We start from the raw sequence: 121,896 nt of genomic DNA on the forward strand, positions 1-121,896 counted from the left end.
AATAGGCTCGCTTGGCTAATAACTTTTAGGACTGGACCACTGTTTTCTACAGGATGGCTAATCATATCAGCTGCATTAAAAGCCTGTGCAAGACAGATGGAGAAAAGAAAAAAAAAAAAAAAAACAAACATGAAAGTGAAGGAAAAAAGTATCTATAAACTTCAGTACTCTCTTTTGTGAAGATGGTGTCTCTTAGGACAGAGCCTGCTGCCTTCCTTTGGAACTAGCAATAACATATAAGAATGCTAACGTCCTGTTTAACAGAAACATCTTAATAAAACATAAAAGGATCTGCTTTCTTTGATGTAAGGTCCCTATGTCTCCGTAAAATATTAATCTATACTAGAGCTTTGAATATAAACAATTCCCTTCCACAGTCTGTGCCAGTTCCAGGCTGAATTACCAATAGCAAAATCACTGTTTCTGTTTTTCGGAAAAGGTTTCTCAATGATTTACTGTAAAGCTAAAACATTTGCCCTGCCTATTGATTTTTTTATATAAAATGTATAAAATAAATGCATGTGCCTTTTTCAATGTAGTCTGTCTGCATAGACAGTTTACACTTTTCCAGTTCTGAGTAACATGACAAAAAGTATGCTCCAACTTTCCACAGGCAGGAAGAAGCTTTGTATGGTTTCATCTCATTAGGATGCTGCTCCACAAACAGTGCTCTCAGGCATTTCAGAATCCCAATGACAGTGTACGCTATCAGCACGTACTGCAATTAGCAAGGACTTATTGATTACAGCAATCATTAGATCGAAATAAATAAAGCAGTCTCTCAATCAAAAGATAGGGAAATAACATCATGCTAGTGCACAATATAATCAACATGTGTAGCACATTCCCATTTTCCGTGTCCCCCTTTGATGGTCTTGCACTAAGTTGGAAAAGCCTCTTGCCACAGGACACTGAACATACAGTGAAACATTTAAGCTGTCTGCAGTCAGTTTCAAAGAATTTACATTTGGTTTAAGTTAATTTTCCTTGACCTGCAGTTAATTAAAGAGCAGCTGAAGTACAAAATATTTCCCCCAACTCTACTGGCATACATGGTCATGTCAATCGGTTGCAGTCTGAACAGCTTCAGTTCATTTTTGTTATAATTTAAAATCTCTGATAAAAAAGGTAATAAAACAATGTCTTTTTATACAGAAACCATTGCCTTTTTCAAATAAAGAACATATCAACATTTCAAATCTGCTATAACATGCCACATTTTAAAAAGGTAACTTGCCTTTTTCTTGGTTTATTTTGTATTCCAAATACAAACATGTGGCACACATTTGTGTTACTTAAAACTTTAAGTCTGCTATCTGTTAAATCATTTGTGGTTGAAATTCCTGGGACCACACAGTGCCGTGTCTTCCTTAAACCTATTGCACCAGAAATGAAAGGCTGCGACGGAGATGATTTTCCTATACTTTTCTAACACAGGAAATAGTTGGTTTAACATAAAAACAAATGCAGCTAAACTACGCTGCCAGAAGTGTTTATCCCTCGGTATCACCCCGGAGAGAAAGAAAACAAATGGCAGAAAAGGCTACAGCCCAGATTGCAACTATGTGTTAAACACGCGACCAACACTAGCAGTAACATCCTATTACGACACTGTTTTCAGGAATTTTTTAGAAATCCAGGTGTAAAAAAGTTTTTCTCAGATTGGGAATTGGCACAAACATAATCCAGAGATTATCCTTTATAGCAGCTTTTCCTTTCATGTGCTTGGCTTTTCACACAAAGCACACGAGAAGAGTTACAACCAAGTTACAACCAAGTGGCTCCAGCTCAACATCTTGGGAGCGGAGAGGAGGAAAGGAGGAGCCCCTTCCCTCTGCAGACATGCCAGAGAGGGTCCCCTCTGCAGTGGGGAGTTTGTGGGTCCCCCACAGCTGCAACCCAGCTCCCCACTCAGGAGGCCAGAAACAGGCTGGCCACCTCACAGTGGGAGGGAGCCCTCCTGGTCCCCCGCTTTGTCCAGCCTCTCAGGCAGGGTAAGCACAAAGGGTAGGAGGACACCCTTGGCATCCAAGGGAGCTTTAAGAAGCTCCCCATCAAAGGTGCCCTTGAGCCCCCCATCCGCTTCCACCTCGCCATCCTGGGCTAGACTGAAGCGGAGGGTGCCGGTCCGGTTGACGCAGTAGATGGTGTTGCCCAAGGGGGCGCAGCGGAAGGGCTGGATGGGGCCACTGCTGGGCCGCAGGCTGGCACACTGGCTCCAGCGCTTCGCCACCGTGTTGTACCGGAAAACTTCGACACCACCACCAGTCCCGCCACCTGGGCCCTGCTCTCCACCGCGGCCGCTGCTCACGTCGAAGCGGTAGATGAAGCTCTTGAAGGCCACCATGTCAGCAGAGCGCCGGCGGCTGCTGTTGTAAGGGCATTCCTGCCACTCGTCACGCTTGGGGTCATACTTGAGCAGGCGGTAGAAGAGGGAGCCTCCCGACACATAGATCTCCCCATTGCAGGTGGTGGCCTCGTGAGCCACGGCAAAGGCACCCTTGGGCAGGGGTGCCACAGGGCTCCAGCGGTCGGCCCGCGGATCGTACCTCTCCACGGTGAAGAGGCACTCACCCCCCACGGCATACAGGTAACCGTCCAGGGCCAGCAGCTTGAGCTGTGAGCGGGGCTGAGCCAGTGGCCGCACCTGGCTCCAGGTGTCAGTGAGGGGGTTGTAGCAGAAGACCTTGTCAGAAAGGCGGGCCCGAGGCTCGCTGCCCGATGGCCCTGCCGCGATGCCCCCTGCTAGGAAGAGGTAGTTGTGGAGGACACACATGGCGCAGCCCTTGGCGTTGGCCTCCTCGGGCAGGCGCGTCAGCACCCTCCACTCGCCATCGGCCTCCTGGTAGCAGTGGATGAGGGAGCCGCTCTCCTCCAGTGACACCACTGAGGAGGGGCTCTGTGGCCGGCTGCTCTCGCGGCTCTGTGGCCGGCTGCCACCACCCAACCGCTCAAAGGCATCGCTGACCTCGGCCACCAGCAAGCAGGGCCGGCCGGCCTCCATGCGCCGCTGCAGGATAAGGTCCCGCTCAGTGCCACTGAGGCGGCCGTAAACACCAGGCTCCCGCAGCACCTCCAGGTAGTGATCGCTCATGAAGCGGTATGCAGCCTCCCGTAGCTCTGCTAGCCGCTGCTTCTTGGCCAGGCAGAGGAGCTGGTAGCAGTTGTCGAGGCGGAGCTGGGCGCGCATGGCCTCGGCAGCACAGTGCAGGGCACAAGGCATTTGGAGGACACGGGCGCCACTCACCACCTCGGCCAGGTTGTCGTGCCGCACCTCGCCCATACGGGCCGTGTACACGTAGTCGATGAGAAGCCGCAGTGCCCCGTAGCTCACCCCCTTCACCCGCAGGACGTCCCGTGAGGCGCGGGCGCGAAAGTAGTCACTCTTGGCCGCCAGCACCGACTTGTGCGCCCGGATGCGACGCCCCGACACCTCGATCACCAGGTCGGGCTCCTCCGTCGGCCGCTCCGGCGTCCCTACCGCCTCCTCTTCCTCCTCCTCCGGCTGGCAGGCGGCGTTGTTGATCTCCCACTGGCTCTCCACCACCCGGCCGCCGGCGGCGAGCGGCTGCGGCTCGGCAGCGGTGGCGCTGAAGCAGAGGGAGGAGCTGAAGCCGCAGGGGGCGGCCGGGGTGGGCGGGGGCGGGGGCGGTGGGGCGCCGTGCCCGGCCCCGCTCTCCTCCTCCTCCGCCGCGCCGCTGCCCTCCATGGAGGCGCGCTAGCTGCGCCGGCGCCGCGCCGCGCCCGTGCGGAGGGCTCTCGGCCGCAGCAGAACGGCCATCACCTGCGGGGGAGACCGGAGAGCGCTCAGCTTCCCGCGGCCGGGCCCCGCTCCCCCTTGCCGGCCTCCCCCCAGCTTCTCCGGCTTAATATTCAGAGCCGCCGTTCTCAGGCGGGGCTGTCTCTGGTTTCCGGGGCTAAACCCGCGCTTTTCCTGGAGGATCCATCCCGCACCTCTGCCGCCTCCCGCTGCCCGGGGCTAACTGCACTAGCTTACCCCCCGAAAACCTGACCTCTTTCTGGTGGGGGGATCGCCCCGAAGAGCACCTCAACACCCTGAAAAGCAATTCTGGTTTTCCTGTTGCTATGCAAAAATTTTAAGCAGTTCGCGTGCACAGCATCCTTTTCATGACAACTGGTCCCTACGCTGTGCTGGGCAATGAGGAAAAACGTCTTTTAAAGGCAGATACTTGGGAGTACTATCATAATTTATTCACCTTGTGCAACTATTTCAGTAGAAGGTAGTGGTTGCAATCTATTCTGGAAGGAGATTCCTCACTAGCCAAGTTTTCCTTTACGTGACCTTCCCGAAGCTTTCTTCATATCACTGCTCCTCATACGCATTCCCCCTGTTTAAAAGAAAGTGTAAGAAGTTGATCACTTTTAAAATCAATATATTCTCAGTTCACTCAGAAGTTTGGTGCTATTAGAGTTATGTTTCCTTTAATAGGATAGCTATAGTATCCTAAAGTGACCAGAAGTATGCTAATAGATGGTAACGTTTACAAAACACATCAAAGGGTTTTTTTTGTTGTTACGACAAAAGCAATCTGACATGTATGTAACAGCATATGTAGCTGTAATGCATTAGCGAGATGTAAATCAGACTTCACAGGGACTGGTTCATGTCTGAAAGATTTATGGCTTCTGCTAATAAAAAGTAGAAGCGAGCAAAAATCACAATAGATAATTAGAACATGAAGTTTCTTCTGGGAAAATGGCAGGCCACAGGGCATGGCTGTAAGCAGGTTAGTCCCTGTCAGCACAATCACCACACAGTTGTATTCTCATTTCACAAATGTAGTTTTTAGAATTTAACAAAATGCTGTTTGTTTGCCTCATGTTTGTTTATGAATTTCCCAGGCTCGGTTTAAGTGTTGATGAATGACACATGAAAACTGTCCAAATGTACTTAATTCCATTTAATAAGAATCTGCAGCTCTGATTCTATTTTTAAGGAGGTTATTAGTTTCCATCAAAATCCCCGTTGGCAGGTTTTTCACAGTCCTCAATGAATACTCATTTCTATGTAAAATATGCCTTATGACTCCTTTTCAGCAGAGATGATTTATTTACCTTATTAAATTGATATTAGGAAAACCTAACTTTTTGATGTTTTTTTAATGAAAGCATAATTGGAAGGTGACATTATCTGGAAACTCCTGACATGGACATGAAACCTAGAAGCCCATACTTGCGCAAGCAAACTTCACTTAAATGACAGTATCAGACTTCTTGTATAGGTTTTTATTTTGTGCACTTGCCCTGGAAGGACTTTCTACTACATTTGACCACATTCAGTTAGACAATAAATCAATACTGAGGTTTGATTTCTGGATATTTGAGCCTTTAAGACTGTAAGATTTCAACAGCATTTGGAAATTCCTTACTAGAATGAGATTTCACAAACTTTGTATTTCTCATCTGGGTGTTTAAAAATCTGGCACTTAGGAACTTTCTATGGCATTTTGTGAAATTTGGAATAGCCTTAGTGGCAAATTTCCTGAGGTCCAGACCCAAACTCAGTAGGTTAGGCTTTACTAACTTCTTTTCTGCAGCTTTAACTAGATAAGGAGAAATGCAGTGGTCTGTGTGTACACTCGGTGTGTCTGTGGAAGATATATTGATTCATTAATAACTTAAACAGGGCAGCATCCCTGTCAATGTAGTTTTGTTTTTCTGTGAGTCTTCCCAGTACTGAATTCACTATGTAACCATTTTTTATTCTGATTTATTATGCTGTAGACATTGAGATTAATCTACTTTCTGCTCCAGGCCCTCCAGAGCCCTGATGATCAGCTTTGTTTGAGAGTAGCTACTGTAACTGACATTGGTGAAATGACAAAGGTGAAATGGAGATGGTTAGAAAAACATCTAGAATGTCAAGCTCTGATGTACTGTTATATTAAGAAAATTGCTACTAGTATAATATAATTTGTAACGTAAGTAAGTAACTGAAACTTTTTCTGTCTCCTTTGCTCTTTCTTGGGCTGAGTACCCCAATATTCAACCCTTTATCTTGCTACAATTCTGGATAGCTTGACCTCCTCAATCACAAACATTTAAAGGGTGCTATTATACTTTCCCCCATTGCTCTCAATATTATGATTTTTCCAGGATCCAGACACACCTCACTTCTGAGACCACTTCTCCTACTTATGTTCCCCCTCTACAATAAGGAATTAGTATCTTCAGATAGTTTCAAGCTCTCAGTCTACTGCTTGATTTTGCAAGTGAAACTAAAGGAAGAATGAAAGAGAATGCTACCAGAAATAAAAAGTGTGGGTGACTAAATGTGAGAACTCAGAAACAGTCACTGTAATACCAATAATATCTCCATATGGTGAAATGTATTTCCTGCATCATGTCTCAAAGGAAAATCACCAATTAGAATATTTGAAGGTGTTAACAACAGCATCCAGAAAAAGTGATCTTTTCAACTTTCCCATCTAATGAAATAAAAAGGGTGAGAGCCTCCTCAAGCACAGTAATCATACCTTTTCCCATATACAGATATCTTCTTGGCTTAGAAGTTTGACTTGACACTGAAATGTTATTGAGAAAGAAGCTGCTACCCACTATAGTCCTAACAAACACCTGTGTTAACATCCTTTTGAGGAATCATAACGAGGAAGTACTGATGGTACAGCTTGCTAATGGCAAGCAGCAGAATTCTGAAGAAAATTGTTTTCTGGTATATTTATAGCTAACTACCATGAAAATTCATGCTGAGCATGAGGAGGGTTTGAATCAAAGTATCACATGCAATTTAGGCAACAAGGAACTCTACAGGGAAGCTGAAGACAGAAAAGCTAAAAGAGGGTTTGGAGGACTTTGTCAATGACAGAGCAATGACTGCTCCAGCAATCTCAGCACTTTTGTCTAGCTGAAAACAACGTATAGGCATTACACAAAGATGAAGCTGAAAAAACAATTCAGAGAAGTTGTGGAACCTTCACATTACTGAACAACATGACCGATCTGAGTTAAAAGGTCATGGATTTAGTATAAAACAGGAAGAAGTTGAAAGGGGCTGATGGAAATATGATACTGAACTCCTTCTTCATGCTTTTCTTATCTACAGTGATCAAAGAGTTGTATTGCTGTTCTGGTGACACAGAACATTCAAAAATTACAGAATCACAGAAGATACTTGATAGTTGTACTGATTCAAAAAAATCTGAGCTCCTAGCAATCTTGTTTGGCTTAAAACAAACTTGGTTTTAACACTTTTTTCAAAACTCACAAACAGGATAGGTACTGGAAAAGGAAGCAAGCTGTTTAGAGTACATGGCATCTGTGGACTGATGTCACCTTTCATACTGGGGACTTTTATGTCAGAAGCTGAACTACTTGGACTGAAACTGTTTTCATTATCATGGGTTTGGTCTAGGGATGATGTAATGTTAATGGACAGAGGAACTGCCAACAAACATGAACTGTATTTACAGACTTGGCAATGACACACTTACAATATCCTGGATGTATGCCCCCAACCTCAGATGCTGTGACACATTGCTCAAGTAACAGCATAGATAAGAAGGCGTAGCTTTTTCTGACAGAGGAACTGTAATGAAGACCTGCAGGTAAAGTTTCCAGGCACTGTATTAATTTGGTAGTTCTTCTGATAAAATCCAATTAAATGCTTGTTTTTCATTGTTCTCTCTCTGGTTTTTTTGTGCAGTGCCAATAACCTTTGACCCAAACCCTGTCCTCTAGCAAGATCCACTTTCTCTGGGGAATATGTGTGTGTGGGAGGAATTGGGTTACTGCTCTCCAGTTCACACATGGAAACTGCTCTGACTCAGTCCCAGAATAAATAAAAGCAGTGCTTTCCCTATCATAAGCAACTCTAATTTACATAAGCAGGCTATCCTCCCCAAGAGACACTACACCAGTTCAGTACTGACTGAATGCTGTTCTGCTCCACCTTAGTCCAGGAAATGCTTTTGTAAAAACTTGTACTGCCAAATTTTACCCCAGCAGAGAATTCCCTCGGGATAGGGGCGTCATCTGCTTGAGATGATTAAGGAGTCCAAAGAGGCAGCATCATCAAAAGAGAGAAAACATCCCTTGTACTTATTTTAAAAACTAAAAGATGACTGTTAAAAGTAGAACTGGCCACTACTATCATGCAGAGTGAAGATATCCAGCTCAGCCCAGGAAAAGGCAAAATCTTCTCTAGGGTAGAGTCAAGTGTAGAGAGGTTGGCATATTTATAAAAATGGTCTGTTACACTCCTGCTTATTGAGCAGATCTGTGAAATTTGGGGGGGTAAAAATGGTCCCTTCATAGCTGACAAAAACATTTGGAGCATAGAGATGCCACGTCTCTAAAAGACCTTGCAGCACTTGAAATCTTGCATCCTATCACAGATTTAAACTCTAGATCTTAACCACTTGATTAACCTCCTGCTTGCAAGAAGAAAAGAATTGTCTCTCAATGACCCACCTCAAGAAAAATGGCAGGAAGAATAAATCTTTCCTTTCCCTTTTTTAAAATTAGGAGTGCTCAAAATTGGGGTTACAATACAATCCTAGTGTCTTGCCCTGCCTACTGGATTATGTCTTTTGTAGTATTGCATCCACACTCAAGTTGCCTATGCAGCTTCCTTGTGACCTCTCAAGGTCACAACATGTAATGGAGGTACAAATGTTTTTCTCTCATGACTGCAAAATTTTCATACAACCATAAAGAAAAATAAACGTTTAAGAAATGCAGCTTATGATTACAGACCACACAAGAAACATGTGGGCAGTAGTTCCTCATCAGAAACTCAGAGGAAGAAAAGGCTGTGTGTGTCTGGGCGGGGAGGAAGAGAGAGAGGAAGTAAGTCATAATAAAAATATTATCAAAAGCCTGATGAAATCGGTATTAGAGCTAGCAAATCTAAACTAAAAACATACAAGTTCTCAACAGTCATCATGACCAGATAAAAGGTTTCCTAACAGTGATATCCATAGAGACAAACATTCTCTAAAAAGGAAACTATCCTTTTGAGTTCCTTCCAGTGGAAACTCTTCAGAAGTAGTTAAGGAGGAGAAGCGTCTCTCAGGCATTCTCACATCAAAAATGAAGTAACACTCCCACAAAAGCAAAATCTAGCAAAGGTTCAGTGCAAGTCCTCTCCAATATCTCTTAGAAGAAAGTCTAACAAAAAAAGAACAGTCAGAAACAAGTTTTTGAGTCATTACAATACATCTTCAGCATTAATGCACTACAGACCAGGAGATAATGGCATGGCAATACCATACCGAATGTAACAAAACTTTTTATGGAGAATTGCTGCTAGTTCTAGACATGGCCTCGTAATTACAGTTCCAGATATACGGTGAGAGCATATGGTCGTGTCTGTGGTAAACTGAAGTTTGGTTACTTTCATCGTAACTGGACACAGGTAACACTATGTTAGATCAACAGCTGTACATAACATACCAGTGTAGTGATACAGCTGAAAGGATGAATGCAGTCCTTGAATGTCTATGCTGGGCAATAGGGAGTAACAGTAGGGAAAAGGTTATCTTTCACCTATAGCATTAGTAGGTTTGCAATGGAACATGATGGATGGATGGATGGATGGATGGATGGATGGATGGAGCCATGTACGTTCCAAGCTTTACATCTTGGAAGTAGTATTTAAAAATCTGTAAGGACAGAGAAAAGTACCAAATTATTTAAGAGCTATAGAAAAACACTTCAGTGAGAGACTCACAACAGCACTCTGCAACCAGACACAAGCTTACTCTGTCTCCACCCAGTGTACACCAGTCTCAAGCCAACTCCAAAGCAACAAGGTGATAAATAGCTTAGGCACCACCTCACAGCCACACTTCCATGGCTTTGGAGAGAAGGTGGTTTGAGCTAGTAGCTTGGAGAACAGGTAAAGCAAGCCTTAGTCAGCCTGAGAAATGCAGTGCTGACACTTCTTCAGGGCTTGGTATGTTTGCTCTGTGACTTGATGAGTGTGCGCAAGTGTAGGCACATGAAAATTCTGCACACTGATGGCTGCCTTAAGCTGGTGGTGGAAGCCCTAAACAAACCAAGGGATGGAAGCATAAACAAAGCAAAATATTTACACTCCTGAGGAGGGGGAAAAAAAAAAAAAAAGACTACCACAGCATATTGTGGATACTGAAAGTTCACATGAATTGGTAGGGAGAGTGAAGAATGAGCTCAGGGAAGGGAAATCTATTGAAGGTGACCAAATACATACTAAACACTAAAACTGCGTCCAGCTTACAGAATCACAGAATCACAGAATCAGTACGGTTGGAAAAGACCTGTAAGATCATCGAGTCCAACCTGGGGAAAAAAAAAAAAAAAAAAACAAAAAAAAAAAAAAAAAAAAAAAACAACAAAAAAAAACAACACACACCACAAAACCCACGCCACACAACAACAATAACAAGCCACAACCCACCCAACACCACACAGCACCATGTCCATCAAGCTACATCCCACAATGCCACATCCACACGCTCCTTGAAGACCTCCAGGGAGGGTGACTCTACCACCTCCCTGGGCAGCCTATTCCAGTGTTTCACCACTCTCTCAGTGAAGAACTTTTTCCTAATGTCTAGCCTGAACCTCCCCTGTCGCAACTTGAGGCCATTTCCTCTAGTCCTGTCACTAGTCACTTGGGAGAAGAGACCAACACCCACCTCTCTGCAACCCCCTTTCAGGTAATTGTAGAGAGCGATGAGGTCTCCCCTCAGCCTCCTCTTCTCCAGGCTAAACAACCCCAGCTCGCTCAGCCGCTCCTCATAAGACTTGTGTTCCAGACCCCTCACCAGCTTCGTCGCCCTTCTCTGGACACGCTCCAGCACCTCAATGTCCTTCTTGTAGTGAGGGGCCCAAAACTGAACACAGTATTCAGTATCCTTAGGAGGATCCTGAGCTGGAAAATGGTCAGAATATTAATATTCAAAGATAAAGTAGTATCCCATGGGGAAATACGCATTTTTATCCTGCTACATGCTTCTTTCAATACTGGATTATGGTTCATGTGGGAGGCAGGATGCTAGGCTAGGTGGACATTTGATCTGACATGGGAAGACCCTTATTCTGATGTGATGAAGGAGATCAGGAGTGTGTGCCTTGCTGGAAGGCACTTGGAAGTCCAGGGGGAAGAAAATTTGACAGGAGTAGACTAGTTGATCTAGTGATCCTTTCTGGAAATTGCCATACAGCCCGAGTACTGACAGCAAGCAAAGCATCAGCTTATGATGATTAAAGGCCTCATTTGATCGTTAGTGGGGTTAACTGCTGTAATGTTGATTGCAGAAATGCTTTTCAGCATTAAACTGTGTTGTCAACAAATAAATAATTGCAAACATGTTCAAAGTCTCTGAGAACACTCTGGCAATGTTGGTAATAATACAGGAGGAGGAGAATATCCACTGAGAAGCCAAGTCAAGCAAACCAGCAGATTTCTTCAGATAGATTTTTCAAAATAAAAGAAGAGTCAGGCTTAGTTTTGCATTCCAGAAGAGCATTTGATCTCCATCAATGTGCTGTATTCTTGCAACACACCTGCTATGTATTGCATTTAATACAGAAGATGAGTCAATATATTTGGAGGAAATTAAATTCCTTGCTTAAGATAAAACTGGATTTTGCTTTTAATACAATTATAAAAAGGACATAAAGATTAAAGAGCTCAAAGCACCAGAAATCTGCCAAAGTATGTCACCATTGTGCTTCAGAAAGGCAGAATTTGAGAAGTAACAATAGACTTCAAAGGAAAGCCAACAAAGTCCCATTCTTCTGAGACTTATGCCTGGGAAGAGAAAGTAAAAGGAAAACTTCTAGAGGAGGGAATAATGAAAACACTTCTTTTTCCAGACAAACTCTAAATCAGGTACTTAAGGGAAAAAAGCCCCACTTTTAAAGACAGAACAAGCTCATTGATTTCTTGATGAATTAAGTAAGCAATGCTTAGAAAGGCAGAGGTCCTTCAGATACATGGTGAATGGCACCCTTCTCATTTTTTGAGATCATGTATTGTTTCTTTGCCCGGATACTTTCTCAAACTTAAGGTTTACAGTCACTCTAGCCGCAGCTAAAAATTACACTACATCTAGTTAGATTTACAAAATAGTTCCAGGTTTCTGCAGACATTATCTCTACACAGACTTTGGACTGGATTCAAAGATGGAGAGACGTGCCGCAATGCTAAACACAGCAAAGGATGACTTTGAGGGCAGTTTTATCTGGCAGATGGCAATGCAACAGAGATATAAGACCTAAGACAGCCAGATCAGATAGCAAAAAAACCTCCAGCATGACAGCCCTAATCTGAAAGGAGGAAAAGAATTAGCTTGCACAGACTTCTCTCTGCCATGGCAGAAGTGCTGCTGGTAGAATTTGCTGTTGGGCCTATAACTGTGAAGTATTAGATGACTCATGGGAGTCTGATTTCTTTTATTTATTATTTCATGGAAACCAGGCCAAGATGGAGAGACATGGGGCAGGCCTGAGGCCATATTCCTACACAGAATTGATCTGTGGGTGGGATGCACCTCCCAGTTCTCCTGCAAGGGCAGAGATGGATGTTGTGTGTCTGAGCTGTACAGAACTGCTGATCTACCTGTAACCAGCTCCTGGAATGGAATCTGGGACATATGGACAGGTTCTGTACCCATACGCATCGTGTGGGTACAGTTAGATGCCAATTGACTGGGATCCTCAAAAACCAGCATACAAGAGCTACCAAGGGCTAGCCAGTAGAGAAATACCAAAGACTACGGTGATGAAGTGCTTAACTTGTGCAATCAGGAGGTATTAATTCCTGCTTTGGGTGCCTTAGCCCAGAATCCTCTCCAAAATAAGCCTAAATTATTTTAAAAGCTAGCAGTACTGACTTGCTGCTACTTCCTCTTTCTCCACAATGGTTAGAGCTCCAAGCAAGCCCCATGAGAAACTTGCCGCTGCTCCTTCCTTTGTCTGACAAGATTAGAAACCCCAAACTGAGTGCCCAAACCATCAAGACTATGAGAGGAGGGCTACTCTCCTTCAGATTAAAGCTGTATTACCTTTCATAGAAACAATAAAAAATGTTACTGAGGTAGAGAAAGAAGAATCCTGGGTTCTGTTCCATAATGAAAGGGAACTTTCTGTACTTCTTGCCATTGCCCAATTTGGTGGGTCAGGGCTCAATTATACTGCCTGGAGATCCAAGCCATGACGGCTTGTGCTAGGATTGAAAAACACTTCTGTGGATCTCAAAGCAGAAATGCATGCTAGAGTCATAGGTACTTTTGTGGCAAGACTTTACTATCAGAAATACTTGCAGGCTGCCAGCACAGGTTTCACCCAGCAATGGGAATGTTTTTGGCAGCAACTATGTAACTGAGGGTTTAACAAAATACAAGGCTACTCCATGTGGTCGTTGGAACTGAACAGGGGAAGAACAGAAAATTGAGAGTAATGCATGCTGTTTACATTACTAGAAGGTAAGAGTTGCTGGCCAGTCTGAGACAGAAATAAAATAGGTTTCTATTAAAATACTCTTATTTCCATGGCCTGACACTTTCTGCATTGAATGCATAACATTTTTTGCTGTAATGTGAATTTCATATGCTGAACTTGGGTGTTCAGGCAAAGGCTTTCTGGTTGCACTGATTTCTCTGACTACACTCAACTTTTACATTTATAATTTAGTGCAAGCAATTCAATATCTCTCAATATATTTTTCCATTTTACAGGGCCGATAGGTGACAGTTAAGATGCCTGAATTTAAGGGACAGAAAAGACTGCCTGGTTATCTACTCTTACTCCTGCAAGAACAGGCCAAAGAATTTTACTCCTGTACCAAGCCAATAACTTCTGGCTGAATTAGGTCAAAGCATTATTCTGCTCAAACCATCCATCTCACATCTATATGGTTTCTCTGGTTTGGCTAATGACCTTGATGGAAAATCAGGTGTCAAATGGATCATCTTGGATACCTTGAAGAAATATACATGCTGCTTTTCACTTTGGACTTCACTTTTTTTGTCTTCTACACTTCTATATCTGCTGACTTGGCAGCATTCTGTTTTCCCAAAATGATCCATGCTCTTTCTGAAGAGACAGACAGACTGGCAGCATAATGGTGAAGGGTGCCGCAGGACTGTCCCCTCTGCTTTTGGACTTCCTGACACAGAGGAAAAGTAAAGATTGTACTATGGCTGACTAACCTATGATTCAAACATGTCCTTTTGAAGTGCTACAGCATAAAGGATTGTTAATGCATGCAGTTAAATTTGCATCATGGGCGACAGTCACAGTGCTGTTCTTGCATTTGTTAGGTAGCAATCTGGGCAGAGCTGAATGGAGTCAGGACCTGGAGTAAGAACTAAGATCTTCAAATCAGGATGTGAGGCAGAGAGGTCTCTTTGGTTTTATGGTTATGATTTGGGAGGTGTGAGAAGAAGCACAGATTAACGGGTCCTGGTTTGTGGTCCTTAACCATTTTTAGATTTTGCTATTTCACTTACAAGTCTAAAGTTTGGTTGCTTATGACTAGGGAGAGATTTTAGATACATATCAACAACATCTCCTCAAAGGATATTGAGGCTTTTCAGCCACTGCACTCAGAAAAGTTGCCTGATTTTGGGGGTGCAACAGAAGTATTTATTTCCCTGTAAGGCTGCAAAATGTCTTAGCAGGGATACTGTCCAGGCATTGGGCTAACAATCTAATAGATCATTGCAACTCTGTTGCCCATCATAAAGGCCTTCTGGTCTTTTGTCACAGAGAATGAGTGGCATAGACCTCATCCCGACCAACGAGAAGCAGCACCAGTGAATTTTATCATATGAATGTACATGAATAGCCTTTGCCCTCCTTTTCCTGTATCACAGTGTAAAACTTCTTGGGACACATGGCACTGACTAACTCCAAAGCACACAAAGCAATACACTCGAATGACATTTACTTTATTGTTTCTGCATCTGCTATGAAAACAAACTCCTTCAGGACTCTATTATCAGCTGTTATTAAACAAGAAATACATCGTCTTTGTACTGCCCAATTCCATGGTTTTGGAGAGAATGAGGCTTGTGCTAGTAGTCTGCAGCTAGAAACTTCCACCTAAGTTTCACAGAGATTTTTGATAAGGCCAGTCTGACATCACTTTAAATCCCATCCCTATTGTAGTCAAGGGAAAATGCCTATTAACTTCATCAGTGCCTGGATTTCCTATACTGTACATATAGATGTGTACAGTAGCTTTTTCTGAACTGAGGCAATGCAGGGAGTTGCAGTAAAGGAGAGATGAAAGAAAGCTACAGGGTAAGAGGAGAGCTCTCCCGTGAAGAGATTTGTCTTTGACTGATGGAATCAGAATGTTTGTTGTTCGCATGCCTTTCCCGTAGTAAAGGGTTGGCTTTTGGTTCTTACCGTCTACCACTTTAAAATATGGGTCACAGAAATAATAGTTTATCTCCAGAGCTTAGGGCCTGTTCTTTCAATCTACTTACAAGAGAGGGAGAGAGGAAAGCAGAACTGCTTCCAAGAAAAAAAAAAAAAAAAAATTATTGCAGATCTCTGACACGTTGATAGTCTGAAATGATTCAGAAGTCCAGGATCATTGCAGCAGTTAGAGATCCATATGCAAAGCTTACTCTGCTCCTTAAATACTCCTGAAGAAATCAGTGTCCAGAAAAACAACAAACAGCTTGTGCTAATCTGTGAATGTGTACGTGTAAAATAACTTCAAAACTATTAATTAATGCAAATCATGTTGTGACAGACAGCATAACAGCATGGAAGCTGCTTGTCCAACTTATGTGAATTTGTATGGAAAGGTTGCGGTTTCTGGCTTGTTTCCGAGTGAATTAAAAAAGGCTGTCAACCCATCTGTTTTAGCCAGAGGCATAGCAATGGCAGCTCGTGAAACATTGCACCTGAAAAGCATTTATGTGACACATCTTTCTTCTCCCTCTGACAGACAGTGCAAAATCCGTAGAACTACTGGATTTTTTTTCAGCTTGTTTTGCATTAAACAAACTGACTTAACTGATCATGAATTCCTGCCATCCTCGCTGATGAGGTATAAGAAACTGGCAAGTACCAAATGTGCAGTGCAGAACAAAGGACCTAGCCAACTCTTTTTTCCATTAACACTCAATCACCCATTTACAATACTGACCCAGTCTTGTAATTATTTCAAAGCCAAAACTGCTGGTTAGCATCCAAGGAGCATTTTAGGATGAGGACAGAGAAAAGGCTACAGAATTGCCAACACTGACTAGGGAGAACACAGCACGTATGGGCCTGATCCTGCAGAGAGTTACATGCAAATTTAAATACTCTGGTCACAGGACTAGTCCCACTTGTAATGCCAACATCTACATAGGTAAACTGAGTGTTTGCTTAACTAACGGCAGAAGGAAGGCAAAATCTCCATCCATTCACTGTATTGTCACGTGGTTATGAGTGCTGGCACAAGGAAGCGGGCAGGAATGTACGTCCCAGGCTAGGGAAGGAGTAGGGTCCCTTCCCGCTCAGTGACAGCTCAGTCATAGATCAGGTTAAACTGGTTGTCAAATCCTGAACTGCTATAAAGTAATTATTCTTCAATGAAAGGAACTAATCATGCCTGTTCTCTGACAAAACAACAAAGCAGAGACCAAAAACGAAGCAGAAAGAATGGATGATGGCCATTCCATTGAAAAGTAAAACAGCAGACATAAAAATGTCATGTCCCAAGAAGGCTAATGAGATCACACACCATGAAAATGAGCTCATTTTTCAAATGGGTATTTCCAAGGATGTAAAGTGGTATAAAATGACTTCTCAGCTTCTGTTCATGGGAAAGAAACAGCCTTCTAACTGCAATGCTGCATAAACTCAGTAGGAATAAACAGCAAAATCCCTGCAAAATCCATACAGGATCGCAACAAGAAAAAAACCAACAAAAACAAGAGTTTAATTCTACTTTAAAAGAAACTGCAGGATTTCCTTTCATGTTTTATTATACCCTTCTTTAGCAGCCAGCTGCCCCTAATATCCTCTTGCAACGGGATACTACAGGATGCCGAAACCCCCAGTAAGTAGGATCTGGATCCAGTCATCTAACCACATCACTGTCTCTACGGTAACCTAGGCCAGCCCTAAATACTATAATCCTGCTTTACTACAGTAAAGCCAGTTAATGGCTTTCATTGAATGTTCCTGCCAAATAATGGTGCTCTAATATATACTGACATTTAAATCTGTCCAGCTATTTGGACTATTTGTTACACTGGAAAGTGATGCAAGCAGAGCATTCATAGAAGAAAGGAAGCTATTAAGGATTTCAGTCTTCTGATATTGTCAAGGCGCAGTCCTGTAAATGCCAGCTTCTGAGAGTGTCACTATTGACTTCAGTGCCACTACTGCCGGGAGTGAGTCCCTGCAGAGCCGGGGGGAGCTGGGGCAGGTAAAGCACCATCCTCGGCTCTTTGGCAGGTTCTCATCAGACACTGCCATTAGCACTGGATGACCAGAGGATCCCATTGGCATGCACTGGATGTCCTAATTAAAGGGTGAATAAATGCTATGTGTGGGCTCTGGAAAGAGGAGAACACAGAATAGGCAAGATGGGCCAGAGTTAAACCAGTGAGCAAATACTGCTTTGTCAATACTAATGACAATTTAATTATTATTTCCCATACACATCCCATTTAATTCCTTTTTGGGAGACAGATAGAGTTCAGAGTTAAGTCTCTGAAAAACGGAGGAGCTCTTTAACTTCTCAGATCATATAAAAGGATCGTTCTATTTTATTGCTATTCTATTTTTATTGCCCTACTTTTTTCTACCTTTTTGTTCTAGTTTTCTATTGTTCAATTTAGTCGCTGTGGAAAAGCTTTACAGAATATTATTTCTAGAGGTTGTTTTTTTTTTCCTTGATGGGTGAAAAAAGTTGGCTATAGGATTTAATACTATTTTCTGTGCTATGTGTAAGTTTGGGTTTGGGAGCCGGCTTTTTGTGGCTGTAAAGGACCAAACATAAAAGCCTACGGGCTTCGGAGAAACGCAGTTCAGTAGGACTTTTCTTTAGGCATCTTCCACCCTGCAAAATCGTGTGCGTGTGTGTACACCCAGGGCTTGCACCACTCGCGTGCTTTTAGTGGGATGGGGAAGCACGCCATGAAGAATTCATAGCGGGAAGCAATCTGCTGCTGTTACACATCCCTAAACGCTGGTGTAAAGAGTCATTTAGATTTTTAATAGGTCAGCAGGATAAAAAAAAATACGCAGGCATCAGGCTTGGCTCCTCTGCGACATATGGAGAAGGGATATGGGGATGTGCCCGGCCTGCCTCCTGCCCAGGGGAGGTGATTTAAGGGGGACTGAGGGAAGAGAAAAGCACGATTAAACCTGACGGTGCTCCAACGCCCCCCACTCCCCCCGCCCCGGCTACCGTGCCTCCGCGTCGCGGTTTTTACCTCAGCTATCGGCAGATACCGGCACCCAACCCTCCCCGAAGGCTCCGCCGCGGCGGCGGGCCGGGAGGGGGGGCGGGCACGTCCCGGGGCCGGGGCGATGCCCCGGCCCCGGGACGTGCCCGCCCCCCCTCCCGGCCCGCCGCCGCGCTGCCTCTCCGCTCTCTTCCCAGCAGGGCAGGCAGGAGCTTACCTTTCGGCGGCGGCCGCCGAGCGCCGCGTCGCTCTGGGGAAGGTCCCTCCGCCCCGCCTCGCTGCCGGCTGCGCAGCAGCCCCGCCGCCTTGCCCACCGGAGCGGGAGCCGGCGGGGGGAAGCCGGGAAGGAGAAGGGCGGGGGAGAGCGGCGGGGCGATGCCAGGCGACGCAAATGGCTGAAGCGCAGGGGCCGGGCTGGTGGAGGGGGCCGGGCGGCCGCTGTGTGGAGGGGGCGCGGGGACGCGCTCGGCCCCTTTGTTCGCCTGACACACTCACACACACACGGAGGGAGGAGGGGGCACAGACCTGTTGCTCGCGGCGGCCGGCGAGGGGCTGCCGCTGAGACGGGAAGCGGCGACGCTGCTCTGGGCCGGGTGTCCGCGCTCCCCCGTTCGGGCGGCGGGGGCCGGTCGGGGGAGGTGGCGGAACGACCCCACCTGCCCGCGCTGAGGAGAAACTCCCTCCTGGCGGCGCCGGGCGGGGAAAGAGCGGGTCCTCACCTCCGGGCAGGGTGGGGGGGAGCCGTCCCTGAGGTAAACGGGGAGGCGGCGCCGCTCCCCTGCGTGAGGCAGGGCCGGTGGGGTTTGCTGCAGCTGCCCCTGGCCCCAGCGCGGCGGCCTGGTAGGCACGGCGACCTGACTGGAGCTCCCAGGCTGGAGCCCTGACAGACCACGGCCTGTCCTCTGCCTCGGCCGGGGCACCCTCCGGCACCGGCAGTGCTCGCTGCGGGAAGCGACGGGGAGGGTATCCAGCCGGAGCCTGTGGGTCACTCGGGTCTCTGCCGACGGAGAAACAAGGAAGTGGAGGCCAGGTGGTTTCTGTTTGATTGCAGTTTGGGTCCTATTTTATCCCACTCTTTAAAGCTGAGATGCTCATCAGGATTCCCCAAATTAGACCTGTTTCCCAGTTTCTTGAAAACAACCCTCATGTTACGCTGGTTACACCCTGGGTCTGCTCCTAATGCGGTTAGTGGTACTCACCCAGCTCACACCCCACCGCAGGCTGCGATCTGACTTCTACCAAGACAGCAGACACTGACACCACGCTATCCAAGCCTTTCTAAACCATTGCTGGTGCCTGGCTATATCATATTACCATTGCAACGTGTAGTTTTCCTATGATACTGCTGTCTCAAAACAATATTCATCTTCAGCTTTTCTCTTTTCCTCTCTTGCCGCTGACTCCAGGGTCCCGTCAGACTGGTTCTCCTGCAGCCGCCCAGCAAGTGGCTCCCAGCCCTGGGAGGCGCTCCTGAGAACACTTGCAAAGCTACTCCCGTCTCCTCTCTCCAATTAACCCAAGCATTCATTTAGTCCATGCTGGCATTGCAACTGTATGTTCTTCCAGCTTGGTGGTAATGATTAAGCGTGGTTGGGTGTCTTCTCACAGAATCACAGAATCACTAAGGTTGGAAAAGACCTGTAAGATCATCAAGTCCAACCATCAACCAACACCACCATGCCCATTAAACCATGTCCCACAATGCCTCGTCCACATGTTCCTTGAACACCTCCAGGGAGGGTGACTCCACCACTTCCCTGGGCAGCTTATTCCAGTGTCTCACCACTCTCTCAGTAAAGAAATTTTTCCTAATACCCAGTCTAAACCTCCCCTGGCGCAACTTGAGGCCATTTCCACTTGTCCTGTCACTAGTCACTTGGGAGAAGAGACCAACACCCACCTCTCTGCAACCTCCTTTCAGGTAGTTGTAGAGGGTGATAAGGTCTCCCCTCAGCCTCCTCTTCTGCAGTTCCCTCAGCCGCTTCTCATAAGACTTCTGCTCCAGACCCCTCACCAGCTTCGTCGCCCTTCTCTGGACGTGCTCCAGCACCTCAATGTCCTTCTTGTAGTGAGGGGTCCAAAACTGAACACAGGATTCGAGGTGTGGCCTCACCAGAGCGGAGTACAGAGGCATGATCACCTCCCTGCTCCTGCTGGCCACACTATTTCTGATACAGGCCAGGGTGCCGTTGGCCTTCTTGGCCACCTGGGCACACTGCTGGCTCATATTCAACCGGCTGTCGACCAACACCCTCAGGTCCTTTTCTGCGGGGGAGCTTTCCAGCCACTCGTCCCCAAGCCTGTAGCATTGCATGGGGTTGTTGTGACCCAAGTGCAGGACCCGGCACTTGTCCTTGTTGAACCTCATACAATTGGCCTGGGCCCATCGATCCAGCCTGTCCTGATCCCTCTGCAGAGCCTTCCTACCCTTGAGCAGATCAACACTCCCACCCAACTTGGTGTCGTCTGCAAACTCATTCACTCGTTTTGTCCCATTGCTCCTACTTTTTGACTTTGGTTTTGCTAAAACTCTTATGTGTTGAGTTAGCCCTTAATATACTAAAGTGCTTGCATGCAGTGCTGGGTGAGTGTAACCACTTGAAACCCTTGGCTCTGCTCATGTTGTGCAGGCACTTAAGTGAAGTGCTTAACCAGATGGCTGTTTTTCAAGCTGAGGTCATGTCTCATCTCTACTGAGAGAGGCCAGCATGCTTTTTGGTGCCACAAGATAAATAAGTAATAATCATACAGTGTCACAGAGGTCTTAGAATAATTGGTCACTACAACATGTGGCTTTGGCATAATTGTGGATTTCCCGCTGTCCCCTGATTTGGGTCCATTACATGATTGGACTTTTAGTTTCTGTACGTGGCTTTATTCCTTGCTAGCTGGAAGAAGTTTCCATGTGGTACAGCAGATCCATTAAAGCCTGCCAGAAATAACTCTTCTCTCCTGACATCAGGAACTAATCTTCCTGCTGTTTCGTGTTACTGTAAATATTATATAGTTCAAGATGACACTGAAATTAGACAACTGATACAGGTCTGGGAAATTATTTTCACTTTTAAAATCCCCATTATTCTATTCCTATGTGGAGGATCATCTCCCCTTGAGGTGCCTGACTTCAGAAAACACGGATGAGAGTTACGTGGCTGTGTCAACAGTATCATATCTGAGATCATTCAGACTCATGCTTTCTGACTATATGACGATTTTAAGCACTACTGGATTTGCTTAGCTCATCTTCAGGTTTAACTGCCATGTCACATTGCAGTCTGTGCGTACACAGACGTGTCCGAGTTATGGTTTCTGGAGATGACTGAAAATCGATGGTGGGTAGGAAGTAGCATATCATGTCTTTATGGGCCATATTTGCCCCTGTGGCTGGAGCCAGCAAAAGACCTATTCAAAATCCAAGCTCCAGGGGGGTCGTAGCCTGAAAAGTCAGGTAGTACTCGGCTGTTGCAGACTTTATCCTCTGCCCTCACTGAACACTGCCAGAAGCAGATCGAGTAAAATGTTCTGGTTTTTTAAAGTTTAGCTTTGGGCAGTGATTCCCTAACTTTGCAAGCCTCAGTCTACTGTCCTCCCTTCAAGTTACTTTCTGGTCTCCCATGCACCTTTGTCATCAAATCTTTAAGTGAAAACAGATATAAAAGAGATTTGCTGACCTCTTAGCACAATTTTTGCAAAGTTTTGCTGCTCTGTGGATCATAGGCTGAGAAACTTGCCATGGAGAAGTTAGCTGTTCATCAAGTAGCCTTTCAGATTTTAGAAGAACTGGAGATGATGCTGAAAACTGGGATACCCATTGTAGAAATCATCTCAGTTGTAGTTGTTTGATTTCCCTACTTAGCTTCAGTTCCCTGAAGCTCCGTTTATAATTAACGTACAGGAATAACCATGTCTGGAGGGCAATTTTTCTTACCTATATCTTAGACATCTTATCTTAGGATGAGGTGAATCATCCTTTGGTATTGCTTGTTTCTCTCCAGTAGCTGTAAAGTCAGACTGGTACAGCTGTAGACAATTAGTTTTTAAACACCTAAATTACATGAGATGAATCATTGTCCCAGTGTAGAGAAGGCCCTGTCCTAAAGAAATCAGGTGTCACACAGCTTATATGATACATCATTTGATGCCTGTCATGCATTTCTGTAGCCCAGCCAACATGACAAATATTCAGGGGGACTGATAGCTTGCAATTGCTGCTACTGGCCGTCAGGACTTGCTGAGATTACCATGTTAGCCTGGAGCAACAACGGTAGAGTGGTGAGCACAGTGAGCTGAGTAAAGGCAGAAGGGGAAGATCTAGGTGTTTGCTCTGCTCTGCCCCAGAAACCTGAGCTAGCTCCTGCCCGGTCACATACAGGCGACTTCCTCCTGGACATACAGCCCCTCCTCTCTGTCTTTCACGTACTAGCAATAGTGTTCAATAATAAAAAGGGAATACCGTTTGCAACAGAAGAATTTTATTAGATGTTTCTCTGGTTTAAAAAAAAAAAAATCCAGATGGAGAAATAGGAATAGGAAGGTTTCTTCATTTTATACACCTAAACTTGGACACAAAGTAGGCATCCTTTCTGTTTAATCAATGTCAGGCTAAACAAAAGATTTTCAGTTTCTTCTTCCTACAAGACATCAGACTGTAATAGTCTCTAGTGCAGAAATGGGCAATAGAGCTGAGTGCCATTCTCATGATAGGGCCACCACATGGCGTCCAGATCCAGAGAGATGTACATCTGCTCAGAGCTTATCAGGGCCCTGCTCTTCCTGCGAGAGGTACTGCATTTCTTGTCTTTCTCCCATTAGCTGCAGTAGCAGCTGCATTGCTGTGATTTCCAGCTCTGAGGCTGTTGTGCAGGACTGCACTACCGTGGTAGTCCCTGCTGGAGGAAATGCACTGTTCCTCAGTAAAATTAGCCAGCAGATCACATAAAAAATGAATCAGCCCAGTCTCAGGGGGTTTGATTCTTGGCCAGGGAAGCTACAGAATTTCTCATTTAAGGAGGTTATGAACCATTTAAAAAAAATCATTATTTCACCCAGGTGAAATACTCAATCCATATCCTATGGACCAAGAGGCTTTAAACTTTCCCAGATAAGAGGCTCAGAGTGTAGCTCACACAGGTGTATGCAGGCTAGATTTAAAAGTGAGCAAGGTAGAATCCTGCAGGTAGTGTACCCATGGCAAGCTGAGCATGGATCCATGCTCAATTATTTATCCAGCCAATTAGGTAGGCTGTGCAGCCTTCACTTGCTCAGTCCATTACACTGTGGGTATACATCCAGCACACTAGGTAGGATTGGTATGCCTACACAGTCTAGACTTGCTTCCATTGCCTACACAGATGCAAAGCTGTTGGTAGGCTATTCTTTTGTATTTTAGACTGGCACAAGGATGTCTTGGATAAATAAACGTTGCAGCATCAAAATTCTGTAACTGGCATAGGTGAAACTCAGTAGTATTCCTCCTGTGCATACTGGAGCATCAGATATGTAGCGACAGTAGCTGATGTTGGTGGTCCCTGCAATACCTAGAGATCTGGTTCATGGCCAGAAGCCAAAATGTAAAAACAAAACAAACCAAACAGAAAAGAAAACCTGACTCCTTTTGCTCATATTTTGTTTGACAGCTGAACACTCCTGTGTGAAATCCTTCTTGGTATTATAACACAACAGCCTCAAGGATTAGTTTGATGCTGTTGCTGGCACAGACAAACAACTTGTTGTATCTCTGCTGAGAGCCAAAGATGCCTAAAATACATTTTGTGTATTCAGAATACAAAGCTCATACACGCTGTAGGCATGTTACACAGGATACATTGTATACATCTGATGCTGACCCAAACTGATCTGCCTTTGCATATTAGTTTTCACACATCCCTGTAATACACCCAAATAGTAGAATTGAAAGAAAAGGGCTGGTTGCAGCCTTTTGGTTATCAGCTTGTAGCAGATAGAGTGGTAGTAGTCATAAGGAAAAAGAGATCATAAAGGTTTCTTCAGTGTTGGGTTGCATACTTCTATGCACCAGAGACAGATCAATATTGGTTTTAATTTAAAAAAAACCCCCAGCATAACAAAAGAGAATGTATTAGTGCAGATTTTTATCACCCGAAACAATGCTCTGAACAGGTAGAACAGCTTTTAAAGAGGTTGAAAGCATTTGATAAGGTTAAAAGATGGGGAACACACAGCATTTACTTAGATCAACAATTGAGAAAATGTGCACATCATCTCCTAATTCGCTAAAAAGATAATAAAAACACGAAGAATTTTAAAAAGAGACTGAAAGCCTATCCTTGCTCTTTACAGAGTTCTGAGATTATCCAGTCAACATTTCTTACCAGTCATAATCAGCCATGGACTGTCACGCCACTTGTCTCTTGAACATGCATCTATGAACATGACTCTTTGGTTTGTGAGCAAAATACCTCATGATCAGCACATTTCTCCCCAAATACTGGTATATCAATGAAACGTCATCATGTATAGGTATAGGCTATAACCAGCTTTGCTCACCTGGACAGTAGGGTCTGTGCAGGGACTGGGACGTGGATCCCATCTGACACAGCCTCAGGATGTGTGTCAGCGACATTTGAAGTGCTCTTGAGTTCAGCGGTGTAGATGCAGCTTAAGTTAACTGATGGTGTCAGTTCCTTGTGATCGGGATTAAGAGAATCACAGACTGCTCTGAGCAACACTGCAGAAAAGTTGCTGCACTCCCAAATCGTGGCTGAACTAGGGGTAATCCTCCTCATTAATGCTTGCACTCTGTGCTACCCAACTCTCCAGAAAAGAAATCTTTTTAGAAAGGGAACATTAAAAAAGTATTTAGTGTAGTCTGACAGGCATGTTCTGCAACTTGAAATGCAGACAGAAAGAACGAACCAGAAAAGCCCACAGGAAACAACTTCTACAGTTTGCTTTGGAAGGCATGACTTAATACATATTTTGTGCCAACATTCAAGACGACCCTGATGCTCAAGGTGAAACCCATAGAACTTCTCTCCAATGTGGAACACTAGAAAGCAAAAATGAAAATTCTGTAACTCTGTAGCTAAAATGTATCTGGTTTCTTGAATTTGAAACCTTTCTCGTTATCTGCATTTGGGCATGTAAAATACACAGATTTTACTGGAAATTAGGTACTTCAGTGCTTGAGAAAACTCTGCTGGAGGCTCACCTAAATCTTTTGATGTCAAAATACACCTTAAATCGGATTTCCAGTGAATTCTTACAATGATTTAATCTCCCCCAAGGTGTGTCATTTTAATCCTAGGTGTTCTGGCTCATCTTCCAGGTTGGGACACACGTTAATGATAACTGTGATTATCCCTGGACTATAACAATATGCACAAAAGGAGAACTTGCAGTTTTGCTGTCAAGGCCTGTTTTGCTGGAGGAAAAAAATTCCCTTTGAACGCCTTTGAAGGTCGTGCTGTGAAAGACTAACTGCCTTTATAGCGCCGTTTATGGAGCTTGGCCAAAGCACTTGAAGTGCTTTCAGTCATACGTGGACATTGTTGCATTTCAGCTGGAGTCACACAGTAAATCTTCATTTGCCTAGGAAATTTTCAGATCCTTTCATCTGAAGCTGTTGCTATACTGATTCGTTGTCTTAGTGTTTCTGGCAGTTTGGTAGCTGGAAAGGAAAGGAAAATGCTATGATCAAGTAAGCACAAGTACGAGGGAGCAGCAAATCAACTAATTCTGAAAATCTTGAGCTAGATTTCTCAAATCAAATAGCAGGTAGATGCATGCTGCATTTGTGAGGAAAGTAGGATGTAGGTTCAATGTATAGCTATAAAACCCCTAAATCAGAAAGGGTGAAGGAAGTAAACCAGAATTTTGAGCTGTGGCGTGGTGTGAGCAGCTAATGAACCATCACAAACTAACACTGAGACTCCTCATACCAACCTCTGGCATTTGTATGACAGGTGTCATGTCTATGCTGGTACCAACCGCTGGCATCTGTATGGTAGGTGTCACGTCTATGCTAGTACATATTTCTGTCTCCTGACTGTAAGAGACTGGTCTAGACTGCTAGGCAACCATCCCATATGAAGTGGGTTGTAAGGATACATGTTTGGCCGCATCAGTATCAAGAAAAGAGAGACAGAGCCTATTCTGCAAGTGGCACCACACAGCTTACACTCATGTAGTTGAATCAGTCCCCGAAATATCCCACATAAGTGGCCTTGTCAATGCTGTCTCATGGGTGCAGCCCAGGCCAGACTCAATCCCAGAGAGCCTGCCACGGCCAGAACTATGATCACAGGTCAGTGCTTAAGATGTGACCCTAGTCCTGGCCAGATTACTAGCACAGACAGTTTCAACAGCCACAGGTACAGGATGCCTGCAAGGAGGAGGCAGTTTAAAGGGCTAATCATGGGTTTAGAAAGCAGCAATGGCTTTAATCTGTGTGCTTTTACAGACTCATCATGTGGCTTCAAGTCAGGCAAACACTTTTCAACTCAGTTTCTTCCTAGCTACAGATGATATTAATCTGCCTTCTTAATAGGACTATTATTATGTGAAGTATTATTACTATAAAGATATGTAAAGCAATCCAAAAATACTGTTATCTTCTCCACTCATTGCAACACAGATTAACTCTTACAGAACCCTCCATTATAGTTGCACCTTCCAAACCACAGATTTTTCTCACCCCCAAATGCATTTCACAAAACCTGATTTGTCTTTATGCAGTCAGAAAATTAAATAGGACAGAAGCGAGAGGAGCAGTGAAGTTTAAGAACTGAACCACAATTCAGGAAACCCTTCCCAATATTCAGTCCTCTCTCAAAGGGGCAGTATGCGATTTTTAGCCCTCAGCATTCCACCCATAAATAATGAGTTGTAAATTCCCATTGGGACAGAATCTGTCTTCAGGTGTGTGAGTGTACAGTATCCTGCACTTGTGCAATTTGATTTTCAGGTTTTTCAGAACCATATATTGAAGAGATGTGGTATAAAAACAGGAACAAAAAGGCAGGTTTTATCGTAGCTCTTAATAACGTTTCTTGTTTATTTATTATAGTGCAGGTACACATATAAAGGCTATTGCCCCCTCTGATGAATACAAGTCTCAGAATTTAAACACAATCATGGGATTCTGTATATATCCTTCAGGGCAAATTAATTAGAACGAATTGCCACTTAGCAACTGAAAATTAATTTCCTCTGTTAATACTTTTGCTCTGTAACACTCATTTTGAATATCAATGCTTCTCATTTTTATGCATCATGAATGCTGCCCAGGTGCTGATGCATACTCCATGTAGACAGCATAGTAGAAATTCTACTGTTTAGACACTATTTGGGTCCATTGATACAGGGGTCAAACTTATTATGAGACACTGTATCATCTTCAGAAATTGCATTTGCTGATGTTTAAAGTGTAGAAACTATAAAACTCAGAAATACACATCTTTGTTGTCCTAATCACATATCCTATTTTCCCTTTCATGAGTCCATTAATATATATATTATTCATTAATGCATGCCACAAATTCTAGCCTTCCAGTTGAAATGATGAAATGTACTTTTGAAGTTAATTTTTATCAGGTTTTTTATTAAATATTTTTCTCAGTTTATACTTTGAACATATATACACAAGTTTTATGGCTTATGTTATAAAAGACACAATTATGTGTTAGAAAACATACATAGAATATATTGTAGTGGTTACACTTGCTCCCTTCTTTTCCTAATGTTTTCCATAACTTTTATTAATCTAGAAAAGCAGTATCAGAGAGCAAAACCCAACTCACCTAGCAGCACAGTCTACAACAGTATTTGCCAGCTGTAAGAGAAACTTTGGTTCCTGCCTGTTTTGATAGTAAGGTAATACCAGTTAGCTGCATATCAGAAAACAAACATTGCACCTTGTGTTCACTTAGTTACTGAAAATCTTGTTCATGACAGTGCATATTTTTAAAGACAGACATACAGCTTCTCTTTTGCTTTACAGCTTAGTAAGATAAATAGATAAGTATTTTCAAAATAGTATAATGTAAGTGAGGGACCCAGTTCTGTTCTTACTGAAGTCACTAGCAAAACTCAAATGTACTTTCAGAAGAGCAGATTTGTACTTTGTTTCTAGTGTTTTATTGATAAAACTGAAGAAAATTACATTTCAGCTGGAAGATAGGCTGAATTTCACTTTAATACTCTCATGCTTTATTGTCAGCAGATCCTGTAACAACGCCATGCATGGATGTTGAAAGTGTGGTGGACTCTGCTTACTGCTCCTAGTGATAAAGATCTGTACTGGGTTTGCATGGCAAGGTTTTGGTAGCAGAGGGGCTACACGGGTGGCTTCTGTGAGAAGCTGCCAGTATCTTCCCCCACGTCTGATAGAGCCAATACCAGCTGGCTCCAAGACAGACCCGCCACTGGCCAAGGCTGAGCCCATCAGTGACGGTGGTAGCGCCTCTGTGATAACATATTTAAGAAAGGGGAAAAAACAACTGTGCAACAGCAGCCAGAGAAGAGAGGAGTGAGAAGATGTGAGAGAAACAACTCTGCAGACACCAAGGTCAGTAAAGAAAGAGGGGGAGGAGGTGCTCCAGACACCGGAGCAGAGATTCCCCTGCAGCCCGTGGTGAAGACCATGGTGAGGCAGGCTGTCCCTCTGCAGCCCATGGAGATCCACGGTGGAGCAGATGTCCTCCACGGGCTGCAGGTGGATCCCACGCCAGAGCAGGTGGATGCCCAAAGGAGGCTGTGACCCATGCTGGAGCAGGCTCCAGGCAGGACCTGTGACCCTGTGGAAAGAGAGGAGCCCACACTGGACAGGTTTGCTGGCAGGACTTGTGACTCCGCGGGGGACCTCCGCTGGAGCAGTCTGTTCCTGAAGGACTGCACCCCATGGAAAGGACCCATGCTGGAGCAGTTAGTGAAGAACTGTAGCCCATAGGAAGCACTCACGTTGGAGAAGTTCATGGAGGACCGTCTCCCATGGGAGGGACCCCACTCTGTAGCAGGGGGAGAGTGTGAGGAGTCTTTCATTACATTTTCTCTCCCCTGTCCAGCTGAGGAAGGGGAGTGATAGAGAGGCTTTGGTGGGCACCTGGCATCCAGCCAGGGGCAACCCACCACATGAGAGAGTGGACATGATCCTCCAGTCCCAAAGGCATGGACATGGAATCCCACACATCCAAGGAGCATGCAGAATAAAACCTGTGGTCTTTTTACTGCAGTGTAGCAAAGGGATACTAGATTATATACGTTTATACACAGAAGAATCTTTTAACATGTTTTTTAATATACATACATGAAACTGTACAATGTAATACTTCCACACAGTGGGCAAAGAGCAGCTCCCAGGGCCATAGCTATGGAAGAGTGCAGAGAATGCAACTGGCCTTGATCCCTCAGGCCAGGCAAGCTCAGGCAGTAGGCCAGGGAGAAGAGAAAAAGTTTGGGAAAACGTTGCCAGCTGCCTGGCTCAGAGGCACTCTGCTATTTTTTTTTTTTGCACCAGGACTCATGCCAACACTAAGCCCATGCCAACGCTGACAACACCCAACTAAAGTTGCGAGATACACAGCGAAAGACACAGAGTAAAAGCACAAAACAGTAATGAAGACCCTAAGGCTACAAACCCCATCTGTAAGAAGTGTCCTTTGCAACTCACTGAAGTCTGTGCAATCATGGCTCAAGAATCCTGTTCTGCTCTGGATGTAGGATGTGGGCAAAACCTCTGAAAATAAATGGGGGGGCTGATTTTTGAAATGCCTATTTTGGTGCCACCTAGCAGGCAAAGACTGACTGTACTGGCATTCTCTCTGTCCTGCATACTTGGTGTCAGGTGGCAGGGAAGACCTGACGTGACTCCAGTACTCTGTCAAACTTGGTCAGTCAGCCCATCCACTGATTTTCGGATCACCTTGATAGGTTAGCTTTTTGGAGCAGACAGACTGAAAATTTAAGAGATACACAAATCTGCTGCAAAATAAAGAAAATAAATTTCAGCAATATTTAAAAAAAACCCAAACAACTACTGCTATTTTGAAAAAAACCCCCACCTTTATCTTATATGAAACAAAATAATTCAGTCTGTAGTACTGTTTACCTTGAAATGTCATGTGCTGGGAAACACTGTAATTATGGCTGATGTTGTTTTAAACTAGGCAGATTGAAACAAAACATGGTGGAATCAAGGAGTTTGTATTAGAAGTAGTAGAAATAATTTCAGGGCAAACCACCCCCTTACTGGAATAGTAACAATACCAAAGTAGCCAAAAGTTTTACTGGATTCTAGTCCATGCGTACATCTGACAAATGTTCTGCTTCGGATATATTTAATTTGCATTTTACTGAAATGATGGACAGAATTAGAGTTCTTAACATACTCAACTGAAACGTAACTGCCCTAATTTCTCTGTATCTCTCAGTCTATTGATGAGGGAAAAGGACATTCCCAGTGACTCCATTCAACATGTTATCTGTATTAAACAGATTTTGACTGAACGATGTGTCTCATCACCATTTTTGGCAATGCCTTTCTGAGCTGAAGGCTTTGTCTTACATTTCTCATGTGCAGAGACTAGCGCAAAAAGCTATTTCAGTAGGAACCCCAAATTCAAAGTTTCCTTTGGAAATACATCGATTCATTAAGAAACGACAATTAGGTCTCTGTTTAGAATTCAACCCTCTAACACTACCAAAGCAACTGCTTGCCTGACTGAGTGAATGAAGCTGTGCACGCTACTTTCACAACATCCATTTACAAGACCATGCTTTGCTGAAATTCTGGGTAAATAGAGGTGATTGCCACTCAGATATGACTATATCTCTCCTGTTGCACTGTGACACTATTTGATAGGTGTTTACCTGAGGACACAGCACAAATCAGCTGATGTTGGACTTATACTCACAGTGAATACCTGCACTTCCTCTAGATATTCCAACATTAGTATATTTTTCCCCAATTAACAATTTAATTATTAATTTCATTATTAATTTACCAGATGTGCATGCCTCCTTAAAAATGGCATAGTCCATGTCTAGCTTTGATACTGAGTTGCCAGGGGGAGAATGCGTTAGCAGCACCACAATGCACAGCTGTCCTGTATCTGTATTTTCTATTTGCCCTGAGCCAAAGTATCCTTAGAACTTCCTCTGTATAACGAAGGGGAGTCACAGACACATTGCACCTACCAAGAAAATTAATGCCTTTTTTGTACTGCAACATTTTTAATAATACTGAGCATTAGAAATAATAAGAAAAATCTGTTCTATGTTGAAATAAACAAATACCAATCAATTAATGTAACTGCTTTTGTTCAGACCAAACTCTGGCTTGTGGAACGATGTTACAAACTATTATAGTAATTACCAAATTAATATTAGCTTGCATTAGACTATTTATTGTTTAAAAATATTTGCTAATTTGTTAAAATCTACACTCCATGCAATATGTCATTTTGGAAAAAGAAACAACAGCTGATTTACATAAGCAAAAACCAGCCTGAGAGATGGCATGTGTTCCTCGCCTTCCCTAAGTGCTATAGAACATAATTACGATATTTATAAATGTGAATATAAATAAAGTAGATATTCTAAGACCATTTAAAAATGTCTAACAGATCCTTTTTGTTCTAAGTATCAAGGACAGCATCAACAGCTAAACGTTTTCCAATACCCTAACACTGCAGAATGTTCTAAGTACGTGAAGACTCTGTCTCGCAACCCTTAATCCTGTGATCAAAGCCTACTGAAATTGCTCCCCAGTGTAAAGTCTATCCATTTGGGTCCTAAGCTGGCATTTGCTGTAAAAGGATATCAGACTTTTTTTAATAGCAAAAAGTATCTTGGATTTAGTTCAGTTAGATATTTAACAGTGGGATTTGCCAGACCATCACTGAAGACACTAGCTCATCTTGTCGCTGCTGCTTGGTCTTCTTGTTCACTCTTCTGTGTCCTTGGCCACCAGAAATGACTAATACTGAACTTGCTTTCATCTTCTTGGATCTCTGTCTTTTACTTTTAAATGAGATATTATGATCCTTCAAAAGCTCATAGATGTTACTGTCCTCTGGCCTATGCTCTAGGGAACTTGATCCATGAGACAAAGTAAGGGATCCAGAAGATGACGACAAGTCACTTTTTTGTGCAATAGATCCTACTGAACCCCCCAGCCAAACTGCAGTGTCATGGGTGTTACTAAGGGAAGAGCCTGGTCTTTCATTGTGCAGAATGTTCTTTTGGTCGTCGTCTTTAGGTTCTGAGCCAGGAGGCAGGCTGTTCCTCAATTTGTTTCTGTTCTTCTTGTTTATAGATGTAGCTGTTACAAGAAACTTGACTGGGCCATTGTGTGCATGATACGACACCATTCCTCTTCCTGGAGCCAAAAGAAAAAGGCAATTAAAGAACATTATTTATTTTACCACATTGTTTCACCATAATTAGTTCATGAAATTTGCTCAGAAAAGCATAACTCTTAAAGCCCTATTATATGCATCCAGTCTGTCTTTCACGTTGTGTGTACACAATTTACAGAAAAAATGTACAAAAAATAATCTATTGTACCACAAGTGTTTTAGAACTGTACTAATAAATCAGCTGAAACATGGCATTACGTATTTTAGTTGACTTACTTCTGTGCTCTGTTCTCACACCAGCATGAGTACAGATATGCTGCTATCTTCTTTTTGTTGGCATCGATACAAATGTAACACTGTGAGTTTTCTCCAGTAATCCACAAACGAAATATGTGGTTTTCAATTAATCCTGCTATACCTCTGTACCTCTCCAGAATAGTGTAAGAACATCTGTTTCATTGTAACAGACCCCTCCACACTATACAGCAGGAACTAAAACTCATCCTTCTGAATGGCTGTCTAGTTACCATGGCAGATTCATAAGGAAATGACTGAACAATTTTTTTTACTTTTTTTTTAAGTATTTAAACAGTGGGATGTTGGTGGTACAAGGAAGATTTACACTGTGCAAATCATAAGAATGAATGAAAAACAAATTGCATACAGCCAAATTCAGAAGCTGTAACAATATCAGTATATGTGGCTTTTACAGAAAAAAAGAATAAAAATGTAGCATTCTGCAAAATCAGCTACAAAATGGAAAAGAGCCAGGCTATCAAGGGAAAAACTCACAACCCTACAAATCACTCTGTCCATCCCTAATTCCCTAATGCATTTCAGGTTATGATAAAACATATTCTGCTTTTACAGAAAGCGCAATGATATAAAGATGAATTATCACTATTGGAAGCACAACTGGAAAAAGTCACAGTTTTTCAGTGCAAATTCCAAATACGATATCAAAGACTATAAACATAGATCTCTAAATGTAATGTTTCTAGATCTGTGAAATCTAACAAATCTTGACCCAAAATAAATGCAATATACAGATGACAGAAACCACAATAAACAAAACAGAAAATAGAAGAATAAGACAAGAGATTTTTTGACTCTGCAACTATGCATTTTCTTGTATTGCATTTATTTTCACCTAACATAGGTTCCATATTTTTTAAGAAGCATCTATCCTGTGTCATACTGGATTATTGCTGCATATTTTGCTGAGCACAGAGGATTTTGTTTTCATTTTGCGAAGTTACATAAGCTTTTTTTTTCCCTGCAGGAAGTTGCAAACAGCTTGCCTCCTAAAATCTGCCAGTTTCCCTCCACAGCACAGAAGCTTGAGCAGAATTCTGAACTCAAAATGTAACATGGCAAAGCCCCTATTAAACATACTTTTAAAATCTTGCTTCTGCTAGTAGCTTAAACATTTGCAAAGCGATACAGCAGCATTCATGCGTTTGTATTTCAAATGGGGTAATATGAAAGTAACTCAATAAATACATCTCTCCAAAATGGAAAAATCTTGATCATTGTCAAAAAAATGAAATATATACTCTCATATATTCCAAGTCTCCTGTTTTGGGGAAAAAGGGCACAAAACTGATTTACTAAATAACCAGTCAGACAACATACTAAATTTTCAGTACCTGCGTCTCTAAACCTAATGCATCTATTTTCCCCAAATCTGGAAGAAAGATTGTATGCATTCTCTTCTCATCCTTATATATTTGACCGTAGTCTGACAAGATTAATGCCTATCCTATTCTTATGCCCTAAAGAAAAACAATTGTCCCGGCTCAAACAACTGAGACAAAACTAGACAAGTATCTAGATATACTGTAAAGCTCAGGAAGAACAACAAACATACTTTCAGCACAAAGCTCTGATAGCTGTCTAAACAATACATATAATTTGGCAGGTTCGCTTAAACTACTGACAGGAGAGAAATTAAATCTTCAGAATAAAACTATTGTACTTGATCCATTTGAGAAATTTCACTCACCAGTTACTTTGGGAATCCCCTGCAAGCGTGGCACTGGCAATGCCACTATTATACCCAGGTTTGTTCCAACCAGCAATAAACCATGGCACACCAGGAGGCTGGTCACAGAAACACGGTGCTGCCCTGTGAAGTTTAGGAAGTGCTCTGTTACTCAAGAGTGATGATCTTTGCCTAGCTCAAGGTAACTTCAGGCAAACATAATCAGCCGTACCACCTCATTCAGCAAAGCACTCATCACACAGGCAAATATTTTTCTGGATTGTGGTATTAAACTTTACATACATGACAATTTAAGTACTATTAAACTTTTGAGACATTCTGTCCTAAATCTCTAAACTACAGTATCTAAAAGAAGATACAGATTATCTTTACAAATAGGCCCTTTTTGTATATTCTCAATAATAAAACTGAAATGCATTTCACTTCACAATACTCAATAATATATTGCCATAACACACTAGACTCAAGACTCAAACCTGTTCATGATTACTTTTTTCTCCTAGTTTTTATTCTGTGAAACTGTATCACAAGTGCTGTGTCCCACTATTTGAGTTTGGGTTCCCCCATACAAGAATGGCATTGGCATATTGGAACAAGTCCAATGGAAGGCGACCAAGATAATCAGGAGACTGGAGCACATAGTGTACAAAGAGAGGTTAGAAGTGCTGTCTGCACCTACCTAACGGAAGGGTCAAGACAGAGTCAGACTCTATGTGCACAGTGATAGGATAAGACACAACAGATCAAATTTGGAACATGGCAAATTTGGATTGTAAGTAGGGAAAAGCTTCTTCATCATAAGGGAGGTGGTAGAGTCACCCTCCCTGGAGGTATTCAAAGAGCGTGTGGATGTGGCATTGTGGGATGTAGCTTGATGGACATGGTGCTGTGTGGTTTTTTTTTTTTTGTTGTTTTTTTTTTGTTTGTTTGTTTTGTTGTTGTTGTTGTTGTGGTTGTTGTTTTTTGTTTTTGTTTTTTTTTTTTTTTAGGTTGGACTTGATGATCTTACAGGTCTTTTCCAACCGTAGTGATTCTGTGATTCTGTGGTCAAACACTGCAACGGGTTGCTCAGAGAGGTTGTGGAATCTCCATCCTATCCAAAGATACTAAAAAATTGCTTGGACAAGTCTTTGATCAAGCAGATCTAATCAGTCCTACTTCAAGAAGGATGGACAAGATGACCTCCAGAGTAATTTCCAATCAAAATTATTCTGTGATTCTATGATGTTCTACAATAATATATGGGATTGCTATTTTTCTAATTAAAACAAAATAATTTTTGCTTGCAATGCTTACAAATATGTTTGATTCCGTTTAGATGGATTTTCAAAATGGCTGTGACAAGTTTCAGAAATGGAAACTACTGCCTGCCCAAACTTCTGCCATGGCCCAAGCTTATGTGGAGGAGCATTTAAACTCTGCTGGAATCCTCCAGGTTCAAAACCTACATGTTCTTGGATTTATGATTAACTTTATATGCAAGAGAGTACTCATACCCATCTTCATCATAGCTCTCAAGTTGTTAATCACTTCATCAGTAAATAGGGAATTTGGATTCCACATCTGATATAACTTGGATGAACCCACATGTTCCACACTTTGGAAAAGGACCTTAATTATGCTGTATCACAAATGAATGCATTTTCCATTTCATCCCTTGAAGCTGAGCCAATTTACTTCCAAGAATATATGAATCACAGACCCAGTGGGAAAGCAGGGAAGGAGCAGCTTGACTGTAACCCAAAGCACTCAACTGGAAAGCAGGAGGCAGACCACAGTTCAAGTCTTTCCTCACAGAACTTTACAAAAACAAAGTATTAATCCAGCAATGGTGTGTTGTAAAAGGCACACGTAGGCTGCAGGGCCAGATCTGGAATCCCAGCTCTGTCTACCCCAAACCATATTCTACAATACCCTAAAGGGACAACAGTTATGTCACCCTCAGCAGGTGTAACAAGCACGAGTAAGTTGAAGAAGCTCCATCTACTCATGCAGACCTTCAGAGATACCTATGTTGTTTTCCATAAACTGTAGGTGTTTATGCTGGTAGGACTGCATCATCCCTCTTCAGCTAGGTAAGTATGGATGGTCTATGCCTATTGATAAATTACAAGCCTTTTGAAGCTTAGAGTTTGCTTTTTCTGATGGGGTTTTTTGGTTGGTTGATTTGGTTTTGGTGGCTTTTTTTGTGTGGGTTTCTTTGTTTTGGTTTGGCTTTTTTGAGATATTAATGGAATTAATTTAGTTTCCAAAACAAAGCACATAAAGGCATTCCTTCAGCACAAAAGAAGTTCAAACGGTGATGACAAACACCTCTGTGTATCAGAGTTTTCAAAAATCAGTATTTGAATTCTGTGATTTAGAGCTCAGGTTTGCTCACGTTATGCATGACATGCGAGTCCTCTCCCACAACCGGTGCCACAGCAAATGCAAGGTAACTGCAGGTTAGCTTAACCTCACTCCACTTCACTTAAAGCTTGTTTTACAAAGTACAAAGAAAAATACATAAGTACAATTTTTAAACTTTTAAAATTATCAAAAACTCCAATTGTACTTTTGCCTCTCAAACCCCTTGCAGAAGCAAGATGCTCACATTTTTAAACAATAGATCTTTAATGCTTTTTAAAGTATTTAAAATGTAAAATAATATGCATGATTTGATACTCCAATCCTGTAGCAACATCTAACTAGTAATTTTTACCAGTGAAAACTGGTAATATGCATTACTATTCCCATAGCTGAAAACAGCAAATTATCAGCCAGCAACTTAGAATCTTAAACACTGAGTACAACCTTAAGCATGAACCATCTATATATAGTGAGGTCAAAAGGAAAACTGCTTGCTTTGAAGTCTTGGAAAAGCAGGAAACATCTGCATCTGAAAATATACTTTGAAATAACACATAACTCAAAAATTATATATAGATTAAAAAAACTATTGAAATATTAACTTAAAGTATTAATTTGTTATCTGCTAGTCAAGGTTTGAAATCATACTTTTCTTTGCTATTTTGTGACTTTTTATTTTGATATATTTCAAATTCAGAGGAAAAAAATGTAAAACCAATTCTCCAGAATGCGTTAGGCAGGAAGCATCGAAATTAACAAGTTAAGAAGGGAAAATACATAAATGCCAAAAATAATTGAATACTCCTATCTTTAAAGGACAACTTTTAGATCACACTGTCCCAATGCAATGACAGAAGAGTTAAAACCTGTAAAATAGTCTGACCAAGATCTTGACTTTACGAAGAACTGAAGCCAACAATTAAGCTTATAAATGCACAAATGGTTGTATTGCCTATGCTCTGCTCTATGTTCACCTTTCTCAGGTCTCAAGTACAACCACCACCAGGCCCTGGTAAATCCTCATATGTTCCCACATAGATCTTCTGAAGTCAACCCTGGGTAGGTGCAAGGGCATACTGGTGCACATCCTCTTACATGACCATGCTGCTCTTACTATATAAAAAGCCCACTGTACAGATCTATTGGACTGACCTAAAAAATTTTATCGTTTCCCAGCAGTGAAATCATAAAACAACTGCATTTTATGGTCTGGCACCTGGTGGGGTGGCGACAAAAGAAAATCGTAAACCTCAAAGTATAGTTTGTTTTCTGCAGAGAGGAAATGATACATTTTTTTTCTTTACTTTTCTCATCTGTTTCCAGGAAACACACATGCCATTAGAGGATATATGGATACTAAGAGAATACAGCAACTTAAGCAGAAATCACCTCTTTGTTAAACAGGTAACCTGTCATTGTCCATATATACAATGAAATTACATGTATCATGATCACAGAAGAAGGACAAACTCTTTTTAGAGCTGAAAGGAAAAACATGTTTAAGGATGTTCTTGAATAATTAAATATGGAATGTGACTATGAAAAAACAAGTGGACTGTCTACTCATGTACAGTATTATTTTTTTTTGGTGTGAGCTGTGATAAAGGCTGGTGAAAGGCTGCCTTTGTTGAGATTTCAACTACAGATCACAAACGCTAAGCTTACTTAAACTTGCTCTACAAATGAAATATATTGCTCTACAAATGAAATATATTGTGTGTATATTCATCTTCAAATGTTAATAGGTATTTTTCTTCTGCTGCTCAATATGCCCTCTGTTCAGCTAACAGAGCTTTGCTTCGGCCACTTAAAAGCAATCCAGCTGTACTGTGGTTTACTAGATAGTGAAATAAACAGTTACCTGGACCTATAGCAATGATGATGCTCTTCCCCTCAACCATTATCTTCCTTTCTCATACAGCATTTTTGCTTTTTTGTTATGGAACACAAACTTGTTATACATTATCAGGAAGTATTTTTGATGATTTATGAAGCAAAGGTACTACGGACCACTCTGGACTAAACGTCTATCCCACGGTTGCCTCTGTGACCCTGGTTTAATTTCCAGTCCTGGATTCCTACACACAAACTTCCCACTACTCCAGAAAGCAAGAGCCCTCCCAGCTCCATTCTTCATAAGGAGACTGCCACAAATTTAAAGTTACATCCAGCAGATAAAAGACTCTGCCAGACATTCTGCTTCTTTACATTACTAAACTTTGCCGCATCGTAAGGACAATCACTTCCTATGCCATTTCCCTTACACTTCATTCCTCTGTGATTCTGTCCTGCTCACTGTGCTGCAGGGTTGTCTTCCTCAAAGCAAAGGAGTCACAACTTTTACAACAAGGAGGGCAGGCAGTGATATTTAAAGCTGTCTTCTCCTAAGAACAAAATTGGGAAAATCTAATGCTATGATAACTGGGTACTAAGGTTATGAGAACCTCCTACTCCTCCACCTTAATTAGTAATTAGAGCTATCCTTTAAATAAGGCACTGTAACTCACGGTAACCCTTCCTGACAGTGACAGTAAATTTTTCTTTTACTTTTACTGTCTAAAACCAAAATAATTTCATTAAGTTCATGGAGTGACGTTCCTCTCATTTACATCGCTTTAAATGAAGACACAGATGACATCTCCAGGCAGCCTATTGGGCCAATAGTACATATTGTTGTCCCTACTAAAACCCTGGCAAAAAGTCCAGCTTCTTCAAAGTTATATTGAGATCTTGCCTTTTTAATTTCTCTTGAGACTCTTAGCAATATTTTTACACCAATTTCTTCTTTCTCATTTCAATACAAGTTGAATTTTTACTTATCTGTTATTTTTGCATATTAAGGAACTCCTGTTGGATTTCAGAAAACTAACAGAGCTGATTCTTTTAAAAACAAAAGTCCTAAAAATCCTCAGTAAAGGCAAATACATATTTTGCCGCTATTTCACTCCTTTTCTGTTTCACTTTGTTTTTTTTCTTTTTTAATCTGAGTATATAGTACACAGAGCTTGATTTATTCTTTGGCTGCTTTTAGTTCCAAAAGCAGTTACTGCTGCTTTATTATGTAAACCTCCTACTCCTCTGTCTTTTAGCCTTTGTTGTTGCAGCATTATTGGGATCATATAAACAGGCCCAAGAGCTGCTGCTAAATAATTGAAATTCATTTCATTTTTCGAATGGATTCTCCCTTGGAACATTTGCTGTAATAATGTTCTATTCCTGAAATAAATTTCCATTTCCATTCACTGGCGTGCATTTTGTGAAGACACTGAGAGGAAAAAAAAAAAAGGAACTAAAATGAGTAAGAATGACACTGAGGAGATATAATTAGCTAAAACTCTTTTACAAAAAAAATGGTACATTACATCAGCAGTTTTATTACCATCGCAATGAACACTGAAGCTAATTTTTTTGAAGATTTTTATATGCAAAAAATATGTATAAGGGAAGCCCTACTTCCCTTTTTCCCCCCCGCTATAAACAGCAGAACATATTAAAAGTTAATCTTTTTACAAGTGCTCTTGATTTCTTTGCATAACTGTGATGAATTCAATCAAATGACTTATTTAAAGGCAGGCGATTTGCTGCTGTTTTGTGTTGGAGCTACAGTCAAACACCACATGTAAAAACCACCGTGTCTAGAACATTATATAAATGGACACAATTTAAAATAGAGCTTTATTGCAAAGCTAATGTCATCTGAAAGAAAACATAAGAAGACAGAGACTGAAGAAGTGAAACATTTTTGATGCAAGATTTATACCTAACTCTTGTAAGAATACAAATATAATCTCAGTTCAGGAAGAATGGGCCTCTGCTAGAAACGAAGCAATAAAACTGGTGTACACATTGCCCATAAAAACTGCAGCAGCTCAGTCTATTTGCAGTCTATAAACAGAGAGACAGCAAGAACGGTTGTGCCCTCACGGACACCTCGTGCTCAGCCATGCCAGTATCACTTTTCTATCCATCTCTTCTTCCAACACTGCCACAGCTCCCACCTGATGTGCTTGCTGATGCAAGTGGTTTTTTGGTCCGGATCCTAGGCAAATTGACTCCATCATGTACTTTGATACTAAGTTCCAGAAGCAAATGCTAAACTCTGCAAAGCAAACACATTTTCCTGGCAGATTGCACCATCCTACTGCTTCACAGTCACAAAAAAAAAAAAAAAAAAAAAAAAAAGAGAGAGACTGAACAGAAGAATCCACCTGCTTAGCTATATAATTGCATTTATAACCTCTAAGGAGGAGAGCTGCTACTCAACCAGCTCGCTGCACACATTGTTCTTCTGGGCAAGCGACAGACTGTGATTTACTAAAGCAAATAGTCACGAGACAGTTATCAGACTCAAAGTTTGAGATGGACCTTCAGATTCTGGCCTAATCTACAACACTCTGGAGAACCACAGTGATAAAGACAGAACAAAAATGTTATCATACAGTGAGATTCAGCTACCTGGCAACATATTGTGAACAGGTGTGGCAATGTTAATATCCTGGAGGTGTTTCAGTGTCTCAGTATGAAACAAGCGAAGCGTAGATCCAGATGTGAAGGCAATCCAGACTCCCACTCCAGCAACAGCCATGTGTGAGATTACCATCCCTTCCTCTTGATGGGCTTCAAAATGGCTCTGTAAGAAAAACAAGGACTCTGTGGGGAGATGCAACTGAACAACATCATTCAACCTTCCTTATCAGCTCTTCAGTGTAGGCACTGTATCTTTGTCCTCCGTGTCAAGGACAAAACTAGCTTCCTCTGCTTTGTTCAGGATATGTTCTGACTGCTGCATATGATGTGTTAATTTTCCTGTTGCTTTTCTTTTGAAAATACATCATCATTAGTACGGAAGGATTCTCAGCTCTTGAGCCGAAGCTCTACCTAACTTCACAGTAACTTAGATATTGTATTTATTAAAAGTATTGCATGGTAGGGGCTGGCAAGCCCGAAACAGCTCAGACGTAAAAGGATCTTGTATTTCTTTATTGATACTCTTTTGGGAAAACTACTACAGAGGAGGTTTCTGGGAGCAGGCAGATTATTTCCTAATATGTTATTTTTATCTACAGCAGAACTCTTTAAACAACAGAAAATACTTTTCTTCTATTCTGTTAGGGGGTCTTTTCAGAACAACGATAATAGAATCAAGAAAAAAGTCATCTTTAGAAAGTAGAGTGTTTGTGAATATAAATACACAATTATTTGCTCAACTACGTACATCACAGTATTGAGGCTCATGTTGTTGTTTGCTTTTCAACTCATAGACACTTCTGAATTTCACAAGTATTAGCTATTTTGTTTTCCTTTACTTCAAAATGTTGATGCTTCTCATTAGAAAGGCCAAAATCCTTCTTCTAAAGGTAAGTAATACAAGACTTTGAGGATAGACCTTTTTCCTTGATCTAGTACCTTCACAGTTACAACTTCTGCATGGCTCCAGGAAGGCCGAAACCTCTCTACATGTCCCTGCTAACATGCAAGATAAAACTGTAGTAAAGTTCTTTAATCATTAACAAGAAGTAGGGATATTTTTATTTCCAGTTTTGTCTTGTAAGTAAACTGTCTCTGAAGTTAAACACAGCCTTTTAATGTTGCGCCAGCTATTATCAACTACAGAGAGCTATTCTGAGAAACATAAAACTTCCTTGGCTAAATAAATGACAAGCTGTTCCTTGGATACAAATCTCTCTCTGAGGGATATGGAAGTAAATATCTGCTCTTATGTTCACACTACATATTATATACTCTTAATCATATTTGCAGATAAAATGCAAAAGTACCCCCTTCCTCCTTGTAAAAGTACACTTAAATTTTCCATGCATTACAAACAAGAGTTACATTTTGGTCATTTTGCGTCAAAATCTATATCACATGTTTCTCAGGAAAAGCTCTTAGGCTAAGACAGTTATGTTTTGAATACATAAGAGTTATAGATATATTGTTCAAATTCTCCATCTAAATTCAACAAACAGGTTAAGATCACAGATAAAGAATAGAGGTTTAAGATTTCACAAAGTGTAACTTTTGATATTATACTTAGTAGGCACTTAATTTTCTTTTCATACTTTATTACCCCATAAATTAGTCCTTTCCACTGAGAAACTGGCTGTTTAAAAATAAGGGGAATGATTTTTTTTTTTCTTTTCATTTGTCAACACTATTCTTCAAATGTTCAGTTTTTAGTACATGAACAGAGAAGTTTCTCTTCAGCTACTAGGCAGTGGTTCAGTTTTTGAGTGTTACTGTATTACTTTTTGACTCTTCAAAAAACAACACTGCAGAATGCAAGGTAAGCACCTCTGGCAGATACATTTATATTCACTGTTTTCCTCAAGTATCCTCCATTCATTCTTTACCAAATGATATACACAATTTGAAAATCAAACAATTTATTCAACAAAAGAATTCATCCACGAACAACATCTTTCAAAGCCAGAAACAGCTCTTATGACTAAATTTCCTGATATTCTCATCATGCATGTTTCATTGCAAAAAGGATTTTAAAATAGTAACTTCTGTTTACAGACTCATACATCCCTACACTGATTACCAACCAACTTTTGGAAACTTCTCAGGGACAGATCCAAGGCCACTGAAGTGAACCTGACCAGCAGCTTGCACTGTTGGGAATTAGAAGAAAAATGAAGCAGATCATAAGAAATTAATTTTTTCTGGAATGGTCTGACCATAACTAACAATTCTGTTGGTGCCACTGTAAACAACTTGCACATGCATTTTTGCAACATTCCATTTTTACAAGCCATCTCATTATACTCCCACTTAGTCTGTCCTGCCGTTCGTACAGCTGTCTGCTGAAACATGTAGACACATTTAAAGTAAAACTGTAATACTGTCAATGCCACAAGAAGCATGTAAAAAGAACTATTCTTCTCATTCAAAGGGTCTTCTAACATGGAGCAGGAACATACCCCAAACCTGTACATTTTTTTACAAATGCATAAGTTTTTGTATAGAGGATAGCTTGACATCTGTTTCAATTAAATGTCTATCTGGAAAACCAATAGCTGGCCTTTTTCTTCAATTTTTTTCTTCTTCTCTTAACAGGAAATACAGATACAAAGGGACAAAAATGTCTTATTCCCTTTGTTATAAAAAAAAAAAATGAACTTCATTATACTTTTCACTTTTAGTTTTCATACCTACATTCCTCTCTACTCGGAGCCCAGCTTTTTTCCCCTCAGGCGCTCTCGCTCAAATGCTATAGCAACACAAAAGCTGCAGAAGACATTTTGGATGCCGCAGCCCGTCTGCCCAGCAGCACAGCCCGACATAGCTCACTATTGTTTCAGCAGCGCAGGGCAGAGCTGGAGTCTTTCTTTTGAGGGGGTGCCCACTTGCACCAAACAGCTGTGCCAAGAACTGAACCACGATTTCTCAAGCTTCATGAGAGATGCATAATGGGTATCATTGTCCACGAGGTAAAACAAATGACTTTTACTGCTTTAAAGAAGTTACAGTACTCAGGCAACATACACTCATGTATAGGGATTTTCATTTGTTTTGTTTATTCAGCTAAACATTTCAGAGTAACTCATGTATAGTTAGCCAAGTTTTCAAAACAAGACAAGACAAACCAGGCTGGAATGCCATTCAGTTGGTGACTTTATTCTAGTAAATACACTGGCATTTTTTGTTGTTTTTAAACAAACACATACTGCCTTTGCAGAACATAAGGGTCTACAGGCACAGAGACCACTATGGCATCAAGTTCTATACTCAACAGCAATACAGCTGTCAGATCTAGGGTCAAGACTCAGGACAAATTTCTTCTTCATGGAAAGAGTATCTGAGTATGTAATTAATATATAACAGCAATTGATGCGTTCCTCACATGTCCCTTGCCAAGGGGCTTGAGGCATTGTGCCAGTTTGGGGCACTATGCCAATAAAAAAAATTTCCTAAAACATTTTATTACAGCAACAGATCATTAAAACAAGTGAATGGAGAGTCTTATCCATATCAGAGGAGAAAAAAAGCAGGAAAAGTGAGTAGCAACCAAACCGAATATATAGGATGTTATTAAACATTAAACAGTTATTAAAAAAAAAAAAAAGGTTGAAAAACCATCTTAGAAAAGCAAGGAGGCATGGAATGAGATTGTTTTCAAGGATAATGTATTTTGCACTTAGCAAATGCACAGACAGTTAAATATGAGGTACCTATGAAGCAGGGAGTGCCTCACAAGGATGAAGTTTACAAAACAGTCTTGAATATGCTCATGGGCTTGCACAAATATGGCCTTAAAATTACTCAGGTGCCTTTATAGATAATTTATATGACACAGAGCATTAATATGTATGCATGATAGTAGAAAGCAATGAACAAACAAGCAGCTGTCATTTGAAGTATATGGAGATATAAAAGAGTTCAGCAAAGAAGGAAGAATAACAGTGGAGCCCTGTGCAACACCTGGATTCCTGCTGATAGAGCAAAGATGAATATCATGCAAAAAATCTTGAGTCAAATCATTACTACTAACTCTTAACAAGAGAGGGCACAGAGAGAGAACAAACATTTCCTTGCTGCTGTTTCCCTTCGTACAGCAAAGCTTCTGCTCTGCACAGTAAGGAAGAGGTAGCTCACATGTATTCAGCTGCTGATACTGTTGAAATATTCCCTACAGATGGAGTCTAAATTGCTTCATGTATAATATAATATTGAAACAATATTGCCAATGAACATGGCATGCACATCATAGCAGATCACTTTTGGAAATACAAACCCAGGAAGTTATCAAAACAAGTCAGGTAACTGAGCAGGTAGCAATAGCAAAAACATTAGTGAGCTGTTTAGTCTGGTGAGATGATGAAAACAAGATTAGTACTTGCATATGTCTTAGGATTGGTAAAGCGGCAACAGAAAATCATCATTTGTTCACAATTCTGTGAGGAAGATGACATGCTATGGTATGGATATTTGTGTGGAGTAAAAAAGATGACCCTCAGCCAGTCATACAAAAAATCACCACGTTCTTGAATAAAATTATCTGTGTTGAGAAAACATTATTCAACCCATATGCACCATTTCCAGTTGCATCATTTCTTATATGTTGTTTGCTGCAGCATTCATTGCCTGTATATTAACTATAGCTATAAAAGTCAGTGGATCTATAATAATCTGAGCTCTGAATACAATGGACATGTTAGTTTACAAAGCATTCTGGAAATGAAAAGAAACCTCCTGTGATGCTTTTGTAGGAAAACTTGTAGTAATAGCTGAAAAATGCAACTACCATGTCTGAGAAATATTGACAGAATATTTGTTATTTTATCTCTCTGAACTTCTGTTTTCAATACTGCAATCCATTATGCTATACTATATTCTGATAGAGTAAGCTTTATACATTCTTTAATCCTCAAAGCTTGTCTAACTCTGGTTTTGTTCTCCTGTGCCAAAACAGCACAGCATAGCCCAAACTGCAGCCATACCACCTGATCTAGGAAGAGCTTTGTGACAGAATTAGGCCAGAATTGCCAAATTTATTTACAGAGATCTGGCTGTATGTAAACAACCTCACACAGGAACAATCTGGCTGTGATCTCTCACCGTTGCTATGTATTTCTTGGTGAGAATCAGAGAGATTCCTCATCAAAGTCTGTAAGACAGTAACCACGTGTCCCAAAGGCCACCCTGCCCCCCCAATGAAGCTAACAAAAGTCCATTTCAAGCACCTATCCAAACCACTCTTCCAAAATCTTTCCCTCATCATAGCATTCACACTATCAACAAAACAAGCCTTAAAGAAAAACAAAGCAGGAAAATATATGATCCAAGCATCTACTTGGACGAAACAAATCCCCCAGAAAGCACAGATAAAGACAGAGGAAATTAGGATGTTAGCTATTTCCCTGCAAACCCATGACAATGACTCACAGAATCAATTGTACCAAATAGACGATTGTTGGGAGAAAACACGATCATCAATGAAACAAAAAAGCAGCAACAAAGCACACAAAGAAGGAGGCTGTGAGCTCATCATGACTCCTGTTTGAAAGAACTTTATGGCTGTAAACATCATGCAACTCAGTGTAACTGTGTTGTAGGCTAAAGGAGAGGCTTAATTCCTAACGTTTCATCAACTCTAAACTTTAGACCACTAAGACATTCTTTTGGTGGAGACTGCAATTTTGACAGAAATGAGGGCTTAATGCTTTCTGGAAAATGTGGTCACAAATACGAGCTTGAATCCTTAACACTCTTCTCTCCTTCCAGAAAAGCTGACTTTTGCATGATTATTCATTGGAAAATGTCCTTATGCAAAGCAAATTTTTGTAGGCCACTGAGAAGCAAAACTCTGAAGAAATATATGATGAACTCATCACAAGGTAAAAGTAACATCTAACTATGTAGAGGCAGTCTCTTAATTAAACCTTCTTCTGGAATTAATACGCAGTTCCTATAGGCACCCACTTCTTTGCTGCCTTTCCTCAGATCTCACTTTTAAGCAAATCTCTTGCTCCAAATACTCTGCGAGTTCCAAGCACCTTATGGAAACCTGGGAGAAAATGGAAGCAAACCTAGGTCTAACGAGCTATCAGCAGCAAACATCACAGAAGAATTTTGAACTGCGGGGAGTGGGATTTAACAGAACTGAAACCATATTTCATGAAAAGCTTCCTGAATAGTGAAGCTTCTTAAATAGATTTTAATGTTTAAAACTTCACCACTTATACCCTGTAGCATACTACGTGAGCAATGCTTTTAAAAGCGTTTACCTCTATGGAATGTGTCACAGTGCTGATTATAAAAATTTGTCCACCACATGCAGCCCAAATCGTTTCCTCCATCACAAGCAGACTTCTAACAGGCAGAACCCCCAGTTTAACTATCTTCTGAGGTTCCGTGTTCCACGTCCCATCTTCAATAAAAAAGAAGAAAGGTTATACACAACAAAATGGTAATCTTTGTTTTAAAACAGTTTTGAAAACACTATCTCTCAAGCCTACTGCTCGAATCTCTGCAAGTTGCCACTTCAAGCTACGCTGTGATTTACATACGTTTCATTTTAGCTTCCAGGGTAAGTTTGTAAGGGTAATACAACATTAAGGGGAAAAACCAAACCCAAACACTCATATATTTTTTAACTGAACAAATTTTATCTGGATTAATTGATAAACAAGGAATCCCATATTGCTGTTCTGATAAAACTGCTTTCCTTTCCAGAGGAAATAAAGTCCGGACGCCATGGCTGATATAATTTTCTCCAACTCAGAAGGAGCTCACAACTGACCTATTTCAAGATGAATCAACTTCCAATTAGGACAGAATCATCTTTCATGTGAAAAGTAGTCAGCAAGATTTTACTGTAGGTTCTAATGAGCTCAGATGACTCTCTAAGAGCATGTTGATGGAATGGACTTCCTACTATTGGATGCTTCATTTAAGACGGAAGATTTTTTTAAAAAGAAATTAAAACTTAATTTTGTTCTATATCTTCACTTTTCCTATTTTTTCTCCCAACTGTAATCCACAGTGTTTTCTGTGGACTGCATTTAGCAGATCCAAATTTCATTATGCATGTGTGTGTGGCACAACCAATTATTCAGAGACCATTTTATAAAAACTGCATGCCGCTACTTACAGCTCTGGTCACTCTCACTTGCCATCTCTTTGAAACAAGGATTAGCAGATTACTTCTCTTCAAATTTAAGAGCTAGCAACATGGGCTTCTTGAAATAGTTGGAACTGTGTCTTTTATACATACCATTTGACATACTAAATATTTCAATATTTTAATACTTTTATGTTAGTCTATTTCTATTGTAAGCGCTCATTGAACATAAAGTCTCAGAGATGGCACTTCTATCCCTTATGCTTTAGTAATAATATCAAAATCCGTTAAAGTATCTGTTTTAATACTGAGATAAAATATGTCAAAAAGGCTCCATTTCCTCACTTTAAAGACCTCTTCCTGCATAAGCTGCAGAAAAGTTGTCTACTTTACTGACACCGGTTTCAACTCAGTAACCACTTGAATTTTGATTGATGAAACCAAGGTAAACACATCTTTAGGCAAGTACTTAAGTACAATTTTTTTCTTTTTCCCCCAATAACAAGTGCATTTTTTATTATCTGCTTAGGTAAAGGGGTACGAGATGTCCTACTTCACAATAACAACAACAATAATGAAAAGCCTCAGCTCTGGAGTACTTCTCATTGCTTCTCCCATCTGCATGCTACAACCTTTGCTGAGTCATTTTCAGGATGAGGCTCTCTTCCGAAAGCATCTTTTTAAACGTGGCATTTAGTTTCAGGCTGTCAAAATCATTTTCATGATTTCAGTTTGCAAGTGAGAAGAGTGTTTCCAGTTATTAGCCTGCAAACTCTCCTAGTGATGTCAAAGTCATTCCATGTTCTTTGTGACTCATATGTACCATTAGTAATAACGAAGCTTCTGGAAAAGTTTTCATTTTCTAGCAACCACATTATCCTCAAATTAAATTCTTAAGTGGAGGCTGCCCATACCCAATGAATGCTTTAACCACTGTAGGCAGTTCAGTGCAAAGCCTTCAGCTAGCAGAGCCGCATGCGTGTGCGTATCCTGACTTTTGTTGCGTAAGTTATGCTGACTGCAGAAGTCATAACAGCATCCAGTACATAGCACCCTCCTGTTTCCTTTTTAGGGATAAACCCAGCACAATTCTAGTATATTCTTATTGTCTCTTCTGAAGGATAAAGACTGAATTTGGGCGAAGAGCAGATATGCTGAGCAAGAAGATACCTTTTCTTCTGTAGTTATATTTTATGACTCTGAACAACACATTAATGTACAAACAAAATCATTCACTGAATGCAACAGCTCTTTCTGTTAAATACATTAAAGCTATACATTAATCTATATATAAAGCATAGCTGATACCGAAGTGACAGGTGAATAGGGATTTTCAGGATCTCAACTGTGGACTCAGATTTAAATTTTGCTTAAATTTCATTTCAAGCACCTATACGTTGTTGTGTTTCGTGTTTTTTTCCCAATCTGGATCTTTATGCCCTCAACTTCCATGCAATTCCTCAGATGGCTAACCATTAAGTCATGTTATTAACTTTGACCTAGTCTTATTTAAAATTATTATCTAGCATTTGTAATAGTTTTGGGTGAAAAGGAAAATTAGTACTGGTGTCAGGTGGATGTCGATTGCAAAATAAAAATTCTAAAACAACTTACTGCAAGGTTAAGAAGGTGAGATCAATACTACCAATGTTATCAATACTACCAGTGTTATTAATATTTGATTCAACAAATATGCATATCATAACTCAGTTCTCACAAACCCATTTTCTGTTGGGGCTGTTAGCACAGCACTTAACAATCCAGTTAGCTTTAAGAGTTCAGTGGGATTGGACATATGAAAAAGGTGAGCTAGAGACCTGATGTCTTTCATGTTACCGTAACTTGATGCAAAGAAACTGCAATCCCACTTGCTATATCAGCCCAGGAAAAATCCAAAGCTATCACTCTACCCAGATACCCTAGCCATGTGATAAGGCTGTTCTACAGTATTTTTTCATTTCTTCCTGCAAACATTGCTGTCTTCCAGACAGACAGCATCCGAGACAAATGAGGGGGGAAAAAAGGGCAGGCGGAGACTCTAGTCTGGTAATTAGGGCAGTATTTAAATGATGGGTCAGCTGTGTTCTGGTCCCTGCCTCAGTGAATGCTTGATTAATTACACAAGGAATGGCACCAGGAGGAGAAATTAAGCACTGTGCATCTCTCTCCTCTTATTTTGTGGCAGCCAGGGAAATCTCTTGAGAGCTGGAAGCATGGGTACAAATCCTCTCAAGCAAGGCAAGGGATTAAGCCTGGTAATCCAACATACTTCTGTGAATGCTTTAACCACAGGCTGCTGCCTAAAAGCAAGATCATGACTTCATTTTGCTGACCAAGAATTTTATCGTCTATCACCAAAATTACTTAGCAAGTCTTTGTCTAGTTCACAAGTTGTTTCAAAACTATCAAAATCACACTTTTCAGAAAACATAATACTCTCTCTGCCTCTCTCTCCAGATCTCAGCAGACCCTATTCAATACCAGCCTGCACAGACTTCATGTTTGATGTTGGCTATTTCATGTTTTCTGTCTGATCCAAAGTCCATTGCTTCCAAAATCTAAGTGAAAAGTAGTATTAACTCTATTCTACTTGTGTAAACACCTGCAGATTCAAGACATACTTATGTAAGCAGGTCCAACAACTGGCACTATCTGTGTATATAAAATCAGGCGCAGCACTTGCAAAAGATATGGAACAGCTTCATCTGATGTTATAAATCCTTGGTTAGTTAGTGATTTAATAAATTTATTTTTTCCTAAGAAAAAAGAACAGAAGCAAGAAATAGTGGCTGAGATAAAACTTCTGCCAACAAAATCTCAAGGCATACAATAGGACAAAGCCAGTGCAAGTTGCCCAGCAAACTGTTTTCTGAAAAGCAGGAACTGAGCAAAAGAAAAATAAGCAATGGAGATGTATATAAAGCAGCTCCCGGAGAGCTGGCTGGAGAATACCTACAGGAGTGCCCACAGAAGTGTGGCTTGTTTTAAAATTCTGTTCAATCGATGCCTTGTTTCTGTTCTCTAAATAAGCATTGTTTTAATTTTAGGAAGATTTTATGGTCATCATTGTCTCTAGAATGCTGAAAAGCCACAGACAATAAAGTTGTCTTCTACCAATGAGGTAAGCATACAGATACCGAATGAGATGCAATATGCAGTACATAAATCCTATAACAAGAGGCTAGTCTGTATGTGGAAAAATCAGTTATCTGCACCCTGAGCAAATACAAGATTGAAGCCTGACACCTGTGGAAACAGGAAGGAAACAGTGGGAGAAGAGACAGGGGTTTTTCTTCTGCTTTGTGAGAAAAGTCCATACAAGTATTAACAACACATAAAGATTACTGTATTTTCAACTTTTAGTTGACTTGAATCTTAAACTAACCACATCAAAGCAGTTATAGACTCTTATTACAGATAAACCAAATGCCTAGTACACAAGACATGACAGTCTCTGGCAGTCTCTATAACATTAATGCAGTAGAATACAGACATCTATATGAATTGAAGGTACAGCTATTTGCAGGAATGAGATACGTCTACAAAATCTGAGAACAGGGTAAAATATAAAAACAAATCTAGGGGCTTCTAGAAATAAGATGTCATAACTTCTGATATTTGCATATTAGATGAATATTTAAAGCAAGAGAACAGAGTTTTTTAAGCACTATTGTGTCTATGCACTAACAGATCTGTGTTATGCCACTATTTGTAATACCCTCTGTAAGTTACACTTCTCCAATAGTTACATGCTATAGTCTATACCCCAATGTTGAACAGTACCTTGCAATGCTTGTATCAGGCTGTTTAGCTGCATTAAAGTAAGGTATCTTATGCTCATAAAATTTTTCTAAGACTTTAATGTATAAGGACATTATTTCCATTAGTGCATTTTGTTATTAGTCCCGTGATTTTTTTGAATTTTAGATAATCAGTTATCCTTCTACTGACTCAAATTTAATCAGATTTTAAAACAATGTTCATTTTATAGGACAGAATGTTGGCTATTTTATCTTTCTGTGGTTTGTTTCCATAAAACGCAATGAAAGAAAGTAATATTTTTTAACAACAATTTATAAGTGTCTTATTATTATTTAATTTATAAATAATTGATTAATAGATTCTTCATAGGCAATAACCTAATAAAATACAGTTTATCTCCTCAGAAAGTCTTTTTAACATTTGTAGTACTTTTCCCTTCCTTTATGCTTTCAGTCGAGCTGAACTGAACATGCTTTTTTGTTGGTAGCTTCCTCTCTTGCTTAGCAGCCCTATTGATAATTTCAGCAGACCTGCCAACAACACAGCCCTGGGAACAGCAGTTGTTGATTAATTTGTGCAGTGGCGCACAAACATTTTTTCCATCACATGGTACATAAACCAGCACTGTTGAGGAGTAAGATGGTAGCTAAAAAAGTAAAAAGTTTAGCACATTTCTTATCACTTAGAAATAAGCTGAGAGACTCAGGTCTGCTTTTCTAAACAAGATGTAACCAGGAATGTCCTGTGCTACACACGCATACAGTAATTTTTTCCTACATATGCAACAAATTCTTCATGCTAAATAGCTGACCTAAAATTATAGAGAGGGGTGGTGCTGGAAATCCCAGCATGAGATATGCAAAGACGACTGATAGCAATATCAACATATTTCTGGTAACAAGTATTAGGTGATACTGCTAACAGTGATAACGCAGTCAAGACCAGTATTTCTTTCTTTTTCAATATCACTGCTTTAGTCCTCTCCCTAACAGCTTAATATCATTCCTTACTTTTCATAGCAAAACCTCTCACCACGTCTACTTTAAGTGGTGATCACATGCCAGAAACGCACTCTTCAGACACGCTGGAGCAGTGCGTGGATCCACCCAAGCTCTGAAGTTTGACATCAGTGCTTTACATTCCACATACTCCTCCTTTCCTGCATTTGTGAAGTACACAATTTTCTTGCCAAATTCATCAAGGTATCTTGCTAATGAACTGACCTGCTACTCCTTCACTGTTGTAACTGTTTCCCCTTACTCTTGTATTTCCTTTCAGTTTTGGTCCTTTTCCTTTTTATTAATCCTCTGAAAATGACCACTGATTAGTGACATGAGGCCTCTTTGGACAGGCAAGTCATCAAAACTCTTGACCAACTTCAGAGCTGCCTAAGTTTTAACCAGTGAAATCTCTCAGAAGAATGTAAACTTCTGTTCTGTGCATGGCCAGAATTGCCTCAGCTGTTGCTCTTGTTTCACATTAATTTGCAGTCTTCAAAGTTGAGCTCTTCTTCCTTTCATAAACCTCAGGGCCAGAACCTAGCAGCATACACCTACAGGAACAGGCTCTGCAAAAACCTACTAGAAAATACAGCTTTCACTAAAACATCCAAGAGGCTTCCTCTTATGGGTGCATGGGCTCAGTTCTCCCTATGGCAAAAGATTCACATCATTATATTCGGGCTTCCAGAAGAGACCTATAGCCACCCAGATGAGGGCCACTCGGAATGGCAATGGCGGCATTCCCATTCCCTTCTTCATGTTAAAGCTGAGCCACTCTTGAAAAAAAGAGTTAAAGTCTGTGTGAGAGGCAACAGAATAAAAGTTTATATATTCAATAATAATTTGATAAAGTAGAGATCTCTTCAGCTCAGAGCCTAGTGCCTTAGACATTAGAATACTATATGAGAAATTACATGTCTTATTTCTCTGATCCTGCTTTTAAAAAAAAAAAAGGCATGATTCATCCTCAGCTTAGGAAACTAATCACAGGTGCAAGCTCTGCACTGTGAATCATAAGTGGCACTTCTCTAGCTCAGCAGCACCTGGAAGCAGGATGACATTAAGAAATGCTTTGTTTCAATTTCTTACTGGTTTGTTTGGACATTTCTCTACTTACAGAGTCACAGAAGAGTTGAGGTTGGAAGGGACCTCTGGAGATCATCTGGTCCAACCCCCCTGCTCAAGCAGAGTCACCTAGTGCTGGCTGCCCAGGATCATGTCCAGATGGCTTTTTAATACCTCCAAGGATGGAGAGTCCACAACCTCTCTGGGCAACCTGTGCAAGTGCTCAGTCACCCTCACAGTAAAAAAGTGTTTCCTGATGTTCAGAGGGAACCTCCTGTGTTTCAGTTTGTGCCCATTGCCTCTGGTCCTGTCACTGGGCACCACTGAAAAGAGCCTGACTCCATCCTCTTTCCACCCTCCCTTCAGGTATTTATAGACACTGATGAGATATCCTTGAGCCTTCTCTTCTCCAGGCTGAACAGTCCCAGCTCTCTCAGCCTTTTCTCACAGGAGAGATGCTCCAGTCCCTTCATCATCTGAATGGCCCTGTGCTGGACTCTCTCCAGTATGTCCATGTCTCTCTCATACTGAGGAGGCCCAGAAACTGGACCCAACACTCCAAGTGTGGCCTCTCCAGTGCTGAGCACAGGGGAGGATCACCGAGCACGCCAAGCGCTGTGAATTTAATTCTAGGGGTGAGCGTGCAAGGATGCATGGTGGATGCTGTACACACGAGTGAGAGACTACACATACCTATCATGTGCCGAAAGGATAGCCACTGCAATCAAAGCAGCATGTCTTTTTTGTGCATTTATTTTCTCATCTTAACCAAACTCTTTCTGAAACTACTAATATATTAATTCTTCTACTCTCTTCCACAATCATTGAGTTTTTATTTTCTTTTTCCTGTTTCTCTCCATACTCTTTACAGGACTTTATGGAAAGGAAATGTATATCAATGTCTAGAAAAAAGGAAGTAGCTGGAACTGACTACAGTATATCAGGAACAATACACCTATATTATATAAAGATTGCGATTTCCCTTTCCTAAGATACTTTTGTGAATGGAAGTCAAACACACACTGACCTTTTTTGCTATTACATCACCCCGAAAACACATCTGCTGGGCCGTCTGCAATCATCACAAAGGGGTTTTGTTATGTTTTTTAAACAAAGGCAATACAATGTACTTTTTCCTTAACCTCATCTAGAAGTGTTTTGCCTGGAAATATTCCTACTAATTCAGCCTGAGGCAAACACTAAATACACAGTATGTCAGACTGGTAACTGTGCAAAAGTTAATAGCGCTGTAAACAAGCTCCCAACACACAAGGTGTCAGAAACTTCACAATCCGCATCACTACCATTCCTATATATACCAGCATTTAATGCATTAGCTGTTTCACGGTTCCCCAAAGTAGTCTTCTCACCCACAAAAATTAAGGATTATTGAGAATAATTATCAGGGGTCTTATTTTTAGGATTAACATATTAGCTGACCTACATCCTAGTCTTTCTGTGACATTTTCAGACCACCATATTAGCTCACATTTAAGAACTGAGCAGATTTTATGATATCAGCACCTCATTGACTTTGCTTTTAATTTATGTTCAAATACATTCAAGCTTAAGCACTTTTTAACTCATAAGTGAAAATATACGGATACAAAGGTGTCTCAGTAAAACATGACTACCCTCCATAAAGGAAGAAATCTCACTGTACACCTTCAACTCTCCCACTAACATGGCATGTGTTCCTCGGTTTACTATACATACTTCTTAGTTTCCATTTTATATTAGGTCAAGACAAGACACTCTGCAACCAGAGAGTACTCTGGATGCTGTCGATCTGACAAAGTTCTCTTGTGAAGAAAGTTAGAGCACTTGCTGTTTGTAAACAAGCTGGATATTTACATGCATTGAGCCATCTGAAAACAACAGGAGAAATTAGAGGTATTTGGGTACCGAAAACTGAATGACAGAAGTCGTGGGTCTTTGACTACATATATAAAGGCATCAAGATTCAGTGATAGAACTGATCCACTACACTTTCTGCCCAGAGAGGAAGACACAAGGATCCCAACTCTAATAGAAACTGAGAGGTGGATTTTCATCCTAGAAGAATGATTACCCCTTTTCCTTCATGGAGTCCCACCACAAGCTGCACAACCATTTTACCTGTGCATCCCATAGCATTTGTCCTTCTCAGGCTTCAAATCAAGATGCCTTGTAATGCAGTGACCATATTTCATGTTCACTTTAAATCCTTCCTTAATCTCCTGTATGCTGAAAGACCAAAACCCAAGTTGAAGTGCTTGGCTGGAAAGTAACCCCTTCTGTAGAACAGAAGGCAACCCTGACGAATTGCACAAAGCTCTTTGGAGGCTGCATTCCCCCTCCCTCCTGTTTCACCGCTTGGATTCCTTTGTTTGGTAAAATAGGTCAGTGCTCATAAAAACACCCCTCCAGGGCTGACTGCCTCACATGACCACAGCAGCCAGCTATAAGGAATATGAACACTAACATGAGAGCAGCTGATTCGCACAGCTTTCATGAGGCATGGAAAACTGAAATAATACACACAGACCAAAGTGTAAGGAAAGGGACTACAAGATGAGTCAGAAAAACTTGAATGAGTATTTCCCATCTCAGAGCTTCAGTGATCGTGAAATAGACTGCGACAGGCTCTATGAATATGTAGCTGCACAAACCCGAAGTCTTCAGAGGAAGATAAACAGGGTATGCTATGATCCTGGTCAACACAACATAACCTCCAGCTCATAATATAATTCAGTCTGGTTAGCAGCTCTGTCCCGTCTTTAACATCCTTTGTAGATATGCAACCCATGCATCCTTTCTTGCATATAATGCCAAAGATGCCACTCGTCTTTTCTGGAAGAAGTTGAGTGACAGCAACTGCAGCCTTAAAACAGCTTAAATACACCAATCCCTTTCAGAGAAAATGACAGATTCACTTTACTACCCCACCCAGGTACAGACAGAAACTGACACATCAAAAATGTTATGAGACTAGGATCAAGGCCTCACTCCCCTGCCTCCATAACAAACAAAAAATTGCTATTCAGTGGTAAAAGAAGAATTTTTTTTAAAGGGAACTGAAATCTAATGTCTGGCTTCAGATCAGAGGTGACAGCTCAACAGGAAACCCAATGGGTTGAAGATGACAACGGGTGAAAGGAAATCTCTTTCCCAACACTTTTTTCAGATTCTTTGTTTCTTGGGGGGAAAAAAAAAATGCATCCTCTATCTTTCCCAAACTAAGTCTTTATATGATCTAACACTGGACATATACTTTGTTCCAAGATGCAAGATACTGAGCTTGGCTCCTCAGTTAGAGACAGGCAGGATTTAGTAGCCGAGATATAGTGCCACACAAATAAAACTGCACTGTTTAAAGGGCCCACCTCATTGGAGAAGTATGACAACCATCGTTATGCAGCTCACACTAATAAGGTAACACCAGATCTCTGCTGGTCCTGTACTTAGCAAGGTTAGGCGTCTCTGCTAACATCTCACTTAAAAACTCAGGTTTCAAACTTTGAGTAAAGCCTTGCTGATTTTGAACTGAATTAACTATGTATGTGCGCAGTACTGCAGTAAAGTTAGTGAGATGTACTGGAACTACACAGACAAGCACCCGAACCAACTCTGGAGAAGACAGTTCTGGTTCAGAAGTATTACCTGGGCTTCTTGTTTACTCAAATTATTTTAGCCAATTACTTAGCTAGACACAAACCAACCAACTGTGATGCTAATGGAAAAAGGAGTCCTACTGTGAAATACATAAGCTGCACACATAGGAAAGACTTCTCCTATCTGTACAGTAAAAATGGAGTTCTCATTTCAAATGAGATATACAGGAATCTCTACCCATAGGGAATTTTTGTCTTTCATAAACACCAATACTGGGTAGTTGAGTGGAATTAGCATTGTGCTGTGTAAAATACAGTATACTGCCTATTATCACATAAAATTCTGGACTCTTGTAACACTGATGACCTTAGGGTTTAAGCTAAAGGGCATGAATCAGTTTTCACACCTATTGCGTGGTAAAAGTGGGAAGAGTATCAAAGTTACGACTATCCTTCAAAAAGAGAAAACAAGTCTTTTCAGAAGTACTGAAAAGTGTAGTAACCTTAGTTCAGCAGTTTTACAGAGGATTTTCGGAAAATGTAATAGTGGAAAACTACTTCTGCCAAAATATACTGACATGCGAGTTCCTCAGGATGTTATCAAATCATATCACTACATTACCTTCTGCTTTTGTGTAGATTGAGATGTTTCCATTTACCAAGCCAGCAAACAAGTATTGAGACATATACGTTAAGCTCATAACAGTTGATTTTTCAGGAGTGAAGAAGTGTTGAAGGCGAATTTTCTTTGAGCCTTGGCAACTTTTGTAAATAGAAATGCTATAAAAAGAAGTAAGAAAAAAGAAACCTATGAAATTACATTTTATTTAGTTCTTATTAGAATATGCACAAAAGAGGTTTAGAATAAAATACTGAGGGAAAAAAAATATTTTCTCCTTCCATTCATAGGAAGATGAGTATGGATAGGAGTATCTTGACTCTCCAAAATGTCTATGTAGACAATTTGCAATTACTCAACATTGACATAAGACAGTACTTCTCATATTATCTTGTTTGGAGAAACATTTATTCAACAAAGAGACAATAAAAATTCTGCTCAAAGTCCTTCTTAAGAGTCTATCCAAAACTTTCTATTAGTTAAAAAAAAAATGGATTAGGTATTACCTGGAGAACTAGGGAAAAGAGAAGAAAAACTCACTACCAGACATCAGTTACACTTAAAATTCCCACCATTCCTACAAATTATTACCATGGGTATGTTAGGAATATTGAATAGTTAAATCTGGAATTAACTGCCCTTCACAAGCAAATATAATCAGTAAAATTAGATGTTGGAATTTCTGGAAACATAGCATTTTCCTCAGAAAATTTTGTTCTCCTTCATTCATACTGGTTAGAAACACCTTCAAAAATCACACATACTTATGCCCTCACTAGCTATAACAAGATCTGTTTGCTTACTGACCAGTAAGTTTAGAAAATGTAGCTTTGTTCTTCCAATATAAATCAAGTGATGAGTCAGTAAGGTCATCAGTTCAAACACAGCAAAATAATTCAGGACAATAGCAAACAGCAATATTATTTATTCCTATGACAAATCCTGCACAATATCACAGTGCAGGTTAATGGGTTCCTCATTAACATTCTTCTGAAAATTTTCCAATACCTAAAGATTATGTTGTAACATTACAAAAGTAATATTTATATTTTTCAGACATGATGTATGATGAATTAATCCTCTTTCATTAATGATACGCATTATTTTAATTTCAATTACTACATAGTGTATTTAAAAATCATATAACTGTATTTTTTCCTTGATTTAGGTGGAAAAGGTAAGTTGAGGTCACTGGGATATCACATGGATACTTTTTTTAAAAAGAAAACATTTTCTTGGAAGTATCTCACACAATTTTGCTACAGAATAGTAAACCTAATGAATAAATCATACACAGTACACTAAAAATGAGAATCACCTTCCTTCTTCCATGCCAAGGCAAATAGTAGGCACGTTAGAAGCTTTTGCAAGAACATTTTCAGAGTTGAGAGCCTTATTTTGCTCTTTCAGTTTCTCCTCCTCTGGTATGTAGACCATGCAGAGAATCCGTGACTCCACATTGAAACACTCAATAACCTTGGGGCTGGAGCTGTGAAATGAGACTATTGCAATCTGGCCCATCTGATTAGTACAACTGCCAATCTGAATTGGGAAGAGGAAAGAAAAAAAAAAAAGACCAAGACTGATACCTGTCTCCAGCAAGATCACCATTAACAAGAAGGAATAACTGGAATGTTAATTGAAGAGTGCATCTCAAGTTATATGCGTGAATATGAGTTTTCATGCATTAAGACATAAACAAGAAGATAATGCAGCACAAATACAAGATATTTCAAAATATTATATACACAAAATTCCCTTGTATACTCAGCAAAACAGTTCGTTCTTTTTTTAAAGGAGGAATATTATGGCCTATTCTGATATGTATATACATAATGTAATGCAATTACAATAAGCATGTGTGTAATACATTATTTTAATAACCGGCGTTCCAACTTATCTCAGATTCTCTTAAAACAGATAATATAGGTGAGGCCTGTTCTTTGCACAGGAACAGGTCTACAAATAAATGCTCTGTCCCAACAGAAAGAGGGATTATTAATATAATCCCTTTTGTAAACTTGCTGACACAGGATCCTAAACTTCTCCCTGATCTAGAACTAAGTATCATCAATCTGTCCACAAATCTGTCCATTTTAGGGATCTGGGAAGAGTGGGGGAAAAAAAAAAAAAGGTCTGCTCAAGCAGCTGTAAATGTTTTTATATAGTAACTCTTTATGTTTATATGAAATGAAAAAACATAGCAAAGAGAAAGAAAAAAACATTTTGTGGCAGTAAAAATATTTTATTGGCATATATTTGTGATGACTGTTTACAAATAGCAAAGACAAAATGAACTTACACAGGTCACCTTGAAAAAGACCACTGACAAAAGCTATTTGCAACTTTTACTTTTAATTCACAAGACTTCCCTTAAAATTTCAGCATTGTAGTAACAAGAAAAGCTACTAAAATCATTAGCATTGTTTTTTTAAAAAAGTATTGGCCATCTCACTTTGTTGGAATATCTGCGTATTTGGGGTTGTTACAATATGCCAGAATAGTGGGTTTTTTTTCCTATGTACAGACTTAAACAAATTATTTATGGCTAAAAACATTTTTAAAATATGGAAACAGACAATAGAACAGTGTAAGCTCATATGGGTTTTAGCAGCCCTCATTATAAATTAGCACATAACTCACTTTTGAATGTGCTCAGCACTTTGGAATTCATTCTGTGCTGCACTAACAAATCACACACACATAAGTGACACCCTACAGAGAACAGGGAGATCACATGGACAAAATTACTAGCTATCCTTTATAGAAGTCCATCTTAAAACAAATAAACAAAGAGGAAAAAAAAAAGATAAAAAAAGCAACCCAAAATTTATTTCAGATCCATATGTTGCTGAGAGTCACAAAAAACAATGCAGAGAAACAGGAGACAATCCCCTTTCTAGCTTTTAAAGATTACGCTTACCCAAAGAAAACCATGTTCCATGGCACAGGAATCTGACTCCATTTCGCCAGAGAGGTACGGTTCAGGATTATAAGCAGCACATTCAATCTTGCAACAAAGAAAAAGAGAGCAGTTACCACATTAAAAAGATATGCCTGTTTCTGCCTAATCTAGCCTATAATTAACTAAAGCATTTAAGGATATCAAAGAATCACAAAAGGCAAGAAGTCAGTTTAGTCCGTCCAGCTTCCCGTGGGCAGGGTCAGCTGCATGTGTGTTCTTCCCGACACATTCCTTATCTACTCTTACAGACATTAAAAGCCCGAGACTACAAATTCTCTACCTGATCTGCTCAAATGCTTCATGACCTTTATTAAGTTTTTCCAAATACCCAACCTAATGTCATCCTTGCTGCAATCGTTAGTCTGTTACTTCTCATCTCAGCTACCAGGTACTTCCCTTCTGAACTGTCCTTTTACATATAAGGCTGATGTATGTCGTGACCCTGCCTGAGTCTCCTCTTCATTAGGCTAAATTAACATTATCACTTAATTAATGAAATTTAAAAATTTTAATTTTTTTTTTAATTCTTGTTTTTAAAATTCTTGATTATAATCACTTTTCCAACTGGCATCTCTCCAGCAGATATATCAGCTTCATATATTTGAGACTGCAGAAGTTTCTCACCTGAACATGCTATTCTAGCAGAGCTGTTAGCAACACTACATCATGATTACCTCTTCTGAAGCCTGTTTGTACACATTCCATTCATTATTTGCTCTTTGTAACAATATTACATTCTTAACCGATCCTTACCTTGCTGGTATATTAAAAATTACTTTTACAGACCTTCTACTCAACCACCTCCTCAATCTGTACTTGTGAAGCTTTTTATTTCTGCCTGAGCATACCATGTGTCTGTCCTACTGTCATCCCTTTCTTTTTTTTTTTCTTTTTTTCCACTCAAATTATTTCTCCAGGTGCTTTACTCATTTTGAATGCTAATGTTATCATTCATAATACTCCTAACTCCCTCCTAACTTCATGTCATCATGTTACTGTCAGTAAATTAATAACCATACTCATGATTTTATCATGCAGGCCATTTAAGAAAAACCTGAAAGCTACACCAGACTCAAGATCTATATTTGAGTCCATCCCAACTCTGAAAATCATTCAAGCATCAAGGCTCTAAAACCAGGCATTTTTATGAGCAGTCATGGATTTCTGTTTTCCCTAATACCCATGGCAGAGCTACTTAAAGCTTATGTAAACACTTCAAAATATATACAAGCAATTCATAACCGTGTAGAGAATAAAAAGGTTTCTGATGAGGTGTGATACTGCATTTTTGAACAATAGTCTCTAGAATTCACACTAATGTTCTCATCTCAGACATCAATGTCATTACAATTATATTGCAGTACTAGAGGCAATTTGGTTAGTATTAACTTAGACAACTTCACCATAACCTGACAGTATCACCTCCCAACAGTAAATAATTAAAAAAAAAAAAAAGGCAATGAGCAGGCATAAGTTCGAGTTCTAAATTCCTGGTTTACTTAATTTTCAAAAATGCAAAGAACTTCACAAATCTCCCTGAAGTCAGCAGGCATCACCGAGTGATTAGCAGTAGTAAAAATAATGTTATGTATTCATCAAAGCAATTCACTGAAGGATAAAAGATGGAAACCAATAGATGAGAAAAAGAAAAAAAAAAAAAGCTATCCATGCCAGTTGTAGCATGTCTCATTTAACCCATGCTGAAGCTATCTACTCGTAGTGGTGATTTACAGTAGCTGTAACAGCTAAATACATCACTAATGAAAGAAAAGACAGCCTGCACGCTGGATATTTCTCGGGCTGCTTGCTACATCTCTGTGTTACTTTGCATCTTAGTCAAAACCGATGATGTTAAACCCTAGTAGTTTAGGTCTCAATCTTGACAGAAGCCCTTTGCCTGGGATGTAAACTTGCTCTGATGGAAGTTGTTGTTACAGACTCCCTACATCACCAGGCAGCCTGAGCAGCACACGGAGAGATAACAAGCAGGATCAGCCAAGCAAAGGGTCTCTTCCCACCCCAAGCTGTGGCCTGACACCCAAACTGCACCTGAGGCTGCAGAAAACCACCAGTAATACTTAGATCATCTTTTCCAGTAATATCTAGAACTTAAGATCATCAGGCATGACAGCTGGGCTCACCCCCACATTATCTTTAGGAGCTGCAAAACTGGCGAAGTTGACAGAGAGCTCAGGCAAATACTGCCACACACTGTATTCTCCTGAGGTGACCAAGGCAAAGACCATCACCCAACTGCATGGGCAACAGACTTCCCTTCCCTCTCAAAACAAGCAGATCCTGTTGTAACTTGATTACAGTCTGGGTCTTCAGGGCTCCTGTCGTGGACCTACCTACCTTACAAACATGTAGGCTCTAAGGAAACATAAATATTTTAAGTTTCTGCAAAAAATTAAATTAGCTTGGTTCTTTCACCAGTGGTGACTTTAGAAAGTATTCAATACAGAAAAAGCTGACTGTTTGATAAGACAAGAATGACTATGGTTGTATGGGAGACCAGAGACTTTGAGCAGACTTTGGCTGCTGTAAACCGCAGCTCCGCTGTGAAAACCAGTATCATAGGAATGGCTTGATTTAACACTGTTACACATTTCAAATACATTTCCAGCTAGCAATAATTTTCCCCCAACATCCAGACCTGTATACTCACACTTGAAGTGAAGCTGCCAGCTGAACTTCCCTCCTGTGTAAGCTGTCCTAACAACAAGGGTCTACAGACTTACTACCTTAAGCAGTACCCAATGCAATGATGTTAATATAACATTGGGGTTCTGGCCATACATATACAATTTTATTTCCATTAGTGTTTTTGCACAAGCCTAACTGACTGATGGTCAATAAGAAATCCTGTTGATGCATAGGAAAAAACCAGTATCCAGCACCCTTCCCTTCCATCTGTTGGTCTGGACATGCTGTACTTCTTTTCATCATTAAAGCCAGTGGTCAATATGACTTCAAACTGATGTATTACTTTAGGAAATGAACCATTAAGATGAATTCTGTATCCTTGATCAGAACAGAGCTACATTTTATATAAGACCCCATAAAACTGAATTTTTAAAATTATTTTAAAACTCTGTGCTCTCTGTGCACTAATGAAAATCAGAAATTTGAGGAGGATTCAACATAGTTACACCAGTACAGGACAGCTATTATGGAGATCGGATTCCTGCACTTTGTAATCTGCAGGTTACTTTGGAGCCTCAAACACTTGGAAACCTCAAGACCAATTCAAAATTCCCAACAGTTCTGTTTTCACTGAGTGATGAGCTTACATCTGAAAGTGAATGTCATACTATATAAAAGTAAACACTATGTTCCTTAGTGCCTCAAAAATTGCAGTATTTTGCATTCCTGTGATCCTCTTGGACCTTCCACTGCTACTGGTCTTACACCAAAGTAGTAACTCAAGAGAACAAACAGATGTGAATTAATAGATGCACTTAAAATATGGTATTCTTCAGCTGTTATATCACACAAGAAAAGCAATTGTAATCTCATATAAAAATTCTGTTCACCTTAAACTCCTGTTGCTTGGCCATCATCACTGGCATGTGTCTAACAAGGAGAGGATGTTTCTCCTTTTTGATTTGATTCCCGTCATCTTCTACACAGAACCAACCTAACAGGTTATCCTCCGCTGTAACAGATAGAACAAACAACAAACATCCCACAAGACTTTCACTGAGTTATCACTTACCCCTCTCTACAGGAATAGAATAGAATTCTGTTAGGATTGATTAATACTGATCAGGCTGTTCTTATGCCACATATGCATAAATGACAACGTAAAACTATGAGCAAAAATTCAATATAGTAGATTACATAAATACTGATAATGCAAAAAAAGAACACCTTACACTAGCAAAATGTTAAGAGTGTTCTCTTAATGATCTTGTCAGTAGGTTATTAAAGGAGGAAAAGGCACATCAAACTTCTCCTAAGACCCTAGGAAATCTGTTTCGCAAATAGCACTTCTCTGCCTGTATCAGTGACATCACTACCAGCTACTACCTATCATAATTATAAGGATCCTCCTCCTGGAATGATGGAGGCATCCATTCTGTCTTCTTTTGTTTTTGTTATTTTGCCTGCCTTCAGTGAGATACCATAAAACTACTGTATTTTGAGGATGTGCTGGTGAAACCTGCTTTCTAGCAAGTGCATATCCTCAATGTTTCTCAACTTAGGCATTCAAAATCCCAGGTGTCTTTGGATACCTATAGCCTCTGTGCAAACACAGGAGACTAATAACATGGCAGGACAACACATTCTTTATTGCTCCCACTTATATCAGGTTTGTTTGGGATAATCCCTCCAGTGAAGACTACAGATTTATGTAGTTATGTTATTCATAACATATGTTATTCAGATTTATGTAGTTATGTTACGTTATTCAACTCCCCCCAAAAAACTTGAGTTTTACATAACCAAATATAGAAATATTGCATTATATTAAAACTACAACCATAAGTTTATTTCATGCTCAGAAAGCTAAACAAATTAATCCAACAGCTTTACTGGTATTTCCTAGCTAAAAACATTCTGACCTAAATGTGAGAAATTTGAACCTGAAATTCAAAGTTTAAAAAGTTCTTAAGATCTGAAGAAATAATTTTATAATGGAATAACTTCCTCATCTGTCTGTCCTGTAGTGTATCTTTCTTGTTGATTTAGATATAACAATTAGTAATGATTACCACAGACTTCATTAAAATACTGTAGAAATTATTTTCCTTCATAATGAAACCCCAATCCTATCTATAACATCATTACTTTGTAGTGATACACGATCACTACTATTTACTGTATTGCAATTTTAACATCTGCAGATAGATTTTCACAAAAAAATAATTTTCTAAAAAAATAAAAACACAAAAAATTACACTGTACATTGAGAGCTATCTTAACTTGATCGGAAATTTAAGTAACTAAGAATTACCAAGGGCCAGTTTAGCCATTTGTAAATTGTTGATCCAAGACTGTTTGATGGCAGGGGTAAATGTATTGAACACAGCTGTAAAGAAAGTGGGCCGCCCAGACCTGCAAGACAAAAAAAACCAAGCCACTCTAAATGCACTGAGTATGAGATGCAGTCAAGGCTAGAAATGTTGAGCAAGATGAAATTTCATTATTTTCTAATACTTAGACAAAGACACAGCTCCAATACAAGCATGCAGGCTATGATACGCCATGCACCCGTCTTCCTGCACTTTACATGAAATGGTATGAGAAGAACACCCTCCTTGTTGAAGGAATGTAACAGTGGCTGTTCCCTATTAGCTGTCACTACCACAGTGTCTCTCTTGCTTCTTGCATCTGGGACGCAGGGTTGAGGAATGGGAGAAAAACTACAACACTGCCCTGGAACATGCAAGTTCCCAGCATTGTGGCATGAGAGCAGAAGTCAGAGGCTAACTGCGGAGACAGAAGAGGGGGAAGAGCTACAGATTCCCAAATCCTCCCTGGTACATCTATACCTAATACACAAGCCCATTTAGAAAGCTTTGTAATCAAGATTACTACTGACTTGTCCTGCTTTCCTGGGAGTTGCAGCTGAATTCTACAGCGATCTGCCGCTCTGATTTCATCTTCTTTTTTCAAAATCAGTTTTTGTAAACCTGATGTCCAGTCATGGGCTACAGATTGGTTTAAGTTCTGAAAAATTAAAAAAGCTAAGATTCAACGCCAGCCTACTGGCCTATTTCCAACAGGATAACTAAGGTGATGTCTGCATATAACAAACAATTAACAATTCCTGGCACCTGGGCCTCATTTAGTCCACATTTTAATAATGGATAATGTAGCCATATTTGTAAACACATTTCAAAAATATCTGTGAAAAATTTGCTAACATACTTTACCTGATGATTTAATCTCGCATTGCTCAGAGTTTGATGATACAGAAATTACATTCCCAAGTGTTTGTTAGATCAAGAAATGTGAATTTGCATCAGGTGTACACACTACCCTTTTACTTCATTTCAATGAGTAGTTATACAGAACCCACAAATTCTGTTTCTAAAGAAAATCTCACAAAAACATGTACAAATCATACTGCCAATATGTTTTTGTTCAAATCTTTGAGCCAAAATGTTTACAGAGCCATTGTGAAAGCTGCCTGTGTGGTTGGAATCTGTTTAAGTAGGATGCTGAAAGAATAACCCTCTGCAAGCTGAGTGTTTGGTCACAGAAGGTAAAAGCACACCTGAGTGACACTTAAAGCATCAATAGTAACAAGTATTCATACACAAAAGTACACTAATTTTCCACAGTCAGAATTCTATGAAAATTGAAGCCTTTTTCAAAAATAGAGAAGCTGACCTCATTCCTCAACTAAACTGTTCTAATTATCTTACACATCTCTACCTGGAAACATTGACTGAACTTTAAGTTTTCAAAACATAGTTGACTCTTACTGGCAGTACACGCAGAAAGGTTTTGTGTATGTTAACAGGTGAATGTCTTATGGTATCTGTGCTATACATATTCCAAATAATGTAGCTGAAATTCACCTTCAAATACTTGTGAAATTTTTTCCAAAAGTGCTGTTTCCATAAACTTCCCTCACAGTACATATTTTCACAAAACATTACGTTTTATTTAATTCCCTTGACTTTGAAGGCAAGATATAACAAGAGAAACTCAGTTTTCACGTACATATTCACACACACAAATACATACATACATTTATTTACAGCCTATGGTGGCAGGTAAGAGTTAAAAATTGTGCCTAATCAAACATAAAGCATATAAAACAAAAGGCAAAAAAGCTGGTTTTTTAAGTCTTAAGACTGTGGAGAACTCATTCTGAAATTTGGTGTCAAAGTTTGCCAGAATATAAGCTAAATAAAAGGGATGTGAACAAAGCCAAAGCAAATTACTTTCAAAATTCCTCTGAAAATCCTTTTATATTTTTGTGATTTGCACTCAGTTTAATGTACAGCTCCCTCTGAAAGCCAGGATTATGAGCTCGGATGGGCATCAAAAGCTTCCTCCAAACAACCATCCTCCTACTACCTTGTCTAACTGCAAGAATCCAATTTCTTAAGATCAAAATGTAATTCTGTTTCCATATAAGCTTATCAGCTACTGAGCAAATACAGACACTTGGTAGTATCCACCTACGCTTAAAAACAATGAAGAAAAACAAGATTAGAAAGACAGCTGTAATCTACTTACAACGCTAAACAGTTAACAGTAAATGAATTACTAGAGGTAAAAATTATTTCACTGTTTACAGAGAGAACTAAAGAATGTCTTGCATAGATCCTAGGGAAAGACAATTACGCTACTTTACAACAGGAACATATTTGAAAAATAAATCCAGCTTTGTTTATTACCTGATAGTTTCCTTTAAGGCTGCCTATTAATTGACTAATTTGACCAACTACATTCAAGTCATGTAAAAGGTTCTGCAGATCATGGTACAGTTGTCCTGGTCCCATATACAGCTTGTCTAAAACAAATAAAAACATAATGTTATATAAAATAAAAAGATGTAATTCTCAGTTGAAGGAAGAAAGCATGACAAAGATAATAATATTAACATATATCGCTGAATTGGCTTTGCGTGGCAAGTTTTTAGTAGCAGGGGGCTACAGGAGTAGCTCTGTGGTGAGAAGCTGCTAGAAGCTTCCCCCATGTCTGACAGAGCCAACGCCAGCTGGCTCCAAGATGGACCCGCCGCCAGCCGAGGCCGAGCCCATCAGCAGCCATGGTAGTGTCTCTGGGATAACATATTTAAGAAAGGGGAAAAATAACTGTAATGGCAGCTGGAGAAGAGAGAAGTGACAATACGTGAGAGAAACAACTCTGCAGACACCAAGGTCAGTGAAGAAGGAGGGGGAGGAGGTGCTCCAGGCACCAGAGCAGAGATTCCCCTGCAGCCCGTGGTGAAGACCATGGTGAGGCAGGCTGTGCCCTGCACCCATGGAGGTCCACGGTGGAGCAGATATCCACCTGCAGCCCATGGAGGACCCCATGCCAGAGCAGGTGGATGCCTGAAGGAGGCTGTGACCCCATGGAAAGCCCGCACTGGAGCAAGCTCCTGGCAGGATCTGTGGACCTGTGGAGAGAAGAGCCTACACTGGAGCAGGTTTGCTGTCAGGACTTGTGACCCTGTGGGGCCCCAGGCTGGAGCAGTCTGTTCCTGAAGGACTGCACTCCGTGGGAAGGACCCACGCTGGAGCAGTTGGCGGAGAACTGTCTCCCGTGGGAGGGACCCTGCACTGGAGCAGGGGAAAAGCGTAAGGAGGAAGGAGCAGTGGAAACAATGTGTGATGAACTGACTGTAACCCCCATTTCCTGTCCCCCTATGCCACTCGGGGGGAGAAGGCAGAGAAAACTGGGAGTGAAATTGAGCCTGGGAAGAAACAAGGGGTGGCGGGAAGGTGTTTTTTTAGGATTTGGTTTTATTTCTCACTATCCTACCCTGATTTTGATTGGTAATAAATTAAACTAATTTCCCCCAGTGAGTCTGTTTTGCCCATGACGGTAATTGGTGAGTGATCTCCCTGTCCTTATCTTGACCCACGAGCCTTTCATTACATTTTCTCTCCCCTGTCCAGCTGAGGAAGGGGAGTGATAGAGCGGCTTTGGTGGGCACCTGGCATCCAGCCAGTGGCAACCCATCACAATCGCTGTTTCTTAACACTATGAAAATTAAGCTTATCAGAACTGGTGATGCTCTCTCTAGATTATAAAAACAACCAATGCACCTATAGGCAGCTAGGGTCTTCACTACTTCTGAAAATCAGAGTGGTTTATTTGTATCATTGATATTTCACTTTACTGTTCCACGCGCTTTTAATGTCCCTGCAGACAGATAATTATGAAATGCATCCCGGGAAATTATAGGTAGTAACACGTTATCACATATTAGCTTTGCATGTACGGGCGTTACCATAGGTATTTCCTTTTAGCTCACCTTATCGCTGCCTTTTATAGTTACAATTAAGATTCACATTTGTTCATCTAGTATGATGGAGAGCATTATGTGTAGTTTTAATAAGCACGTGCTAGAACTCTGACAAATATTGAAGCTTCACTGGCCCCAAAATCCCTCGCTGACATGGAAGTTCTGCTTAACACCAAGCAGCAGACTTGCTGTTACACCTTAGTTTAAACAACCTTCCTGAAGATTGCTTTTGGTCACGTGACAAAGCCAAAAAATTTATTTGTAGCCTTCACTAGGTTGGTTTAAAGCTCAAAATTTGTTCAATCAATTGCAAGACAGTTCTGGATCATATATCCACATCCTAACTCCAACATGAGCCTGCAATTTCACTGAACCACTTGAAATTTTATTGCAATCATGGTTAAGTGAAAAAAGGATCTGCACTGAGATCAGCAACAAATCTTAACAGCAGCACAAATATTTTGCCCTAACCATCAATAAGTACGTATGTTTATAAGATAACACTAGCTCAGAAAAATATTCTGATTAGTAGGATAAGCTGTCTATTTAAAGGCACAAAGCTTGCAGAACCCTGCTAATAGACTCTCAGACATGATGTTAGGAGCGGGATGGCTATGTAATTCTTGTGGAAACAACACTCTCCCTCTCCCCTAAAAAAACCCCACCCCGACTCATACAGAGTCAGCATGTTTCCCTTTGGCTGAACGACAGGAACCAGGCTGGATTATCCTTCCAGGAAACTCCTGCAGATTATTTAGCTCACACAGTGTAGTATCCAAACTATGGATCCTTCACCCTTACCACAACTTTGGAAGCTAGTCTTGGGGCAGCACACTCCCCTGGGGCAGAAGGATTTCAGCCCTGTGTTGGCAAGAACACGATTTAGCTACAATGCTGGCTACCCGCCCTGCAGACAGATCAGGAGCACGGACATGAGCCGTGCCACCTGGCCTGGCTGCCAGGGCAGATAGGCGCTGGACACAGCGCAGCTGCCAGCTGAGACACCTCTAGCACCTCCATTCCCTAAGTCTGCTACAGGGACCAGTGTATAAACCAAAATGCAACAAACCAAACACAAAACTATCCAAATAGCATAAGCCAGAATAAACATGAAAAATAAACACGCACAAGACAGTTCTTAAATCATTAATGTATTCTCAGTTATGTATCAAAATAACTGTATTTTCTAAAGACATTTTCCTATTTGGAAGCATCATACAGATGGAGGCCATCACTGGACGTTTTTCTTTAAAGGAATTCACTGTATTAAGCTAGAAGTCTGCCTTAAACCTGAAGAGTATAAAATTTCAAGGCTCAAGGAAAATGTTAAGGGTTACTTTATCTCTGAATTCTCCACTTCACTGCAGGAAAATGCAATAAAAACCTGAGATATTACACATTCCCACTAAATTTCAAATTATTCTCTTGCCTTTAAATCTTCTGGTAAATTGCATCAATGAAAGGATTTCTGTGTATTGCCCTTGAGCACTAAACAGGGGAATGACTGCACTTACTACTATTTACCCAGCCAGAGAACAGATGCAACTTTCATCCACTCTTCTTTGCCTGTTCTGAATGTTAATTAAAAGAACAATCTAGCCTTTATTGCCCTTAAAAACAAATCAGTCCATAAGAAAAGATCGTTACATTTATCGTACACAGTGAAAAGAAATTACTGCAAAGTAGACCTAAGAGGAAGAGTTTTGAGACTATAGTCAGCAGAGTATGTTTGCAGATTTGTTTAAAAAAATTAAACACTTTTCTGGAACTGCAGACTACATACTTTCATTAAGCTGCATTTTCACTTTCTTCAATCCAAATACTTGAAAATCAACATCGTAAAGTTGTAAACACTTCTCTCCTTGTATCCCTCTTCTGCTAGCTTACACCTTTTTTCTTATTAACATCTATAATAATTGTAATTTGTTAAGCACCAGAATCGCTAGTTCCTAGACACATCAAATCATTGATTTCAATAGGGCTACTTGCAAAAAAAGGGGCGGGTCAGTGCTAATATAAGTCTGGTGAAATCTAGCCAAAAGCTGTGATAATGAGTTTGGCACTGTAAAGAACACAAATGAAATCATTCTTCCCCCAAATTTCCGTAACAAAAAGGTAACTTCTGCAAAACAAAATTAAGACTGATTAGAAGTAATTGGCATTTTAGTTGAGTTTTTGGCAGAAGTCCATTCACTTACCTGTCATTTACAAACTTCACTGCTAAACAAACCAAACTGCTGCACTGAAAAGCATACTACAAATATTTCTGAAATTTATCCTTGTGGGTTTGAACCAAGAGAAAATTTACAACTACCAGGCTGTGAAAAGCTGAAAGTTTGTGAGGATTCCCTTGTATAGGATGGGTATTTTCACTCAAGTGAATTACATTATTTTCAAGTTTTAAAACCCAGGATCACTCTTTGCAGCTTCATAGAGACACAGTTACCAGACATTTCATTTTATTATTGAAAGCAGGTTAGAGAATGGACACAAACCTGCAACACGTAACAGCAAGCATTCAGCCAGCTCTTAGATGCTGCAGGACTTTATGCCATGTCTTCAACTGATGTCATAAAGAAAGCTTTAACTACTTACAGAGATGGACTTGCCCTGTGCAGTATATACATCTACCGTGCCTGAAAAGAGCTGTCTTCTACAATCCTCTTCCTGAAGCTTCAAATGCTCTTACAAGTATCTTTGTTCCAGCCTTGGGAATAAGGCATAAATCTTGAATTTCATTCAGTAGCTGTCACCCAAGTTTATTTTGTCCGTACCATGCATATTTTATAAGCTTTTAATAAGTCAAGATAAAAAGGATGCAAAAAGAGTGTCAAAGCAAATAAACTAACCTGGCATCTGAAATTTTGTCACACAGAAAAACCAAATGGAAGTCATTTTAGGCTTGTTCATGAAAGACCACGTTCTTAGCACAGGAAAGGAAGCCAGAAAGCAAATCAATAAATAATTAGAGAGACCCTGCTTCCATCCTCTGCTGTTCTAGAAAAGACAAACAGCCAAATTAAGAAGAAATCTTAACAGTCAATCAATGACTAGATCAATAGCCACGGCTAATATTCTTTCATAGAGGTCCTTAGTGGGCACAAACTGGAGCACAGAAGAATAACTGGGCTTCAAAGATCAGCAATGATGGACTCATCAGAAGAGAGTTCTCTGAGAACTGACCACTTGGTTTGTGTCTGGATAACGAGTTACAAGTTACAGCAACTTCATCTCTGAACTGCGTCGTGTAAGGGTTACTCGCAATGTCTTTTAAAATAGGATTAGCTTCTCGGTGGTTAACAAAATGTTGACTACCAGTTGATCTGGCTGAGAATTGTCTGACAGAGGGTTTTTCCTGGGTGAAGGAGGTGGGGGGGCACACCTGTTCTGTTCATCAGATGCGTTTCTGAGTTCACAGCCAAAGACTGGCTGCTTCAGCCCACACACGTTCCCTAACCATTCGATTGCTGGCTATTTTGGGGTGGGTGTTCACTCTTTCTTTTTTCCATAGAAAGCACTGAAAAACTCTTGGCTTCACTCCAAAGCAGATACATGGTTGGTTTCTTTTTGTACTTTGGAATGTTTCACAAATGATAAAGCCACTTCCTTTCCATTTCTAAGCCACTCTTGCTAATTATCAAGCTCCAAAACAGCTTATTTTTCCAATGTGAAAAAAACCCCTCCATGAGTTTAAAGAAGGTTCTCCCCAGCTCTACACATCCTATGTATTACAGAGGACAGTGAGCCCGGGCAGGAGAGAAGACAGCGTGCCGTAACCGATAACCACATATGTGGCTTCGGAGGCAACGTTTTTTGCATTCCACCTACAGATCAAGGGTGAAATCTTGGCCACATGTAAGTTAGCAGGAATTTTTTCATCAACTCCTTTGTTGCTAAGATTTTACCAGAGGAATTCGTGCCTCCGTGCAACAGGCAAGTTTACTGCCAACAACCAGTAATTCATGCAAAATACCTAATTCCTTGCTTAGCACTATTATGAAATACATTCAAGGTTAAAAAAGAAAACAAAAACCTGTCACTTGCTTTAGCGAGAGGAAAGGAGGTTAACGTTTAAATTTAAAAAAAAAATTAAAAAGTTTAAAAAGTTTAAACGCTGCTATGTAAAATTGGGGTGCAAAGATTCTGCTTTTTATAACAATTGCTTCTTAGCTGAGATATGTTTCAGTATAATACTAAATACTTATTTTACCTGCTCATTTCCCAGTGTTACTCTCAGCACCACAGCTTTAAATTCACCAGTTTTGACTGGTTTAAAGTAATTCTAATAATTGAAACAGAAACAATTTTAGCCCTTTTACATCCAGGCATTTTCAAAGCCTGCAGGAAACTCCCTGGGTGTGGTTAAAGTCAGTTTAACTTGGCCCAGGCAAAATTAGGAGTTAGATGGTTGTGCATAAATATGCACATGCAAAAAAAGTGTTTGTGTTCTAGTGCTTAGGTGTGGGCAGAAGGGGAAAATTCCCACCTCTGGCAGCAGGCTGCTTTGTTAGGGAGCACAGCCAGCAGCTGCAGCTTTTTCCCTGCACAGCCAACACAGCAGCAGCTGCTTCAATGGGCGCTGGCAGAGCAGCTGCACCCTTGGGATTGCTGTCTATCCGGTTCCTCTAAATTTTCAACTCTCATGGACACCACAAGCATATTGGATCACGCCTTATTCTTCCTTTCAAAGAATTGCTAGAGGACACATTTATTTACCATGGTGATTTGTTACTTGTACATATTTTCCAATAGCTTTTGCTATGTGTTCTCACTTGTGAATTACTAATTTATCACAGATTTATGCTACTAAAGGGGAAGGAGAAAGTGTTGCAATGCCTAGGGTAGAAGCAGTCACCTGTAATTTGAACATCTATTCCTGGCTAAGCAAACATAATTGCTCAGGTGGTCCCTTTCCCATACTAAACTCCCATTTATTCCCACTTAGGAGGATTTTTTCAAGTACTAGTATCACATAAATCCAGATGGCATGCAAATACAAAAAAAGCCTCATTCGGTATACCCTCAATACTGCAACTATTCTTGCAAACATTTCTATATTGTATATCATGATAAAGCCAAAGACTGTTAATAGATACACTCCTGGGTATCTCTTTTACTGCAAAGTAACTAATCTTGACAAGATCTGCCTTGAGTATGATCATAGTAATGATCTTTTCCCCATATGGTTAAAAACTACAATACATCAATACAAATTGTTTTGAAAAAAGCCATATTGACATGAAGTGAGACCCGAGGTGTCATGGAAATTCAAGGTCCTTAGAAAGATTACTTTGCTTCTGAGAGACACAGAGCCCTGAAGTCAGACTGGGTGTTACACGAAATGGAAGGTCACGAATGCTCACATGTGAAAACCACAACCAAAATGGAGAAAGGCTATTTTCCTGACTACAGTTCCAGCATTACTGAGGGGTAACACGGAATTAATGATACACTTGAACAACATGACAGATTTGAAGACTACTCTGAAAGGCTGGTAGATCCCAAATTTGACTTGCCATTTGCAATCTGGTCTTCAAGGCTGAGCACATTTGCATTGCTTCCTCCCACTGAGCCATCTGTGTGCGTCCAAGCAGCATACTGAAACATCAAGTGTTATGAAGGGAAGAGACTTGGAAGATTCAATCCTCATCTTGAGCATAAAAAACACCTGAGATGGGGGGAGAAGTTATATATGCAGGAGGTACCTTTTAAAGTTGCTGTGCCTGAGGAAGGCATAACAACCTGGTACTTGTATAGAATTACACACTCAGAACAAATAATAAAAAAATAGGCCCCTTCCACAACATTTAAGTCTACATTTAAACCTGAGAAGCTTGTACAGTGTTCTGGAAAGCAAAGCATCATGATACCAGACAAACTCTTGATCAGTTCATAATATACTGGACAGATTTCATGAGATTGTTAACATTTTTTTTTTTTTTTTTTAATGGTTGGACTTGATGATCTTACAGGTCTTTTCCAACCTTAGTGATTCTGTGATTCTGTGATGTTTAGGTTAAACTATGATGATGTAGCAGTAATATATTTAAGACTACTTAAGTGAAGTCAGAACTGGTCAATTGTTTTGTTTTAAATGTGACTTCGATTGTCCTGGAAATGTTTCACTCATTTTTTTCATCAAGTAACAATAGGCTGACAGCATCCCACTGCTCAGTTTAGGGTGCCCACCTTTAGGCAGCACAAGAATGGAGACCATCTGAGAGACACTGTTATATCTTAAGTAAAATAGTTTCCTGTTTTCTGAAGATCTTGAGAACTAATTTAAAGAAGAAAAACCAGAAACAATTAATAAGGCCAAAGATTCAATTACTCCAGTTGAGGAATTCTTCCTCTATACTTGGTACGGGATCCTGCTCCTACAGGTACACTGGTACGCAACACACAGGCCAAATGCCTTACAGCTGCTCTGGGGAAGAGATCTTGTTGAACAGAGGAAAAGCATTCTCCCTAAGGAGGTCTGGTGGAAGTAATTTTCTCAGTGCAAGTAGAAAAGCACATGTTTACATGACGTTTTCATATACAAGAAATCTATTTCAGCAATGGATAAACAGAGCTGGCAAAAATATTATGCATATTGGGAATACCAGGAACATTCTCATTCATTTAGCAGTTGATACTAATGCCCATTGTTAAGTATTATTCCCTTTCCCTTTACAAAACCCTTTGCACCAGAACACCTAGCTTTCACTGGAAAGGCAGTGATGAGGATCCCCTGCTGCACTGAAACCTCTTGCACAGAACTTGACAAATCCAAGCACCAGCTACACACAAGGGAGGTGCCTCCGTACCTCTGATACTTTCTGCCTGGAAATTCTGTACAACTGTTAAAGCCAGTGACAAAGCAGATGAGATTTTACTTTTAGATGCTGAACTACAAGCTTCCTGCACGTTGTGTTATGTAAGGAAAGCCCTTGACAGCTCCCCCAGCACCACCCACCTCCTATTTGTGCCTTTCCACTTGCTCACTCATGCTGCTCCTGTTTCCATAGACACCTCAGAGAAGCGTGTGGGTGGATTATGTTCTCTTGTTTCTACTTTACGAAAGCATTTTAATAGCCAATTGGAATTTCAATAAAATTTTTAAAAAAACAAATAGTCTTGTGAATCCAAAATCCTGGCTTAAGACCTAAACAAGCCCACAGGTCAATTTAAAGTTTTTAAGAGAAAAGCAGACTTTCTGCCTTACCCCGTTTGTTCTTTCATGCCAAATCCAACTCATGATCTCCACAGTTGCATGCTCCCAAAAAATCTGAGCCACTGTAGCTCAACTGTAGCTCACCTGAGATTACATCATACTCCCAGGTCCGAACTACACAAATATTTAGAGAGTGGTATCAGTCTCCATGTTTGGAAATTGCAGTAAATGGGAAGTCAGGAATGATCTCGGAAAACAAGAGCTTAGTTGGCAGCCATCAACGAAAAGCTGAGCAGCTACTCACACACAGCTTTACAGCAAACTCTAAATTAGATTTAGCAACCTAGTGCAGAAAAAAGCAGCACAAACATGTACATAGTATTAAGTGATGAACAATAAACCCCTGAGATTACTAGAACACAAACTGTTAAATTCAGACATGGGGTAAGAAAGCCTAATTACCGATAGAGTCAGGACATATCATCATCAACAACCAACATGAAGAGCATTATCATAAACATGAAATGACATCATTCAGTCTAATCATAGTTTAATCATGTAAGCACCTAAAGGTAATCTTGAGCTTAATTACTGAATCTGATAATCTGAGCCTCTAAAACTCTTTAATGTATTTATTCTCACTGCCATGCAAGACAGGGAAGTTCTGCAAGTCCTATCACAGACAAAGAACCAAGTACCACATGCCACCCAGTACACAGAGCAGAGCTGGGAAACAAACCTCCCAAGTCTCAACTCTGACGAAGTATTTTTAACATGCTTCACCTCCCTGTCAGCTGTTAATACCTTGCTCTCAACTAGTAATACATAAATACTGAGACCTGTCTTGCTATATGCTCATTGTATCAGATCTGAACACCAAAGAATCAAGTTGCACAAAAAATACAGTTCAACCACAAAATTGCTTATTCACACAGCTTGAGCAATGCGAAGATAAAATCAACAGCTTGCAACTGCAAATACTGAGTAAGGTATTAAATTCATAGTGCTATACCATTTGTGAGTAAAATTATGCAAGAACACCAAGGAAATGCAAAGCCTCTTGAGAGGGTGAGAAGTAGCTCATACATTAAAAGCATGGCTTCAGGATTATATTAAACTCCAGCTAATCCTGACCACGCAGGGAATTTCAGAGATAAAATGCCGTAAGTATTTTTCCCTCTGACAGAAGCAGCTGTGCTGTGCCAGAGATGAGGAAGAAAGTGAAAGCAGTAGGGAACAGGAGGGAGAAACACCAGAGCTCCAATATGCTGGTAAGTGTCGATGTCACAGCCCAGCTCTTCAACATCATGCTAGCTGGGACAACAGTCAGGTGTCTTCCTGGACTATGTACTGACTGCAGGTACAGATCAGAGAAACTCCAGTTCCTGGCTGTGTTCCCACGAGGAGGGAAAATCCTGGAAGCAAAGAGACTTCAGTGTGAAAGAAAAGAGGTACCATGGCCCTTTCCTCTCACAGGTCCCAAAGGGGAAGGCTGAGGGTAGCATGGACCTGGAAGCCCTTGCCCTCCACAGAACCTCTGGGGTATGCCTGCACGGGCACAAACGGTGAGAGAGGAACTGGATGTAAGAAGATAAACACTGACATAAACAGGCAGTGGAAGTACGTGTGTGAAGGCATTTAAACGATGGAAGTACTGTGGGGATCTTGAGACAGGTCTGCAGGTGATCGTGAACTGTCCAAGCTGCCAGAGGTTTACACTGGAGTTCCCACCAGACTATCTATAACAACTCATGTGGAAATTGTACCTGCCTCTTTCATACTCACTTGCTTATAGCTAAGTTTCTACTCATTTTACTACTCTGTGCCAAGACGTGGATGAGACCCCTGGAAACACAGAAAAAGGTTCATAGGAGGTGAACATCAAGCCCTGCAACCACTATAAAGAATACGAAAGGCAAAGAGAAGAATCTCATCCTAAGTGGGTGAGATAAACATGTAACACCTAATTTATTCTATGCCTAATCGACCAGCTGGAAACATATATCCGCTTAACAAGTGAACTATTTAATGTCATCCCACTTGCTCAGCTGAACAGGCTGTTTGGAGTTAGATTTATTTAAAATTTCTGGTCTTTTGTTTGCATGTATCAATGATCGTTTACATTTATGAACATATTATATCTCCTTTAGTGTACAGTACTATTTTCAATAGTTTTAAAATAAAGCTTTACATTATTACTCTTCACATATTTCACAGAGATGAAAGTTAGTTCACCTAGCAATTCATGCCACATCATCCTTTTTAAAACCTTATCACCAATGCTAGGGTTGATATGCCACTTAATATTTAGTCTTGCTTACTCTGGACATTGTATTACGATTGTCCAGCCTTAAAGTGATGATAAAGCTGACTTTTTTTGCCTTCCCCAATTCTATATTTTTCATTAGACAAACCAGCAAAAAGCAGCTTTAATGGCAATGGCTATCACAGCAGCACTATTTCTGTTTTTGAGAAAAGCTGTCCTTCCACTGAGCGAGACGTTGACAGAAACACAAGTGCATGCTGTAGCCCATCAAACATCCCTACCCGTTTCCCTGGCAACACCTGGGAGACCTACACAAAGTGACTGCATCAAGCAGAAAGAAACTCGGAAGAGAGGAATCATGCCTGCACTTCAGCATTGTCACTACTACATTTGACAATAAACAAAACCCACAGAGATCAAAACCACAGGCGAGTGGAAAGGGACTACAAACATATCCCTGGAAGTCTGACCAGGAAAGGAGAGAAGCCACAGTTTAGCAGTGCTGAGGTTTGATCTCAGTTACAAACTGTAAACCTGGGAAATAAAAAATAACCATAAAACACAGCCATAGACATAAACATGCTGACCTGTTTTTTCATATTACTGTTATCTCCTATGCTCATCACTGCATGATATATAGTACAGATGGGTCTTGCTCATTTTCTCTTTCAGCCTTTAGCCATATGGCTCAAATTAAATGGTTCTTTGCTTAAGTAATAGGCTATGTTGTGTATGGCTCCTAATCAACATGATCAGCAGCAGAACACTGCTGACAGGCACTGGTTTCCCGCCCAGAAATGGTAGGATGCTTAGCTCTCTCCCTTTGCTTCTTGAGAGTCTCTGTAGTCTGGTTTTCTTAAATAAAATCGCTGCGAAAAACTTTTACAGCTCACCTTTTTTATTCTTGGGAACCAGAGAACAGACAACTCAGGGTGGTCACCGTCGCTGCAGCACCAAACAGGCATTCGCCTCGACACAGAAACCGCATTTCATGGCTTACCAACAGTTTGCAGAAAATACTGCAAACTCTTAATAACACATGCCAGAAGTCTGAGAAACTGAAATTCTGGCCAGTATATTTGACTTTTGCTCCTATATTCCCCTTTAAAGGGCAGTGAAATACATGTATTTTCATGATTTTATGTATAGATGGATAACTTGCAAGTGAAGGTAGACTTCTGATTCTTCTAGAGGGGAATATAGTATATTTTGATAAGAAGTTACAAATTTGCCTTTGACTATACTTTTTCTATTTTTTTGGAAGGCATATTTAAAATATGTCATACATAATATGACATATTAAAAGCTAAGTTGTATTGATTCCTATTTCACCCATAGAATCAGAATGGTTTGGGTTGGAAGGGACCTTTAGACCATCTAGTCCAACCCCCCTACAATGAGAAGGGACATCTTCAACTAGATCAGGTTGCTCAGAGCCCCATCCAGCCTGACCTTGAATGCTTCCAGGGATGGGGCATCTACCATCCCTCTGGGCAACCTGTTCCAGTGTTTCACCACCCTCATTGTAAAAAATTTCTTCTTTATATCTAGTCTAAATCTACCCTCTTTTAGTTTAAAACCATTACCCCTTGCCCTGTCGCAACAGGCCCTACTAAAAAGCCTGTCTCATCTCACCCATCCTCTTTTTTATCAGAAGCGTACAGGTAACATTTAACTTTCTTGGTGACCTCTTTCCATAAATTCAGTCCAACTTCTCACCCTTTTTGATTGAATGAGTATCATTCAATAGGATATAGCTATGCAGTAAACTTCCTTAAAAGCCAACAAAAAAGAAATAATCTCCAGTAAACCAAAAAACAAGGAAATAGCCAGCAGATAAATCGCTTCAACTACTGAAGATCATTCAGGATGAAGCAGAATATATTAGCAAAAAAGATAACATCAGAACAAATGCATTAATTGCTTTGGATGTTTACAGGATCTAAAATAACAAATAAAGACAGAAAATTCATCAAAAAATAGTTAGCAATAACCTAGTACTTGAGTAGTTACTGATTAGTCTTTCAATTCTTCTATGAGATAACATGATTATCAAAGATACCAATTTACCTGTGGGCATGTTTAAGTGACCTGTGGCCTCCATTAGACTCCCTTCGGACACATTAGATGTCTGAGGTCCTTTCAGTGTTTAGGGTTCCCACCCAGAGCACAGCATATTTTATACATGGGGAAGCTGAGGTACAGAAGTAACAAGACTCACCCACGAACATACAAGCAAACCCGTGACAGAGCAAATACCACAATTCAGGAGCCCTTAAACTTGATGTTCATTTCTCCAGGTCCATAATAAACAGTTTACCTATAGCTATCTTGGAAAAAAAACAAAAAATAAAAAGAAAGGAAAACCAAACCAAACCAATATCCCAGATGAGAATGCTGAATCCATTACTTTCAGCAGTACACAGAGGACGTGAAAACAATGCATGTATCAACATAAAAGTGTGGAAGAACATAATTCACTAGTTAACATTACATAAGGAAGACATGCAATTAAGGAAAGCATCTCCTTTTGAGCTTTTCAACCATTTATAACCTAGGGTCATCCCCATATTATGTAATACTTTTGCCAAGTTCTTTTCAGGCCTTGTATCACAGTTCTTGTTTCTTCCATTTAGCAACCTCATCTACCATTATAGTAGTTTTCATCTCTTACCATAAAAACAAACCAAATGCTCCCATAACCACCTAAAACATGCTTCAAATACCTCTTAGTGAACTCCATTACACAACACAATTCTTCCAGCACAAGTAAATCAAAACCAAGAATATACAACTTCCCGTTCATGCCAAAAATATTCCTCTTTTCCTATATTAATTCAACTTTTCAGTACTACGAGTGTGTCTGTGTCTGTGCTTCTGCACATGGACCAATTGGGAAGGAGAGAACAGCAACAGCCTACCAGAAACGGTATGTGGATTCACTAGGGAAGAACTTTATCTTGCATCTTTCTGCAAATGTTTCTACAGAAGAAAATTAACACATCAGGCCTCTCTGGCACATAGCGTTAAGACAACTACTTCCACAGGAACCGCGCTGTTGGGGTGCCAGAGACTCATACTCACAGACTTTCAAGCAAGACTAACGCCAATATATGAAACAGGACTTTGCCTGATTTGCTCAGAGAAATGCGATCTGATAAACATGCTATTTTTTTCTGAAGACTGAGAATGTGAAATGTTTTCTACTTTAAATGTCATTACAGGAAGCAAACACAAGTTATAATTCCACTCCACTAGGAAACAATATCAGAACCATACAAATAAAGGACCCTGCCAAATCTCTCAGACTTCAATCCTTCTCCATGTTCATAACTAAAAGACCTCACAGTCTACTTTTGCTGCTAGTGGGGAACAACAGGAATAAGGCAAAAACACATCAAGGACAGGAGCAGCACAGCAGAATACACTCTAGGAAAATTTTTTCTGCTTCCCCCCCACACCTCCCTCAGGACACAGTTTCTCCTGCCAAAAGACAAAGGGCTTAAAAAAACCCCAAAAGACATGAACTTAGCAACCCCTAAATGTGTTTTCCTCTAGGATACAGAGACAAAAGACTGGTATGAAAAGCAGAACTGGGTAAAAAACTGCAAACTGATGACTTTGCCAAGTGAAAACCAAGTTCACACAGCCCTTGCTTTCCACCTTAGTACAGTACTAAAACATGCCCTTGATTTATACGTACTCATAAAACCTTTCAACCTTTCAGCAGTTGCATATTACAGCCTGTACGAGATGAATTCAAATTCAGCTATTAATTTTTCTGAGGCTCTCAAAGTAAAGTTTGCATCTTCAAACTATACTATCCTTTGTTGTAGCATCGTAGAAAGCTGAAATCACCAATTACATTTAGCCAATAATAAATAGTGAGATACGTTTATGACGTGTTGCCTCCTCATAAAAAAGATTTTGGCAGAGAAAAAAAGCGTCATAAGAGAAATGTACCTAATAACCAGTAATATTTACAAGGACCCAACCCGAATCCATCAAGAATCCTTGCTAATCACAGCAGTAATGTAAGAATATCAACCTTACAGGGGTCAAGTACTTAACCTAGTGTGCTGCAGATAAAAATCAACTTTTCTCAGTCCTCCAGAAATGGAAGAGGTGACACCCCCCCCACACTACTTAATACTTTTAGACAGAATCATCATTATTCTGCGTTTCTCCAATTGCCACAAACTAGAAATGAGAGCTGCAAATAAGGTCCAAGACATGGTTCTACATCATGGAAGCAGGATTTTGCCTGCAGCATCCCAAATTGTTCTTGATCATTAGATGTTATTAAAACCACATACTATGAGGCCACTGGGATTTCACCACAGCAGTTCCTTGGCAAACTTTGAAAACAGAGGGAAACATAACATAACTTTATGATGACCACGAAGTCACGCAGTTTCAGGCAGAGAATGACAATATTTTGCTGGTAGTGCTTTGTAATTTGTGGTAAATACTCGATAGTCTCACCAATGACACAATACTATCATGAGAAAGATTGTGTCATCATCAATTATAAAATGCAGCATCTTGGTGGGTGCAAATAAACAAGCAACAGCGAACCATTACACAAAGTCTTACCAGTCCTTTCCCTCTGCAGGAAGGCTGTACTTTCTGAGCTTCTGTAATCTTTAGCAGCCCAGATGACTGGAACAAAAGGGGCAACTCTACAGAATAACTAACACAATTAGGTGCGTATTCAAACTTGTCTATACAGGCCAATTCAGATAAGTCTGCATTCTGAGTAACAGCTAGCACAGACACAGCAGTACATGCAAATAGCAAGGCTACGCTCTTCCTCCTTCATGATTGGTTATATTTAATTTAGTTGGATCACTTGGCAGAAAGGTTTGATTAAAGCTGAGGGAAGATTTATTCATTTGTATAATCAGTATCCTTCATATCCTTTTTAATTCTTATATTTTGATCCCTTTTATTAGAAGAATTAATACAACGATCAGAGCTTACCAAGATTACAATTAGTTCAGCTCATCTTTTACCTATTGAGTACCATTTAATCTGAAGGTTGAGACTACAGATGATGTACAAAGTAATTTCATTTTTTTGTGATGCTATCACCAAACATCATGAAGCTGACAAACCTCAAAGCCAAGAGGTTCAAGTAGGTTGTACGTGACCATTTGGGCAAGAGTTTTTCTTTCGCCTCTCATGCTCCACTTCCCCATCTGATCTTGTGAACAGGCAAGGATTTGGTCTAAATTGGCTGTGAAACTGCTGCACAAAGTCAGAGTAGGAATATTCAATAAGCTGTTCCTCCTACACTCACCTACGAGAGGGACCCCCAATTCTAAGCAATACGGTCCCTTATATACACTCCTCTCGGGGTCATGCATACAGCAGCTACTAAATCATAATGTAAGAGCTTTAATCTCGTTGTCTAAGTAGCCCATTAATGCTTAAAAGAAGTTACAAGAATGAAGTCATCCTTGAAATTGAGACATAAGTACTTATAAAAATTTTAAGTGGCTATTTACAAAGGGAGGAGCAAGAAGACCTGACAATAACCATCCTGGAGAATATGGGGGGTATTAAATGCTGCAGCTGCACCTCAGATCATTCGAAATATAACATTTATGCCTCCTTACGGCACAACTGTGGGAAAATTCATGAGGCCAAGGGTGCAAAATTAAATAAATGTAGTGTGAAATAATGCCCAGAGCTAGCACTGAAACCCGTGTAAATTATAGTCCATTAATAAGCACCACAATCTAGGTATATTAAATGCACTTAAAAATACAGCTTTTAGGCAAAATACAGGATATAAAAATAACTCGTTATATATGAAAGTCTAGCTACTGAGTAAACTCTTGAAATTCATACATCTCTTGAGGGTAGTTGGCAGTGTTGTAAGGGGGGATTAATGAGCACAGAAAGAATTTCCAAACTTCAAAGCTTGAGGTCATTTTTGGAGAGAGGTTAGGAGGAAATTACCTCCTGGCATATCGTTTAAAAGATTCATTAAAATTAAAATTGAAGTTTTTTTCTGAAGCACTTGTTACTATGTTTGAAGGGTGCGATACTATGGGCTGGAGAGAAGTAACTTCTACCCTGCAGTAACCACTTGAGTCCAGACTCTAATTCCACAACAATGGGCTGAGAGACTTCTTTGCTTTAACTATGGGATAAAGAAGATATGCATGACCAGCTACCATGGGACAGCTGGTACACCACACCAAAACAACCTTTTTGCATGCCCACACACATTCATGCTTTAAATCTCTTTATGCATTCATGCATAAAACTTTAAACCAGGACAAATACAAGTAATTCATGTTCCAAGGCAGGAGACTGGCTATCACTTTATGGATTCTCAGTTTTCCAAAGAAAGAGGTTATATTACTGTTCATGTTATAGAAATCTTCATGCACAAAATGCTTTCCTTTGTTTTCAGTAGCCCACTGAAATTCAAATATGGATTTTAACAAAAAAGTCTGTAAACGTCAATAACTCCTGTCACTTACTTGGCTTAGAGTTAATGACGACATTTTCAGCAGAGTGCTGCGGTGGAAACCTGCAGTTCTCTCCTTGGCCCTCACTGCTGCCATACTCTATGACTTCCACTTGTCCCAGCGGTACGCTCCACTTCAATAAATACCTCTGGCCAGTTGCCACGGTGCCACTGCTTTCATAGGAAGAGCTGGAAGATGCACAAATCATTGCTGTGACAAGCAACTATGTTTCATGGCATCCTATTTATTTGTTTTAGCTTCTAAAAATCTGCTGTTTATCAGTCCGAGTACCATGCACAACTTGAAACAAACATGCATCAGGCTGACTTTTGTGACTGACCTTTCCTGTGAGTGCAAAGAGCAGCTATGCAGGTGCAGATAATCTTGTTTACAAACAGCATAGGACTGCTAACAACAGTCCCTACATTTCTATAGAAAAACATAAATTACTGTCTTTTAAGACCAATGTGCATTTTGACATCCTTCTACAAGTGCTTAGGATGACACCACGGCTCCATCTTTTCCTAATTCTTTTGGATTGTGCTGTCTTTCAGGACAGTACTTGAAACAGTGCTAAAAAGAAGTAACTGCTACGTTTAGGGAAATAAGGATGATGGGACCTTTGAATGACCACTGGTAGCAAGAAGGGCAATGTAACCTCCCAAGGGCTGACAAGCTAACATTTCTGCTGAGCCCCACAGCCCAGGATGTTCTCCACAGCAGACCTTTGCAACTGCTGTTGCTTCTGAGAACAATCCCACATGAGCTGCTGCTGCTAAGGGAAGTGTGTATCACAACAGGCATTTCAGAGGAAAAAGCACACTGAGGAAGCTCACTGTGGATAGTAATGGCGTAGCTACGTGTATGTGTAAAGCTTCTGAAGAAGTCTACAGCTCCAGGGTGAATCTGCAGGTGTGCACCTTGAAAACCACTACTATAACAGAAGCCTAGCTTAGGTAAGATGCCTAACTTCTATACAGCTAAAATGAAGAGAAATAAAGCTCATCCTGCACGAGCTGAACAGGCAAGCAGTACATTCTATAACATACGCTTATTTTGAACAAAAACTTCTGGCCTGGATACAGGTGTCATGTGAAATCTGGCAGATGATTTCCTTCAGTCCCTACCCTAACCATATTTTGCATGACAAAGGTAGTTCCTTCTACAGTAAAAATCTAGGAGCGGTCCATGAAATCATGGATGAATCCTAAATCCACACATGCAGCTTGCAGGGGGACCCACCCACAACCGAACACCCCAAGGAAGTCACAAATCCTTTTTTTGCTAGTGAATAAAGCTAAAAGTGCATTCAACTATTCTAAAAACCCATTGTTATATAAATAAGCCAGTTGGAAAGCAAACCCTAACTGCTAGAGAAAACCATAATTAAATGTTTTCAGGAGTTAGCAAACACCAATGACAGAGGCATGCCCAATTACCATCCCAAAGAAGGTTGCTCAGGACCAGTTAATGCCCGCGGGAACAACAGTGCTGTGACAACCAGAACTGTTGATTTAGTAAGGAACCCAGAGATTTGGCATAATCATGAACTTTTCACACGGAAAATGAAAACAGACTGCACATTGCCACTTCAGGGACAATGACAGAAAATCCAACACAATGATGGTATGGAAGAAGATAAAATATAAGTGGTTAAAAGCAATTTTCTTACAAACAACCATGAGAAAATATCCAGGTGTTACTAAAGAACTGAAGAATTTGTAAAGGAAAAGAATCACACGATAATTGACATAAGTTTGTTCATTTTCTGAAGTGCAGTTATCACATGGCACCTCTCACTCACTAACATGAGACCAAGCATTCACACAATTACAAAAATATGTACTGTATTTACACTTCAATCACAAGCTAAGATATCAACTCGTATTATACTTAAGAAAAGCTGTTCTTGGAAAATTTTAATGGTCCACATTTTCTCTGTCAGAATGCACCATCATATAAAGCAATTTACGGTACAAGCAACATTTGAATGCGAGTGTGACCTTGGCATATACAGAGGTATAGTAACAGTAATAACGACAGCCAACTAAAACACAGAAGGCACAATGAAAAAATGCTTTCTTCAAAGCACCTCAGCTTTAGTCCCTCAATGTTTGGTCTCAGAGATAAAACCCCTTCCCCAGATGGAACTTTGTTAGTGAGTTCCAGGTTTTTTCTGCCTACATGCATCAGCTTCATGGTTTGTTTTTTTTTTTAATTTGCAACTTGTGTCAAGTTACAGATTCGTGTGTGTAACACTATGAATTTTAGGAAGAGAAAAAAATCCTACGTTGCCATGCCTGCACTATGCTAAAGACTAATACACAGCCATAACTAGACACTAAAGAGCATTTTATCTGTAATCTCCAACTGACATAATTTTCTTAAAAATTTACTCTAGAACTTCCAAACATCAGCAGGCAATTTAGAGGACTGTAAGAAATCCATTTATTATGACTACTGCTAGAAATCATTAGCCATGGTAAAAACAACAATAAAATTTGCAGTGTCATTTATTCCAGCTGAAGCTTGAATGATCATTTAAAAAATATGTATCAAGTCTTACCGAATATTTACTGTTGCACACATCAGCACATCATTTAACATGAAAAGTCGCCGTTCTTTGGTTTTGATAATTTCTCCTTTGTCATTGTAAACCGTCTCAACCATATCATCAGTCCGTATGAGGTATCTGTTTCCACTGCTGAGTAGCTAGATTTTAAAAACAATCAACATTGTATATTATACATGGTACATCTAACATCCAGTGCAAAAAACAAAATAAAATACAACAGGTTACCATTTGCCACTCTAGTACAAGCATTCACAGGTGGATTTACCAAGCGAATTAAGCCTCTTTACTGATTTGCTTTTCATTTAGAGAAACGGTAACTTCTGCTGCCAGCAATATGGCCTGCAGGGGTTTTTGGTCTTCAAATGGAACGTAATTGCTCTGAAGATCTTCCACACTAATAAAGGTCCTCTGGTGAAAAAAAATCATAGCTTCCAAAACTTCTGTTTCCATCCCTCATCCCTTCTTTCACAGCACATTTAAGTGCTATGCTATTTCAGCATGTCGCCCACTCCAGCACGTAGTGGTTTAACCGGTGAGCCTATTCAGTCCTGGAGGTAGCTCTCATCTCACATCTACAACTAGAATGACCCCATGTTGTTGTCCATGACAGAAAAACCTCAGGCGTCTCTTTGGTGTCTATTCTAAAGATTGCTCAAGGCCCAGAAACTAATAATATGCTAACTCTTCCATCACATATTCTTACTTCCTAACCTTGTTCAGATAACGTTCGTTCATTGCTTTTGCTATTTGTTTTATTTCACAGCGCTGATCTGCATCCCTTTTCCTTTCATTTAACTTCTCTGCCAGTGTTTCGAGTTCCGTAAGAGCCATCTGTAGAGGTAATCTGTCGGGATGTCCTTTATTAGTATTCTTCAACATATCCTGAGGGGAAGTGATAAAACAAAACAAAACAAAAATCAGATTTAATTTCAAAGTCAAGTTCAAAAGAGTACAGGATGTAACGTTACTGGTACATTCTTTACCTAAGTACTACTAAAGAACAAGACCAATGAACACCTAATGAATATTCAGACAGCACATTCCTTATTGTCCCAAATACCTTAATAGTCCTTAAAAAAGATATCAAATGGGGTCACATACTGTTTATTTACAGGAAGAAAATACAGCAAAGAAACTTCAAAATAAATGTAAAAAATGTAAATAATGCAAATTTAAATTAAAAAATGCACATAACATTAAGCTTAATTTGAAAACCAATATTGTCGTATAATATGTAGGTGTCTGTATACAATGATTTAAAATTAAAATTTTCTGGTATTTACTATCATAATAATATTGTGTTATCTTTATTACTGTTATTATCCCACACTAAAACACTGACATTATTTCGTGGAGGTTGCAAGACCCTCTAAAAATCTTCCCCTTTTGTAGGCATGCAGTGGAACAATTTGAATGAAACTTTTGCTTCTTTCCCGCTGCGCTTAAAAATCCCTAAGTATTCACTACAGCTTCCTGCCACAATACGCTCAATTTCTTTTGCTGACTCAAAAACTCTCGCCACGACTAGCTACCCACATGGTCCCCCCATGACGACCTCTGCTCCTTATCCCATAATAATTCCTGGACCTGCATCCCAAAGCCTGTCCTCCTCTGTGGCACCTGCAAAACACAGTTAACTCGTAGCGCTTGCTGGGATAGACCTGCTGTGGTCTGGAAGGAGTTACAAACAGCGTAAGCTGGTCTGGAGCAGGTCTGCGCTGCGGAACTGTGCTCTTCCTACAGCTTGACTCCCTGTTAAGAAGAGACCCAAGGACTCCCTGTCAAATCCCAGGTTTCCGTGGGAAGGAAAATAAGACACTGCAGGTCAGAAGGAAGCTGCAACACACTCCAGCAGGTCCTGTGAACCAAGTAGTTATGGAGCGAGCGCACTTTTTTCGCACATCCCACATACTTTCTGAACAACGCAAGGCATGAATTACATTCTTTTGTATTTTTCCTAAATGAAAAGTAATGCCACAAAGTTCCTAGTGGTGTTGTGAAGTGTTATTAGCTAATGAACTGATACGAACAAGCTGCACATTTGAACTACAGCTTTACTGCCAAGTGATTTACAAGCTAAATCTAACCTAGCAAGTAATCTACAGTAAATCTAGTTTACGAAGATTTTCCTGCAGTGTATTTACAGCCTGACCCTGCAATCAGACTACGAGATCAACATGTTATGATGCACTAAAATTTTTTGTTACTTCCCCATGATCCAGTGGTCACTTCCACTGCTGTGTGCTCCTCCAGCAGAAGACAGCTACCAGACAATCCCACAAGCAAACCAAATAAGAATGCAACAGGAGCATCCCTTTGGTAAACATCATTTACCTGCAATAGTAGAATGAACTGTGGAAAGCGCTGGATAGGTTTCATCATTAAACCATACAGTGTAATTCGATCAGGGCTTGACTCCTGGCACTGCTGCAATGCAAGAAAGCCACACTGTTTACTACCGTGAGCATATTTCCATCAGTTACAGAATGAAAGGAAAACATTTCCCAAAAATTCTTCTACGTCATTTACATTAATTGTAACAGTGGTACTGTAAAGATTCCATTTACTATAAAGATTTCATTTAAAAATATGAAATCTTAAAAAAAAAAAAAATCACTATTATAATGATGGCATGTCACTGAACTGAAATCTCCTCCTTAAATAAATACAGCTGGGATAAAGCCACACCAGCAATGCAGCACCTATGTACATATCGATACAGCACATTCATGCATTTTACATAAGCAAGTGCACTGCAATGTCTGCTTAACTTCAAGCACAACAAAGGGAATGTACTTGTTGAGGTCTTAAATTTGAAAAATTTAAGCGATCTGTTGACTTATAGTCTGTAATTTACTATTGCTGCTCTGCTTCTTGGGGCTAAGAGACTATAAATCTCTACCTACCTATGTGTTTTTAAGAGGAAATCTAAGGAAAACATCTTCTCCCAAATGACTAGTGACAGGACTAGAGGAAATGGCCTCAAGTTGCGCCAGGGGAGGTTCAGGCTAGATATTAGGAAAAAGTTCTTTACTGAGAGAGTAGTGAAACATTGGAATAGGCTGCCCAGGGAGGTGGTAGAGTCACCCTCCCTGGAGGTATTCAAGGAGCGTGTGGATGTGGCATTGTGGCATGTAGCTTGATGGACATGGTGCTGTGTGGTGTTGGGTGGGTTGGTTTTTGGTGTGTTGTGGCTTGTTGTTGTTGTGTGGTGGTTGGCTTTTTTTTTTTTCTTCTTTTTTTTTTCTCTCTCTTTTTTTTTTTTTTTTTTTTTTTTCCAGGTTGGACTTGATGATCTTACAGGTCTTTTCCAACCGTAGTGATTCTGTGATTCTGTGATTCTGTGATCATAATCTCAGTGCTATGCCAACAAAAAGGTATTTTCATTTTCTTTATTAAAAGAAACTAAGGAAAAGAACATTGATTTATGTTTGGAAAGAAAAACACAAGAATCCATTATTTTGGTTATGGGGACTGGCAGATAAATCCAGACAAATTTCATTTGCCTGTGCAGAAAAGCCCTGTTTGCATAAGACATTTCAGCATTTGGAAATATTTTGGCCAGAATCACAGCTAACCCAAAACATGGAGAGTAGAGGATATACTCAATATCAAAAAAAAAGCAAACCCAAACAATATTAAACTGGTGTTGTGCTTAAATTGCTGTTTATTGCTACAACTATCAGCATTACAACAGTTTGTTTGCATACTTATCGTCACGAACTTTTTTTTTTGCCCAAACAGCAGCAGTGAAGATTCTGGTCTTCGTTGCTGGTGGGCAAACAAAAAAAGGAAGGTACAGAAATGTCTTCTGTCCTCAAACTTCAGCTGTGAGTCCCCAGCTCTGAGCAGTACCAGTGACGGCAATGACAAGCAGTGATGAGAGGTGTAAGTTATGCCTCTATTGGAACAACGGGCTTTTAACAGTGGGAGAGGTATGAACTGACTATATGCTCACTAGAGTTTGATCTTCGTGGTGCCTAAGGCTTCCAGAATATAATCCTGTGTAGTGCTGGCCACGCTCCAAAAAGGTGTTGTTAATTTTAAAATCTGAAGACAGATCAGGAATCAGCCCCCCTACCACCCCTCTCTAGGCAACCTAAGAGCTTCACTGTTTAGTTTGCCTGGGGCACCCAATTTCAGTGTTTGGTGGACCCTGCAACAGACCTGACAGGGTGACAGCTCTGAGAGGCACAACTCAATCCAGGACACTCGGGGAATGGGACAAGCAGAGCTTACACGCTCTCAGCAGTGTCACAGACAGCCTAAAAGCCTTGCAAGGGCTTTTGTGTACCCTCTGTAAGGTATCGTCCCTAGATATTCGCAGCACTTCTACTGCATGTACCAGGCTCTCAATGCGCATCATCAGAAGCATCATATTCATCAAGGTAGTATGCATTCTGCACAAAAATTTTCAATTTCAACCCCAAACTGGAAACATGATTTTCAAAATACTAGGAAATTGTTGTGGAACAGAAATCTAGTTACAATACCCTGCACAATACAATAAAGAAGTCAGAAGTAAAATAAATCCCAAATAAGAAGAGGCCTCAGATGGTAAACTATTATTTGAAGCTCACCTGCTGTGAAAGAATCCCAATGTTTTGCAAAGTACAGTCATGCAAACACCAATAAACTGATCTGAACAACAACAAAACCATTCTGCACTTCAAAATACATCCTAGATCTAACATCATGTTATTATTCTGCAAATACAGTAGTGGAAGTGAATTCTCTGGGGATTTTTTGTGCCAAACCCATGAAATGTAAAAACAAAGTCCTGAAAACAGTCACACAATATACAGTATCAGCAGCCAAATTTCTTCCTAACTTATAATTTATACTGTCTTATTTACATCATATTCCCAGCTGTTTTAAGACTGAATGAACTCACCTTTAAGAAGTCTAAAAAGGCAGGTTTGGTGGCACACGTTTTCTTGAGAATCCCTACTGCTGTACTGAAGTTGTTTACATATTCGCTGTACGCATCCAATACCATAGATTTAGAAAACTGAAAACATAAAAGGATAAACCTTAACTATAAATACAAAAGATCCCTGAAAGCATAACTATCTAAACCTCTGACCATTAAGGACTCGCCTTGCTTGGAGCTAAGGGCTTTGCCTGGTCTAGTGCTAGATTTAGAGAAGTACTGGTGATGCCCAAAATAACCTTTCTGTAGAAGACAGATTGGAAACCTAAAGATGTAACAGCTGTGAATTACAAAATGTAAATTTACAGAAATAGCTTCATCTTGGCTACCACACTAGGGTAGAGCCTGGGGACTCTGGGAAATCAGAGGGCATCCACTGAGATTCAAAGCAGCTGCTGGGACTCCCTGATCATCTCACTGCTGCCTATCTTCTAGATTTGGTGAAACAGCAAAGTCCCACAGTCTTCATGCCCCATCTTCAGGTGGTAAGGGTTTACCAGGAAAGCAGACAGATTGTGTGACCTGCAAACAGCCATATGAAGGGCAAGATCACTGCCCACTGCCTCCTTAGCAATTTTATCGCTCTCTTCTGCAGAGCTGGTCTCATTAACACTACCTAACTTGCTTCAGTCAAAACAAGACAGGTTTGCTTTAAGCAGAAAATCTTTAGTAACTGTTTCATTTTGACTGAAATAGGGCCAAAGTATTCAGAGACACAGATCCCAGGTCTCTTGCAGCAGGCATGAAAAGCTGGTAATTTCCCAGGAGCTGGGTGGCAACAAAACAAAGTACTCAAACTAATAGGCAGCCTTTTCCATCCACACACTCATGGTGGGAACAATGTCTTTCTATCAACCAAGGCCACTTCTTATTTTCTCTAATTTAAAGCAGTGGCTAGTTCAGTCCTTTACCGGATGGACAGTGTTTTACAAATACTCTTTACCTGTGCCCCAGGCTCAGTTCAAATCCAGGAATTCATGACATCACCTACTGTGGTTTTTTTCTACTCCCAACAAACATACTGTGTAAGACTACCTACTCAAGAGATGCTGAACATCAATCTCACCTTAATTTTGCTGGGTTTGTGAATCTCTATCTCCTCAGAAAAATAAACTGTTTACTTAAGTGTCTGAAAGCTTGATCAAAGCCTGAAAATTTTGCCCACAATCCTTTCACATCTGCCAACCAAGCCAAAGAGATGGGTTGGTGTCAGTTTCCTTACCAGGATGGTACCAGCATACTATGACAGTTGCCACAGGCATTAGAGAATAGGGGAATAAAGTAGCCAAGTTAGAGAGAGAGATGGAGATGGAATAACAAGCCTAAAATAAAAACAGATTATCTGTTCAGATGCATTTGCTTACTGAAGCAACAAAGACATCACCAATCATTTCAAGAGAGTCCCACTCAGATACACGACTCGCCAGCGCAATCTGAAACATTGAATGGCACTGAAGAATTTCCTTAATTCGATAAAAGACCATTTTGAGTTTTCTTTCACTCAGTAATTTTGGTTCCATTTCTGAAAGGGGTTTCTCATATTGCTGTGGGGAAAAAACATACATGGATTTAAAGAAACATACAAAAAAATGGGTTTTACAAGTAGAAAAAGACAACTTATGTAACAGTATACACACACAAAATCTCTAAATGTTTGGCATGAAGCATGTGTAGCAAAATGTATGTGAGTCATACTACAGATTCTTTAAGCATTTTACTATTTTCAAATTTTCAAATTATAAAATGCAAAGATATTACGGTACCTCCAGGATTCTTTTGAGAGCATCCACATAATTCTTCTCACTGTCAACTACAGAGCCCAAAATATACCTTCTCACCACCTGTTAAGAAACAAAGTTTTGTCTGAAGCTCTAATCAGCTAATTGTTCATCATAGTTGGGAATGCTAATGACAAAATTCTCACATTAATAAAACAAGAAACACAAAGCAATTTCCATACTGGAACTGCAATAAAATAATACTGTACCTCTTCAAAAGTAATTAAATTTAGTATTACTCTAAAGTTATTTATTTTAAAGTAACAACTTTTTTTTTTAAAATAACAAGAGTTATTGTATCTATATCTATAATCTTTGCTGACTGTTGCAATTCCAAGCTCTACTTTTGAAACTTGTCTTTTAATTTTAGATGTATAAATTTAGGCATTCATATAAATAATAATAGGTATAGATGATGTTGGATACTGCGATGAATTGCTGCAACAAAATAGGTAACCAGCTTTCAAAAATCAGTCTTCAAGATTAATTTTCTTTTTTTAATATGTTTTATAAATTTATTAGGAGTAACCTGAAGGACAAACAAGCAAACATTAATTGCCTTTTTAAGGTTAAGACCATATAAACTGTACCACTGAGCAAGTACCCCAGCAAGTTAGCTTTCTTTTTTGGGCATTACCATGCATAAGTGAAAACTCCATCTCGTCTATATTCATACCAGTTGACAGAGTTGTAAGAGCTTCAGGAAATAATACCATATTTCATGTTTACAAACTACAGGCTATTTATCACACCTCCTGCTTCTGCAATTCAGCTGAAATGCACATTGCATGCCGATGACGTGACAGGAAGGACTGGGGAACGTATTCGGTTTAAAATCTAAACTTCTTACTGTTACTGATTAGATTTCTTGCTGGTTTTAAGGATTTGTTTTCACCCAAATCCATTTCCGAATCCAGCTCTTCCCAAGGCTTTCAAAAGCAGGACTCTGAGGGAGAAGACAGCATAAGGGCAGGATCAAACCACTTCCCACAACTACAAGGGAAGGCAAAACTGCTTCTTTTGCTATTTTAAGTCAGCCTAAATGACCATGAAACTCAAATCTCAAACTTGCTTCTCTCTGATCCCCATGGCCTTCTGCCTTCTCCACCACAGCTGCCTTTAATTCTCCACAATTGTATTTTGCATTATTAAGTTAAGTGCAGGTTATGCAAGGATTTTCCTTCCAGTACTGGCATTTCAAAGGAAGACTTCAAAATGATCTGAGGCCTTGCTTAAAGATATATACGGTAAAATTAGTTGTGTCTAATTTGTGTTTAGAATGGATTTAGCAGTGTCTTATTTGGCATAATGTATCAGCTACTCTGATAAAGGATACTAACTCTACTTTTAGTCACAGTTCATTCTTCTGAAAAGAATAAACATCTGTGGAAAACGTTTTTTTCAGGCTCTATAATACACAAAATAGATACTTAATAGTGCCTACAGGTTATTGCAATAGATAGGCACAACTTATGAGAGGCTTGCATTTTACAAGGCAAGTCTTACATTTATATTCACATTTTTGCTGGTAACAGTAGCATACAAACATAAACAATTCACCATAAGAATTCAGGTCCCAGTATTGAAACAAAGCAAAAGCTATCACGACTGAGACCCAATGCGGGACATAATATTTAAACAGGCACCAGGTTTTAAACAAAAGCTATCGTGCCACCTGCTGTTTAAAACAAGCACATTCATACAGTCAGCTCATTCGTGGCAGAGCAGTCCAGGTTGGAAGGGGCTTCTGGCCTTCACCCTCTCCAGCTAGGATGCCCAGGGCTGCTATGCAGTCTGCCAGCCCCAGCCTGTGCCATGGCACAGGGTTACTCCATCCCAGAGCCAGACTTGTGTTGGCCTCTGTTGAGCTGCTCAACTTTTTCTGTCAACCTCAGCCCTTCAAAGCCACACTGACCAGCAGCCCCACCCTCCCACACACAGCCTGCCGCATCCCTCCAGTTTGGTATCACCTCCAAATGTGCTCTGCAGCTGGTATCTGGATCGTTAATAAAGGCATTAAACACCACTAACACTGGGCACCTGCTGGACTTTGTACTCTTGACTACAACCTTCTGAGCACAGTGTCCTCGCCTGTTTTCCACCCACCTTCCAGTCCACCCATACAAATGATATCTTACCGATACGGCTACAACGGTACTTCAGGAGACTGCTGAAAGCCTTGCTAAAGCAGACGTAAATGACATCCTCTGCTCTCCTCTGTCCACAAGCCAGCCATCTCAAAAGGACTCAGGCTGGTCAGGCACAAATGGACTCTGGTCTGTCTATGCAGACTGTTCCCAGTCACTCTCCTGTCCTTCCAAACCCAAAAATAGCTCCCAGGAGCATTTGCTCCATCACCTTCCCAGGGACTGAGGTGAGGCCAGCCTGGATCCTCCTTCTTGCTCTTCTTGAGAATGAGACTGCGACATTTACTTTATTCCAGTCTTCTGATCACTGTGATCTCAGACAACAGAGAAAGGGCTTACCCTCAGCACCCTTAAATCCATCCCACACCTCTATGTCCAACTAGCCTCAGTACCCCCTAACTGCAGGTAATGCTTCACTCCAGCAGGACCTGCCTCTAGGCTCAGGGGCTTCAGAAGCCTGAGGACAAACCTCACCAGTAAAAGCTGAGGCAAAGGTGGCACTGAGTAACTTGATCTTTTCAGGGCCCTTTGTCACTAGGTCCCTGCCTCATCAAGCAGCAGATCCAGATTTTTCTTAGCCTTCCTTTTGCTGCCAATGTACATCTAAGAAACCTTTCATTGTTGCCCTTCCCACCTCGCTAGCTCCAGCTGAGTTTTGGCTTTCCTAACTTCATTCCTGCCCAGTTGGGCAGCTCCTCCTGGTTTGATAAGCAACATAGATCATGACCTACACAACAACTACTAGTTTGCTCCAAACTAAGAGCGCTCTAGTTTTCAAAAAGAGGGTACATTTAATTACCTACAAAAATCCCCACTGAAACTCTCAAACCCCTATTTCAAAAGAAGGAAAAGACAGTATTCAGATTGATGCTTGAGATCTTACATTATAATGGAATCTTACAGTAACGTAACACAGTTTGGTAGTTGCATTGTTACAAGATTAGCACTTCACTGTGCTAAACGCATTAGAAAAATAAACCTCACCAAGCAAACCAAAAAACTTATACTGCTATCCTCAAGTGCCTCTTAACTTGGTTTTTTTGATCATTTTCTGAAGGTACTGACCAACTCATGACTTGACACCACAAGAAGCTAAAAACTCTCATAGTTATTACTTGTCATAACAATACAGTAACATGAACCCACATGATTTATTTTCAGCCAAAATTTCTTACTGATGCTGATTTCAATGTTTTTTGAAGTGGTTTCCACAGTGACTACTGAGTTTGAAGTGGAGAACAGCAAAATATACTCTTCTGTAAACTTGACTTTACTGGGGACAAGTTCTTTTTAATCAGGAGAAACCTTGAGATTCAGAAAGCATACAGGATATTCTCTACATACAAAACAGAAATGCTGGGGTACCTGGAGCAATGTCTTCTGACTCAAAAATGTTTAAACACTTTTATTTTTCACTCAAAACCATCACATTTAGTTGAAGTGTCCAGGTAGTGAAACAATATGATTATTATAGAAAATTTTATAATGCAAAATAGCATTTTGCATCTCTGGCTGAATTCAGGACTGATGCAACTATATGCACACATACCAATTTTCAAAAAACCTACTTATTCAGTTCTGAATTTTATGTCCACTTAATTTATGTTAAATGCCAATGTTTGAAGAGCCAGGCACCTGGGAGCCGTTGAAGTAGAGTGGAAGGGGAGGAAAAAGAGGCAGAAGACCATGTTTCCAAGAGCTTACTACCTGCTGCTGCGATAATCCTTCAGGCATAGGAGTCATAATTGCTTCTGTATGCATACAGTCCACATCAATAAATAAATTTAGTTCCTCTTCTTCCAGACATGATGATCTATGATCTACAAATAATTGAATAACCAAAATGTCAACTTTTACAACATGTAGATAGAAAGGGGGGGGGGGGGGGGGGGGAAGCAAAGATCCTATCATCCCAGCACAGTAATTACACAGCAGTCTTATTTTCACTTATCAAACAAAAGAAATTTCCCAGCACTTCTGTATCACCTGTGAAATCACATAAATACAGAACAACTTTATCTCAAAATCCTAAAATCCACACAACGGGAGACAGGCTATGCATCTTTTTGCTTGACTTCTACTCCCTCTTCACAGCCAGGAGAACAGGGCTGTCCAGAATGCACAACATGACAACTAGGGTTAAAACACTGCAGCTCCAGAGCCAGCAGTTTTGAAATAAATGACCTTTGGGAAGAAATTAAACACACCCATAATATGCTCCAGCTTAAAAAATTCCATACAACCTTCCATAACTGACCTAAAGCAAGTAGCCAAATGTACCAAAATGTTTGCTTTCATCAGAAATGACAGTAAGGGATTCTGCATTGCTCCCTACATACTAATTTTATGCAAAAAGCACCACCAAAGTGCAGTGATAGGTGGCAGTATGCAGCCAGCCAAACAAGCAGACAAGAGCAAAGGAGAGCTAAAGAAAGAACAGTATGAGAAACTGTGTCTTAGAATAAAAATGGAAGTAAGGAAAGCAGATCTGTTGGCTGGGAGGAATTAATGAGTTTATTCGACAAATTTGTCACCAGCTCCCTGCTGATTTGGTAAGTGGCTAAGTGATTAAACTATCCAGAGATACGCTGTGCCTGCTACCTAACCTCTAGAAATGTAAGGAGGAATGCCAGGTCCACTGTAACACTGCCCTGCTGAATCAGATCATTTTCTCCTGTGCAACAGCAAGAAGCTGAGAATACATTTTTGATAATTAAAGTTTGTGCAAATAGCCTTCTATTTTCTGTCTGTGAATTAGCTAAGTTCAGAAGCAGTTAGCAACCGTGACAGGGATTCAAGATGTGTCCTGGTCCTTACAGATAGAATGCAGCTTTATGTTAGCTAGGTGACTAAAAATGTCTTGTTCCAGTCTTGTGGTTTTAGCTTCCTAAAATTGTAGTTTTATAAGCTCTGAAGTTACAACCATTCAATTACTTGGTCAGAAACTTGAGCAGAAAGACATACTACCTCTCTGACTTATCCTGAAGAAGAAGTAAGTTTGTATTCAGTTACTACCCCCTGCCTCTTGCAAAAATTAACTGTGGACTGCTGCTGCTGAGGCTCATGACAGAGGGCTGACGTTTCTTCTTAACTAGAGAAGGAACACAAATACTGCTTAGCTTTTTGACTTTAGACCACTTTCTGTTTTCCCAATCCAAACTCGGCTTTCATCAAAAATCACCAAACTGTGATAAAGCAGAAGAGTCTCTTCCCCTAATTCCACTCTTAAGCACGGAAAGCATTTGTTATCCCTTGGCCACAACAAACGTTTTAAATAGTCAACTATCACTCCACTGAAAACCAGGTCATATCAGCAGCCTTTCCTGACATTCAGGAGTTACTCAAGAGGGAACTGGACAAACTTAGTGTGCTGGTTTTGGCTGGGATGGGGTTAACTTTCTTCATAGCAGCTAGTATGGGGCTGCGTTTTGGATTGTATGGGGCTGTGTTTTGGATTTGGGCTGGAAACAATGTTGATAAAGCAGGAATGTTTTAGTTACTGCTGAGCAGGGCTCACACAGCACCAAGGCCTTTTCTGTTCCTCACCCCACCAGCGAGTAGGCTGGCGGTGCATGGGAAGTTGGGAGGGGACACAGCCAGGACAGCTGACCCCAACTGACCAAAGGGTTTTTCCATACCATATGACATCATGCTCAGTATATAAAGCCGGGGGAGGAAGAAGGAAGGGGGGGACATTCGGAGTAATGGCGTTTGTCTTCCCGAGCAACCGCTACGCGTGATAGAGCCCTGCTTCCCTGCAGATAGCTGAACACCTGCCTGCCGACGGGAAGTGGTGAATTAATTCCTTCTTTTGCTTTGCTTCTCCGCGCGGTGTTTTTTGCTCTACCTGTTAAACTGTTTTTATCTCAGCCCACGAGTTTTCTCACTTTTACTCTTCTGGTTCTCTCCCCCACCCCACCTGGGGGGAGTGAGTGAGCGGCTGTGTGGTGCTTAGTTGCCAGCTGGGCTTAAACCATGACACTTAGTGCCTTAACATTATTTCCATATTCCCATATACGAACACATCTATTACACTATTTGGTGGGATTTTTTGTTGCTGTTTTTAAGTGGACCCTTCTCTGTGGCCCTCAGGTTTTTCAGGTCACTCAGGTTCCTGCCCCAAACCTAAAACTACTCAAGATGCATTGACCATACTGTCATCGGAACTGAATATTGTACTATACTTTATGGATATAAAGCTGATTTCATGCATCCAGTACTCAGCTCCCGGTACAAAAACCTGCTAGGCCATTCACTTCCTATCTCAGAAATTACTAGAGAGAGTAACAAACAGTATAATTGGAACATACCTTGAGAAATGAAAGATTTTGTTCTAATGAAAGAACGACCCTTTTTCACAGCTGCTTTTGTCTTTTCGAGCCCATCTTTGGTACCTTCTCTAGCAGCTCTCATAAGCTTTTGCATCTGTAAGATAAAAAATACAGTCTACATGTTCAGTGAATAATAGGAACACATATGAGCATACCATGCAGGATACTTTTGATCAAAATATCTTTAAAAAGAACACTGTCAAGTAGTTTAGGCTATTCATATAGCCCAAAGTCAAAGGAATATATAGTAAGTACACAGAACCATCAAAGCTCAGACCTGAGCACCTGTACTTTTTCTTAATAAAATCAAACTTGGAGAAAGGGACTTATTTCACATCAATATCATATGCAAGCCTAACATAGGAGAAATGCTTAAGAACCCTTCTGCATCAAACATCTGAACTCAAAATAGTCTGAAATGCTCAGATTTACATTCTGTAACAAATAAATACTACGAACAGGTCATTAACGGCCAGGGTTCTCGTCCATCTTCCAATGTCCCACTAACTCTGTCAAAGTATTTCTGACCTAAAGATAATCCCCTAGTCTCAGCTCTACATTAACTATATTCTTAAATAAACACTGTTTTGCAGAAAATGTTACAACTAATAGTTTCATTAATTGAAGAAATGAGTTGATTTAATTAAGAATTGCACAATTTTATAGTACACTACTACAGCAAAGAGCAATTTCATGCAAAACAAAAAATTTAAGTGTTGTTTTGCTAGAAAATGTTTATTAAAAAAACTGCTTTGTACTTTTGCTTTCCCAAAATGCCACCATGGCAAAAAATCACCACTACTCTCAGAGCTGTGCTGACATCATCAGCGACATCAGAACACAAACAAAGCTGTCTTGCTGCAATCAGGCAATTTCTCGGTTTGAGCCAAAGCTTTCAGGAAAAACCCAGCCTTTTCATACTGGCTCCATTCAGAATGCAGAGCACAGAGATTCTGACTCCCACAATTTGATCCTGTGTGGCCAGAGACCCAGGGTCAGACTAGCCTTGCAGAGCTCACCCGGGTCTCAGGCAGGCACCAGGGCTGTATGCCTGGCTCACACTCCGGGATAAAGGCACCAGTCAGCAGGGAAGGACAATGCCCTATCTCATCTTCTGAAACTGTTCCCATTAAATATAAGCATGAGAAAAGGTCCTTGACAAAGTACTTTTAAGACAAACTGCATAATAATCCAGCACATTTAGAACTCATTTCATATAAATTATTGCCTGCTTTTTAAGGTCATTATTAAAAGAAAAAGACAACATTGTCTGTGTTCGAAAAAGCAATCATTTAAACATAGCTAGTTACAAAAATCAGCTACACTACCTTCAGCTCATGTTTTTGCTTTAGTTGCTGAATCTCTACTGCTCCCACAGTGTTTGCCATCAAATCTTTCATCTTTTTTTCATAATGCTCCTTTAAACGCGTTAGGTCATGAGAAAGCTATGGTGTATAAAAAGACACAATCTTTTCAAAAAGCCTGCAGTGCAAACTTCATGCCAAAGTACTCACGTATATCATGCATGTTGCCTGGTCTGCCTACTGATACATAGACAACTGAGAGAAAATTATCATTTAGGGTAGCTCCAACCCAATGAATAGACTATCACTCCTGAACGTTACTGTACTTTCTGAAACTCAGCCAGGCGCCTTTGCGCTACACTGGCAACTATGTAAAGAGAGGGACAAAGTCACTTAGTCTAAGCTAACTGCGTATTAATTGTTGTGCACATCTCTTACAAACCATATAGAAACAACTTTACCCACAAGCACAAACCCTAGTGAATCTATTTCTGACTATCCTTCAAAATGGTGAATTGGAAGAATTCTCAAAGGCTGAAGAACCTGCAGAGGTTGCTGGCACCTGAGAAGATGGAGATTGACAGTGCCAGCGAGTTGGTCAGGGAGACACTAGCAGGGGAGGATGCACAGTCTTGTAATTCCCAAGTGCATGGGAATCAGGAAGCACGTGTTTTTCCTCAGCTCTATCATAGCCTCACTGTACAACCATGGGTGTACAATCTCATACATGAATGTATCAATTTGCAAAGTAAGGAAACTATCCCAGAGAAATGCTCTGGAACACTAATTAACATTCGTTAAACATTTTGAGAAAGCCAGATAAAAGACATTAAAATGTAGCCAGAAAAAAAAGAAAATACTTGGTGTACCCTATAATAGAAGTCCAATGGAAAAACCCTCAGCTTGATGTCAGCGAATTTATTTGGCAAGAGATTAAAGCATCAGGAAAGAGAAGGCCTACTGAGTTGAAAACAAAGGGACAGGTCCAGCATTTAGCTCCACTAGGCTGGGTCAGCATGCAGTTACCTCCAACACGGTGATTCTGGCATTACAGCAGTATAATTAAGAACAGCATCTGGTTCACAGACTAGACATATTTAATAGCACAAAAACCTTCCCATACTAAAATAAATACATAAAAAAAATAATCAAAAGTCATAATAAAAAAGAATTACTTTGAGGGAAGTCATACCAGCACTTTCAATTAAAAATCCCACCTCCAACCTTCCCATACTTTTCAATGGACAGAAAAAATAATAAGCAAGGCAAGTCCCTCATAGGCTCTGAAAGACTACAGAAGGGGATGTGCTGGGAAAATAATGTAACATCCATCACAAGACCTAAGGAGAAGTGAGAGTTAGTGCAAGGAATGGATACAGAGAATAGGTATAAAGTGGAGTGCTTTCTCAACAATCCTAAAGTTTCTGTCTTTCCTCATCCTCTGCCAAACCCATTCTCTAGTTTCCTATCTTCTCCACCTGCCGGTAACCCATGCAGGTGCAGCGGCCCCTCTGACTTCCCCATCCACCAACTAATGCGTTGCTAGGCTCCTCATCCCCATCCCCACAAGACAATCCTCAAAACCTTTTGTCACAGGCCTAGAAAAGCAGGGCAGTACTCTGGAGCACGCCTCTCTCCTCCCACCACTCCTTGGTCTCTTGCTCAGACACCCTGTGCCCGATGCTGGCACCATCACACTCAACCCACTACCAACAGTTTCCTGTGACAGATCAAAATATAAGTGTTTAAAAAAAGTTACTTTAAACCTTGCTTTGTGTACATGTGTAAATAGATTCCTATGACTATGGCCAAGCTGAAACTACAGATAACAGGAAAAGATTAAAAAAACCAACAAACCAGCAGCCATGTTAAGACTTACACATTCACACGCAAAGTTATTTCCCAGTCTCTTCCAAAGGTAGTAAAACAATCAAACTCAGTTTTCTTTAGTCTAGTTAAAAAACTCCCCAGAAAGAAACAGCTGCAATAGCTTAAACTTGTTCTAGTCAGGCCAAAACCAAAACAAAACCAGAAGATGAGCTCTCAGCTTACAAAGTGCTGATTTGGGTGGGCTCAAGTCTTGCAGTTAATTGCTCACCCTCTGATTTCTGAAGGGCAGGCAGCAAGGATGGAGGTGGGGGGAGAGCAGATAATGTGTACTGGAAGGAAACACAGACAGTGCAGCTTTTAGTCTCATCAAGATAAGAAACCTGCAAAATAAAAATAAGGGTCCCATGGAAGAACGCCCTGGCCACTACCCCTACATCCTCTAGCCACAGGGTGCTGAGGCAGCTAACAGTACTCAGCTGTGAAGTGACTCTTGGGTGTCTATACCCAGCCAGCACACATTGTGGGGCCCTGAGTATTTTGCAGTGACTCTGGGCACTGAGCCCAGCCCTGCCTGCCACCACTGTGCGCTGCACCCCTGTCCTTCACACGCTCAGAGCAGGGAACCGGCAGCAGGAGGCTGCCCAGGTCCCAGGCAAGACTTCCTTCTCACAGAAAGGGCACAAGGGCAGAAGGAGAGGAGCTGAAACAGTGAGAACACGGGAGTCCAGGGCTTCTCCCGATGTGCAATCAGACGCAGCGAGGGCAGGCACCCATGCCATCAGTGTCTTCCTGTCTCCCGCAGCACAGATGTAGCCAAAGCTACTAGACCAGAGATGTGTCACAGATGGATCATTGTAATCATGCCACCTTCCTTGTCTCCTTAATAAACGGTGAAGACTTCTCTTTCATCACAAAAATCTTTTATTTTCAGGATTTTTTTAAGCTTAGTCACCTTCAAACAACAAAAGTGATACAGATCTAAGACAGAAAAGTAGGGAACACTGGCAAACAGTTTTGTGACTTTTGAGCACCTGAAGGATCCCAAAACTTCAAGTCTTGTCAGGCTTACCGCCATTTGTTCTTCACATTATTTTCCACACTCATTTACCACTTACACTAATCCAGCAGCTGCAAAAGAAGAAAAGGTGAGGAACCGCCCACAAGCAAAAATAATCTCATTTTTAATTTCACTTTTATCCACTTTGAGTCTTTTCTTTTTTTAAGGAGCTTCTGTTTAACATTTCCACCTTTTCCTTTTCCCTGTTACATTTTGTTGTGGACTGATACTCCCACACTGATTCACATCTCCTTTAAAAAGATGCTGTTGGCATTTGAAACTGGATTGAGGAGAAGGGAAATACAGGTGAGAAAGGCAAGTGTTGGGAATCAGGATAACCTCAATGACTGAGCAGCACTGCAGGATACGTACATGCCTCTTGTGGTTGCCTCGCAAAAAGGAGCTGGGAATTCCGTTTTTACACTCAGAATCACTCTGTTCTTCATAGCTTTCAAACTCACTTGAACTCCACCCATATTCCAGCGAGCTGTTTCCACCATCATCACCATTTTCAACATCATCATAAATCATTTCCTCTGCAAGAATTAAACCAAAATAAAAAAACCTACACTGAAATTTCTGTTTGTTTGAACACCAAAAAACTTGTTCAGAATATACTATAAAGAACTATACAGACTTTCATATGCACATTTTAAAATGTGAATTAAAGCAATCCAATATTCAAACAGCCAAAGTGGGTTGTCTTTGTTGAAACAGAGTACTAAAAGAGGACAGTGTTATGGGTACACACCACAATCCTTTTAAAAACATGCCCTACTCAAGCTACACTGTTTTGTCCAAATCCCACAAGTTTTAAAAAAAATTCAAAGGAAGGTCGAACTGCAGCTGTGAACACACGACTGCACTGAGAAGAACCATCCTTCCATTTCCAAGCTTGCCGTTTGTCCCTAGGAACATCTTCTTGATCAGCTCAAATGACAAATGCTAAAACATTGCAAGAATCAAACAAAAATGTCACTACTTCAAGCAGAACAGATCAGACCAAAGTAGCAAGAAACATGTTACAGTATGATATTTTATGACTCGTCATTCTCTCAACTCCACCAGTCACTAGATGTCTCCCATATCTAGTCTAAGAACTTGAAGCATTAACCTTTTCAAGATACAGAAAGTTATATTGCATAGGCTGACCAAAGTATCACCTGTTAAAGACACTGGTCTTTTCGTTAGCACAGATGTCAAGTATGATAAACTGTCTCAAAACAAAATAGAAAATTTTTAGTGCCAATTACTTATCAGGAAACAGGCATGCACTCTGCATGCAGCATCATTTGTCATTACAAGTAGAGAAGTGTGGACACTTCTGCCAGGGATCCCTATTGTCAGAGGTTATAACACTTCACTTAAAACTGTCTCATACTAAATTCAGTAAACAAAAGTTGTGCTTCCATTTTAAGATTGAAGTTTCATTTAAATCGAGAAAAAATATGTACTCAAAAGAAAAGCTGACATATTTTACACATCTGTCTAAACTCTGGATTCTGTTATTTAAAAACTATACTTTGATCAATAATAATACTTTAATGTTTACATTAATTAAATTATTTAGAATTAACACAGAGGAATCTCCTCTAATTGGGAAGAATCAATTTTTAAGAATTTTTTTTTAAACCTCCATGCATACTGAGATTGTCCTTAAAACATACTTACTGAAGAAGACATTTTAGTGGTGATCTAGCACAATGAATACTTTAAGAGAATCATCTCAGTAAGACAAAATAAGTCAAGACTTATATAAGTCAAACTTTTGCAATGCCAGTATCGGGGCAGGCTATACCCACTGATTTGGTGGACTTACCTTGTCCACGTGCTAATGTGACGTGAGGTCTGACTGTGACCTTTTTGGAACAGTTGTGTCTCCCTGACAAACTATACAATTAATAAACATCAAGATAATGAATATACAAAGATGAAATTTCCCTCACTACCTATTTTCTCAGAATCTTTCAATGTCTTTGGGGACAAATGGAAAGCCAAAATTTTAATTAATATCTTCTGGGTTAAGCTGAAAATTCTGACTAAGATGCTCAGCAGAGCTCTACTCCACGTCCCACTTCTCTCCCCAGCTCAGCCTCCTGGCCTTGGTGTACGTGTTTCCTGACTGAGCAGCCACAGAACAAAGATGTCCCTGCCCAGAGCAGCACAGTCCACTGAGGGACCTTCAATAAAAGCATTGAAGTCATGAATGCAACACAATACTTTCAAATAATAAACAAAACAAATTTCAGGAATAATTTGTAAAACACTTTGCCTGAACACCACTAAGGACAAGAAATGAAAATGTTATGGCTTTAAAGATAAATGTGGTTTCCACACAAGAAAGCTTAAGTGTTTTCCTGAATCATTAACAACTTCAGTATCAAACACCTACACCCTCTGAGAGCCATGACAACTAGATGCTGAGTTCCTAATAAGCCATCCACTCAAACACAAAATCAGTTACTAGCAACCAAGCTTTAAGCACAGTCTTCACTATAAATAAAAACTGCAAAACAAATCTGAGTGAGAACTCATTAAAACAAGCTTCTTGAGCCTCACCTCCACCATTCCCAGTAAAGGTAAAATCTTGGCTCCAGCAACTACTTTAAGATCTATTCTGCCCCTTCCAAACGTGGTCAGACCATCAGGAGCTGGACCACTCCAAAGCTGAAATAAAACATTTCTGTAGAGCCACAGTCAGGATTGTAAACAGTCACTCTGTATCTCCTCTTCCGTTTATCAGGTATTTTTATGTTGAAGGGGAACTTTCAAGAATGGAGCACTTACCTGTACAACCATGACAATGATGCATTATCATACATTATTTAACTATTTAAAACACCCTTTTCTTACCTACCTTGCCTTGTTTAGATCACTATAGCTACCACACCCAACACTGTAATTCTCTAATATACAGAAATCTCAAGCATTTGGGACAATATCTATAAAGTACAGCAGAATTCAGCTTTGAGAAGAGCTGTGTAGGAGACCTGCTGAGATAAAGTCTTTCAAGAGTTAGTTTAATTCTGAACTTTGTAAGACTTACCAATTATTGACACAGTGTTAATTGCATTTACATATATTTTAGGTACTTAATGAACCTATCTATTCAGTATGCATGCACATAATTCCATATTACATTGCTTTCACCATGGTCTGTATTACAAAGACCTCAAACCTGGTTCAGAGTCTGAATTTTCTCTTGGCACGTCATCGTAAATTACTTCATCTGGGTCTAAAAGCAAAACATAAAAAAAAACCAAATGAGAAAACCCCTAAAATTTGAATGGAACCAACAAACAGTTTTTAAGATGCATTTGGACAATGTTCTTAATAACATGCTTTAGCTTTTGGTCAGCCCTGAAGTGGTCAGGCAGTTGGACTAGATGATCGTTGTAGGTCCCTTCCAACTGAAATATTCTATTCCAAAGAATTTTTGTTATATTGGCACATATGAATAAAGTGGAGGTATGACTCATACTCCACTAGCATTTTGCTAGTATATCTAATGATCATTCAAATAATGCAATAATGCACAAAGAGTATAAGGTATTTGTGAAATTTCACACAGTTTTATCTGTGTTGTTTATGATGACCTTTGGTAGCCTGAAAACAGAAATCCACTTCAACAGCCAACATTTCTCCCTCCTTTTTACAGCACTATGGTATGTTCTGTGCTTGTTGAGGGCTGCTCGTTGCCTTACTGAACGGCTATAAAGAAGCTGTAATAGACATTTTTTTAAAAAGAACCAAAACTAAATAATGTAACAATCATTGCAGTACATTAAGAGGCAGGATGAGGATGCAAATTCTTCAGTCACTTCAAGTGACATGTAAAATGAACCTCCAGCCCAGTGGGAACAGCTGAGAACAGGCAGGATAATCTGTCCTCAAACCACACAGTCTCTGTTCTGGTTTAAAATGCAGCTGCCAGCCAAGAGCCAAGGGCACACACTAAGAAAAAGGGGCAATTCCTTCCCTTCCACCTTCTCCAAGAACTTACTTGTCAATTACTGCATGAGAAGAACAATTTCATATACAACCACAGAGCAGACTCTGAACTTGAGCAAATTTCCACTGTACACATACTGATGGAGCCAAATGAATTCCTTAAGACAGTGACAAATGATTCCATAGACTCCAAAAAGCACCTGAATGTTAACTTTATTCTAAAATACGCAATCTTATTACATTGTTGAATATTTTAACTGGTATAACTCAGTTCTGGAACATACCTGAAAAAATACAATAAAAGTGAACATGGGCATTCCTGTAAAATATGTATGTGCATATAGATACACACATACTGCTGATCACAACTTAAAACTGATCTTCTGTAGTTGTAGTTTGGTGCTCACTGATACTTACTTTCCATCCATGCTGTATTTGCAGGATCTGCAACCCATTTGGCCAGAACATCATCCTCTCTCTTGACCTGGTTTTCTTCACTTGAAAAAAAGGACATAAAATAAAAGCATTAAAAGCTACACCACAACATTTTTAAACAACTGTGAAGACAATAAATATCTTACTGCCTTCCAGTTCCCACTCTGAGGCTGCTGATTACTCAAAAACACTGCTTCAGTATGTAATTAGGAGATTAATAATCTATTTAACAGTCTGACAATTTTAGTCAAGAAATTGAAAACACTTCCCTTCAATCTCAAGAAATATTTTGGTTTTGAGTTCTTCTACCAGAACACAGAAAATTTTCTCTTAGAAAACAGCGAAGTGAGAGCTGCTCTCTCACTGTAAATAAGACTAAAGATGTTCTGGGCTATGCCAGGAGCCATTGGGCTTGGCAAGGCTGTTATCCTCCCTCTGGTTGATGCTGGTGAGGCTGAATCTGCAGCAGCACATCCAGTTTTGGCTTCCCAACACCCCCCTTCTAGAGCGTTGTGGAGAAATTGAAGCTACCTCTAGAGAAGCTACCTCTAGAGAGACGTGGAGAAACTGAAGTCGGGGACTAAAGCACAAGGCCTACAGAAAGAGATGGAAGACATGGAGCTTATTTAGTCTGGTGAAAAGGATGTTACGGGGTGATCCAATAGCAGCTACAACTATCTGAAAGAGAGATACAGAGGTGATGCAGTTGTTTTTTTTTTCCTGGTTTGGGTTTGTTTTGGGGTTTTGGGGGCTGTTTTATTCAGTGCCAGATAATATACAAGGGGGACTGGTCAACAAACTGCATATTGTAAGATTTGGTTTGGACATTAAGGAAAAAAATTAACCAAAGGGTAGTACAGCAGGGAAGACTGCCCAGGAAAGCTGCAGCATCTCCATCCTTGGAGGTTTTCAAGGCTCAGCTACCAAGGCCGTGGCTGATCTAATGGCGTGTGGGCAGTGGTCCTCCTGAAAGCAGCAAGCTAGATTACAAGATCTCCAGCAGCTTGTTGCAGCTGATATTGCTATGACTCTATAAAAATTAAACTTAGTTCCTTCAAAAATTTCATGCACGGTTATACATACGAGACCTCAACCAGTGCTGATTTTGGTACACAATCAGAGTTATAGAGTTAAGAAAATGAAAATAAACAAACATGGAAGCATCACACAAGAAAAATGAAGTATTTGATTTATCAAATATAAGCCTTCTTAGGAATTAAGGTTTTACAGATCATTAAAACATGCTGAACTGGCAATCACCTATTTTGAGGCTCCTCTGAGTTTACAGAATTACAATGACATTCTTCAGTTGCTGACTGTGTACCTGCTAAGTAGAAAAAAAAATATAATCAGCAAAATGCTTGGAATAAAATGTCGGTGTGGTTCAAATGGTACATTTTAACATAAGAAACTGATTTTACTAGTTCATTGCTAATGAATAATCTGCTTCTATACAATATTTTTATTCTTAAACATTATTCTAAAAAAATTTAGACGTTTCTTCACACTATTTTTGCAAATGAAAGAATTCAGAGACACAGCGATTTGGTATAAGAGCTATTAAGAGGAAAATACAATGTCTGATGCATTTAATTCTAATCTCTCAAACATATATTCCTCTACAGGTAATAACAACTACACAAACCCATTTGCTTTTACTTGCCAATATTCCTAATGGTGGTAGACAGCAAAGGCTGCCAAAAAAAAAAAGTATCACAGTACATGGAATTACAGTAGAATTGCTGCCTAGCTAAAGACTAGTATATTCAAAATACAAGAAAGAAAAAAAGGCAGGATATGGGGAGCTTTCTGTTCATCCTGCTCTCTTGACATTAAGCTGTCAGCTTTGCCCATTCTAGTTACAAAATGAGGGACTGTTCCTGTTTCTGTAATAATCCATAACTATTTCCCTTCCAAGTTTCCTCTTCTGTCTTAAAATTGTACTAAAGGACAAACAGAATTGGCAAGGAAAACATGCCACAGCAACTCTAAATCCACAAGGATTGGAAAATAAACAAACAAACAAACAGAAGTGCATATAGAAAAGGTAAAAGGGACAGAAACTCTGCCAGGACATAGATACAGCATGATAAGGTATGAGAAGAAATCATTTGGCTTGAACACTGAACTATGGCTCTGGAAATTATTTCATGACATTAAAAGCGAATTAGCATTAATCATTCTTAATGGCAAGATAAGACAGGAGTCCTCCCTTGTACTGTATGTTGTAATATAGTGCCAGCAAAACAAAGGTCAAGCATCACCAACTTAAAGAAGTGTTGAGAAAGAACTGATTGCATACATTCGTTTTTTTCTTATGCATCTTTACTTAGATATCTCAATCCTAGTACGGTAAGCAGAGTCCTGCAGGAACTTTTTTTAATAAACTGACATTTTTCTTCCAGGCCTGACAAGAAATTTTAGTTCATACTCCAGGATGGAGTTGTTGTTCTATTTTCATGCAAAATCTCCCACAGACGTCCAGGCCGAGTGCTACACAAGCATTTACAAAACAGCACAGGTACCTGAAGTTAAACCAGGATTCCCCTTCAAATAAAGTAAGTTGCATAAATACAGTACCTTCTTCATCTACAGAAACACTGCGTATTATGACAGGACTAGAGTATGCTGGCAGTAGCAAAGGTAAATTAGATGGCACAGCATAGCCACAGGGGACAGGAACAGAATATCCACCGGACAAGTTTGGACTTGCACATTCATCTTGAGGACTTGGTTCTGGTGATGAGGATGGATCCTTGTCTTGGATTGGTGAAATATTTATGACTGAGTAGGGATTTACTTTGGCTGGAGTGCCTTCCGCAGCAGCTTCTGATGTCTGTACCTTCTTGCTGTTTTCTAAGTTATAGGCCCCTTTAGTTGAAAAATTAAACAAAAAAAATCAAGTTTTATTTTTCATACCTGTTCAAGCTGCTTAATATTGCTCTTTGCAAGTATCCTAAACACTGATATGATCCTTAGTATACAAGTTGCTTACAATCTATGATTCATAAAACTCCCACACAGTAGTGCTATCCTCCCCATTTTACAGATGAAGAATGCAACCGCAGCAAAACCGGCTGGGTTACAAGAATGCTTACGGAAAAACCAGTAACTGGATTCTAAATCCTGAATAGGAGGGTTTCTGACAAGCAGCCAGGGTCCTCTTTTGCTTGTCATAAGCACATGGCTGAAAACAGCCTTAAACCCTGAAGGTTAAAATCTGGATTCTAGATGAATTTTGATCTTACAAACACAAGAAACATTTTAGGAATAGCCACAAGGACAGAAAAAGTTCACTGGAGGGACACTGTTAAGAAAAGGGGAAGGAAAATATCTTTCCAAGTTTTCCTCTTTGAAAATGAATTATTTTCTGTTACACAAAGTTCCTTGTATTTCTTGAGACAAGCTGAGGTACAGCAGAACCAAAGGCCCCCTCTGAAGCGAGCTGCAGAACTGCATCCCAAGCGATCAGAAGTGTCTGAGCTGTAAGTACAACTTCACAAAAGGGTGAGCAAGCCACAGATTTTCAGGGAAAGATGGTTTTTAAGTTCCAGGTTGTCAAACTGCGTAGTCACCTGAAGAGTTATCTTTAATTGCCATGAGCACAATGACTCTGCTTACAAAAGGAAATTGGATCTAAGTCAGCAAAATCAGCTGTTGTCCATTTGAGCAGAATACAGCGATTTCCAGACCACACATCAGCACTGGGAACATCTGCATATGTTGTAACAATTGGTTTAATGTTTAATAAAATAAGACTTCTGCTTATTAACAAAATTCAAACATTCAGACTCCATTTATTTTTATGCACATCATCTTAAGATCAGCAACCAGAGCAAGCTTCACTGTGAAAGCAGCTTATCTCAAGCCATCCACATGCCATCAGAGCTGGAAGGGCATAAAGATTTCCTATAGCATGGCACTGTGAATGAGACCAATCGATTGGTTTGGATGTCACACCTAGATGGGAAACCTCAGAGGAATTACATGTGATGGTCACTTGCCTTGTCAAATCTACCATGAGTGTAATTAGCAGGAATATTCAAAACACTTGTATGGTATTTCCATGGAAACCTCTTTTTACAAGTATTTTTATTGCATTGTCAAGAAAAGGCATCTTATAACCAGTCTTGACTATTTAGCCTAGTGGTGGCACAGCCTGACAGGCTGACTTACCTATGGCGTTAGCCTCTTCATGCTCTATGCTATTTCCAGGATCAGCAGGAGGTGGCACAAAGGCTTGTCTGTCTGCTTCTGGTATCTCATCTCCACTGTCAAAATCAAACCGTTCTCCCTCGTCCTCCTCTTCATCGTTCGTACTTGTGGCTGTTGGTTCATGCTCTAGAACTGTGCAGAAAGACACACTTTTGGTTGTTTGCTCTTAATAATGATTTCATGGGACCAGTAAATGTTCCACATTATGAATGAAGCTTATACAATGAACCCTTAGATTTTTAGGTTACTGGAACAGAATAAAAGCTCCTTGACATGTTGACAACGTCATGCAGTTTTCAATAAATCCTTTACTGTAAATGATGAAATTATTTGGAAAGCTATTAAGAACTGATAATGCAAATACCCTTGCTTTTGTCATAATGAACCAAAACCAAAACATTTTTAGGAAAACACTTAAGCAGCCAATTCTTTACACAAGAAAAGTTCACAGATTAATTTATTTGTACAGGGACTTTGGGACTTTGTAACTTCACGTCATTTTTCCTTTCTAATTCAAACTTCTAAGTCTATTCTTTCTTAACAGTGTCAAAATGCCAGTGACAGTAATTTTCTTCATACGCATCACGAGAGACCAGCAGATTGGTTTTCCTACTCCAATCTGAGACAGTTTTAAACCAACGACCTTATGCAACATGCTATTAGCCCTATTACCACACACAAGGTGCACTTTGGTGGAGGTGGGGGGTTGACTTCTCAGTTCTTACCTTTGAAGATGTAATGGCTGAAATAATTACACTCTAATACGGCTAGGAAGTGGGAGTGCGGGGGTTATTTTTGTCTTCGCTTGTGAAGACCCTGAAGCACAGATTTGGTACTGTACACGGGGCTGGGAAGGAGGAGCAGGAAGAAGTAACAGGCACTTTCCCACCATGCTATTTTTCTTACCTGCAGGAGTCTCAAGAACGCACAAAGATTTAAACCTCTCACCCCCTTATCTACCACTGGTTTTGCTGTGCGTTCGCATTGGAAGAAGACTGCCCACAGCATCCAAAGCTTCTGTCAGAGACACTGCGCAGAGGAGGGATAGCCAGAGCAGCTGCATGGAGGAATGCCCAAACCTGCCAGCCTCCTCCCTGCTTCCAGAAGCCTTCACTGCAGCTCCCCAAAACAAAAGGGCGTCATCCCTCCCTCCCTTGACCTGGTTTAGCTGCTCTCCCACCTTCTGGAGGAAAAACTCTTGTTAGAGGTCCCCTCGAGGCAGAAATGTCATCTGGGGCCATTTTTCGGCCCAGCTGACCTTACTCCCAAGCTCTTCCTCAAACCCATGATGGATACCTAACTTTTACACAGGTGTTCAACAATGTATTAAAAATGTTATAAAAAACCACATAACTATGGCATAAAAATATATACTAAAATAGATAAATAGGTAAATACACAAATATGTTATAAAAAAAATACATGAAGTTGATAGGGTTCCCCCCACCCCCTCTTCAGGTAACACAATATGAAAAACAAAGTCTTGCAAGGACGATTGGATCTCCTGAGTCATGATGATACTATCAGCTTTTCTACCACCCAGGACACGTTTTGTATCTTTATGATAAAACCCACACAAACCACAGCTCTAGACTGCTTAGATTGTCATGGTAATCAGCATTCCTGCCAAGGCTTCTGTTTCTTCAGGCAGGCTGAGCCAGCATATTTTATCACAGCCACAAATAACAAGATCTTTCATGCAGCCTCCTGTAGGAGAAAAAGTGAACTAATTGCAAAAATAGTAAGGAACAAAAAAGGGGTTACCCTGCATTTATTGTCATGGTTTATGGCTGAGGTAGCAGGACATTTAATTTAATTCTGATGCTTTTTAAAAATCTTTCTGTAAGAAGTCAGCCTTTAGATTAAGACTTCATTTTTCCTTTTGTCCATTAGCAATATTTTTTTTTTCTGGAAAGATGCAAAAAATCCTGCAGAGCTCATCCACGTGATTCATGACAATCACAGCATTCTTCCCAATTCAGCATCCGCCTCACTAGACTTTGTAGTACTTGCTGCTTGACAGTAATGGGGAAAAGAAGGAAAAGGCAAGTGGTGGTGGTGTTTTATTTGTTCTTTCAGTTTCTTTACATTTTCAGTATATCTGTGTGCTTCAAATTTGGAAAACACAAACCTGTGAAATACTAAGTAGAGTGGATTTTGTGATTACCAGTGTGTGAAATGTTGGTTAGTGACACAGGCTAGGCAGATAAGTAAGTAGATGGCAGTCACAAGCAGGTAACATCCACAAACCCACAGATTTTTCTGTACATGCACGGCTATCCGCCACTCCTCTCGCTGTACTATACAAGTGAACCACAGTAGCAACCACTTCAAATACATGAAGTAGCTCTGTCTGCACTTCATGTGGTGGGCGGAGGGGGAAGATGAGGTTACTGTAATGAGTTGATCATTTCTGCAGGATTAGGCCACTCAGGAAACCGGCGTGTGCTGGAGCAAGGCTCAGCTGAGAACCATGAACCTACCTGCTCACTGGAGGTCAATTCTAGACATCAGCAAAGAAAAAGCGTGTATGCTTATGAAACATCCGAGCCGTGCAGGGAAACGTCGCAGGAGCAGCAGGCACCTCTGAGGTTCTGTGGCTGCTAGGTTAGGGAGCTTCTGGATCCAGATGCATATAAAGTAACTTAGGTATCAGATGCCTGATAACTCTCTACTCCAGCACTTTTACACTGATGCAATTCCCCAGACACTCAAGTCCAGCGCAGTGCCATTTGTCAGAGGCAGACAAGACCTGCCACTGGCAAAAAAAAAAAGGTAATTTGAGACACTAAAAGCAAAAGGAATGACTCAGGACCCAGAAGCAAAACCTGGTCAACCGATGCACAATTCTCCTTCAACACGCCTCCCCATTCCCCCCTTAGAAAAGCAACCAATCCATATTTTATGATTGTGGGAAAAAATCCTAACATAGGAATTGATTTTCTCAGCTCAGGTAAAAAAAAATTGAAGGTGCCACCTAATTTTTTTCTGTTATGGCTGTTAATGCTACCCTGTTTCATTTATTCAGAAACATTGACTTTGCATCAGAAATAAACAAGGCACAGAACCCTGTAATTGGGCATTACAACCTGGAAAGATCCCGTAAACCGCATCACTGATGGGACAGTGGGTTAAGATTAGAAAACACACCAAAAAAAGAGAGAAATTCCTTTCTCAGATTACATGTCCTTTAGAAAGGGCAGACTGGAGACAAATAGCCTCACTTCAGAAAGTTTTAAAACTGTATTTCAGCTTTGCATTACTGCATTTGCTTAATTCTGCAGGTATGAAGATAAACTTTAACCCTTTAAATTTACTGATCCCTTGAGTCTCATACTTAATAAAAACATTATCCTTTAAGCTTTTAATCTCAACGGCATACTATTTCATTTGATGGAAAAAGTATTTTAATAACAAATATAAAGAGAGGGTGGGGGCTTTTTGCTTCAACTGAAGAGCTGCTCAACACAGAAGATAAATACAGATTATGTCATACAAAAAAGACATCTTGAATAACTACAGTTTTAAAAATATGTATTTTTCCTACAGTTGTTTGTGTTATATCAAAACAACACACACACCAAAGCACTTGGGAAGTGCTACAATAAATTAGGAAGACACCCAGCATAGCTACACTTCGGCTGAACCTGGCTACAAAAAAACACCACAGATCTTGCAAAATTTCATGTTCATGAAGACAGCCCCAATTCCTCCAAACTTTTAACTCTAAATCTAAAGGATCAAACCGAAAAGTGCATTTCCAGGCAATTGTGCATGCAGAGAAAAACTGTGGGGGTGAGAGGGGGATTTCCGAAGGCACACTCCCCCCGCCCCTCAAATCACATAGAGGACAACTACCTTTTTTTTTTTTTTAACATAATATTAAATTGCACTATTTTTTTTCCCAAAGTAATGATCACAGACTGCTTAGCATTACAGACACTGCCTGGAATTACTTCAAATAATTAAATTAGTTACTAAAAATCCAATTTGGCCTTTACCACTACTCACTCACACCCTTAACTTTACGCATGCCAACCAGAGCAATGAGAATACAGTAACTGATTAAACTTTTTCTTCTTATGCCAATACCATTCTGCAGCATTTGCTTTGCAAATGCTTCAGGGAAATTCTTGCATTTGTAAAAATTTCTCTTTGGAGTTTTAAAGCATGAAAAAATATAATATCTGATAAAACAGAAAAAATTGCCTTCAAGTTAAATTAAGTGTGAAAGTGTGAATTTAGGATTAGGAAAAGGAATATATATTCTCATAATTGTTAGCACAACACATGGATTTATGGCTTTTTTCTGTGGTATGTTATTCGGTGAAATGACTTTTTCTTAAGCTTACTTCAAAAACAAGCTAATTTAGGCTGTGTTTACAGAGACCTGCTGGGGCATAAGCAAATTTGAACAATTTTTGGTTGCTCTGCCAATTGCAAAGCATTCTTGGCACCATCTGCTTTCCTATTCATTTTCGTTAAACTGTTTATAGTTCAGTGTAATACAGCTAAAAAGTTACCAGTTTGAGTGACATTAATTTTAAAGCCGAGATAAAGCTAGTGAAGCTTCATTAATAGTTTTCATCAACTTTTTTTTTTAGAGATACAGAAGTAAGACAAAATAGCTCTGCACTTACTATCAAATGCACTTTGAATACAGTGCAAACACACAGGAAAAAAAAAGCACCCCAAAACTCTGTCCTCCCTTGCAATTGTGTAAATCAGAGATGATCCTGTAGAATTCAACTGAGTTTCTTCCATGGAAAACCATGATAAAAGAAAAAAGAAACAGAACCCCAAGCAGGAACAGTTCAGCAGTCTGGAGCATGGTAACAACAAACCTGGAAGCCCTGGACATAAATAGGCACACTGCCATCAAGAAATATCAATATTTTATGTTATGTTTAAGGTTTGAAAAATCTTTAGGAACCGAAATAAGGCTTCTGTATAATTAGGAATGTCATCCTTGTAGTTGTAGTCCTGTTGTGTTTTGTTTTTTTTAATTAAAGTTAGCAGGGAACTATGGAACAAAAAGAGAAAATGCATCTATTATATTTGAAAGACTCCATGACAAAAAATTTTCTAAAGACTGCAGGACATGGTAAATATGCACATTCTCAGAAGGGAAAACTATTTTTCCTTTCTCCCTCTAACAGTCACTTTTCTTCCAACAATTTTTTTTTTTTTTTTTTTGGGGGGAGGGGCCTCTAGAGTGTAATCTATCTTGTATATTCACTGGATGCCAAATTTTCTTTTTTTCTCTAAATGATAAACATTTTTAGTCACTTTTACCATTTCACCACCTTCCACTGACCGATGAAGAAAATAAGTGTACAATGCTTCATATGGAAAATATCTAATTATTATTTAGTGAAAAAAGTATTAATACAATTGAACCTAAAGCAGACTGGCAGGAGCTGCTTGTTCTTATTCCAATGTGTAGTTTTAAAACATTTATCTTTTTTACTCATGTATTTTGGATTGCAACAAGACACTTGGGACTGCATAGACCCACCTTCCTTCAAACTGAATTCCCCAAATGCTTCAACTGTCTACAAATTCTTGAGTATCTTGAAATACGCAAAACTTTTCAGTAAAAAATATAAAAAAGTTTACTGTCTCAGAATATTTCTAGGTATTATAAAATTTGGTAACTTACAAAGGTTACAAATCAAAGCAAACAGCCAGGCATAGCAATCCGAGTGCTTATTATTTAATTTTGATACACTCCAGAGATTTCTCAGATGAGATACGCTTGCCTTTTCAGACCCTTATTTCCAAAGAGTTAAAATCTGCCCAGCTCCTTACTTACATGTACAAGGCACTAGATAGAAACAAGAAATGAAAGTGTGCAGATACCAGGAAACAATCGAATTTTTAAAGTTATCATTACTTTTGTAAAACTAACCATTTGGGCCCAAACATACCATGCTGACAGTGCTCCACAATGACGGGCTCTTGAGCTGTTCACTTTTTATTTCAGGTGAAATTTCATAGCAGAGGCTTGGCTTTTGTCAGGAAGGTAAACCTTGTGCTAGGAAACACTTATGCCTGCAGAAGTTCCCTGATTTAGCCAACTTGCAAACCTTTGGAAAATGACAATTCATATTCAGGCAGGAACATGCAAAAAGGTTTTAAGAGACTCAGTCGCCACTGGATAGCCTCTAGTTTCTCCCAGCTTTTTAGCACCGATTAGACTGCGTTCCTACAGCTAGAAATCAACATGGTATTTTCTACCTGCTCACGTCTCCCACTTGTGACCATGACTTCTTCAGTATCAGGAGAGGAAACTGAAGTTAAATATTCTTTCACTCTGGCACCCAGCTTACACATCTCTCTTCCGCCTTCCCCCAATGACACCTCTACTGGCATCTGTGCAGGGAGAGGGGTGAGATTAGCAGAGTGACTGGGCAGGGCAGGAGCGACCCCGTAAGAGGAAGGCTGGCTTTAAGAGCAAATGCTCCTGCAAACACTGCCCTTCACCGATACTTCCAAGTCACAGCATGACATTTGCCAACACACCACTGGCATCCCCAAATCAGCTCCTCATATGGTCATGCAGGTGGAAAGCATCTATTTTGCTGGGGGAAAGAAAAGCCTAAAGCAAAACTGTGTATGCAAAAACACACCGATGAGCATTCCTTCCCATTGGAAGCAGATCGGAGCCAAGGACTTTTCATTTCCCTTTCACTTGTAGTTGCGCTAAGCTGGCGCTGTAGGAAACCCATGTCCCTGTGGTACAGGCATGCTGCTAATTACACACAGCTCGTGCATGCATCCAAAGCATGACCACAATGTCACCGTTACAAGTCTCTGTGGAAAACAGTTACAAAAAA

General features: G+C 40.1%; 2 protein-coding genes across 2 annotated transcripts; both read right to left on the minus strand.

The window, feature by feature from the left end:
* Positions 1 to 1,939: 1,939 nt before the first annotated feature.
* Positions 1,940 to 3,709, minus strand: KBTBD11 (kelch repeat and BTB domain containing 11). Its single transcript, XM_059835818.1, has one exon. The coding sequence runs from the start codon at positions 3,707 to 3,709 to the stop codon at positions 1,940 to 1,942; it is 1,770 nt and encodes a 589-aa protein (XP_059691801.1).
* Positions 3,710 to 31,452: 27,743 nt separating this feature from the next.
* ARHGEF10 (Rho guanine nucleotide exchange factor 10) lies at positions 31,453 to 116,570 on the minus strand. Its single transcript, XM_059830836.1, has 28 exons — positions 116,480 to 116,570; positions 115,019 to 115,189; positions 113,423 to 113,719; positions 112,103 to 112,166; positions 110,825 to 110,904; positions 109,635 to 109,691; positions 106,829 to 106,992; positions 103,594 to 103,710; positions 102,245 to 102,359; positions 99,642 to 99,754; positions 95,773 to 95,850; positions 95,374 to 95,553; positions 93,971 to 94,087; positions 91,411 to 91,503; positions 89,788 to 89,958; positions 89,068 to 89,213; positions 86,514 to 86,689; positions 69,018 to 69,133; positions 67,205 to 67,332; positions 66,617 to 66,717; positions 65,193 to 65,314; positions 61,615 to 61,701; positions 60,010 to 60,233; positions 58,695 to 58,852; positions 47,816 to 47,958; positions 41,538 to 41,712; positions 34,734 to 34,856; positions 31,453 to 32,748 (listed from the first exon to the last, which is right to left on the minus strand). Exons 1-28 carry the CDS (start codon positions 116,568 to 116,570, stop codon positions 32,234 to 32,236), a joined length of 4,122 nt encoding a protein of 1,373 aa, XP_059686819.1. The 3' UTR covers positions 31,453 to 32,233.
* Between the last annotated feature and the right edge of the window lie 5,326 nt (positions 116,571 to 121,896).

The sequence above is a fragment of the Gavia stellata genome, chromosome 2 (assembly GCF_030936135.1).
Source record: "Gavia stellata isolate bGavSte3 chromosome 2, bGavSte3.hap2, whole genome shotgun sequence".
Lineage (NCBI taxonomy): Eukaryota > Metazoa > Chordata > Aves > Gaviiformes > Gaviidae > Gavia > Gavia stellata.

Bases quoted from the DNA above. Each gene is read 5' to 3' on its own strand.
- KBTBD11 (XM_059835818.1), bottom strand. From the start codon at position 3,709: ATGGAGGGCAGCGGCGCGGCGGAGGAGGAGGAGAGCGGGGCCGGGCAC.
- ARHGEF10 (XM_059830836.1), bottom strand. From the start codon at position 116,570: ATGACTCAGGAGATCCAATCGTCCTTGCAAGACTTTGTTTTTCATATT. The intron at 106,993-109,634 runs GTTTGAGGTCTT...TAATTCTTGCAG, and splicing joins AAATTCAGACTCTGAACCAG to AGGAAATGATTTATGATGAT. The intron at 95,554-95,772 runs GTACCGTAATAT...TTTTCCCCACAG, and splicing joins CTCTCAAAAGAATCCTGGAG to CAATATGAGAAACCCCTTTC.